Source organism: Danio aesculapii, chromosome 5 (genome assembly GCF_903798145.1).
Source record: "Danio aesculapii chromosome 5, fDanAes4.1, whole genome shotgun sequence".
Lineage (NCBI taxonomy): Eukaryota > Metazoa > Chordata > Actinopteri > Cypriniformes > Danionidae > Danio > Danio aesculapii.
The window spans coordinates 8,425,143-8,569,321 of NC_079439.1; the positions used below are offsets into that span (position 1 = coordinate 8,425,143).

General features: G+C 37.2%; 3 protein-coding genes across 4 annotated transcripts in view; 1 reads left to right on the forward strand and 2 right to left on the reverse strand.

Annotated features, from left to right (window-relative positions):
- The window catches only part of gdnfb (glial cell derived neurotrophic factor b), a 7,004-nt gene extending 4,503 nt beyond the window's left edge, over positions 1 to 2,501 (forward strand). Inside the window, exon 2 of the mRNA XM_056456829.1 lies at positions 2,080 to 2,501. Within this exon, the coding sequence (XP_056312804.1) occupies positions 2,080 to 2,501 (422 nt within the window). The remainder of the gene's footprint in view (positions 1 to 2,079) is intronic.
- Positions 2,502 to 22,755: 20,254 nt separating this feature from the next.
- Positions 22,756 to 116,884, reverse strand: nipbla (NIPBL cohesin loading factor a). 2 transcript variants are annotated; one of them, XM_056457315.1, is made up of 45 exons: positions 116,700 to 116,884; positions 114,650 to 114,799; positions 110,125 to 110,290; positions 106,353 to 106,489; positions 100,319 to 100,430; positions 97,086 to 97,240; positions 96,918 to 96,973; positions 91,986 to 92,355; positions 87,662 to 88,387; positions 79,475 to 79,639; positions 77,775 to 77,942; positions 75,207 to 75,272; positions 75,027 to 75,116; positions 74,838 to 74,938; positions 68,066 to 68,152; positions 67,716 to 67,947; positions 65,550 to 65,701; positions 65,386 to 65,466; positions 63,435 to 63,535; positions 63,213 to 63,339; positions 63,017 to 63,099; positions 62,786 to 62,918; positions 59,373 to 59,516; positions 59,181 to 59,267; positions 58,399 to 58,616; positions 57,436 to 57,538; positions 56,668 to 56,766; positions 56,425 to 56,571; positions 54,430 to 54,564; positions 54,230 to 54,328; positions 50,662 to 50,715; positions 50,458 to 50,566; positions 48,004 to 48,134; positions 47,429 to 47,569; positions 44,457 to 44,705; positions 42,612 to 42,702; positions 41,122 to 41,295; positions 38,866 to 39,056; positions 36,326 to 36,433; positions 33,267 to 33,467; positions 33,030 to 33,176; positions 30,180 to 30,592; positions 29,168 to 29,342; positions 27,553 to 27,738; positions 22,756 to 23,860 (listed from the first exon to the last, which is right to left on the reverse strand). In XM_056457315.1, exons 2-45 carry the CDS (start codon positions 114,711 to 114,713, stop codon positions 23,492 to 23,494), a joined length of 7,143 nt encoding a protein of 2,380 aa, XP_056313290.1. In that variant the 5' UTR covers positions 114,714 to 114,799; positions 116,700 to 116,884; the 3' UTR covers positions 22,756 to 23,491. The 2 variants fall into 2 exon arrangements, with proteins under 2 accessions (XP_056313290.1, XP_056313291.1); XM_056457316.1 differs by lacking the exon at positions 116,700 to 116,884 and adding an exon at positions 116,025 to 116,498.
- A 16,176-nt stretch (positions 116,885 to 133,060) lies between these two features.
- slc1a3a (solute carrier family 1 member 3a) overlaps positions 133,061 to 144,179 on the reverse strand; it is a 51,562-nt gene continuing 40,443 nt past the window's right edge. Inside the window, exons 8-9 of the mRNA XM_056457318.1 lie at positions 144,036 to 144,170; positions 133,061 to 133,610 (exon numbers count right to left, since the gene is read on the reverse strand). Of these exons, the coding sequence (XP_056313293.1) occupies positions 133,400 to 133,610; positions 144,036 to 144,170 (346 nt within the window). The 3' untranslated portion in view covers positions 133,061 to 133,399. The remainder of the gene's footprint in view (positions 133,611 to 144,035; positions 144,171 to 144,179) is intronic.

Sequence of the window (144,179 nt, forward strand, 5' to 3'; positions counted from 1 at the left end):
TTCAGCGGTGCATCCGACTGAGCCGAGCCCACTTTGATCAACTGTTATCTGTGTTGACAGGAGGATTTTCCCCGGGACACCGACAACAGGCGCTACGTCATAAGCACGCCCTCACAAGAGAAAGCTCCTGATTGGTTACGATGGTGCGAATGTCTGCTGAAGTTCAGATTTTCCAACTCGAGCAATTCGCGCGCAACTCACACTGCTTCATTTGCGCGAATCGCATAATTCACGCCGCCTCATTCACTCATATCGTGCTGCAGGATGTCTATTCGTGTGGTAGTGTGAATGCAGCATAAAATGTCACTTTAGGCTAGTTTCTAACAGCAGGTGGCACTCTAGGCTAGTGTTTAACAGCAGAGGGCGCTCTAGGCTAGTGTTTAACAGCAGACGGCGCTCTAGGCTAGTGTTTAACAGCAGACGGCGCTCTAGGCTAGTGTTTAACAGCAGTCGATGCTCTAGGCTAGTGTTTAACAGCAGTCGATGCTCTAGGCTAGTGTTTAACAGCAGACGGCGCTCTAGGCTAGTTTTTAACAGCAGTCGATGCTCTAGGCTAGTGTTTAACAGCAGACGGCGCTCTAGGCTAGTTTTTAACAGCCGATGCTGCTCTAGGCAAGTGTTTAACAGCAGAGGGCGCTCTAGGCTAGTGTTTAACAGCAGAGGGCGCTCTAGGCTAGTGTTTAACAGCAGTCGATGCTCTAGGCTAGTGTTTAACAGCAGACGGCGCTCTAGGCTAGTTTTTAACAGCCGATGCTGCTCTAGGCAAGTGTTTAACAGCAGAGGGCGCTCTAGGCTAGTGTTTAACAGCCAACAGCACTCTAGGCTAGTGTTTAACAGCAGACGGCGCTCTAGGCTAGTGTTTTACAGCTGACAGTGATCTAGGCTAGTGTTTAACAGCCGAAGATGCTCTAGGCTAGTTTTTAACAGCCGATGCTGCTCGAGTCTAGGCAAGTGTTTAACAGCAGACGGCGCTCTAGGCTAGTGTTTAACAGCCAACGGCGCTCTAGGCTAGTGTTTAACAGCAGACGGCGCTCTAGGCTAGTGTTTTACAGTAGACAGTGATCTAGGCTAGTGTTTAACAGCCGACGATGCTCTAGGCTAGTTTTTAACAGCCGATGCTGCTCTAGGCAAGTGTTTAACAGCAGACGGCGCTATAGTTTTCAACAGCAGACAGCGCTCAAGGCTGGTTTGTAACAGCAGGCGTGGCTCTAGGCTAGTTTTTAATAGCAGATGCCAATCTAGGGTACTTTTCAACAATAGACGACACTATAGGCTAGTGTTTAACAGCAGATGGTTCATTAATAATTATATTAGCATTAGGTATTATTTGTAAGGAACTGGATTCAAACAGTTTAGCTGTTTGTAAAGCATACAGCATCATCTACTAGTAAAAAAATGGTAAAACAAAGGTAAAAAAAGTTCAAAGTCCATTCAAGAGAGAATAGCGATGCATTCAGAAAATCTCAGAATCAATACTGAATCCATTTCTCACCACAGCTCTACTGAAATCCTTGGCAGATATTCTGATTCTGATTCACCATTTGTCTGTGGCGTGTACAGTATCTCATCCCGCTCGTGTTTATTTTTAACTCTTTGCTATGAAGCACTTAAGGTCACCTTTGGGCCGCTCTTGCCATCTGATCTAGCCATCTCTAGGCCCCATCTGATTGGTCAAATCTGGAAAAACAACCTACTGTATGCAAGCACCACAATTAAACATAGTTACAGCACCTTTGTGCTACAGATATTGTATGTCCTATTGTCACTATAATGATCATTTCTTGATCTATTGTGCAGCCATAATAAAACTCCCTTGTTTATTTTTTCTCCCCTTACATATTAACACTGCTTATTTATTATTTTACTTTCTATTTTATGCAATCTAATGTGTATCTTTTTTATCATTCTTGTGATTTTATCTAACGCATACATGTGCAGTACTTTTCTGAGCACTTGTTGTTCCTAAAAACATGCTTCATAAATAAACATTAACTTGATTTGATCAGGTTTTAGCGATCGATTATTTCTGCCATCTATACTACAAAAATGGGATCCTCTGTTTCCCCCTCTGTCATCCAGACGGCTTTCCCACACCACACCCGGCCTTCATCCACAGATCCAAGAGATCTCCCAAACGCAGAGGTTTCTTCCGCAGCAGGATGAACAGAAAGAAAGTGAGCCGCGATGAGAGAGAGAAGGGGAAGAGCCGAGCGTGTGCATTAAGACAAGTGCAGCTGAAAGTGTCAGATCTGGGTTTGGGCTACCGGAGTCAGGAGGAGCTCATATTCAGCTACTGCAGCGGCGTCTGCACAAACTCCCTCACAAACTACGACAAAATCCTCAAAAGCCTCACAGGCAGCAATAAAAACTTCCTACACAGCTCTCCTCCGACAGCCTGCTGCAGACCAGTCGAATATGATGACGACCTGTCCTTTCTGGATGATAATCTGATATACCACACTATGGGGAGACACTCGGCACGCAAGTGTGGCTGCGTTTGAGACAATCAAACAATGGCAGACCTGAGGATCAATACAAGCAATTTCATTTGAGCACGACTCGCTTGAAGGAATCATAATTTCTCTACAGATACAGGACAAGGAATTATACAGGATGGTCAAGACTACCGTACAGCATTAAAGAAAATGATTGTTACTAGGGTTGGGTATCGTTTGGGGCTATTTCGATCCCTGTTCTAAATCGATACTTTTTAAATGGTACTGGTTCCAAAACGGTGCTGAACCGATACTTTTGAGCCACAAAATTATTTGACTAAAAAAAAACAAAAAAACATTTTAATAATTATAATTGAACAATATAATTACATATTTATAATAAGTTTTAAGTATACATCAAATGAATTTTTATATATTTGAATTGTATTAATATACAGTTGAAGTCAGAATTATCAGGCCCCAGTTTATTTATTCCCTCAATTTCTATTTAATGGAGAGATTTTTTCAACACATTTCTCATCATAATAGTTTTAATAACTCATCTCTAATAACTGATTTATTTTATTTTTGCCATGTTGACAGTAAATAATATTTGACTAGATATTTTTCAAGCCACTTCTATACAGCTTAAAGTGACATTTAAAGGTATAACTAGGTTAATTAGGTTAACTAGGCAAGTTATTGTATAATGATTTGTTCTGTGGACTATCGAAAAAATATATAGCTTAAAGGGGATAATAATTTTGACCTCAAAATGGTTGATAAAAATTAAAAACTGCTTTTATTCTAGCCAAAATAAAACAAATAAGAATTTCTCCAGAAGAAAAAATATTATCAGACACACTGTGGAAATTTCCTTGTTCTGTTAAACATCATTTGAAAAATATTTTTAAAAAAAAATAAAAATTAAAATGGGGGCTAATAATTCTGACTTCAACTGTATTTCTTCTGATCATTTGTTCGTTAACATGAATGCAAGATTTGCATATGCAATTAACATTACATTAGCTTAATACTAACCTGTGGAAAGGCTGTCATCAGAATCAGGCAACACCTTTTTTCTAGGGTTGGGTCTTGTGAATATGTTTACATGGACATCAGTAATCTAATGATTTGCCTTGGTCTGAGTAAATCAATAATATGATTAAGGTGTTTACATGAGCTGCTTTTTTAATGTTCCTTTTATGATCCCATTTTACATGTTATAGCACATGGATCGATTAAGGTCATTGCGTCACCACGCTATCCACATTTCCTCCAGAGTTTCATGTAATTTCGGGTGTTTCATCTTTAACTGCAGTTCGGCAGTTTCACTTTCATTCAGGAACATTTCATTCATGCCCCGCGTGACAAACTGAGGTATTGCATGAGAATATGAAGTGAGGACTAGTGGAAGAGTGTTGTTTTAATAGAAGTTGATACCACACGCCGAATGGAAAGAAAAAACCTCCGCGCGGTTGTCTGTGGTCCTTTAAGATAATTAAAAATCAATAGGGTAGACTCCTAATTAAAGTATTGTCTTAATCATATTAAAATTAGAGTATTGGTGGGGGTCTATGTAAACGTAGTCACTGAAAGTGCCAGATGATCTCGCAAGCTGTCAAAGACCGTGTATTCCTCTGCCTTTGATTCCATGAGCCCTCAGATTTCAGAAATTTGATGTGTTTCCCCTCTACAAATTACACGCAGTTACACACAACTTGTAAAGCATCTGCCTCACGCTGCTGTGTCTGAATCCTTGCTTAAAGGGAGTTACTCTTCGGATGCGCCATACTGCGCACTTTGCCTTCTTTATCTAAGCAACAAAAACAAACGCATAACATCAACCACGGTGTCCATATCCCTCAAAGTTGTTTAGAATTAAATGTTGAAAGATGGCTATTGTGACACAACATGTACCTATGTGTGCCTTTGATGCACCCCTTAATGCTTTTTATGTCCTTATCGCAGCACCAGTGGCACCGAAATTAGGCTGGTTTTGGTACCCAACCGTAATTGTTACGGTGCTGGTGTGTCCTCGATAGACTGTTTAAACAGGATGTTTTGTGTGCTGTGTGTTTTGAAAAGTTGTTATGATGTCTTTTTGAGCTTTATAATACACTAGATAAAGGAATTATTCACCCAAAAAATAAAATCAGTTAGTTTGAACTCCTTCAGGTCATTGTAGATGTAGGTGATTTTTGTCTTCAGTAGAACATTGAAGCATACCTGCCAACATTCCCGTTTTCCCTGGGAGTCTCCCATATTTCAGACCCATCTCCCACCACCTTCCCGTTTTGTTATTTCTCCCAGAAAACCCCCATAATGTCAACCATCCCCATCCCCCACCACCCGGTCCTTAGCATTTTGGTATGGTCTGTGAAACCCCCAGGTCACCAACATTGGTATAGGATCCAATCACAGCGGCTGCCCGAAACACGCTTCATAGTAGTTACTAACACCACAGTTCTCACTCAACAGTGTTCTTCAGACACCTCACCCCTGAACCTAACCCCCCTCCCCCTGGTCTCCCGGATTTTCAGGGACAGATGTTGGCAGGTATGCATTAAAGTCAGCGTGAAACGGAAGTTGCTAAGACTTGTATTTCAGTACGTTGATGTACTAGCAAATGGAACTGAATATTGAGTAGGGGGCGGGGCTTTCTTTTTTCCCTTCATGGCAAACTAACTGTAAGAGGGGCATGGTTAAGAACAGTGTGAACACATTAGCATAATCCCAACCTACTGTATCTGTGATGAACAATCTAAAATGTGGGAATTTTTGTCTCTCCCAAGTAAAAATCTATCAAAACAGAGTTGGCCAGCTGACCAATCAGAGCAGTTGGCTTACCGAAGGGAGGGGTTACTTATTTCATTATGTTGATGGACTTCCAACTGGAACAGAATATTGAGTAGGGGGCGGGGCTTTATTTTTGTGCATCATAGCAAACTAACGGTAAGAGGGGAATGGTTAAAAATAGTGTGAACACATTTGCATAATCCTCATCTATCCGTGACATCTGCAATTTGAGAAATTTTGTCCTTACACGGAAAAACCTATCAAAACAGAGGTGGCCAGCTGACCAACCAGAGTTGACTTAAGGAAGGGAGGGGTTTATAGACCCTAAAGTCCACATAAACTGGTAGTTGCTGAGACTTATTTCAGTGTGGACTTCCAACTGAAACTGAATATTGAGTAGGGGGCGGGGCTTTATTTTTGTGCAACATTCATTATATCTCTGCAGATACAGGATAAGGAATTGTGCAGGATGTTCATAAGTACCACACAGCATTAAAGAAACTGATTGTTATAGTGCTGCTGTGTCCTTGACAGACTTTTTCAACATGATACTTTGTGTGCTGTGTGCTTTTAAAAGTTCTTATGGTGTCTTTTTGATCTTTATAACACACTAGCATTAATATACACCTAAAAATGAATATCTACAGTTAACTTAAACACCTTCAGATCATATTTTTCTTCAGAAGAAAATTCAAGTTTGCCTAAAATGGAAGTTGCTGAGACTTATTTCAGTATGTTGATATACTTGCAAGTTGCAACTGGAACTGAATATTGAGTAGGGGGCGGGGCTTTATTTTTGTGCAACATTCCCTCATCGTTTCCCTGCAGATACAGGACAATGATTTGTGCAGGATGTTCAAAACTACCATAGAGCATTAGAGAAACTGATTGTTATGGTGCTGCTGTGTCCTCCACAGACTTTTTCAACATGATACTTTGTGTGCTGTGTGCTTTTAAAAGTTCTCATGGTGTCTTTTTGAACTTTATAACACAATAGTATTAATATACACCTAAAAACAAATATCTACAATTTAAACACCTTCAGGTCATTGAAGATATAGGTGATTATTTTGTCTTCAGTGGAGCATTAAAGTCTGCGTCAATTTGAAGCTGGTGAGACTTTAATTTCAGTATGTTGATGTACTAGCAACTGGAGCTGAATATTGAGTAGGGGGCGGGGCTTTCTTTTAGCGTATTATTCACTCATAGCAAACTAGCAGTAAGAAGGGGTATTGACAGATATTGAACAGTAACCAATTGATCATTCAGGAGTTTAGCCGAAATGCCAACCTAACAAGATGGATAATATTTATAATTCATTTTTTAATTGAAGTGATTTGTTTGACTGCTGTTTTTATTGTGGTACTTACCATATTACTGACAGAGCTGGAGACACGGTTATTATTATCTCTCAGTCTTATGTTTTGAGGAGACTGTAAATCAACCACATACATATTCATCAAATGCAATTTCTCTCTGTAATCCATGATAAAGTCAACATAACATCAAAATGACTAAATCACCATCTACTGGGTCTACTGTCAGTTCAATAAACAAGTAATAACTCCTAAACACAGAAATGCCTACTGACCCAGGGCCAGCAGGGGCTCGCACCAGCGACCTTCTTGCTGTGAGGCGATTATGCTGCGCCACTGTGCTGGCCTAGTAACTCATTTCATCTCTGAAATTACTTTCCTTTTCAATGTGATTTATAAATAGGAAAATAATGTAATTAAACAACCAAAGAGCCATTTCATTCTGACAAAAGGGCTTAAAGTCAGTTAATGTTGGTTAACGGCACAATACATGCAGTTAAAGACTAAATTATTCATTTGGTTTCTTTTTCTGATAATTCCCCAAGTGATGCTTAACAGAGCAAGGAAATGTTACATGGTATTTACAAAAATAAAAAATTAAATAAATAGATAGATAGATAGATAGATAGATAGATAGATAGATAGATAGATAGATAGATAGATAGATAGATAGATAGATAGATAGATAGATAGATAGATAGATAGATAGATAGATAGATAGATAGATAGATAAATAGATAAAAAAATATATATATATATATATATATATATATATATATATATATATTAGCAATATCACACTAGTAGCAGTGCGATGTGGCTGTATATCAGCACTGGTAGGAGGCCGTAGGCTACGTTCACACTGCGAGGCTTAGTGCTCAAATCAGATTTTTTTTCTCAGATCTGATTTTTTTGCATGGCTGTTCCTAAACTAACTCACATGCGCAAAAGTACAGATATGGACAGCACAAAATGTCTAATTATGCACAATGTGTAGAGTATGAAGTAAGCATGTTATCAGATCATGCTTATGATTATTACTCTTTTCAAAGACAACCGTGGAGTATTTCATGAACTGTAAAGGGTTTTTCTGCTACTAATAATGTGTATTTCGCCATTTGAAACCTAAAATAAGTCTCTTGTGATAGAAAACACAGATTATTTGTGATTTATGACAAGCGTGGCGCATGGCGCTCTGACCACCGGTGTAGTGAACTCATAAAGAGTTAATGAGCAGCCGCAGACTGAACTATGAAGGCGGAGTTGGTTTATCTCTGTTTGCGGAGTTATTTCATTTGACTTCGTTATAAACAGCAAACACGTACAGAAGGGGAGTTTGGGTGCTCGAGCACCTGCCCTTTTTTTCTCTCGGAGAGAAAGTTCCCCCTCCTTTGCAAATGGATCCCCTATCCGCAACACCCACGACGCTCTTCAGCTTCGCGATCAACCCGTGCCCCAATCGCTAACCAGATTAGTTAACAAGCACCAGTTTTGCCTTCAAAATCTTTTTCAACATGAATAACCAACTTTCTGTGTTAAAGTAATAATCCTGTGTGCTATTCTACTGTGCTGCTGAGGAGTAGATGATGTTTGCAGCACAGAATGATGACGCATGTCGCTTGAAGATTGTGTAAAAGTCACATGAAATCCGACATAACCGTTCACACTGTGGTGGCATTGCAAAACATCAGATCTGTGTCTGATTGAAGACTACATATGAAAATGGCACAGATCTGACTCACACTGTTCACACTGTCATCACCTGAGTCACATGAGGGGGAAAAATCAGATTTGGACCACATTTGCCTGCAGTGTGAACATAGCCTCAGCGTCCCACCAGTGCTGATATACAGCCATATCTCACTGCTATCTATGAGTGTGATATTGCGTTTATACAACAGTTCGACGGCACAGTCGTGTATATAAATAAGAAAATCAAACACAGAGAGTCTAAAAACCCTTTTTTTATTGGGAACTACTTTCTTCAGCCATTCATTCACATCTGCAGCTGACGTCATAACAGCAGAAACCGTTATTAATTCATAATGTCACTTTAGAGCTAGTGTTTGAATGACTCTCTATAGTGTAATGTCTAACGTGATGACAAAACAGCTGATTTTGCTCACACTTTAAGATCATAAGGCTGAACGTGACATGAAATGCCATCCATCTACAGAGATATCTTGTTTACAGTGTAACAGTCTACACGATTTCTCTGTTGCAATCAGGATATCACATTAATTAACCCCGAAAAAAGCAGCGCAATCACTACGAGACTGCTATTGTGTTTGAGAGAAGGAAAAACGCTAAACACACGCGGACTTTGCTTCATTCTTTCTGCCAACACAACACACATTCCTGATATGCGAGGAAATCGGTATAAATACAGCACTACAACAGACAAAAGAGAGAGATCGAAAGACCGGGACAACAGGGTTCCACACAATTCCTTCATGTTGTCCCAACACAAATCAATTAGGTTAACTAAATAGATTTCTTTCAGCTCATATTAAATAAGTAGTTTGAACAAACACGGACAATAATGTTTTGAGTGTATATGTTTTCTTCTTGAGAAAGATAAAAAGTCATTTCGTTTATGTCGAGTTCAGATGATTTTCAAAGTAGTGGCGTCACCGATGTTTTGACACTGCATGACTATCTGTGCTAGCATTCGGTCAGTGCTGTGTGTTTACACTGTAAGACGGATCAGCGACAGGGGGATTCATACTGTAGGACTTTACAATAGGAAGAATCGCAGACAACTTTGTCCAAACTACATCTCACAACCAAAAACACGCGAGAAGTGACACTTCGAGGTCACGTGGTTATCTTTCGTTATTAACTACATAATGAGAAACTTCTCTTTTAACTTCTCCCCCATCCTCCTGTGGGCCTGCAGATACCCATAATAGCGGATGCTGTTCTCTCATTGGCTTCAATCAGAACTCACATCATATTCACATGGCATGATTTGAATCGCCGACAGCTCCAGATATTTAGCATGCCAAATATCTCACGGGATGTCTGAGACTCATGGGCGATTCTCTCAGATAGAGTCTTTGATAGTTCACACTGTGTGATTGTCACCCACATGAACGAGCACCGATGTGCCTGTGATTTCAGGCATTTGTCTGTGATTTCTCAAACCCTGACGGCGAGTCAAAATCTGGGCCAAAATCATGCAGTCTGAACTCAGCATCGATTTGGCTGGAGAAATATTCATGAATTGAAAAATTATAAATACAATTAAAATGCTATAGTCAATAATATTAGACCCCTCATGAAATATCTTAAATAACCTGGTAATTAATACCTAATTAAGCCTTTAAATTGTACTTTAAGCGGAGTACTAGTATCTTGCAAAATAACTAGTCAAATATTACGTACTGTCATCATGGCAAAGACAGAAGATAATCGATGGAACAGAGAATGAAACCAGAGCTATGCAGTGTGGTCGTGATCTGATCTCTAATTCACAGTTCGCATTTCGGTCACATCACACGTGTGTCATCACACACACCACGTCAACACACACAAGCACACGAACAAGAAAACAGCTTGTTAATGCAATTAGCTTAACATGACGAACATAACCCCGGGTCAGCGTTTACTTCACTAATGAGTCTTTAACTGCGGTAAATCTGTAATATGAGCACAGGTCAGGGGACTGAAGGAGAAACAGATGGAATATGCAGACACATCCACTCACAAACCAAGTTCAGAAAACTGAAACAGACTTAATATGTGCTCTGGAAGGAAATATGGTCTTTTAAAACATGAAGCATTTGGGCTGTAGAAGATTTTGTTTTTGATTAAGTCAAAGGTCAGATTTATTACACATTCTTCCATGTGTACAGACATAGGTATATATTACAATGTGACCCTTGGTGCTCACAAATAACTTTACAAAAAAGTTAATAAAAATATTGTAAAATAAAACGACACTTGTCATTTCAGATCAAACTATTGTTATTTTCTGAAAATAAATGCTCTAAATCTGGGGTGTCCAAACTCGGTCCTGGAGGGCCGGCGTCCTGCTGAGTTTAGCTCCAACTTGCTTCAACACACCTCCAGGAAGTTTCTAGTTGGTTTCTGGTGCCAGAGCTCTGCACAGTTTAGTTCCAACCCTAATTAAATTTAGTCATTTAGCAGACGCTTTTATCCAAAGCGACTTACAAATGAGGACAAGGAAGCAATTTACACAACTATAAGAGCAACAGTGAACAAGTGCTATAGACAAGTTTCAGGTGAGTAAAGTCTAAGAAGTAAAGCATTAGTAATGTAAGTGTTTTTTTTTTTTTTGAGAGAGAGAGAGAGAGAGAGAGAGAGAGGGCACAGTTAGTGGTATAGCCAGAGAGGCAGTTGCAGATTAGTGGAGACTAAATAGTTGAGTTTTTAGTCGTTTCTTGAAGACAGCAAGTGACTCTGCTGTTCTGATGTAGTTAGGGAGTTCATTCCACCAACTGGGCAGATTGAATGCGAGAGTTCGGGAAAGTGATTTCTTCCCTCTTAGGGATGGAACCACGAGGCGACGTTCATTCACAGAACGCAAGTTTCTGGAGGGCACATATATCTGCAGAAGTGAGAGCAGATACGAAGGAGCACAGCTAGAGGTCGCTTTGTAAGCAAACCTCAGAGCTTTGAATTTGATGCGAGCAGCAACTGGCAGCCAGTGCAAACGGGTGAGTAGCGGAGTGACATGTGCTCTTTTGGGTTCATCAAAGACCACTCGTGCTGCTGCGTTCTGAAGCAGCTGAAGAGGTTTGATAGAGTTAGCTGGAAGCCCGGCTAGTAGAGAGTTGCAATAGTCCAGTTTGGAGAGGACAAGAGCTTGAACAATGAGTTGAGCTGCATGTTCAGATAGGAAGGGTCGGACCTTTCTGATGTTATAGAGTGCACACCTGATCAAACTAATCGCGTCCTTCAGGCTTGTTTGAAACCTACAGGCAAGTGTGTTGAAGCAGAGTTGAAACTAAACTGTGCAGGGCTCCGGCCCTTCAGGAACTGGCTTTGACACCTGTGAAGAATCTAGTAAATCTAGTAAAGCCGCGGTCACACTAAAGTTTAAGCTTACGAAATTCTGTCCTGTGAAAAGGGGTGGGATTAAACATGATGATTAGACATTTAAAAAAGCGAGCGATTGCTCCATGTTTTAAATTTCTGTCCAGAGAGGTCACGTTTTGATCCTGGTCTCACGCAGTCCAGAGATGCGATTTCTCAGGTCAGAGTTTACCAAGCTTGAACTGTGCAACGCAGCGTACTGCAAAACTTGACGCACGAACTTGCGTTTCAGATCTGACGCATTTGAGTGCGTATAAATGGAGGTCTATGGGGAGAAAAGTGCAGTGTGACCGCAGCTTAAGAGCTTGATTAGCTGGTTCTGGCATGTTTGATTAGGGTTGAAGCTAAACTCTCCAGGACACCAGCTCTCCAGGACCGAGTTTATACACCCCTGCTCTAAAAGCTAATATTCCTCTTGAGGATGTTGGAGATGCTGTTAGTACGTTTTAAAGTAGATACAAAACATTTGACAAAAAAATAAAATAATAATAAAAATAGACATTACTGTTTTCCTCTTTTTGGATATTCTATTTATATTGTCAAACAAAAGACTAATAAAAGTATTAAACAAACAAATAAAAAAGGTCCATATTAACCGAAAATACAGAGAAATTATAGAACTTTGAAGTGGTCTGTTAGAGTTTTCCATAGCTGTGTATACAGTCGAAGACAAAATTATAAGCCCTCCTGTCAAATTTGAAACCCGGAAGATGAAAAAAAGCAGACAACAGCTCAATTTCTGCACATTTAAAGCTAACAGGTGCACATAATGTCTTAATTGATGCTCAATACACATAAACCTGTTCAAATCTATGAAAAAAAATAGTCAAGAGTTTCATGAACCTTTAAAGTGCAATTTTAAAAGTCATTGAATAACAGTGCTGTAGCCAATCAAGAAAAAAAAATCTGAAAGGCACTAATAATAATAATACTGACCTTAACATTTTTTTTTATTGCAATCAAACTAAAATAAATAAGCCAGAAAAGATACAACAGGAAATACAGTGAAAACTTTCCTTGCTCTGTTAAACAGCACTTAGAAAATATTTGGAGAGAAAAAAAAGACACTTTCATAGGACCAGTGGCGGTTCCACGGGTGCCCCCGTGTCAACAATGTCAATGTCAATTTTATTTATATACCACCATTTAATACAACCAGAGGTTGACCAATGTGCTGCACAGTACAAATCAAAACAGATAAAAAACAAATGTATATATAAAATTATAAAATTTTTGCTAAAACAGACACTTTTCACTGATAAAATGCCAAATCAAAGAGGTCAGTTTATTACCTAGATTTAAAAACAGACAGGGATGAAACAGATCTGATACAGAAGGGCAGAGCATTCCACAGCTTAGGACCAGCTACTGCGAAAGCACGGTCACCCCTGCATTTCAGCCTCGACTTAGGTATGCATAACAGTCTCTGGTTAGATGACCGAAGAGACCGACCAGGCTTGGCTTCCCCTCTGGCCCCCCTAAATTTGGACGCATATTTTTGTGTCAAAACGCCACGAAGAAGTGCGATCAGCCATCGGTGGCAGACTGCGGTGCAGAGATATGACTGAAGACTCTCTCGCACGCTCTCTCTGCTTTCGCGTGCACTCGCTCTCTTTGTCAGTGACAGTGCTGCGTGCATCAGTTCCCCACATACGTCGTTAGTTAAACCCCAAATTGACACGGGTAATAAAAAGATTCAATTTCAGTCATGTTCATGTTGTGAAAAACTATCAAAATGTCCACTGTTGATTACAGCTATTTAACTTTTGTTTTCAATAGCGATTTTAAAACGTTTAATATAGGAAGTCCTCGACTATGCATGGGTGTTATTAGAAACTGAGTGTACATAGTTTTACTTTAGGAAATGCAGTCTTGAATTTACAGTCAGCAGGTACCGGAGAACAGATGTAACACATCGATTAAATGTAGTTTTCAGTCACGCTAATGTTAAAGTAATATTCAACTCGTTTAGTTTTGCCTTCAGTCATTTTTGTTTTCAGTAGTGACATAAAGCAGGAGTCTTCAACACATGATTTATTCACAACACGCTGTTAAACATAATAGTTTAGCTCATTTCTAATATCTACTTTTTTATCTTTCCCATGGTGAGAGTCGGTGCATTATATTTGACTAGTTATTTTGCAAGATACACTGAAAAAAGTGTTGCATGCAAAACTGTTGCAAACAATTTATTTGTGTTGAATTTAAACAAACAAATTAAACTTACTTTGTTTGTTTAAATTCAGCCCAAATAAATTGTTTACAACCACTTAACGTAAAAAATTGAGTAAATCCAAGGAATCATCTTTGAATAATTGTTTTCAGTCAGTTGTATTCAGATTAAAGTCCCTTTAAGTGTTCTACAGTCTTTGATTCAGATTAAAGTGTCATTTAAAGACTTAACTATGTTAACTAGGAAAGTTGGAATAATTAGTCATTGTATAACTGGTTTCAATCAACAAATATACAGTAAATATTTCTTGAGGAGGCTAATAATACTGACTTTAAAATTGTTTTTTTTTTTAATTAAAATCTGCTTTTATTCAAGAAATTAACTATAATAAATAAGACTTATTATGATTCCAGAAGAATTCTTTTTGTTTTATAGGAAACACTGTGAAGATTTTCTTGTTTTGTTAAAGATCACTTGGGAAACATTATTTTAAGTTAATGGGAGGGCAAAAAAAATAACTTCAACTGCATCTGTTAAAGTTTACAGGTGCAAAAATGCAAATCCTTAATGTGTAATCCTACTACAATTTAAAGCTACTTGTCAAATAAATGAACATGGAGGATTATTTTGAGTTTAAGTTATTTAATTAGCTTGTTTATGAAGACTGCAGAGTGATGCATGAAAAAAATGACTGAATAATTGTTTAATTAGTTTGTGATGCATGTTAAAGTGTGCCCCCTAAAAAGTACAGGTGGCCCCTGCCCGGCCCCCGCAATTACTCTGGTCTAGAACCACCACAGCATATGACTAATAATTTAGCTTTCCACTGTTTAATGTTACTGGATTTATGGTAATTCACAATACATTAAACCAGCGTTGTCAAACTCAGTTCCTGGAGGGCCGATACCCTGCACAGTTTAGTTTCAACCCTGCTTATGCCTGATAAGCCTATGCCACAGTCATAACACTCTGCAGCCCAAGACCGGTTACTCACTGAAGCTAAGCAGGGTTGAGATTGGTCAATACCTAGGTCGAAGACCACAAAACTAGGTTTCTGTTGGAAATGGTGTTAGTGAGGCCAGCAGGAGGCGCTTATTTTGCAGTCCTAATGCCCCAGTATAGTGAAGGGGATGCTATACAGTCAGTAAGCGCCGTCTTTCAGATGTGACGGCAGGTCCTGACTCACTGTGTTCATTAAAAATCCCATGGCACTTCTCGTAAAGAGTAAGGGTGTAACCCCAGTGTCCTGGCCAAATTCCCTCCATCTGCTCCTAATCATCTCCATCCACTAAATTGGCTCTATCACGGTCTCTCCACTCCATCTACAGCTGGTGTGTGTTAAGCACACTGGTGCCGTTGTCCTGTGGCTGCTGTCCAGCATCCAGCACACTGGTGGTGTGGAAGACCCCTCCCCCTCATGATTGTGAAGCACTTTGGATGTACGGCCATACCATAAATGCGCCATATAAACACATTACATTACTTCAACACACTTACCTGTAGGTTTCAAACAAGCCTGAAGGACTCAATTAGTTTGATCAAGTGTGTTTAATATGGGTTGGAACTAAACTGTGCAGAGCTGCGGCCGTGCAGGAGTTTGACACCTGTGATTAAACTATTGTGAACATTGATACCCTTATTTACTCAGTTGTTCTCCACAACAGGCCACTTATCTGATCTGTCATCAGCTTAAATCTGTCAGAGATGAAGGTTGTAGGCCAGTCATAACACACTTTCTTCTCCCAGAATGCCGTGCAGGGATGTCTCACCTGCTGTCCTGTTTCCAGCACCTGCTGACAGGTAAAACAGCTCACAATAATGGCACAGAGGAACTACACAGTGTACTGTTTTGCACAGTCACATTTTTAGCTGCAGGCTCAATTTATAACATAGCGATACTTCTAGCATTATCCTATTAAGATAAAATAATTAGCATACTTGGCTTACATTTATCAGTCCATGCATTCCCAGAAGGATATTAAATAATATACGGCTAATGAATCCTAAACACAAGACATTTTTGGAAAATTGGACATGGAAAAGTTTTCTGCCTAAAAATATTCTTTAAAACAAGAATATTACAGCAAGTATATTTGATGTAATTCAGAGTGATTTCTCAACACATTTTGTGTATACTTTGACAAAATAAAGCAATCAAATGCAGTTTTATAAGCATAAAATAGTGTGCACAGTACATACTAGGCCTATTTATATATCGCAGTAAACATTGAACACTATACATGTCTAAAAGATGTGATTGGTCAATGTGATCTCAAAATCACCCCCCAAAAAAAGTGCACATTTGTCTACATATACACTACCTGACAAAATTCTTGTTGTCAATGCCAGTTGTAAGAGCAACAAATAATAACTTGACTTCTAGTTGATCATTTGGAAAAGTGGCAGAAGGTTGATTTTTCAGATGAATCATCTGTTGAACTGCATCCCAATCATCACAAATACTGCAGAAGACCTACTGCATCCCGCATGGACCCAAGATTCTTAGAGAAAGCAGTCAAGTTTGGTTAAGGAAAAATCATGGTTTGGAGTTACATTCAGTATGGGGGCATGCGAGAGATCTGCAGAGTGGATGGCAACATCAACAGCCTGAGGCATCAAGACATTTGTGCTGCCCATTACATTACAAACCACAGGAGAGGGCAAATTCTTCAGCAGGATAGCGCTCCTTCTCTTACCTCAGCCTCCACATCAAAGATCCTGAAAGCAAAGAAGGTCAAGGTGCTCCAGGATTGGCCAGCCCAGTGACCAGACATGAACATTATTGAGCATGCCTGGGGTCAGATGAAGGAGGAGGCATTGATGATGAATCCAAAGAGTCTTGATGAACTCTGGGAGTCCTTCATGAACGCTTTCTTTGCCATTCCAGATGACTTTATTAATGAGTGATTTGAGTCATTGCAGAGATGTATGGATGCAGTCCTCATGATGGAGTCAGACACAATATTCATTCTTTCTCCACTGCAGCATGACTTTATATTCTATACTGGACATTATTTCTGTTAAGTGACAAGACTTTTGTCTAAGTAAAGTCAGACCTTACTGCGCTAATAAAGTAATTAATAATCAAGGCATGATCATATTTTAATTTGCTCAACTAAGCGTAATCTAGAGGCCTTTGCCTTTATATAAGCCACTTCTGATACCAAATGATCAGCTAGAAGTCAAGCTATTATTTGCTGTTCCTAAAACTTAGATAGGTGACAAGGAATTTGTCAGGTAGTGCAAGTAGTACTCATCCTCAGCTGGGATTTGCTAGAGCTCCAAAATACAATCAAATGGTGTAAATTAAGAGACAAAATGAGTAACACTGATGTTTTAATGCTTTCCTGTGCAGCCATTTGCAGGCACCAAGTCAAACACTAAACTGTAAAATAAATGTTAAAACAAATCTAGGTTAATAAAACAGATTGTGTTTTCTACCTCAAACTGTTATTTGGTATTTCCTGTTTCTAAGCCATAGATATATATTCACTAGATATTGCATACGAGCCCTGAGCATGCATCAATAGAGCCGCCATATTTGTACAGTGCTCCCGGGACAAAAGTCATTCAACCGCACTAGTCAAGACTAAAGCCAACGTGAAGATGCTGGACTTTAGCGCTGTGTACGGGTGTAGTAACAAGCAAACAAAGAAAACAAAGCACAAAGGCAGAACATATCATAGGTAACATTTAGTTTTTTACGTTTTTGTATGTTTTGAACTTTTGTGCTCAAGTAACGTTATTGATGACTCTAAATTCTAGGCTTATGCTAGTTTTGTTGAATAAAATCCGCAAACAATGTAAATGAAATATGAAAACAAGACGCTGCGGTGCCAGAAACTTGTATTATTGTCGGCTAAGTGAAGTAATGGCTAGTTTTGGAGTAACTTATAGAGGTGCCTGATAGCATAACAATGCCTGCGCCTCAATGTGCATACTGTCCACCATCAATTACTGAATATTACAAATGCTATATCATTTAGATCAGAAAGGTGGACGTGCACATTGAGACGCAGCAATGCTTTACATCGTTCATAATGGAGATTCATTCACAAACGAATCGCTTTCCCCTGTCAGAATAGAAGTGAAAGCAGGAGGGGGGGGGGGGGTGTTTCTGGACACAAATTTAACAGGAAGGGAGGATAATACATTTCCATGCACACAAACACATGCTCTTTGTTGGCAAATGCACCCATGCGGTCACTTATCCACCGATGTAGAAAAGTGATGTAAAATTAGACTCTTTGTAAGTTAAAGTCAGAATTATTAGCCCCGTGTTTATATTTTCCCTCAATTTGTTTAACTGAGAGCAGATTTCTTCAACACATTTCCAAATCAATAGTTTTATTAACTAATTTCTAATAACTGATTTATTTTATCTTTACCATGATGACAGTAAATAATATTTGACTAGATATTTTTCATGACACTTCTATATAGCTTAAAGTGACATTTAAAGGCTAAACTATGTAAATTAGATTAACTAGGCAGGTTAGGGTAATTAGGCAAGTTATTGTATAATGATGGTTTGTTCTGTAGACTATCAAAAAAACATAGCCTAAAGGGGCTAATAATATTGACCTTAAAATTGGGTTTTAATAAATTAAAAACTGCTTTTATTCTAGCCGAAATAAAGCAAATAAGACTTTCTATAGATGAAAAAATATTATCAGACATACTGTGAAAATTTCCTTGCTCTGTTAAACATCATTTGGGAAATATATATATATATATATATATAAAAAAAATAATGATAATAATTTAAAAAATTATGTGAAGGGGGGGGGGGGGTTGTATGGGGGCGCTAATAATTCTGACTTCAACTGTATGTGTGTGTGTATCTATCTATGGCTCTGGATGGCCAGTCTTCCACTGCACCTTGGTCCCACATTTATTTCAAAGGAGCGCTACCCTGTACCAAAATGGCGGCTCTATTGATGCATTCCTTCTAATAGACAATAACAGCGTACAACAGCATCTAATGTAAACATCTATGGTTCTGAGCTAAATCCTACACCAAAAAAAATTATCTACTTGAACCCAAGTATGATTCAACTGAAACAAGGACAAGATAAAATAATGTGTCATTTCTAACAGAATAAAATGCTTACGACACCTTTACAAGAGCAGTGACACACTGGACTGTGTCTTCCTCATGCAACTTCCTGTCTTCTCCTCACTACACCTGTAAATAAACAAATCATGCAGGGCAAGAACAATGCAATAAACCAAAGTGCCCCAATTATGCCATTTCAAAGTTTGTAATGCGTCTCCTGTAACAGGTTTCCATCAATCCAAGGTCAAAGCATCTTATTGTATACATAACAGCAACAGTTTTATTAATGCAGGCTTTTTCCTGTATAGAGAACTACAAGGTGGCCACCGTCATATGTGCTGCGTCCCAATTCGCATACTATCCATCCTAAACAGTATTTGAAAATAGAATAAGTATGTCTCAAATCAAAGTATGTTGAAAAGAGTATGCCAAAGGTGCCCAGATGCTCTATTTCCGGTAAAAATTGTAAACGTAGAAGCGTCCATACTCGAACCGCTGATATTGCCCACAGTACACTGCGCGTTGAACAGGAATTCGATTAGAACTACAAACGCAGGTGAAAAGTGTAAATAAACTACAAATATAGTGGCGAGACCACGCACGAGACCAACTGTCAAGTAGAGAGACTTCAGTAAAGCTATTAGTATGACTATTAATTAATATCTAGCCTACTGGAACATAAATAACATAATAACATAAATAACATTAACGTTAAATCGCGTTTTAGGGTGTTATATTTAATCTGCTACAATAATACTGAACTTATATAAAGATGTGTTTGAACTTTAACATCTGAATGCAGAATTACCCAAAGACCTGAGAAGGATTTGGCAGATGGCAGATTATCCTGCTGCTGCTTCTCCAATAAGGTAGGAAATTAAATATGACAGAAATATGGATGATGTGTGGATGATTGACAGGGCTTGTAACTTAGCAACATAACGATCTGTTAATGAGGAAGTAGTATGTCCCAAAGATTGCATACTCTACACACTCAGAAGTATACTTTTCCTTCAAAAAAAAGTACATACTTTTAAGGCGTAGTATAAGTATGCGAATTGGGAAGCAGCACTAGTTGTGTACCACCTTCACCTTTTGACAAAAATCAGGCAGGCAGTCACGACTATCAACTTGAGTGATGCTCAAGCACTGGTCACGTATTTAATAGCATTAAATAAGAGAATGTTTTACTTGATACAATAAACTAGGAAAAAATGCTAAATGTGTTTGTTTCAAGTAGCAAAAATGTGACGATACTATGTCCACCTTATTTTGAGCCAGGAAAAACCCTGTCCAGTGTCTAAAACAGATGTTTCAAGGATTCAGTCTCTAAGCCCCACCTTTCCAAGAGCTTGCTTTGCTCTGATTGGTCAAATGGCCCAGCCCTGTCCACATGAACATGGGTATTTTCAAAACGGCATTTTATTTTTATGTGGTTTCAGGTGAATGAAACTGAAACTTTCTGAAAACTCTGGCAAAGGTGAAGATTTTCAGAAACTCCTGGTACAGTGTGGCATGTGGACAGTACGACCAGAGTTTTTGCCTCATTATTTAGTGTGCACACTGTTTTCTCCTTTCTGATTAGCCAACACGACTGGATTCACTCCGAACAGAGAAGACAGATTTTCTAACATACTTTTCTGGCAAACACATCACGTATTCCCCACCTCATCCGCACCACGTGTCCCATAACACCACCTCTGTTCTCTCATTTACATTGACTTGTATACAGTTGTGAAATTACTTAATTCCCCATTTGGTGTGAACCCAGCATAAGTGTCATTATCGCCCCCTGTTGATGGGGTGTGCCCTTAACATCACAGTCTGTTTCAGCATTTTATATCCATGTACTTGTGGACATGGCCCCAGTCTGTTTGTGATGTTGTCCACTTAAATCACCACTTACCATATCTGAATTTCAGCTCATCCTCATGTTAACACAGTGATATAAACAAACAGCAACAATAATTATGGTTTTACCATAAAAATGAGTACAACACCAACATGTGGACAACATAAACGTCGCTAGAAAAATTGCTTTAAGATCTGTTCATCAAGCGCAAGTAAGGGATAATTCTGACTGAGTTTATTCTGTTGAACACAAAGGAAGGCATCCTGAAGAATGTTGGAAAGCAGCAGCCATTGACTTTCTATAGTATTTTTTGTTCCTTGTATGGATGTCAATAACCGTTTCCATCCAAAGATGCTAATCAGATTCACAAAAAAACATTTGTGAATAAAGCACAGATTCAATCCAATGAGTCAAAGAGAACTAAATTTCCTGATATAATGACACCAAATGTCAAAAAGACAAATGGATTTTGAAGATGAAGACGAAATGCAATGAACGCTTTTGGAGGCATGAGATGCTGTTCGAGAGCGCAGGAGTTTAAGATCGTTCAGGAGGTAATCATAATAATAATAATAATAATAATACGGAACAACTGATTTTTGATGACTGATTTTGGAAAAGGGATTTTAGAATGACCAAAATAACATTTCAGATGTTTTACAATGTGATGTCCGTTGGTCCATTGGTTTGCCCATTCATGGTGTGCCATTACGCCCATTTATTAAATAACATGATCTGTTAAAACAATCACAAGCCAGAATTCAAATGCGTTTCTATTGTATATAAATCCAGAAAAACAAACAAAAAGCGCTCAGAGGTAACTCAAATATTTGGTCAGTGCTCTTTGGGTAAGGGATTCATCAAAGGCATCAAAGGCCCTGATGAAGGCAGATCCTTGCCGAAACGCGTAGGTTTCTTGTAGGATTAAGCCATGTGAATAAAGGCTTTCAATTTTCCACATTTTCAGAGTGCCTTGGACTAATTTCTGTTGGCGTTTCTATTGTAGTTTATGCACATTTTCTTCTCATAGGATAAAGTGTGTTAAATGTTTCGAGAAAAAAAAAACACCAGAAAAAGGTGGTTTGCCTTCTCCAGGTTGGAGGAAAGTCCTTACCTCAGGTGGAGGAGTTCAAGTGTCTTGGGGTTTTGTTCACGAGTGAGGGAGGGATGGAACATGAGATTGACAGACAGATTGGTGCAGCGACAGCAGTAATGCAATCAATGTACCGGTCCATTGTGGTAAAGAAGGAGCTGAGCCGTAAAGCAAAGCTATCGATATAGCGGTCAATCTACTCTCACTTATGGTCATGAGCTTTGGGTCGTAACCGAAAGGACAAGATCTCGCATACAAGCAGCCCAAATGAGTTTCCTTCACAGGGTGGCAAGGCGCACACTTATAGATAGGGTGAGGAGCTCTGTCACCTGGGAGGAGCTCAGAGTAGAGCCGCAGCTCCTCCACATCGAGAGAAATCAGCTGAGGTGGCTCGGGCATCTGTTTCGGATGCCTACCTAAGGAGGTGTTCCAGGCATGTCCCACTGGGAGGAGGCCTCGGGGAAGACCCAGGACACGCTGGAGTGACTATGTCTCTCGGCTGGCCTGGGAACGCCTCGGGATCCCCTCGAAGAAGCTGGAGGAAGTGTCTGGGGAGAGGGAAGTCTGAGGTTCTCTCCTGAGACTGCTGCCCCGGAAAAGTGGATGAAAATGAATGAATGAATGAATGAATTTCAAAATGTATGCGCAACTCGGCTTTTTTCCAAATGATACATAAAAAAGGTGGATGGAAACATAACTAGCAGCTGCATTGTCCCTAAAATTGTCCCCAAATTCTTCAGAATATCCTGTTTTGTGTTTAACAGAAGAGAAATAAATCTGTGTTTTAGTAAATGGTGAGTACATTTTCTTTTTTAGGTGAACGATCCCTTTAAATGATGTGCAATTTGATCTCTGCAAAGCTCACACATTACATGAAACACAATACCCTAAAAAAAACAAGCACAATGGGGCACTTCCAAAAGACAAGAGAAGGAGAGGTGCGAACAGACATGATGAGTCTCACAGATAAGAGAAGTAGAAAATTTATTGCAGTATTTGTTCCATCAGAGGCATGTGGGTCCCTTTACGCTGAGCAGGGCGACCTGTTATCGCAAAAATCTCCTTCGACACAGCCCTCCTCACAGACACTGCATGCTATACACAATAAATTACAGCCACACGGTGCTATCGTACAAAAATGGACAAACAGAGAGAGTCGTCATCAGCCGGTAAAGAAGGAGCTAAGCTATATAGAAAGCTGCTTGACGCTAGGAAATCCGAAAAAACGAGAGAGAAAAATAAAGGAAAATTGGAAAATAAAAAGTAAAAACATCAACAAACTAATTCTTTCAACATTCAGTATATATTTAAATTTCTTTTATAGATATAAACAATATTTTTATGTTAAACTATGATACACTGGGAGTAGAAATCAAACAACCAGAAATCTGCTGCACAACAGCGAAGGAGCACCCATACAATGTTTCTCCAAACATTTTTATTCCTGCGATACGACGATGCACCCTGGTGCAGAGGGCAAAAAATGTCACCACCAGACCCAGAGTGCATCAGAGAGAAAGAGAGAGAGAGAGAGAGAAAGAGTCTGTAGTGTAGAATAGCCGCTCGTGTTTTTGAGTGTGTGTGTTTGGCTGACCTGGTAGATGTTTGGCCGTTCATGGAGAGACGTTGAGTGTGTTGCATTAGGCTGAGAGGATCTGAGATGGGAGGTATGTGCGTGCCTGCGTGTGTTTATTTACGTATTATTAGCTGGAGTTCCTGTCCTTGGCAGCGTAGAGTGAACGTAGAGTCTGCGCCACTTTGTGGTTGAGCTTGTTGCCACTGGTGAGCGTGATTTTTTTGTAGATGATGTCGGTCTCTTTGATGCTGTCCACCCAAGGCACCAGCTTGCGTCCGTCACGCTTTTTGGCCTCGGCCCACGTGCTGGAATATGAGCCGGCCATCCAGTGGATGCTGTAGCCGTCGCTGTTCTTCTGGATGACGCGGGCAATCTGCGGCCGGTCGCGGTACTTGGGGCAGTGGATGGCGATGATATCGAGCGCGCTGACGGATTCGTTCATGTTTGCTGACAGCAGTTCTGCTGAGTCTCCAGTGCGTCTCCCACGTCGAGATACCTGTGAAGAAATAGAGACAAACCATGAGAAATGATTGGATACTTGAACACAAACGCTTTGAAATATCCCCATAAGAGCCCCTAATATGGACTTTTGAGAATGACCTTCCATGTAGTGTGTACCACAGTTCTGAGTGAAGTGAAATATCCAGCTGGTGTATAAATCTGAAGGTGCACTGTGTTTAAAACTATTGATTCTTCTATAAAAGAGTCGACTCATAGTGGTTCAAATGAATCGCCGCTGTAACGAGTCTTTAGCTGTGTCAGCATGACGTCGAAACAGAATTCAAGCTCCGCCCATTTGTTGCACACACAGACTCGGGGAAATTTAAACCCCTGGCCCCGCCCACAAACATTGTAGCAAAAAAAAAAAGAGGAAGACAAACACTGTAGCAGATCCCAGTTAAATCATGTCGCATAGACGCTGTGGTCTGAAGTGTGAGGGGAAAGTTGCTGTTATTGTCCCTACCCAAAGATGAGGCTGTGAAGTCAGTGGTTGAGGTTTATTTTTGCAAAAATACCTCAGCATTATCACCCAGCCTTGTGCTGTTCACGTCATTTTTATGACGAGTGCTTCAGCAATCTCCAGCTTACAATGGGGGATTCTTCGGCCGTTTGTTAAAGGAAGGATCAGAAAAGACTATTGATGTATGGGACTTTGACAGAGCTCGACAGGAACTTTACAGTACACAGTTCATGGATCAGTTTCTTCCTCCAATTCACAAGTGTAAGTAACTTAAGTGTGATTAAAATTGTTGCCTCTGTTTTCTCTAGCTTGCAAATGATGTATTTGTGTTTTGTTATTTGTAACCACTTATAGTGTATCTGGTTAACTCTTTATATTCACATAAACCACGTTCAAAACATGGCACATGTCGCTTTGTTTAGGGATTTAAATGCGCTTGTGAGCTTACGATTCTTTGCCGTTTGTCATTGCTATGGCCACTGTTCCTAAACACGTGCGGCAGTCAAGTTTTAAAATAGTTCAGCTTTTGCCACTGTGTGCATTAATACTGAGTGTGTGTCAATGTTTTTACTTATGGTTAAGAATAGAGCAATATGCTGGTGTTAAACTGCATTGCTTTAATGCACTCCTGCATTGAGCTCACATACATACTCTCTGCACTCTGACTACTTCAAAATTGTTGATAAGCTGTGGTGGGCATTTCTCTCTGTCTCGTGCTGAACGCTGTCGACCAATCACAACAGACTGGGTCATCGGCCCAATCAGCGCAGATTAGCTTCGCGCTAAGGAGGGGTTTTGGAACAAATGAATCACTGAACGATTCAAATGGGAGTCGCTGGGATAATTAGGTAAAAATAAATGCATATTATAATACAATGAAAGTATTTTGTGACCTTGCATGCATATCAGCCTGTTGTTGGAGACCCCCAAAACCAAAATTTGACCCTTTTAATGCATAATAGGGGCTCTTTAAGATACATTAGATGGAATCTGAGAGCTCTCATGTTTTATCAAAATGTTTTTTAAAAAAGTGGACAGGCATCTATGTTTATGTTAGTCTATTTCTCCTTATCCTAAGGTCTCCATAATCCTGGACCAGGCCGTATCCTGGGCAGAAACTGTGGCAGTCATGGAGGAGCGGTTAGCTTGAGACTACTAAAAGACGAGTCTCCGAATTGATCCCGTGGGCCAGCCTAAACACCTGCCGCTGACCTACTCAGACCTGCAGATTCTCCACGATGAATGTCCAGCGTTCTGCAGTGCCTAGACTGCAGCTCTATTTTTACCCTTCACTTTCGTCAATTGGTGAAGTTTGTTCCTGGCCACTTTCGCCACTGGCTTGCTTGGTTTTGGGACTTGTGGAGCTGCGCATTGATGGATTTGCTCTTCAGTGTTTGGACTTTCAACAGTGAAATTTAAACTACACTGAACTGAAGTAAACCAATCTTTGAAAACTGGACTGACACAGTTTAAATTTACTAGAACTTCTGTGTTAAGCTGCTTTGACACAATCTACATTGTAAAAGCACTATATAAATAAAAATTAATTGAATTTGTGACTAAAATATTGCTGCAAACACACATCCTGACCCGAGTCCTGTACCGTGAAGCTGGATTAGCTGGTTAGCCAGTTAAGTTTTAGTTTAATTTTCACAAACCTTGAGTTTAAGGTAACATGAAGACAGCTCGACTTTAATCACTCTTTGTTTTTAGCTCTTTGAGCTAACTTCATGACACATAAACCATGCAAACTAAAGTCAAACTTAACTGGCTAGCTAGCTAATACGTCTTCATTGTGCAGGCCCCTGAAGCAGGAGAGAAGACAGTTTTTTTTTTTAAAGTTTGTGTACAAAATTGTTCATAGAGCTTCGTATGATTAAAGTTGAAATCACATGGATTGTTTTGATAATGTTAGGTTCCTTTTGTGGACTTAGGGTCTACTCGCACTATGTACAACTGCCCCCTTTTTTAAGATTCTTTCCATACACTAGGACCTTATAACCACTTTTCAACCGGAAACACTGGCGAGATTTTAACGTACAGTATGTTTACCAAATATTAATGTAGGAAATGATCCAAAACTAAAACATTATTCATATACTCAGGGTTCATACACATTTTTACTACTAAAATTCTTTTCCAAGACTTAAGTAAACTTTCATGACCTAATGTTTCATGCAATGTCTACGCGTGGTAAAAGAAAAACAATGCATGTTTAAATTTATTACAGCATATGGTAAAACATGCAACAATCTATTTAGTTTCAATTTATAATTATGTCCATGTAAAACTAATATAGATAATGCTTACACTGCACTAATAATGTGAGAGTATGTGATTGACCAAGGACAGAAAAGAAGTAAATAACCAATATTCAAGTATACAGATATCTGTTTTCCATGACTTTTTCAAAACTTTGTGGGTTTTTCTGTTTTTCCAAAACTTTTCCAGGCCTGGAAAATGCCATGTCGAAATTCCATGACTTTTCCAGGTTTTTCATGACCGTATGAAGCCTGTATACTGAATAAAAATCTATTAAATCTAGCTATTTCCGCAGGTTGGCACTTATAAAACTGCGGAAATAATGGTTTTGCCTTGGTTACTGCAGTAAACAAAGCAGCACAATGTCAAATCTAGCAGGATTTCATAAACTACACAGCATCCTGATATTCGCAGATTTAATTCTTTTTAATACTTTTTAAGAGCAACTATTTCTCTACACTGATTTATCAACTTTTAAAACTTTTTTAGACCCCGCGGACACCCTGTAAAGTATCTTCATCAGAATCAGAAAGAGCTTTATTGCAGGTATGTTTACACATACGAGTGATTAGTTTTTGTGACAGAAGTGTCCACAGTGCGACAGAATGACAGTGACAGAACTAAGACACAGATAATAAAGAAATAAAAGAATAAAAAATAAGAATATCTAATTTTGACAAATGTACATACAGTATACTATATACACTATTGTAGGCATTGCTACATTGTGCAAATTAAAATGTTAACTATGCGTGTTGTAAATAAATAGGTGTGTGTATAAATAGTGTTTGTTCTTCAATTATGATCAACTTGTATACAGAAGATGAATCTCATGGAATTGGAACAACATGAGGGTGAGTAATTAATAACTCAATTTAGAGTTCTGACTGAAAGCAGTTCTTGTGCAGAATGAGCTGCTAAGAGGACTTGACTAAGACTATGGTGGTGTTTTTGTGTTTCCTCACCCCGGGGGTCCTCTCCTCTCCTTCACTCCTCTCATCGTCCTCCTCAGAGTCGGCTGTGTGGTGGTTTCGGGGACTCGCGGCTGATCCACCCAGCAGTGCAGTGATGGCTTTATTCCTCACGTTTGCACTCGTATCTCCATCCTCGTCCTCCTCATCAGGGTCCAGGTGCTCCATCAACAGCTTAAACTGATCAAAATTAATAACATTATTGATTGAATGATTATTTAAAACTACTTTACTGTGCCAAAACGGTCTTCAGCTAAACAAAGAAAAAACTGAAGTCATTGCATTTGGGAACAGAAATGAGGTTCTAAAGGTGAACGCGTACCTTGGCTCTAAGGGTCAAATAACAAAAATAAGGTCAAGAATCTTGGTCTGAGTTTCAATAGTCATGTCAAAACATTAAGCAAATCAGCATACTATCATCTCAAAAACATCGCAAGAATTAGATGCTTTGTTTCCAGTGAAGACTTAGAGAAACTTGTTCATGCTTTTATCAGCAGCAGGGTGGATTACTGTAACGGCCTCCTCACTGGCCTTCCCAAAAAGACAGTCAGACAGTTGCAGCTCATACAGAACGCTGCCGCCAGGATTCTGACTAGAATCAGCAAATCAGAGCACATCACACCTGTCCTCAGGTCTTTACACTGGCTCCCAGTTATCAGAATAGATTTTAAAGTATTATTACTGGTCTATAAATCACTAAATGGCCTAGGACCTCAATGCATTACAGATATGCTCACGGAATACAAACCTAACAGATCACTCAGATCTTTAGGATCAAGTAAAATAGAATTTCCAAGAGTCCAGTCAAAGCAGGAACTCTTACTTTAACAAGTTCAATTCAACCAGCAGTACAATGTTCCTAATGTACATAGTTTTTATGCAAATCATAATAAGCATTTGAGGAAATCTATTAAATGAGACCCTTTGAATTGAATATTATCAAAATTATCTTATTTGTTACACCACCAGCATAGTGTAAGCCATGTAGAAATGTTTTTTTCAACTAAATACAAGTTAAATAAAACTGATAATAATCAAAAGACTTGAATATTGAACACTTGAAGACCTTGAATATTTACAAAAATAAAGCTTTAGTAAACGTACAGCACCTACGGACATATATTTTAACGTTTAATTCAGCCCCAGAAACAATCTGCATGTGCTTTACTATCGAACGTACGCCGAGAGAAAATGAAAGTAAAACTAATCTGATTTTGACATCAGTTGCGGGCCAGAAAGAGGAGGAGGGCGGGCTGTAAATGGCCCGCGGGCCAGCAGATTGAGAACCCTGCTCTATGGTTTTACCAATGAGTGTTTCAATTAGTACCCTATACAGGGTTATACAGATTTAAAAAAGATCTTTAATTTAAATAGTTAGTTACTTAGGATTAATAATGATGAAAGCAAATAATAACAATAACAATAATTAATATTGTTAAGTCATCCTGTGGATTTGATGTAATTCTGTCTAAAGAGACCATTACTGGCTAATATTTTATCGTAATTACTAAAAAACAACAGCACCAACATACTTTAAATATTATCACGAGCAACAAAAACAGATTTAATTAGCAGATTAGTTTTTTCTAAAGACGACAGGTAAGCTTACGTCGAGGAACTGTTTGACGATCTTCCTCTTCAGCTCGTAGGTCAACTCGCCATGAACCTGATGATGACGGAGGAAGTCGATGGTCTGCTGTGGGTTGAAGTTGGCCAACGTCTTCCTGTTTACTGCTTTATCGTACACCTTGGCCGACTCCGAGGGAGAGTACTTCTGAATTTTGCTGCATTGGGAGAGAGTATGAAAGAAAATATAAAGACATACTAAGCCAAGTGAGTATTGTCAGGTTTGGTTACCTATGTTTGACAATACTTTTTTGACAAGTAAATATGAAAAATAAAAAGAATAGCTTTATCTACTTGTTAAGATGTGACAAATGTAAGACCAAAATGTAAATGTTTTTTGACCAATAGTTGTAGTTATAAAAGTATACTAAAAACTCTCATCATTTTCTCACCCTTCACTTACCACAGTAATTATTTTCCTACTATAGAAGTCAATGGGTGCCAGCAACCAACATTCTTCAAAACATCTTCTTTTGTGTTAAAACCACATGAGAAAAAGTAAATGAGGCAATTTTAATTGGTGGGTGAACTATTCCTTTAATATCAGCCTTATTATGAAAAAAAACGACATTTATTAGGTTTTCAAACAATGAAATTATCTTATTTCAGTTTCAGAAAAATGGTTTTGATTCAATATTAGTGTTAGCATGAAAATAACCTTAAAAATGTCATTTATTTAGGCTAATTATTATTAAATTATGCTATTTCAGTTTATGAAAAAGTTTTATGATTTAACATTAGTCTTCGAGCAAAACAAAAACTTGCAGCTAGTGTTGCTTTAGTCAACAACCCTACTATGACACAATATCTGTCAATGAATCTTTATCACATGATGAAAATAAGACAAGACTAAAATTTCGGTCATGTGATGATGAATTTAGCAGTATTTAATGGTTGGTTTTTGATTTAATATCAGTCTTTTCACGAAAATAACCTTGCAATCCTAACAAACATGATTAGATTATTGATGTGCATGATATGAGTCTGTTTGTTACCCGTCAGAAAAGCCGTAGAGGTTCTTGAGGTGTTGTTTGAGCACCAGCAGTAACAGTATGCCCTGCGACGCTCTGGCGAAGTCCACGAGCGATGTTGAGTCATCAGGAAGACGCTCCATTACGGCATCAGCATCATCGAGGTCTGATTCTGAATCCGACTCAGACTGTCTGATGTCCTCCGTGGGCTTGGGCTTCCTTACCCGATGGCCGTCCTCATCCTCCTCATAATCATCATCATCATACTCCTCCTCTCCACTATGTCTTTCCCTCTCCTCTTCCTGCGCTCCTCTCTCCTCCTCTGAACCGTTCTGCTGCTGCTGCTGCTGCGGTTGTGGTTGTGGTTGCTGGCGTTGCGGTCGCCTCCGCCGTCGTCTCCTTTTCCTGCTTTTCCTGCCTGGTATCTTAACCAGAGACTGGGAACAAGAAACAGGTTTATTGTTTTTATATAACCTGCTTGTGATTCATTTTATGTTAATGTAGTTGAAGTCAGAATAATTAGCCCTTCTGAATTATTAGCCCCCTGTATATTTTACACCCAATTTCTGTTAAACGGAGAGAAGATTTTTTCAACATTTCTAAACATAATAGTTTTAATAACTCTTTTCTTTTATCTTTGCTATGATGACAGTACAGAATACTTGTTTAGATATTTTTCAAGATACTAGTATTCAGCTTAAAGTGACATTTAAAGGTTTAACTAGGTTAACTAGACAAGTTAGGGTAATTAGAAAAGTCGATGTATAACGTTGGCATAATATATCTTATAAATATAACTTAAGAGGGCTAATAATATTGACCTTAAATAGGCCTGTCACAATATCTGTCAATATTTTTTGTTGTACGATATATTGCACTAAAATATGTTGCGATAATTGATATTATTGTTATTTTAAGACCATTTTATGCCACTTATTATACACTCATTCACCCATTCCAAACCTGTTAAACTTTCTTCTGTTGAACCCAAAAGAAGATATTATGAAGAAAGTTGAAAACCTGTAACCATTGACCTCCATAGTATTTGTTTTCTATGGACGTTACTGGTTACAGGTTTTCAACATTCTTCAAAATAAGAAGTTGATAAAGATTTAAAACCATTTGAGGGTGATAAAATGTTTACACTTTGGGGTGAACTATCCCTTTAAGCTTTTCTATGTGATATTGCATAATGAGCATTGAAATATGTGGATGGGAAACAGCTATTATTGAAGTAGGCCTTAAATGGATATAATTCACCCAAAACTAAAAATTCTTTCATAATTTACTCACCCTTTAGTCGTTCCAAACCTGTTTGACGTTCTTTCTTCTGTTAAACTCTACTGAAGATATTATGAAGAAAGGTGGAAACCTGTAACCATTAACTTCCATAGGATTTGTTTTTCTACTATGCAAGTCAATGGTTACAGGTTTTCAGCATTCTTCAAAATATCTTCTTTATTGTTCAACAAAATAATAAGCTAATAAAGGTTTAAAACCATTTAAGGGCGAGAAAATTGGCGATTTTGGGGTGAACTATCCCTTTAAGAATTTTTATGTGATATTACATATCACCATGTAACCATTGACTTCCATTTGTTTTTCCTTCTACAAAAGTCAATGGTTACAGGTTTTCAGCATTCATCCAAAAAAAATTGTGTTTAACAAAATAAAGAAACTCAAAAAGCTTGTAAATATACTTGAAGAGGCTTGAATAGTGAGTACATTTTTTATTTTGGGGTGAACTATATCTTTAAGCTTTCTATGTGATATTGCATAATGAGCATAAAAATATGTGGATTGGAAACAGCTATTATTGAAGCAGGCCTTAAATAGATATAATTCACCCAAAACTAAAAGTTCTGTCATAATTTGCTCGTCGTACCAAACCTGTTTCAATTTCTTTTTCCTAATAAACACCACTGAAGATATTTTGAAGAAAGTTGGAAACCTGTAACCATTAACTTCCATTTGTTTTTCATACTATGGAAGTCTTTTACCTTTCTTCATAATATCTTATATTGTGTTTAACAGAATAAAGAGACTCATAAAAGCTTGTAAACACTTGAACGGGATTAAATAGTGACTAAATGTTACTTTTTGGGCGAAAAAGCCCCAATTAAATTGATCAATAGTGCTTTGCCTCACAGACACTTAAAAGTTTGCCCCATACGTCAAAGAAAACTTCTTTATCCTACTATGGAAGTCAGTGGTTACAGGTTTCAGCTTTATTCACAATATCTGTTTCAGTGTTCAACAAAATAAAGAAGTTAATAAAGGTGTATAACTACTTAAGGTCAAACGAACTGCAAGTAAATTTTCATTTTTGGGTGAACTGTCCCTTTAAGCTTTCCTATGTGATATTGCATAATGAGCATTAAAAATATGTGAATGGAAAACAGCTATTATTGAACTAGGCCTTAAATGGATTTAATTCACCCAATTATAATTAATGTCATCATTTACTCATCCTTTACATGTTCCAAACCTGTTTGACTTTCTTTTTTATATTAAACCCTATTGAAGACATTTTGAAGAAAGCTGGAAACCTGTAACCATTGACTTCCATTTGTTTTTCCTACTATGAAAGTCTTTCAGCTTTCTTCAAAATATCTTTCGTATGTGTTAAACAGAATAAAGAAACTCATAAAAGCTTACGTTTTAACACTTGAAGAATATTAAAGAGTGAGTAAATGTTCATTTTTGGGTGAACTACTCCTTTAAATGAGCAATAGAGCTTTCCCTCACGGACACTGAAGTTTGCCCCATACTTCCAATAAAACTTCTTTATGAATCCGTATTACAGCGAGACACGCTCACAAAACAATCCATGCAGACCGTAACGACCAGTCAGTCGCTCTTGAGCACGTTTACCTCTTTAAAGGTCTGCAGCAGGTTGCTCCCCGATACAGACAGTGTGATGTCTATATGATGCATGATGAACAGCGGCTCCTCCTGACTCTGATAGGGGAAGTAGGCCAGATTATCAGCGATGAACAACAGCATGTTCACCTCCATCTTCTGCTCAGACAGACAGATGCAAAAGGTCAGCTTAAAAATCACAACAAAGAGCCACAAACATATGGGAGAGACACAGAAATGCATGCTAACCGAGCTGTCGTCGAAGAGATTGAGCAGTGAGATGAGAAACGCTCGCCGGTGTTGTCTGTTTGCGCGGACCATGCTGTAGAGGTGTGAACACTGAGCTGAATTGGACTCATCCTGACGGAAACCTCGGATCACAGACCCGGCTAATCCAAAGACTGCCTGCTGCACCTGGTACGACATCTTCATCCCTGCTACAGCTTTCATCTGTAGGGGAATGTGTGCGATTATGTAATAAAAACAGGCAATTCATGTAACAATATACTACAGCGCAATTATAATGAGCCAGTCACAGGGTGACTAAAAGATTATTATCTGTACTTTGCCTTTCCTTTTGAATTTTTTGGGACAATTTAAAAGATAATAGTTAACACTTTACTTTAAGAGATGTTTATAGGACACATGAGATGTTTTGCATGCTTATAAAAGCTGTCATTAAGTGGCATTCGCTCAGTTGTGCCATTTTAAATGCAAAGATGATATTGTATGTTTTGACAACTTGACATAAATGCATGAAAACTTGTGTTTGTCTTTGTCCTGTCAACCTGACATTACCAAAACAAAAAAAACATGTCATAAATCTGTCAAAAAGATGATTGTCATGATGAGCGTCATTAGTACTTTTTTAACCTCAGCGGTACAAGCTAAAGTGGTACAAGCTGAAGCGGTACAAGCTGAATTAGTTTTTAAAAATGAATGACGCAGCTAAAAAGTTTTGACAGTCAACTCTGTCATACCGCTCAATAGCGTTGGTTTTAAAAATGAAATGCAGCCATACGTTCCTCTGGCTACATAATTTGTGATCTCCAGAAATGTATATAGGGGGACATTTCCAGAATGTACCTATGTTGCATAAATCTGTCATAAAGATGATGGTCATGAACCCATTATAACAGTCTCATGAATTGTATAACAGCGTCATTAGTATTCTTTTAACCTCAACTACAGCGGTACAAGCTGAATTTGTCATAAAAAATGAAAGACTCTGTTAAAATTATTTGACAGTAATGTCAACGTAATGACACTTTTAATGAGACATTTTAATGTCAAACACAGTTTGTTACACTGAAAACAGGATCAGAAAAATATTCAGGATACAATTATAATGCCTCCAGGCTTTTATGGACACCAATTTCAAGAACTTTTAAAATCACTAATATTTTAAATCGAGAACCTTTGTAATATACATCCTAAGCATATAGAGCACCATGAAAGTCATTCCTGTACTTAACATTTTACTTATACTTGTACTTATATGTTGACCTTTTTAAACAACCGTTCGAAAAGTCACATTCAAAGAACTTTAATACAATTATTTGACTTTATGGATGCTCATTTCGGTTAATTTTGCCAACCAACAACTGCATATTAACTGTTAACTGGTCAGAATAATATTAAATCATTATTTAATATAAAAAATTGATGTGACTATTTTGTGTCTGACACATAAAATATTGCATTTTAAAATACGGATTTTTTAACATGCAAACATTAACAACGGAACATAACAAAAGAGCATCTTAACACATTTGCAGTGTTTCCAACAGCATAGAAAAAAGAATAAACTTAAAAAATAAGCCTGCCCTAGATATTTTTCACTTAAATGGCAATTTTAGATTGCAAAACGAAAACACTGACTGAATCTTTTTTAAGAACCAGCATAGCCTGTTTTTTCCCTATCATGTTTTTGTCAAATAAAAATATCATGCTACCTCAAATCAATCGCTCCACGGAAAATATGCATTTAATTAATGCTCCGCTGTTATTATTATATCATAAACCTCTGTCAACATTTTTATTAGAAGTCATTGTTTTAAAGTAATGACTTTGCAAAACTTCTTTCTCCAATTCTGTAAATAAACTTTAATATTTATGACACAAATCAAAGACTGAGGCATCAACTCGTCCATGTCAAACTATGACCAGAAATATTCTTTCATTTAGCTTCTTTGGCAATATATATCTGTAGGCATGTGTGGTTGCACGTGTTACCACCCCGAAAGTTAACAAATATGTGTTGCACATTTATGCAGCCAACAAAAAAACTAAAATTATATTTTTAATCGTTTAACTGACACCATTAATCGGTTAAAAACTTTCGGTTAATGGTGAATCGGTTATTATGAGCATCCCTAGTTGATTTCAATCCTAGCAATATTCAAATGTGGTTTCAGAAGTATTAATAAAATGCATTATTTGTCATAGTTCATGTGTAAGATTGAAATGTAAGATGTTTAAATTAAGAATTTCTTAGTTTTTTTGTTTAATTTTTGAAAGTAGCACAGTACAATTTTTAAAACTTTAATTCAGCAAACTTTAAATTCAAGCACTGTCAAGTACCTGTGTTTTTTAAGCACTTTCCAGGCCTTGAATTCATTTGTCTGAAAATATGAAGCACTTTCAAGAAGCGAGGGAAACCTGTACCTTATGACAATCATGTTTATGACAGATTTATGACAAGTCTTGGTAAAGTTAGGTTGTCGTGACAAAGATGAAGACTGGTGGTGATGTATTTATGTCAAGTTGTTATAACAAACAATGTCATCTTTGAATTTAAAATGACACAACTAAGAGAATGACACGCTAAATAACAGTTATTTTAAGCATGCATAAAATCTCATTCACATTCATGGTGTCACCTCTTTCATTAAAGTTTCATGACAGTCTAATGAACACTCCTTCTACTAAATTATTACTAAATTTAAACAAAAAAAAAAAACTTATTAAATGAAACTAATATGAAAATATTTCAACAAATACCAATAAATATAGAATATTAAATATATATGATTTTGAAAATTATTTTTCCCCTAAAATATTGCAATTGCTTCTATATACATATGAATTGTTAAACTTTTGTTTACAAGCACATGTATCCATAAACCAGATCATTCTAGCTTACTATTTAGGCATTTACCTTTGTTTCCCAGTGTAAGATTGTACCATGGGAGACCAAATTTCAAATGCATTTGATCAAGAGGAATAGTAAACCTGAATGATCCACATTATAAATTCATGCATGTAAATGATGAAACGTATGCCAAGGTGTGTGGATTGATGCTCACATGGATGAATCCAGTGTACTTCTTATCAATCTCCACCAGCTGCTGGTCTGCTTTGTTCCTCATGGTGGGCTCTGCGTCTGTGCCCATCGCGATCAGATATGGAACACACTGTGAAGGAAAAGTGACGAGTCTGTGTTAGTGTGCAAGTTCTGCTGCCAATGCCAATGCTGTGACAGTGATGAGCTGGACTAAACCCAGACATGCACCTTTTTTGTTGATTGTGATGGAAAATGTGGAATGGATTTAAATAAATTAAACTGTGATACAAAGAGCAATCTTGATCCTGCCTCAAAGTATGACCAAATTAGTCAGATGTTATTATGAAAATAATATTAATACTACTATTTTTAAAATGTTTCAGTTTTTCTTTTTCAGAAATGAAGCACAAGTTCATCAAAAGTAGAATGGCCTGATTATAGTTTTACCATCAAAAATATCTGTTTCCAGTCAATAAAGAATGCTAAAAAAAATTAGGGTGTAACGGATCATGGTTGATCCGTGATTCGTACGGATCACAACCCACGGTACAGAACACACGTGACCCATGGATTAATACTTTTTTAACTTGTGATTTGAATGAGAGAGGCGACCTCTCGATTAATCTACATGTATGAAAGCATTTAGGCTTTCCTGTAAAATGTAATGATGACGGAAAAAGTCATAGTGGGTTATTCAGGATGTGGTGGGTTTCTTAGGTAATTAAAGGTGTTTTCTGTCACCACCTGTTTAGCCTGTATTAAAGCATTCAGTGTAAGCTGCAAGAATAATAAATAAAACACCCACGCAACAAATTATAAATGATGGTGATCTACATATGTTTATTAAGCCTTTGAATTGCTGCATTCAAATCTGTTTGGAAAACACAAAAATCAAGAAAGAGATTTAGTCTTTAGTCTTTTGAGTTAGACATGAAGTGATAAACAGTTTAATAACACAGAAGTACTGGGAGAACAGTTTATAGTTTAGATATGGTTTACATGTAGGCAGCAATTACATTATTTAACCAAAAGGTGGCGACAACCAGCCATCAAAAACATGCCACTGAATAATTCTTCAAAAATTATTCATTTAGCAATGAAACATGACGTTTTATGAGTGAATAATGGAGTTATTTATTGAAAATGAGACTAAAAATAAATATGGGTTGTACTAATTATAATGTTAGATTTCTACATTTAGCGTCATCAACAACAGTAATAGTAACAGTGAAGTTTCACAGTACTGAATATTTTACTATTTGTTTTTATTCAGCCGATTATTCCTTCATTTTATTTGTAATAAAATTACAGGTTCTGAGTTCTGTTTGTTAAAACCAAGTGTCTAGCAGTGCTGTTTTTGTAATAAATGGAAAACAAATGACATTTGTCTCCTCCCCTATTTGGCTGATCCGAAAAATGGTTTCCACTGGGAACTTTTATTTATTTATTTTTTTTCAAACAACTTAAGCAGCACAACAGTTTTCAACATTAATAAATAAAATTTTTCTTCATCATCAAATTAGAATGATTTCTGGATGATCATGTGACTCTGAAGCCTGATAATTCAGCTTTGCATCACAGGAATAAGCTACTTTTAAAGAGAGAATTTACTGCTTTAAAACTTTAATCATCAGCTTAAATGATACATCATGACAAAAAAGATACACTTTCTAAAACACTTTTCCAAAATAATGTATTTATGTTAATAAGACAAACAACAATAAATACATAAAAGACAAACCTCTAAAACAGTTTTTAAGACTTGCCTTTTATAAAACAATTATTGAAACATTCACATTTAAAAAGAAACTCCTTTAAAGTCTCTCCAGATAAAAAAGCTGTCTTATTAAAAATAGGGAAATGCAAAAGATGCTGAATATTATTGCAATATTAACATTTTGGAGCAACTTCTTTAAGCAGATGTCCTTTTAGTGTTGTCACGATACTCGAATTTGGTACCAACTGATACTGAAGTTTTAAAAACGTCCATTTCCTGCTAACATTTTAGCGCATTCTTAAACAGCGCTGATTGTGTCCACGTGCTCAACAGAAATGACTGTGATTGGCCATGAAGGTCACCAGTCCACTTAGCTTACCATTGTTTACTGTGTGTAAATACAGATATAAGGACACTGGAGAGTCTTAAAGCCTGGAAAATGGACGTTTATAAATGTCAGTACCGATTGGTACTGAATTTCAGAATCGTGACAACACTATGTCGTTTAGTAAATCCAATAGACTTATTTTAGTTACTTTTCAAAATAGATTAATATAGGAAACAATAATTTCAAAATAGTAATAATATTTCTCTTTAAATTGTATTTTTTTAAAATAAACCTATTTCCAGACTGCAAACTTTTGAATAGCGGATATTTTATTATTACATTTTGCTTTATATTTTACCCATGCTTTATATTCATATGTACATATCCTAAAAATCAGAGGATTGCAACTATATCAAGGCTAAGCAAAACACCCCAAAACATGTATTTGTATGCAAAAGCTTATGATTTAGTGTTTGTTCTGTAATTAAAAAGTGCTGTTGTAGGATTTTTTGTTTACCTGTACAGGGTGTATGAGTCCCTGACTGAGTGTCAGAGCGATGACATTGAGGGCAAAGTGTCGTACACTGGACTGTGTGTGGAAAAACGACTCCAGCACCTGCTTCAAATAAAGCTGCATGATGGAGCTGCTCATACCAGACGAGATGTCACCCATCTCTTTCAGGTCCTCCTGCTTCGACAGTTTATTCCCTGAAAATGTACAAACACATGCCTCATTTTAGGGTGGAATTCATAGTCACAGTAAGTCAAATCAATTCAATTCATCTGCATTTCTATAGAGCTTTTACATTGTAGATTGTGTCAAAGCAGCTTCACATAGAAGTTCTAGTAGATTGAAACTGACAATTCAGTTTTCAGAGTTTCAGTTTAGTTCAGTTCTGTGTGGTTTAATTTTCACTGTTGAAAGCCCAAACACTCAAGAGAAAATTCATCAATGCGCAGCTCCACCAAGCAAGCCACTGGTGACAGCGGCGTGGAACAAACGTCACCAATTGACGAAAGTGAAGAAGAAAAAAAAACCTTGAGAGAAACCAGGCTCAGTTGGGCACGACCATTTCTCCTCTGACCAAACTTTTTGTGCAGAGCTGCAGTCTAGGCGCCGGAAAACGCTGGATCTCCATTGTGGAGAAGCTGCAGGTGTGAGTAGGTCACCGACAGGTGTTCAGGCTTGCGCACAGGATCAGTGCAAAGACTCGTCTGTCACTCGGGTCTCATGCTGTCTGCTCCTCCATGACCGCCACAGCGTCTGCTCAGGATACGGCCTGGTCCAGAATTATGGATACCTTGGCATCATCTCTTCACAGGTCTTGGATCACATTAATGGCACTGCACAATCTCTAGAGTCCTCGGGAATCAGTTTTTTTTTCCCAAGAACCATCGGACTTAAAGAACCATTTGACTTAAGAAAACTCAAGAACCATTGGACTCGAGCGGCACCTGACATGCAAAATCAAATTTTGTGAGCTATTTGGGGAGAATTAATTTTGAGAGATAGAGAGATAATTTTGAGTTTATTGCCACTTCAGCTTCTTGTCATTGCAAAAAAAAAGATCAAGTTTACCACATTTTATAAATAGCACTTTTCTATAGTTATGAAAATATTCTAACATTAAAAAGTCTCCAACAGCAATAAATAATACACAAGGTAAAATACATAAATAATAATGATAATATACGAGATAAAAATCTAAAACCGTTTAAGGTTTACTTTTGATAAAAGTTTTACAATTTTAGAAGGATTCACATTTAAAAATATTTCATTTAAAGTCTGCCCAGATAAAAATTGTTCACAGTCTTATTGGAGGAATATAAACAAGATGCATGGCAGTGTGGGTTTCCCTGTCCACTGATAATAACTGCCTGGCGCTTATTACCATGTCTCAGTATTAAAGTGTATAATCATGTCCACAAGAAACTAGGGTTAAAAGATCTGTTCCAACTCTCTGTGATTATACTGCAACTCAAGAAAACTTTCACTATTAAACGTGCTTTAATTAGTCCCGGTTAATTTATGGTAAAGGCTTCAACACCGTGTTTCTGTACGGAACAAAACTGCTGCAACTAAAAGTTACACCAACTGTGCGCTATTTTAAAGTTTCGAGCTTGTACACCGAGACTAATACCCACGGCACACTGGAATAACTATGACTGGGTCTACTAACTAAGCACCATTCACATATTGCATCTTTTGCATTTAATTTTCTAGCATTTGCTTGATTTAGTAATCATTTCTGAGATCGGAAAAACTCTAATACAGGCTATGTTAAAATGATAAGCTACTGCTCAAAATAGAAGGAAACATTTCCTCCAACCTTTAAGCAATGGCTTATGGAGCTTCTACACCACCTGACCTTAAGAGGTATGTTTTTTCCCACCTGGCAACCTGTTTTAGATCATATAAAGAAGATGGACCCCTCAGTCATTTTAGAAGAGTAGAACCTTTCCATGTTATTTTATTTATTTATTTAATTTTTCCTTTTTTTCTTTACTTTTATATACAGGAGTAAAATATGTTTTACTTAATATTATTATTTATTTGTATTTTATCTTAATATTATTTATATATTTTATAGAACCTAAATGTATGTGTGAGACACGTTTTGTTTTGTTTGTTGTGTAAAAAAAAAAAAGAAAAAGTGAAAAGCTATTTGTACTGTACGTTTCATATCTATCATGTTCAATAAAAATACTTTTGAGAAAAAAGAATAAGTTACTGCGCTGCCCAATGAACGATCACAATGGAGTGGACACTCACATTCTCTGTCTGCCTCCTGCATGCGTGTATCCTCTTCCTGAAGGTACATCTGAAGGTTCTTCAACACCTGGATCTTCAGTGTGATGGAGCTCCGGTTATCAGACAGAAGCCCGTTATACAGAGTCTTCACCTCGGGAACGAACATCTGACTCGGGTGCATAATGAACAGGAAGCCTGCAGAACATGGGATTGAAATGATTAAGTATTAGGGTTAAAACTGATTTTATTTTTATTGTACATTACAGCGGTCCCTCATTGTTCGATGAAGTTACATTCTAAAAATAATACGCAATCAACAAAGTTTATTTTTTTTACAATTATTATAGTAGTTTAAGGCTGTAAAACCCCTCACTACACACTTTATACACTTTTCTCTGACAGGCATTAACATTTTCATATTTTCTCTCTTGTTTAAAACTCTCAAAGTTCAAACATTTGTAGATAAATAAGTCCAGTATTATAGAATGAAACCAAAGATCAAAACCTGTTGTCAGGCGCAAACATTCATCGCTGTTAGCAAAGGGTTCATAAAGCTTTTTAACTTTTGTGCGGATAATGTTGGCATCCGGCGTAATGTTCTTTTTCCTGCAGTCACTGATCCACAAAGCTAAAGCGGACTCCATCCTTAAGGTGGGTCACGCACTAGATGCGCCGTGCATATGACAGTTGGAAGTAACATACACCGGACGCACACATTTGCATGTTATTTAAAATGTAATAATTCAGATGGCGCTCTGTGGTGCGGCCGAAATATGAACAGTGTCCCGAGTCATAGCTGGGCACCGCAGACAGCCGCCAGCTTGCGGAGCCGCGTAGAAGTCTACGTTTACAATTCTGAAATGCATGGTGAGGCACATCCGGTGTGCGACACCCTTTACGATGGTCTTGCTGCAGACAGTTACAACCCTTTTTGCATCCTTTATGAAACACACAGCTAGTAATCGAAGATTTATGTTAATTTGGCAAGCTAATTGAAGCGCTGTAAAAGAAAAAAGCATGTCAAATTGCACACAAAAAGATTCGCGAAACTGCAAATTCGAGAAACTGACCACTGTATTAAAAAAACTCAAAATAAACTGAAAATAAACAGAACATTTCTTTAATTATTATTTGTATTAAATTACAGACCAAGTAAAATTTTGCGATGATGCAGTATATGAAACAAATCTGACAGAGAACATGTTCTGCAATAAAAAGCTGAGAAAATATGCAAGTCTAATCCTAAAAAAAGCAAACAACACCCAGTTCTACAGAAGTGTTATTACTGTTAACATAAAAAAAACAAATAACTGATGAAAAAAAATACTTCAGCTTTAAATAACTAAAATTTATTTCAAGTTAAAAATACTAATATTTAAAACACTATATAGAAATATTAATTAAAATGACAAAGGTGCATTAATAATTAATAAAAAAATACAAATTTAAACAAGAAATATAAAATATATTACAATCCTAAAATGAAAATAACAATGAACATGTCATCTTACCCAACCCAATGATGGCTTTGCATTTAACTTCCTCGTCCTCATGATTGGTGAAATACAGTAATAATTCCAAAACCTTCTCCTTTATAACAACCTGCCAAAAACAAAACAATGTTTAAAAAACATTACAGACAAACATAAATGAAAGAAAAGCGTCCAAAACCATTGCAGTTCATGTAATAACAAATAAACAAATACTAAAAAATAAATAAATAAATACTTGCCTATCAAAAACTAATTCTAATTAGTCATTTCTTAAACACATAATTTAAACAACGTAACAAATCAAGCAGACCTTTGTTGTATACATACAATTTTTTTTCAACAAAACTTTAAAAAACTCTTAGTATTATCTATTATAATACTAGTTATAAATAGAGTTTTACTAAACATTTTATTGTGTGTTGTATAAGGTTGGGCCGATAAACAATATTGTACTGAACTGTGATAAAATTTGTCAATAACAATGATAAGTTCTGGACTTTTTTACTTTATATTGATCTAAAAGCCAATAACACAGCAGAAATGTGCAACAATGGGAAAGTGTGTTGATATTAGAGATGTACCAAATATTCACCCTGCAAACACCCTGGTTTACGCTTTATTTTAATGCACAATTCAAGCAATTATCAAACCATTAACTCAGAATTAATCAAGCATTTTAGCTCAATAAGCAACTAATTAGCTGCTTATTAATAGTTAGTAAGGTAGAGTTAAAGTCTAGTAAAAAATCATTAGCCCTCCTAAATTATAACCCCTCTTGAATATTTTTCCCCCAATTAATTTCTGTTTACAGAGAGATTTTTTCTGATCATAATAGTTTTAATAACTAATTTCTAAAAACTGATGTATTTTATCTTTGCCATGATGACAGTACATATTAGACGAGATATTTTTCAAGATACTATTCAGCTTAAAGTGACATTTAAAGGCTTAACAATGTTAATTAGGCAACATAGGATAATTAGGCATAGGCCTGCACAGTATATCGTTTGAGCATCGGTATTGCAAGGTATGCATCCGCAACAGTCACATCACAAGATATGCAATGTTGAGTTGGGATTATAGATGGCCAGAAACCACAGATCAAAACACAAGATTTGTGAAGACACTACAGAACTGAAACATAATACAGTGAAAGTTTATCATCTGCATGTGTTTCTGCATAGGCCTGTGACTATGTTAGCAATTTAAGAGAGTTTAAAGCACTTTAGTAGTGCATGAAGGTTTAATAACATTCATTTTATTTATTTATATGACAATTTCTGCACCTGAATACGGTTACTCTCTCCAAGAAACCATAAGGCGTGATTTATTTCACTTTAATATTTGCTCCATTGTGTTTATTTATGACTGTAGTTTGTTTATTATTTGTATATAATAAATTACATAGAAAAATGTTTACATTTCACTCCAATACAAAATCTTTCTAATCAATCTAAAGTAATGTCTTTGCAAACAGTGAAACTGGTGAAATTGTATTTATATTGCAATATATATCGCAGCGGAAAACAATTCACAATGTAAAATTTGTCCAATACCATGCAGCTCTAATTAGGCAGGTCATTTTATAACAATGGTTTGTTCTCTAGACAATCTGAAAAAAATATTGCTTAAAGGGGCTAATAATTTTGACCTTAAAATGATTTTTAAACAATTATAAACTGCTTTTATTCTAGCCGAAATAAAACAAATAAGACTTTCTCCAGAAGAAAAAACATTACAGCAAATACTGTGAAAAATTCCTTGCTCTGTTAAACATCATTGGCAAATTATTTGAAAAAAAAATTCACAGGGAGGACTAATCATTTTGACTTCAATTGTATGCATGTAGGAAGGTTGTGCTACCTTAGTAGTGCCCTTGAACTGCTCCAGATCAAAGTCGAAGTGTCTGCAGAGCGCGCCAGCGGTGAACAGAGATCTGAGCAGGGCTGCTTTGGTGGCAGCCAATGCCATGCTGTTCGTTCCCTCCTGATGCTGGATCTTTAACTTAGTCAGAGCCCCATAATAACGATTAAAACAGGCCCACACAAACTTATAGTTATGGGTGACTTTATTCACGATCGCACCCAAACAGCTCACACAGTACTGGACAACCTGGACCAAACAGAGAAAGAGAGAAGAACACTTGTCATATAAAAGTTTTCAAAAACATTTATGTCAACAATGTTAATATAAGATCACAGATTTTCACAAGTGCTGTTTTACAGAGATTTTTTTTTTAAATGCACGTTTTTAACAGAAATTTTAATACATTACATTTAATACATTACATTTAATACATTTTTAATAACTAATTTCTTTCATCTGTGCCATGATGACAGTACATAATATTTGACTAGTTGTCTTGCAAGATACTAGTATTCAGCTAGGTTAATTAGTAGGGATGCACCGAATATTTGGCAACCGAAATCTTTTTGCTGAAAATGGCCCAAAAGTCCATTTTCAGTTTTCAGCTGAAAGATTTTAATCACCGAAACAACACAGCCGAAACAGTGTGTTGTGATGATGCAAACAGAAACCGTGGCCTGCAGGTGCTTGTCTGAAGTACCATGTCTGCAGGTAGGATCGGGAAAGGTCCACTAGTCGGGATTTGAACTCGGGACGCCCAGAGCGTTGCCGCACCATATGCCGGCGCACAAACCACTGGCCTATTTTAGTCAAAAATGGTCCAAAAGTCCATTTTCAGTTTTCCGCTGAAAGATTTTTATCATCGAAACAACACAGCCTAAACAGTATGATGCTGATGCAAACAGAAACTGAAGCAGCATGTCTGCAGGGTGTCTATTTGATCTGTTCAGATCCTATGCACTTCACCGCAACTGTCATCGGTCCATATTATAAAGATCATTACTTGAATGCGTAAATAAAGCACCGTGCATGCTAAATGATCCAGACCATGATGGAAGCTGAGATTCCAATGAAAGAGGGAGCAACGCAGGAGAAAGAGATCAGTGTCAGGTTGCTTGAAAGTGCTTAAGTAATTTAAGTTAAGGATGCGAAAAATCTCTGAGATAAAAGATTTCATTAAGAGAGAGCAACTCTCACCCTTACCTAAGTGCCTTTTCTAAGCGTTTCATTGTAGTTTCTGGCAACATACGGCAATGGGCGCCGCAGTAGCTGAAGTTAAGTAAACAGATTGTAATGAACATATTAACTTTAACTTACATAATTAACATTTAACTTTAATATTAATTTATGCCTTGATTATAATAAGGCTACACAGTGACAATCATAAATAAAATGGTGCTAATAATTATATTTCATTCGATGTTTCGGCCTTGCTTTCCTCATTTTCGGTTTCAGCCAACAATTTTCATTTCGGTGCATCCCTATTAATTAGGTTAACTAGGCAACTCACTGGACAAGTGGTTTGTTCTTTAGCCAATAAATTAAACTTAAAATAATTACAATAACTTAAAATAATAATGTCATAAATGATTAATATAGATTTTCATTAATTTTATTTCAATCTTTTTTATTGGTCTTTTGTATGAAAACACAAATTAAATATTGCGAGGTAAACAGTAATGTATTGTCCATTATTAATCCCATCCCCTAACCTCTCATTCATTAACTCAACAAAACAACAATAAATACATGAATACCAAATTAAGAAAATAAATACATAAGAACATGCCATCAAAATAACTGGATACAGTAAATAATAATAATTAAAATAATAATAATGAATAAATTATAAAATGTTTTAACTCCAGACAAAACAGGACTTTCTCCAGAAGAAAAAATATCACAGGAAATAATGAGAAAATTTCCTTGCTCCGTTAAACATCACTTAGGAAATATTTTGTAAAATAAAATAAAAATAGTCTTAAATCTCATAAATTTTTAATGATTAGATTTTAGTGTTTTTTTTTCCGTTTGTGCTTTTAATATTAAAGTGATAAATTTTTGTTCATTTAATTTTTTGCTTGTCTATATGATTTGTTTTCACTTCAGTTATACTCTTAAGTGCATAAAATTAAGTCAAACTAAATTAAAATACAGAAGTAGCAAACAAATAAGTACAAATTTTGATTACATTTTTTACATTTTAGTAAACATATATTAAATAAGCATTAAAAATAGACTAGGCAACACCAACAAATGCACAACAAACAAGTAGTTAATTTAATTTATGAATAATTATACAAATGAACACTTTCACCATTATTTTAAAAATAGGTTCAAGAGACAGTATGGATTGTTGCTTGTCCAATAAGTAAATCGAATGCTAATTCTGTTACCTGAATTAAATATACAAATGTGTAATGAAACTTGAAATAACACGATACTTTTTATTGTTTATGGTTTAGATTTTTTTAGTAATTATGTTGTATTTTGTATATGGTTTGATTTGTTGAATGAATTAAGTTGTTGGAGACTTTAATTATGATATTAAGATTGCGGAGCCTATCGGATATATGATGTGTGTAGTAATGGATGTAAGGCAAAGCATGCCAAGCATGAAACGCTAGGTCAAACACGGTAAAAACAAAAAAGGTACAGGTATACGGCTGCTTCACGGATTCCCTGTTTATGAGTTTTAGCTCCTGGTTTAAAGGAAAATAAGCTAATTTGGTTTGGTATTTGTTTAAAATTAATGTTTGATTGTTGATGTTGGCTTAGTGTTATAATTTCAGGAATTCATTTGTGTTTGTTTGCTTATTTTCTCTCTAGTTCTTATGGTGAATTATGATGCAATGATGCGGAATAGCTCTATAAAATGTGACCAATAAATGAAGCATGAACCATCAGTGAAAGACTTAATCATCTTTTAACCAGGACGCTACAGATGTGTTATTTAGCAAACCACTTACGGTCATGCCATATTTTAGGATGAGCTTCATTAGGTCTTCTTCAATGGTGGTCAGGAAGCTCTCGCTGGGATGATCCATCAGAGGAACCACCAGCTCTAGGATTTTTGCAACATTACAAATCACCATAAAGTCACTCTGAGACTGCGGAGAAAAAAAAAACACATCGTGAATAAACACTGGAAAATACATAAATGAACACCTCCTGACTAGACTTCTGCAGGTATCAAATGATTAATTGCTGAATCTTTTAAATCACGATATACAAAATTATCACAACATTGACCTAAGGTGCAAAAAAAGGTAAATTAACAGGTATAATAACCAAAAAATACTTATTAGTATTACTACGTTAATCAACTAAGATTAATAAGTGCTTCTGCAGTTGTCATTACAGTGACTTTAGTTCAATTAACTGATGTAGACAAATCGAGTCTTACTGAACAGAGTTAATGAACAAAAGTCTCTGTGCATATAGTCCATTCACTAGGAGTATACAGCCACTAGATGGCAGAACAGCATCATATAATCGCACAGGTAGTTGAGCATGTGCAGATGTAGAGGAAGCATGCACTTACACTGCACTTGGTGGTGAGGTAGGGCTGCATAGTCATAGCATGCTTGACCATCAGCTGCGCTCTGATTTTACTGAACAGATACAGCGTGGTGATGCACGCCACCAACCGCGTCGAGTTCACACTTTTATGCTCTGCGCACACACACACACACACACAACAGAAAACCACAATCAGTAGGAAACCAGCAAGAATAAATAGGCAAGGTTGTTCTAAAGATTCAATTGTGCATTCATTCCCTATTCAATCATTTCATCAACAAATAGCTGAAGCTGAAAATCAACAAGACACATACTCACTCGTATAAACACACACTCACATACGCACACAGACATACATCAAAGAATAACTAATGCCCTCTCTTATACACACACTTTAATGAATAGTATGAAAGAAAACTATGAAAAAAGCAACAAGTGAAGACTGCTAGGAACATTTTTAGTGTCGTTTAAGAAGTTTGCTGCTTACTGTATTATTCTGTTTGCAAATTCATAAAGCCTCTAAATCAGGCGTCAGGAACCTTTTTTTAGCAAAGAGCCATTTCTGGGGTTTTTTTAGCAAATGTATTTTTTTAAAGAGCCATTTTGATGTATATACAGTTGAAGTCAGAATTATTAGCCCCCCTGATTTATTAGCCCCGTTTATTTTTTCTCCAATTACTGTTTAACAGAGAAAAAAAAATGTCAACATTGGTCGAAACGTCCTTTTATTGTTAATGGAGTTCTTATTCTTTGTGCTGTATAAATTACAATTTAAAAGGGGATTGTAATTGTATTTTCGATTGGAAACTGATTTTTAGTGATGGTTATAGTTTTTTTAAGCTGTAAAATAATATTGAAGGAAGACAGCTGGAGAGCCACATATTTTGGTCAAAGAGCCACATGTGGCTCGAGAGCCATTGGTTCCCTACCACTGCTCTAAATCATAGGTCTCAAACTCAATTTCTGGAGGGGTGAAGCTCTACACAGTTTTGCTCCAACACTTTTCAAACACACCTGATCAAACTAATCAAGGTGTTCAAGACTACTATGGACTATTATGCAGGTGTGAGTTAGAGGTGGTTAGGCCTAAACTATCCAGAGCTGTGGCTGAGTTGAGACCACTGCTCTAAATGAATGAGACCAAAACTTTGTTCTACTAACAGTCTACTACTTGGTTTTCTGTTCCCTGACTGCAAAATGAAATTACTAGAATTATAAAAATGTTTTTTTTTCTTTCTTTTTTTTTTTTTTAAGTAAAACATTTACTATTTTTCATTATACTGAATAATTGTTTCATTTGTGTGCAATATTTACATTCACATTACATTTTTATTTCATTTTTATTTTATTTCAAGAAATTCTACTTTAAAAAAAAACTTAATAAAATCTTTAAGAATTATTAATATTGGTCAAATAGATTTTTTTCTATTTTTTTTATTACTGCCATTATATATTTTTGTTCTACTTGTCTATTTATGTCTGCACTAAGTTTATATTTCTGTACTCTCTGACTGTAATGGAAGCTCCTATTTTGCCTCATTTCCACTGAGTGGCACAGTACAGTATGGTTCGGCTCGGTACGGGTCACTTATCAAGCAAGTGTGTAACTTCAAATATTTACATATCTTTTTTATATGCTTTTATATTTCAGTTTTGTTATTTGCACATTTATAAAGCCTCTAAATAAACAAGATAAAAGTTTTAATTATTCATTTAAAAACTTGCTACTTGATTTCCTGTTGCCTGACTGCAAAATGAAAAAGGAATTCTACTACAATTATAAAAATGTTCACTTTTGGTTTTTTGTTCCTTTTTTTTTTGCTTTGAAATATTTACTTTTGTTATTATACTGAATAATTGTTTAATACATTTTTTGTAATATTTTAAGATATAACATTTTTATTTAAAGAAATTCTATTTGGAAAAAAAACTTAATAAAAATGTAATAATTACTCTAATTGATTAGATTTATTTTTCTCTTTTTTATTACTTCCATTATATATTTTTGTTTCTGTTGTCCAGTTATGCCTGCACTAAGTTTGTATTTTTGCACTTTCTGACTGTACTTGAAGCTCCTGTTATGCCTCGTATGGGTCACCTTTATCAAGCAAGTGTGTATCTTAAAATATTTACACATCTTTATTTATTTGCTTTTATATTTTTCCATTATTTTATTTGCACATTTATAAATATTATAGTAAATGTTACCAACAAAAGTGCAAGGTAAAAAGTAACAGAAGTTGCGATATCTGCTACCAGATCTATTTCAGTTGTCAGACATCAGTTATCAGCTGAAACGTTGTTAGAATTGGGTTTTATGTATGGGTGATATATATTGCAACACTAAAAATGATTGAGGTCATGTCCATGTGCTGTGCGATAAGTCCATATATTGATTATTGTGACAGGCCTAATTATAACATTTAAAAAAATAAAAGCTTAATACTCAAGTGCGGTTTTTAATAATTGTGCATACCTGCAAGTGCCTCCTCATATTTGAGGATGTGCTCCACAAGATTGTCAACCAACTGCACACAGGCTTTCCTGGTTGGCTTATAGGACGAATCCTCCTCTGACTTTAAAAGCTGAAAAAGTAAAAAGAACAAATAAGTGAATTGAAGCACTACAGCCCTCCAAACTAGTGGACAGACTGGAATGGATCTGAGTCAAAAGCACTTACGTTCTGCAGGAGCTGCTCAAACCAGTCATAGCCAGTGTCCTTGCAGGCAGAGACCTGAAGCACAGAGAAGAAGTATATCATCCTCTATTTTAACCAAAAGACATTTTTATGCTAGAGATTTAAGTCTGGACTAGTTCAGAATTCGGGGCTGAAATTAAATCCTAAAATTTAGCGAGCACTCAATCAAAATGCTTTGTTGTAATTATGTATTAGTTCATTAAATAAAAGTAATTTTGTAAGACTTTTTACTCAATAACTTAAATGATACTGATAAAAAAAAACACTAAACAGTAAAATAAACACTTAAGGTGAATTCGGCTTCATGTAGCGCTGCGCAGGTCAATCGAAATCTGTCTTAAAGTGGTGCATGCCAATTAGAAATGTTGTCCGGCTTGACGTCATGCCAACGCCACGACATCGCTCCGAGATCAGACGATCGATTTAGCCGGTGCCGCATCTGAAGAGCGACTGCAGGAGCTGCGATGACAACACCGATATTACACAATAGACCCTTTTCACATGACGTCACGCGGTTTCCGGTTTCACTCCACGCAGTGTATCGTTACTTCCGCCTACACAGAAATCCCCATAGAGAACTCACCCAGTCAGCTGTATATTTACTACAGAAACGGTTAGACTGTGACTACGGCTGTTTTCTGTTGTTTGCATTCAAGTCTAGACATCTGACATCTCAAAAAAATAAAAATTACGGATCATCCAGATTTCTGAGATGGGACTTTAAACAGAGTCTATTGCTTTGTGTTGCTGTCTTTACTGCAGATAAAGTTGGTATGGACTTATCAGTATTTGTCAAATAAAGATTTCAGATGTTTACACGAGTGCTACACATTTATGTCAGAATTTTTATTTATTTATTTTTTTATGTTTTTTGTGTCCTGGAGAATAAAAAATAAATAAAACTGTGGTCTTTTTACTGTGGTTGTACACAGTGGACAGCTGATTCATAAACACATTCATGTTATTCACATTCTACTGCTCATCTACTGCTATAGGTATTTTATTCATGAACATAAAACATGTCTATTTAACATTTAAATTAAACGAAATAGAATAACAATGTTGTATGTGACTCTTAATAATCAAACAAAATCATTATAAAAAATGACAATTGCAAAAATAACACCATGAAGACTGGATTTTAATTCAGTATTATTAGATTATGAATTTATTTGTAGCATTATTAATAAAAGGTAGTACTAATTTCCTATTAAATCTACCCAAAAGGTAGCAGTAGGACATAATTAATCATTCAAATGGAGAAACTGAACAAAACATTAATAGATCAGTAAATAATAAATGATGAAACTGGTTGCATTTATAGAAATACCAGGTAATAAGTGAAAAACCTGATCGCAACAGGCACTAAGCGGCTGTCTGTGAACATGTCAAACCAACAATCAAAGATCACGAATTTTAGCCTAAGATATCAAGAATCTTTTAGGATTTCCCGAATTTGTCTCAGATGACAAAATTGTGGCTGAAATCTCACAGTGTGAGCAGGGCTTAAAGTGTTAACCAAAAAAAATATAAAAATTGTAATATTGGTTTAAAATAGTTCAGTCCTCTTTGATGGGGCGTTCACACCAGACGTAGCTTGCACAAATAAATCACGTAAATAGACGTGTGAACATTTTGAGTTTACTCGCTTCATTCGTGCATCAAATTCGCTTCACAATAGACACGGATTCCCGTCATGGGCTGTACTTCTGTGTGCCTGGTGACTCTAGTTTCGTTGATAAATGGCTAACATGGATTTTATTGAGAAAGTAGCTGTGCTTTATGTGCTTTAGGAAGGCTGATAAACAGTGTAGATTCATTCGGCGCCATGTCTCAACCACCGGGCTGTGGACGGTACTGGTCTGTGGATCAATTGGTATCCCACAAGAAATCATTAATTATTTTCATTTTACTTATTATCTGAGTCTAAACGATCTTTTATTTAGACAAATCTTTTATTTTGATAAATGGCCGTATTCTCTCGCTTACATCTCAGTCACTTGAGCACCCAAATTTAACCCACAAGCAGAAAAATGAGCAAGAAACTTTTTTTTCAAAGTTTCTTTGCTAAGAGGGAAAGGCTCAGCGAAGTAGTGAACTGCCAAGAAATATATCTACAACCCATTTGTCAACAAATCAGGTGAAACCAACATATCTGTGCAAGAAAATCAGCTGATGGCCTTTTAGGGGCTGTTCACATATCACGTCTGTTCTAGAGTTTGCACAAGTTCATTATTTCCAATGAAGGTGCGCAGTTTGCATGCGTTTGCATGAGTGGCGTGACGCACTCGCACCTTCCAGAGCAGACGCACCCAGTTGAATGAATGCTGGGAGCACACCACAAGTCAGGAAACAAGAATTGACCGATCAGCTTCAGCTTGTATGGAATACACACATTTCAGTCAACTAATTATTTCAGACAAACATAGAACACCAAAACACTGCAGTGCTTTGTAATTTTCTCCATATATAAAACTTGTATCAGAGTGACAGCAATGTTGTCAGCTTGTCATCCTCTGACAAAATGGTCGATGGTCAAAGCCCCCACCCAGCCCACTGGTCCGCGATACAATTGTCAAGCGTTGACCAGTCAATGGTGGTATAAAGGTTGGGGACCACTGCACTAGATCCTTTCAGAGGTGCACCCAGCTCTGTGAGTTCATCAACTCCTCCAGAAGCTGCTCCTGGATGATGGAAGCTTTCAGTGGTGCTACCAACTGAGCCGAGCCCAGCTTAATGAACTGTTGTCTGGTGTTGGCAGGAGGATTTCCTCACGGGACACAAACAACAGGTGCTATGTCATGATCACACCCCAAACAAGAGGAAGCTCCTGATTGGTTAACACAGCGCATACGTCCGCCAAAGTTCAGATTTCCCAACTTAATCGATTTGTTCGTCAAACGCACAAAACGCTCAATTCGCGACGCTTCATTCGCACAAATCGTGTCATTTGCTCTGCCTCATTTGTGCAAACAGTGCCGCAGGACGTCTAGTCAGTCTATGCATTGATAAAGTTGGTATGGACTTATCAGTATTTGTCAAATAAAGATTTCAGATGTTTACACGAGTGCTACACATTTATGTCAGAATTTTTATTTATTTATTTTTTTATGTTTTTTGTGTCCTGGAGAATAAAAAATAAATAAAAGTTCAGATTTCCCAACTTAATCGATTTGTTCGTCAAACGCACAAAACGCTCAATTCGCGACGCTTCATTCGCACAAATCGTGTCATTTGCTCTGCCTCATTTGTGCAAACAGTGCCGCAGGACGTCTAGTCAGTCTATGCATTGATAAAGTTGGTATGGACTTATCAGTATTTGTCAAATAAAGATTTCAGATGTTTACACGAGTGCTACACATTTATGTCAGAATTTTTATTTATTTATTTATTTATATTTATTTATTTATTTTTTTATTTTTTCGTATGTAAATCACTCTCTCTTGACGCTTCATCTGCGTCTGGTGTGAATGCACCATATGACGGTTCCTCTGTACTAATCATGTTTTTCACAACTGGCTGGTGAAGATAAGACTGTTATTGGACTGACCACATCAGTGATGTTGAGAATCTTCCTATTCATTGTCTCTTTGTCGTGGTTGGGTGTGGGTGTAAACCACAGCTTCTGGAATGTTTCATTCACCAGTTTCTGCAAGGAAAATAGACATCCCGCTCAAACATGCAACACTAACAGGACTTAAATCTACCACAACAACTAAAAGAGCTGAAAAAAAAGCATGTTTGCAGCACCTTGATGCCCTCCTCGTCATTGACCCTGCGGATCATCTTCACACACATCTCTGTGATCTTGCTGAAGTTGGGCTGCTCTAAACAGATGTCCCTCAGAATCTTGATCACCCTCTTCCTCACACTGATACCGGTGTCCTGAAGAGATCACACACAGGATAGACATTAGCGGTTCCTATACATTGATTTATTTGCAGCGAAATACCATAACATCCAAACCACCACAAACATACTGTCCAAAAAGCTCTGACTTTGTTGAATTAGCATCAACACTGCATGTTACAAAATCAAAATGAGTCACCGGTGTTTTAATGTTTCTTTAAAAAATAATAAAAATAAATAAATAAAAAAAAAAAAATACCATCTTTTGAAAACTTTCAATTAAATTGTTTAGATTGTTCAAACGGAATACCCTTTCGTTATGTTTGTGGCTGTTTTTGATCATGCATTTTTGATTGTTGGTGGTTTTCCCTGTTGGGAAGAGGTCAAATACGTATACGCCATTTAAAGGCCAGAAACTAAGATTTTTTTTTTTTTGCACTGTAACAGATGATCAACAGGGGCAGCACAGTGGCTCAGTAGTTTGAGTTGTCGCCTCACAGCAAAAAGGTCGCCAGTTCGAGTCCCAGCTGGACAAGTTGGCATTTCCGTGTGGAGTTTGCATGTTCTCCGTGGGTTGGCGTGAGTTTTTTCAGAGTGCACCGGTTTCCCCCACAGTCCAAAGACACGCCATAATATATGAGTGCATGTGTGTGTGAATGTGAGGGTATGGGTGTTTCCCAATACTGGGTTGCGGCTGGAAGGGCATCCGCTATGTAAAACATATGCTGGAATAGTTGCTGGTTCATTCAGCTGTGGCGACCACTGATAAATAAGGGACTAAGCTGAAAGAAAATGAATGAATGACTGATCAACAGTAAAATGACAGATTTGACCTCTTCCAGATAGAAAAATGAACACAATGGTTCATCCTTTTAACATCAAGACTTCTAAATAAAATTAAAAGGTTTTTTATAAATGTGTGTCTCATATGTGTTCAACTACCTTTAAATAGATGTGGCTGCATTTATGTTATCAAAAATACAGTAAAAAAACATTCATTTTGTCAAATATCTTTACACTTTTAAACAACTGTTTTCTATTAGAGTAATTTTTTAATGTTTTGACATTTTTTGCATCATTAGTCCAGTATTATTATTGCCTTATATATATTAATTATTTTATTTCATTTTTATTGTATGGTGAGTCATTTTATTGTATGGAACAAATTCATTGTCACAACATCTTTCAGAAATCAATCTAATTGGCTGTTTTGTTGCTTAAAAATGTGTTCAATTTAGTTGTAGGGCTTAAATATATTTTATTGGAAATAATAATTTTTCTGTAGTACTGGTTAGACATGGGTCGATATAAGATTCTGATGGTATGATAACTTTAGATAAAAAAACTTAGTTTCACGGTATCATGGTATTGTGATTGCTGCTCTAAAATATATTCTGTTTAAATGTCTGGGTAAAAAACAAAACCTTTTTTCCCCTTTGAATACAATATATTTTATTCTTTGAAAGATTTATAATATTTTGGAGCAATAAACATGTCAGGCTGAATAATTCAAAAGACTACTGCTGTCTTTGTTTCAAAAACACAGATTTTTTTTTACAATTTAAAACAACATCTTTGGATATTTTTTCCACTGGAGTTACTGTTCTAAAAAACTACAAACAATGTAAATAAAAAAATCTTACTTATACCTTAGGAACGGTATATATTACAGAAAATTTTGACAGTTTTAAAACCTTGACCGAGATCGCGGTATAACTTAAAAAACGGTTATCATCCCATGCCTAGTACTGATTAATAGAAAGTTCAAATTAACAGATTTGACATTGAAATTACCATCACTTGTAATCAATTCAATGCATTTTTGACAGAAATCATCACACACTTTGCTTCGTTTACATTCTGCTGCTTAAATTGTCAGAGAAACAGTGGTCATACCAGTATCCTCTCGATGAGCATGTCGTAGTACTGCTCTGTCAGCTGAGGTCGACTCAACACAAAGCGTCCCAGCAGCTCGACCGCTGCTTCCCGCACACTGGTGGAGTTATCCATCAACCTCCCGTGAACACCACGCTGCATATCAGACTGCACGAAGATAAACATAACACAACACTCATGAAAACACACTCAAGTCACATTATGGTTTTGTTAATAAAGTGTTCGTTCCGCTGCAGTTCTTACCCTGGCCAGTATACTGGGGTCAACAGCCACAACCTCAGACAGACACTTCATGGCTTTGGTCCTGACAGCTATGGCGCTCTCACCTAACACTCTTAGAATCTTCAAAAGAATAACAAGTCATTTAAAATGCTTTTTTTATATTTCTATATGCTTTAAAAAAAGAGGAATACATTTTATAAATAATATTAAAATTGTTTTATTAAAATTAAGAAATATGATGCAAGTATTCATGTCAATTTTAGCTGTTTTAAGACTTTTTTAAATGCTTTTTTTCTATTTCTATATGCTTAAAAAAATAGGAATACATTTTATAAATAATATTTAAAAAAATTATTAAAATTAAGAAATATGATGCAAGTATTCATGTAAATTTTAGCTGTTTTAAGACATTTTAAATGCTTTTTTTCTATTTCTATATGCTTTAAAAAAGAGGAATACATTTTGTAAATAATATAATTTTTTTTATTAAAATTAAGAAATATGATGTAAATATTCATGTCAGTTTTAGCTGTTTTAAGACATTTTTAAATGCTTTTTTTCTATTTCTATATGCTTTAAAAAAAAAAAGAGAAATGCATTTTATAAATATTAAAATTGTTTTATTAAAATTAAGAAATATGATGCAAGTATTCATGTCAATTTTAGCTGTTTTAAGACATTTTTAATGCTTTTTTGTTATTAAAAATTTGTATTATTATATAAATTATTATCATATAAATTATTTTTATATAAACGGCGTTAAATGATACATAATGCCCATCTACTCACCTGTGTCAGGTAGATGTCAAAGCTCTGAGAGAAGGGTCTGGTGGAGGCCAGGTAGCGAACAATAAGGCAGGCGTCGTCATAGTCCACAGTGTCTGAATTCATCCTGTCACAAGTTTTAGAATAATAATTCATTTGATTTGTAATGTGCTTTTAAACCCACAGCGCTACAATAGTAGATATTAAACACTCAAAAGTACACTAAAACACTAAAATAAACAATAGTGTTTGTCATTAATACCACATCTGGACCGAGACAGTGGATGTGAGATGCATTCATAATACATTCATGTAACCAGTGTGCGAATTATACATAAATGATTGCGGGGGGGGGGGCAATATTTTCAGTAATGTTAGTTTGTGTAATACATGATTAAGTGAATCAAAATTATGCATTTATTTAAAGTACATCTAATGTATTAATAAAATGTATTTAAGTTATCAGTGTTTTGTGGGATAGGCTATTTAGTGTATTCTGCCATGATTAGCTATTTTGGCTTACTTTAGGTCAAACTATACAAACTACGCATCTAATTTGACTTTACTTTTGGGCTTAATGTAGAAACAAACAGCTATTTTATGAGAAATCAGTCTTGTGAACCTATCGGTGCTCTAAATCTGCCGGTTTCATACTGCAGAATGACTTTTTTCCCCAAGCATAGACTGATAGGGGCGATTATACAGTCACAGTGGTATGAACCGTTATAGGGGTGGTCAAATGAATAACTATTATTTTAATTATTAACAAAATTATTTAAAATACAGATCTGAGTGAACTTTTTCTCAGATTCAAAGGGCTGACACGCCCATTCATCCTGTTTTGACGTCCTTCGGGGGGGGGGGGGGGGGGGGGGGGGGGGGGGGGAAATCAAGCCTTAATTAGGGGTGCGGGGTGGTGAATCAGTGACTCAATCCCGCCCCCATACCCCCTGTAATTCGCCCCTTGTGTGTAAAGTGTATTAATACCTGAGAGTAGTAAATTGATTGGGAGTTGATTTAACAACGGAGTGGAGGAATTTCTTGCGGGTTTCAGCGCGCTGCATGATGTCTCCTGTGGCCTGAAGCTCTTTGGCATGCTGCGCCCCATCTGAATCATCCTCCTTCTGATTCTGACTCCTCATGGCCTTCTCGGTCTCTGTAGTGCAGTCTCGGAACCACTGAGCGATGTAAAATTTACGTGCAAACTGCAACACAAAATCAGATTGAGGAATGTTAATGTCAAGGAATATGGGTTGAGAGAAAGGTAGACAAAATGCATGTACCAGAGTGTAGATCAGCTCCCGAAATTCAAGCATACTATTCACTGGTGACAAACTACAATATCTGCAATCAATAAAATGCCAACTTTGTGTCTCAAACGTCTCATTCATTCCTATGTTTTATTAGTAACAGCAAAAAGATTATAAGATCATAGGCACAGCAAGAAGGTTGGCAGTTCGAGCCCCAGCTGGGCCAGTTGGCTTTTCTATGTGGAGTTTGCAAGTTCTCCCCATGTTGGCGTGGGTTTGCTCTGGATGCTCCGGTTTCCCCCACAGTCCAAACACATGCACTATAGGGGAATTGAATTAACTAAATTAACCGTAGTGTATGAGTGTGAATGTGTGTATGTTTTCCAGTACTGTGTTGTGGCTGGAAAGGCACATGATGTGTAAAACGTACTGGAATAGTTGGCGGTACATTCCACTGTGGCGACCCCTAATAAATAAGGGACGAAGTTGAAGGAAAATGAATGAATGTAAGGCACTTACAGCAAGGGCAGGGTCTGTTTCTGCATTCTCATCCATATAATCCAGCAGAGCTTTCTGTAGCCGCTGGGTCTCATCTCCCTCTGTGTTCTGATAATGTAAACAAGGAATATTAAACAACAAAAGCATCTGAAGCATCTATAAAATGCACTCTGTATGCATCAGTATGTCCATTTAAAATACAGGTGTTTGTACCTCTCTGATGATGCGGTCAATGGCTTTCTGGTCCATCCTGCTGGTGACGGAATCTTTTCTCAATCTGGCTGCTACGGTACCGAGATAATCCAGCGATGCCACTCGCAGTGCCATCTCTGTCTGCTTATTACTGAACTGATGCACCTAGAGATGGGCCGAGAAGTAGAGAGCAAGGGTCATTGGAGAGAAACTAAACTTTGGCTGTTTCTCAATTCCAAGAATGCCGAGAACGGACTTGCGTTCTCGTGGAGAGCGGTCTTGCCAGGTTACCTCGGAAAAACAAACTCAGGAGAGCACGAGAACACAGAATGTGTCCTGTAGCTGTGCACGTATGACGGTTATTTCTGCGGGCGCTGCGGATAATATATATATATCCGCGGGTCGGTCAGGTAATAAAAAAAACTTTATGAATAATTGCAGGTGGATGTGGCAGGACATAGCAGTTGACCAGCAATAAAGCAGAGAGTGGGCTTTGCAGAATGGGAAGATGAGATGCCCAAAATAATGGAGGAAGTGTAAGAGTACTGTGCAAACTTTTAGGTAGAGGAGTCATCAGAGGAAAATCTGCTATCGTTGAGTGAACGCTCATTTAGTGCAGCTGGCCATGTTTTGGAGGCGAGGCAGAATCGCCTGAATCCAGGCTCAGTAGGTGTTATTCTGTTTTTGCACAGTGCAAAGAAAAATGCCAAGTAAACATAACAAAGCTGCCGTTTAGGCTGAAGTGGCACACTTTTTGTTATCTTTTACCTTTCTATGCAAAAGCTGAATCTGCTGTTAATAACGAATGATCCACGGTGACCTATCATCATACTTTTATTATACTTTTATTAAAGTGACGACCGGTTGCGGGTCGGGTGCGGATATATTTATAATCAGATAAAATAATATGTGCGGGCGGGTGGATGATTAGCATGAAGGAGCGGATTCGGGTGACATTTCAGCTGATCCGCACATCTCTAGCGTCCTGTGAGAAATGAGATCTTCCTGATAGTCAAATGACAATCACACGTTTTTAACGAAAAATTATTTAAACATTACAGCATTCATACAACGATTTATTGTTGTCCCCCTGATCAATATTTATAAGATCCACAAAAACCTGCCAAATAGACTTTCCACAACAGAAATAAAACAGATTTTAATTCGAATTTCAGGAAATAAACACCCTTAATATGTTTATGCATTGATTAAGATTTTCATATTAATGTTTACTTTCACAGTCTCATTTAGGGAAACTCCTGAGACAAATAAGTTACATCTCTGAACTAATATTAAACGGGTATTAAAATGCTGTGCTTCCCACCTCCTTTTTTCAGAATCAGACACAATAACTTCTGGCATTTCTCGAGCGAGTTTTTGGCTCAAGTCTGCATCGTCAATATCCTCAATATCAAGAACACATCCAGGAACTTTCATGCGTCCTCCATTCTTGCGGTCTTGAGTTTTGCAACTGAACTTTGGCGGTTGATGTTGACATTACAGGTGAACAAGATCGAGCATATTGAGAAACAGCCCTTGTTTCAATGGAATCACTGTTGTGATATTGTCTTTCACAACTCAAAATGTGATTTAAAAAACCATTGTAGCATGCATTCCTAACTATATTGTGTTTGCTTGAACTGTCTTAACTGAATGAACATAAACTGTTATGATTACAGTTAAGATTAGTGTTAGCTGTTTGTGATTATATTGTACATATTCAACTATGAGTTTGAGGAAAAAGAGGCCTCTAAAATTCTCATTTTCTCTGGATTAAAAAATATTCTGAAGATTTGATATAAAAAAATATTGTCATTTAAGGTTTCTTCTTTTTTTAATCTAGAAAACGACAATTTATTTGAAGAAAAAAAAAAACCAAGCTTTTATTTGTTGTAATTGAAAGCGATATATTCTTAACTAAATATTCTTAACTAAAAATGAATTGAAAAATCGTTGTTAATCATAGCTTTTTGTTGTTTTAGGAAAAAAGTCCAAACTGACAACATTTTTATACCATCCGTAGTTTAGAGAACATATAAATACATAAATAAATACATAAGCGTTCAGTAGTCAACATTTAAAATGGACCATCATCTTTAAAATAGTCCAAAAACTATTGAACAACACCCATTCGTCTTAGGACAATTTAGAAAATCTTTAAAGCTTATTTTGAGAATGAACAGCTCACAAAGCTGAACTACAGAAGGCTCATAAACATCAGGGTTCATACACTTTTACTACTAAAATTCAATGATTTTTCTATGACTTTTCCAGGACTTTCAAGTCAATTTTCATGACCTAATCTTTCATGCAATGTCTCTCTCTCTCTCTCTGTATATATATATATATATATATATATATATATATATATATATATATATATATATATATATATATATATATATATATATACATATATATACACACACACACATATATACACACACATATATACACACACATACACATACAGTACATCGTAAATAAAAAGAAAATGCATTTTTAATTTAATTTATTACAAATTTATTATCTAAATTTACTTATTTTGCTAACGCTTACACAAGGCGGTTCATTCCCGCTGTAGCACCTCTGAAATTACTGACAAAGCGAAGCAAAATCAATGAATGAATGAAGGAATGAATGCTTACACAGCATTCATAATGTGAGACTATGTTTTTGGCCAAACACAGAAAAGAAGTAAAGACAACTAACCTATATTCAAGTTTACAGATATGTGTTAAACTAATTTCTATGAATTTTCCAAAACTTTGTGGGTTTTTTGTTTTTCCAAAACTTTTCCAGGCCTGAAAAATGCCATGTCAAAATTCCATGACTTTCCCAGGTTTGCCATGACCATATGAACCCTGAAACATGATTTTATTCATTTATTTTATGCTCAGTAGTGTCGTCACGATACTGGAATTCAATACCAATCAGTACTGAAATTTTATAATTGCCATTTCCCACTAACATTTGAGCGTGTTCTTAAACAGCGCTGATTTGCCATTGTGTTCACATGCTCAACAGAAATGTCTGTGATTGGCCATGAAGGTCATCCGTTCAATGAATTCACCGCTAGTTACCGAGTGTAACCACAGATAAAGGGACACTGGAGTGTTTTATAGCCGTGAAGATCAGTTGATTAATCAGCGGATCACTTTTATGAAAGTTTATAATTGCAGCTTTAAAATGGTCCTATGTCCCTGTATCTGTTGTTACACACAGTAAACAGCGGTGAATTAAATGAACTGATGATCTTCACAGTCAATCACAATCATTTCTCTTGAGCGCGTAAACAATGGCAAATCAGCAGCGTTTAAGAACACACAACAGAGCTCAAATGTTAGCGGGAAATATACGTTTTTAAAATTTCAGTACTGATTAGTATCGAATTCCACTATCATGACACAGTTAAATCGGTGGTATGTTCTTACCAGTAATCTACCCAGAAGGCTCAGCAGTAATTCTGAAGCGGGCCAGTCGGGTTTGTTGACAGTAGACAGCAGATCCTGCACAAAGTTCTCAAACAGCGGCCTGTAGTCTTCCTCACCCTGTTTACTGCCACACCTGAGACATGGTTAAAACACAGAAACACACTAAGTCCTGCATCACCAACATGCACACATACAATCAATAAAAATAGATAAAGAAAGCTATATTCTGACTTCTTGAGGAAGACAGAAAGGAAGTTCTGAGCAGTCCGCCTGGCAGTTTCATACGAGTTGGTGATGAACACATCATCGTCAACCTGAAAAATGTATTAATTTAAGCCGTTAAAGACGACTGTTTTTTACATCAGACTTTGTGACAATAATAAAAATGCAAGACAAGCTGAAGTGATGTAGGATGAGCTACTAGTACCTTCTTGTGATCATCCTCAGAGTCTCTGTCAGCCGGTAAATGGACCACACACTGGATTAACTGCAGCACTAGAGCACTAACCATCTGAATGTATATGGGTTCACCCTCATCATCACTGCTGTTCAACCTAAACACAAACATTTGGCATGCAGAAATTGTTGTGCTAATTATGAATAAATTAAGGCAGAGCTGTAATCTGAATACATGCGGTGATATCTGTACCTGAAGTTCCTGAGGCTGCGTTTGCTGGTGGGCAATCTAGCCAAAGAGGTAAAGATCTCCTCTAGGATTAACTGTCTGTGCTTCTCATAACGAGAGAAGACCTGAGGCACAGAATGAAACAAAATGTCTCTGTTAGATTCACGTTTAAAGATACTGATATTAAATAAAAATAAATAAATAAATAAATAAAAACAGGAATATGAAGAATGGGTTCAGAATTTTACAATGCAAACAACTACTGTGGTTTGCAACTATAAAATTAATAATAAAAAAAAAAAAGAAAGCAAAAATCGCAACACAGAAACTCATTGTAATTGTTTTGGTGGCAGAAAAAATGACTATTTGGGTGTGAAACTCCACAATGGTTATTTTGGGAAAAATTGACAATAATTTGTAGAAATAATTAACTTTACACTTAATAAAATTAACTTTAAAAGTGAACTTTTTAGTTACTGTTATTACTATACATATGTAGTATTAGGGCTGTTTGTCTATGGGAAAAATCATAATCACAATTAGTTTGGTTAATATTGTAATCAGGATTATTTAAAATGATAACGAGGGTCCATATGACATTGAATTAAATATATAAATAATAAAAAAACATAATAAAAATACAATAGAATAAAATACACAAATAAAACAAACCATCCTTTAAGCAGTTTTCACTGTAAGAAACAACTTAAAAATACAAATTAAAGCTACAAAAGTCCTTCAGTCAAGAGCAGCGAGTGATTTCCATGTGAAATTGGGCTTTGCAGAGGAACGAATGCAGACTACTGGAAAACAAGTGGTATATGACGCAATAATAATTTTCAAAGTCCTACAATGTATATACATGAAAAGCAGGACTGTAACATTTCGAAATACTTATTTAAAAAAAAAAAAAGTTACTCAGAGCCCTTAGTTTTAATGATTTTTTTGTAACTTTATGATCTTATTTACCATATTAGGTAGACTACTATGTTAGATGTGCAAACTTAATGACACAAAGCTTCTTTATTTTGGTCTCTTGTCAAAACAAGATCTAAAACGATAGGGATTAAGCCAAAGGAAGGTTGTATAACTCTTATTTTTATCCACAATCTTACTTTCTCTCTCAGATTCATCAGATCATCTGACATCATGTGGCTCACTCAGGACATGTGCTATGGCTTCCCCTACCGTTATACACCTAAAACAAGGATTGTCGTAAAACTTGTAAATAGCAGGGTATCGTTTTCTCTCGTCGACGGCAGGGAAAGAGTTAAACAAAATCATTTATCGATTTGACGCACATCATAATACCAGCCATACATGTAAAGCACAAATAATGTCCTTTAATTCGGTCACGTCCAGTAGCAGTCACCCTTGAACCAATCTCCATCATTGTAAGCTACTTGCTTTTTTGTCTGTTTCATTGCTCCGTTTGTTAGATGTTTGCTCCCACTTTCTTTTGCAGTCTGAAGCACTTTAAACGCACAAAACGCCCAATTCACGCTATGTCATTCACTAGTTTTGAGCCACAAGATGTCTAATCGCATCTTTGCATTGACTTCACATGTAAATCACTCGCGTTTCATCCATGTCTGCTTACTGCAGATGTAATGTAGTGATTGTGAGGGCACAGGTCAGACGTCACTTTTCGAAAGACTCCTACATCACATGGGCTACATATGCAAAGTCTACAAGTCATGTAAAGCAATTAATTGCAGACTAAAATAAATATAATTTGATTATATGGTTTAGAATTGGATGTTTTATGAGATTATTTACATTTTTTGCGATTATTTCGCATTTAAATTAAGAATTTTGCAGTATCAAAAAAATAAATAAATAAAAGACTGTTGATTTTGCGTTGAATCCAGCGATCACAAAATCGCAAAAAATTAGGGTTCTGGTAATGTTGACAAATGTTTGCAATGCATGATAAACAAAATGCACAATTTGCTGCTAATCCAAGAAAACGTACCGCCGTCACCAGCTTTATGGCACACAGCTGCAGCTCACTGACATTCTCCACAAAGAACGGAGTGATGCCCATAGAAGAGACCTGGAGAACAACAAAACATCAGAATCAAAAACACAGAGCGATAACGTATAACAGAAGCACGCACTCCACTCATCAGTTCCTACCTGCAATATTGTTGTATCAGTCATCAGTTGAATTTCCAGCAGCTCTGAGATGTTGCTGACCACGTCACACACTTTGTTATAGAGCATGATGATGACCTTCTGCTTGGCAGTGGAACACTTCGCTCGCTTAGCTCTGGAGCTGAGCATGGACCCTGAAACCACACATGGTTCATACCACAAGAACAAGGCATTCATTTACAAACAATGTACATGTGAGAGAATATAGTGCGATATATGGGTGACTAACATCAATTGTATTTACTGCTAGATACATGGTAATGTAAATAATTATTAATAATAAGATAAAAAAAATATTTTTTAACTATTTAGGACAGGGGTGTCAAACTCAATTGCTGGAGAGTTTAGTTCCAGCCCAGCTTCAACACACCTATCTGTAGGTATCAAACAAGACTGAAGCACTCAGTTAGGTTTGATCAGGTATGCTCTAGGCTAGTTTTTAACAGCAGAGGGCGCTCTAGGCTAGTTAACAGCAGAGGGCGCTCTAGGCTAGTTAACAGCAGAGGGCGCTCTAGGCTAGTTAACAGCAGAGGGCGCTCTAGGCTAGTTAACAGCAGAGGGCGCTCTAGGCTAGTTAACAGCAGAGGGCGCTCTAGGCTAGTTAACAGCAGAGGGCGCTCTAGGCTAGTTAACAGCAGAGGGCGCTCTAGGCTAGTTAACAGCAGAGGGCGCTCTAGGCTAGTTAACAGCAGAGGGCGCTCTAGGCTAGTTAACAGCAGAGGGCGCTCTAGGCTAGTTAACAGCAGAGGGCGCTCTAGGCTAGTTAACAGCAGAGGGCGCTCTAGGCTAGATAACAGCAGAGGGCGCTCTAGGCTAGTTAACAGCAGAGGGCGCTCTAGGCTAGTTAACAGCAGAGGGCGCTCTAGGCTAGTTAACAGCAGAGGGCGCTCTAGGCTAGTTAACAGCAGAGGGCGCTCTAGGCTAGTTAACAGCAGAGGGCGCTCTAGGCTAGTTAACAGCAGAGGGCGCTCTAGGCTAGTTAACAGCAGAGGGCGCTCTAGGCTAGTTAACAGCAGAGGGCGCTCTAGCCTAGTTAACAGCAGAGGGCGCTCTAGCCTAGTTAACAGCAGGGGGCGCTCTAGCCTAGTTAACAGCAGAGGGCGCTCTAGCCTAGTTAACAGCAGAGGGCGCTCTAGCCTAGTTAACAGCAGAGGGCGCTCTAGCCTAGTTAACAGCAGAGGGCGCTCTAGCCTAGTTAACAGCAGAGGGCGCTCTAGCCTAGTTAACAGCAGAGGGCGCTCTAGCCTAGTTAACAGCAGAGGGCGCTCTAGCCTAGTTAACAGCAGAGGGCGCTCTAGCCTAGTAAACAGCAGGGGGCGCTCTAGCCTAGTAAACAGCAGGGGGCGCTCTAGCCTAGTTAACAGCAGGAGGCGCTCTAGCCTAGTTAACAGCAGAGCGCGCTCTAGGCTAGTTAATAGCAGAGCGCTCTCTATGCTAGTTAACAGCAGAGGGCGCTCTAGGCTAGTTAACAGCAGAGGGCACTCTAGCCTAGTTAACAGCAGGGGGCGCTCTAGGCTAGTTAACAGCAGAGGGCATTCTAGGCTAGTTAACAGCAGAGGGCGCTTTAGGCTAGTTAACAGCAGAGCGCGCTCCAGGCTAGTTAACAGCAGAGCGCACTCCAGGCTAGTTAACAGCAGAGGGCGCTCTAGGCTCGTTAACAGCAGAGGGCGCTCTAGGCTCGTTAACAGCAGAGGGCGCTCTAGGCTCGTTAACAGCAGAGGGCGCTCTAGGCTCGTTTTTAACAGCAGACGATGCTCTAGGCCAGTGTTTCCCAACCCTGTTCCTGGAGGCACACCAACAGTACATATTTTGGATGTCTCCATTATCTGACCCATTCATTTCAGGTTTTGGAGTCTCTTCTGATGTTATGATGAGATGATTAAGGTGTGTTTGATTAGGAAGGTTGAAAATGTGGACTGTTGGTGTGATTTCAGGAACAGGGTTGAGAAACACTGCTCTAGGCCAATTTTTAGAATTCACATATTTCTAAAGCGTATAGCACCATCAGCTGCTAAAAACTAAGCTCAAAATCCATTCAAGAGAAAATATTGATGCATTTTGAAAATCTCACAATCAATACAGAATCAATTTCTCAAAAAAATCTTTCGATAAAGATGTAGGGGATCTTCAGGAAAAGTAGTGTCTCACCTCCTTTAGGGTTGACTCTGTAGACTGGATCATACTGCGGATAAAGCGTGTTCTGCAAGTGGAACTTAGTGTACTGTAAAACCCTCTCGATCACGTCCTCAATGTACACGGCTTTGGGCATGTGTGTTGATGTCATGATGTTTAGTGCTGTCAGACATGCGTCTGCTGATTTGGTCACTCGCTCCATGATGAGATCCCGCCAGAGACGCTCCTCATCCTCACCCTCATTATCCTAATGACAAGCAGAGAGAACAAGTGTGAGGCTTGTTGACTAAATATAAAGGCGTAATTTGAAGTATGAAAACGTCCCTCTATAAACAAATATAAATAAGGAATGAAGAGTTGATTACAAGGTTCATGAGTGTGGAAAGACTGGCTCCATCCAGAATGTTCTTCTCCAGGATGTTCAACAGTTTCACGAGTTTATCAGAAGGAATCTGAGCATCAGAGAGGAAAAAAAGTTATACACAAAAAGGACTTTTCTTGCTTTTTAACATTTGTCAAAAGAGAGGCTAGTATAGACTTAGACGGATGGCCTTTAGAATATGCTAATATCACAGTTTGCTCTGCGATCAAACAAGAATCATTTAAAGTTGGTGGATAATTCTGTAAAAAAAAAGGATTAAAACTGACTTTTTAAACTAAAATGTCCACTACAGCCAGCAGATTGTAGCAGAGGATCACGTTATTGGCTTATTTTCCATTTCTTTACCATATTTTGCTTTTGAATTTATAAGTTATTAAATCCCTATTCACGAGTTCACACTTGCAACAGTTTCAGAATAAAGCGTATTTGGCGTGCTGTCCGGGGAGAGGGCTCTGAGCTCGGGGAAGACACCTAAACTCGAGTCATTCCTCTTATCAGGAAACAAAGAGGAATAGGGATTCGAGCGAAGTATCTAGCCCGGCCCCAGAACGCTCCCCCCGGGATAGTAATGCTTAAGAGGTGAGGTGACGGGGTGGTGGAGGGATGCTAAAGTCGTAAGATGCTGCAGGTAAGACAGCTTTGGTATATATAGGGGTTTGGTCAAGAACTGATTGGATAATAGAATAATTGTCAATGACGTATTTGATACTGAAACTTCTGCGCGTGCTCCTCCCGAAATTTGTTTATCAAACATCACTTCACGAGTTCACACTTGCAACAGTTTCAGAATAAAGCGTATTTGGCGTGCTGTCCGGGGAGAGGGCTCTGAGCTCGGGGAAGACACCTAAACTCGAGTCATTCCTCTTATCAGGAAACAAAGAGGAATAGGGATTCGAGCGAAGTATCTAGCCCGGCCCCAGAACGCTCCCCAAAAATTGCTTATTTTGTTACAGGACAGCAGCCAGACAAGTGGGTGAGCCCCCCAAAATTTGCTGATCTTTAAAATTTGGAGGGGTGCTGTTAAGCTGATGGTTGTGCTTTGCAAGGTGTGTGTCTCGGGAGGAGGCAGTAACTGTATTGATGGTGATGCGTTAAGTGTTTCCAGCAGGAGTCGTCGCTCCCACGGGAGACGGGCGTCTCCCATAGGAGCGGTCACTGCGCTTGCAGTGGTGCATAATTATAAGGTGTACGTCTCCCGAGGGAGCTGTCACTGCGCTTGCAGTGGTGCATGATAAGGTGTACGTCTCCCATGGGAGCTGTCACTGCGCTTGCAGTGGTGCATAATTAAGATGTACGTCTCCCGAGGGAGCTGTCACTGCGCTTGCAGTGGTGCATGATAAGGTGTACGTCTCCCATGGGAGCTGTCACTGCGCTTGCAGTGGTGCATAATTATAAGGTGTACGTCTCCCGTAGGAGCGGTCACTGCGCTTGCAGTGGTGCATAATGAGGTGTACGTCTCCCATGGGAGCGGTCACTGCACTTGCAGTGGTGCAAAATTTTGTAAAGGTGTACGTCTCCCGTAGGAGCGGTCACTGCACTAGCAGTGGTGCATGATAATGAGGTGTACGTCTCCCGTGGGAGCTGTCACTGCACTTGCAGTGGTGCGTAATTATAAAGTGTACGTCTCCCGTAGGAGCGGTCACTGCGCTTGCAGTGGTGCATAATGAGGTGTACGTCTCCCATGGGAGCGGTCACTGCACTTGCAGTGGTGCATAATTTATAAAGGTGTACGTCTCCCGTAGGAGCGGTCACTGCGCTTGCAGTGGTGCATAATGAGGTGTACGTCTCCCATGGGAGCGGTCACTGCACATACAGTGGTGCATAATATATAAAGGTGTACGTCTCCCGTAGGAGCGGTCACTGTACTAGCAGTGGTGCATAATAATGAGGTGTGTGTCTCCCGAGGGAGCGGTCACTGCACTTGCAGTGGTGCATAAGATGTACGTCTCCCGTGGGAGCTGTCACCGCACTTGCGGTGGTGCATAATTATAAAGGTGTACGTCTCCCGTAGGAGCGGTCACCACGCTAGCGGTGGTGCATAAAAAGGTGTACGTCTACCGTGGGAGCAGTCTCTGCGCTTGCAATGGTGCATAATAATGAGGTGTGCATCTCCTGTTGGAACGGTTATGCAGATGCTGTATTAGCGTTATTAAAATATATTATGCAAAGTGTATTTCGAAGGAAGTGTCGTGTCAATGAAGGAATGTGTTTTGAATAAGGGTTTGATGGGCTTTTCTAATGTGAGAGCGGTCGGCTCGAATGTAGCACTTAAAGGCCTGTGAGGACCAGCGTCCGAGTGTTTGGATCTGCTGCTCTGATAGACCATTTTGTGCTGCAGTGGTGGCTGCGCCTATTCTGAAGGAATGGCTGGAGAAATTGTCAGCTGGAAAGCCCGACTTAATTAGGACGCATTTAAGATGCTTCTGGAACCAGAAACGAGTGACTGGGCGATTGCTATCGTCTGTAAAAAGGGGGTCTGAAAGGGAAGTGGCTTGTGATCTCCTGATATGTGAAAATGCTAGCAGTGTTTGGTATGGATGGATAGGTGATTGAAGGTTGAAAATGTAAATGTAATGGCCTCTTTTTGCTTGATCAGTTTTGCTTTGTTTAATGAGGAAAGAAATGGTTTCGTTATCCAGCGTTACTAGATCGGATATGGTGGGATGAATGTTTGGGTTGAACCCTGATGTAATGGTGAGTTCTGAACACCTTAAAAATCCGAAGAAGGCTAAAATAAACATGGCGTCGAGAGTACGTGCTGTGTGGATTGATTCGTATCCTTTGCGAAGAGTGGATATGCATTTAGTGAGTGTTTTCAGTGTTATGGGTTGTCGGGTGTCATGACGTGTGGGGTGGGTTCTCTGTATGCCTTTCAAGAGAAGAGTTGTTTGCGAATTAGCTATGTGAGGTGCAGGGGAGCCGTAAATTAGTTTGTGGAAAAATTGAATTCCACTCAAATAGCCTTTAATGGAATTGATCTGGAGTTTTTTGATAATTGTGAGGTAGGATATGTAAGATGAAATGGAAAGTAGAGAAAAATCAGGAAACAGTATGTTATAACATGCATGGAATGTTTTAAAGCTTTTCCATGCTGTTAAATATGACTGCAGGGTTCTAGGAGCCACTGCCTGAAGGATAAAGTCGAGAGAGGCTCCAAGCAGGTTTTTTAAAGGATGATCTATGGGAATATCAGCTCTGAATAAGGAGGGACTTGGATTGGAAACTGATCCGCCTCTGGTGCCAAATGTCTGAATTTCTGACAGGATTTGGCTCCTGATGGTGTTGGAGACGGGTGGAGGATCCAGGGCGAGGGCGTTGGGTGGAACAGGTAGAGGCGTGGCTGTGGACAGAGAAAAAGATTTAGTGTGAAGAAGTGGCTGTGGGATGTTGGAGGCTAGAGCCGCTTGCGGAGGCATGCTCGCGCTACTGCTGGCCCTAGGATCACCGGTGGGAGGGAAAGAGAAAAGGGGAGGGGCTTCCGACGTTAGTGACGTCAGCGGAGGCGGCCTCACGCTGGAACTTGCGTCGGGGCCTGGAGGAAAGTTGTAAGCTAGGGCCGCTTGCGGAGGCATGCTCGCGCTGCTGACCCTAGGATCACCGGTGGGAGGAAAAGAGAAGAGAGGAGGGGCTGCCGACGTTAGTGACATCAGCGGAGGCGGCCTCACGCTGGAACTTGCGTCGGGGCCTGAAGGAAAGTTGTAAGCTAGGGCCGCTTGCGGAGGCATGCTCGCGCTGCTGCTGGCCCTAGGATCACCAGTGGGAGGAAAAGAGAAGAGAGGAGGGGCTGCCGACGCTAGTGACATCAGCGGAGGTGGCCTCGCGCTGGAACTTGCGTCGGGGCCTGAGAAAACCTGGGGAAGAAGAGGAGGAATTAGAGGAGCTGGGTTTTGAGCTGGGAGCTGAGGCGGCCTCGCGCTCGCACTGCTCGCGGGAGCTTGGGAGGAATGGGGAGGCAGGATGTGAATTTGGGCCTGTGCTTCCTGTAGCGACCCTGCGCTTGAGTTTGAAGGGGGGGCTGCGGGCCAAGGATATATTTGAGGATGAGCTTCTGGTGCCGCTAGCGGAGGCAAGCTCACGCTATACTGGCGGCTCGAAGGAACGAGTCCAGAGCCGGCGTGGAGTCCCACTTCCGGGGATTGAGATCCCACGTCCTCTGGACCTTGGGCTCTCCCCAGACTCGCTGACGGCCTGCTGCTGCGTCCGGGTCTGGAAGACTGGTTTCGATCCGGACGCTGGTATGGAGACTTTTGGACCTGGCCGGATTTTTTTCGTGGCTTTGGAAGGTGGAGTGATGGAAGGAAGTGGTGCTCCGGATTGCAAGGCGTTATACATAGCCAGGAGGTCCGCCTTGGTGGTTCGGCGCGGAACGGTAACGCCTGCGCTGGCCAATGCTTGGCGGAGGTCGGAGACGGTGTTTATCCCTGTGGCTGGGACGGAGGACATGGCTGAGGCAAATGATGAGGCTGGAGAGGATTGCCTTCTGGGAGATGGAGATGGTGAGCCCCGTCTTGATCGGACAGCCGTGATTCTGGCTGAACGGCGGCCTCGAGGTGGAGCCGCGGGCTGAGCTGATGCGCTCTGCGGGGCTACGGAGCTTTGGGTACCGGCGGGAGATCTCAGAGGAGCCTCGGCAAGGAAGGCGTCGTCCTCTGCGAAGAGATTAATCTCAGACATTCTGCGTCGAAGTTTGGATGCTAAAGTCGTAAGATGCTGCAGGTAAGACAGCTTTGGTATATATAGGGGTTTGGTCAAGAACTGATTGGATAATAGAATAATTGTCAATGACGTATTTGATACTGAAACTTCTGCGCGTGCTCCTCCCGAAATTTGTTTATCAAACATCACTTATAACATTTTAGATTATTAACCCTTGTGTATTGTTCAAATTGACTACCCTTTCGTTATGTTTGTGGCTGTTTTTACCCCATTGACTTCCATTATAACGACATCTTTGTATTGCGAAGCCTTGATGCCATATAATCATGCATTTCTTGATTGTTGGTGGTTTTTCCCAGTTGGGAAGAGGTCAAATATGTCATTTTTACTGTTGATCATCAGTTGGCAGCATTAACCCTTTAGATAGGCCTGGGCAAAAAAAGTTTCTGGCTTTTATATGGAGTTCTATGGAGTAAAACTGCAGATTATAGTGCATGTGCATAAATGTACTTTATTATGTTTACGATGTTCTGAGAGCTGAGCTGCATATTTTTAATTTTTTCAAACATTTCAAGGTAGGTGTGCAAAGGTCTGTCTTAAACTATCTCACACATACACACAAAATACTCCATAAAAAAGCCAGAAACTACGCTTTTTTGCACAGTAACCAATGATCAACAGTAAAAATGAATCATGATTGTATGCCGTCATGGCTTTGCAATCAAAACATTTTGCAATAATTGAAGTCAAACGGGCAAAAACAGCCACTAACATAGTTAGTGAAAGAATAGTAAATTTGCATTGTATTGCTGAGTTTTTGAACATTTCCAAAGCATTTTCCCAAAACATGTGTTAAAATAAGATTTGTCCCCAAACATCATTCCATTTGCTGAAACAGAAAGTTGTGGCAAAATTAAGGGTGCACTTACACTATGCTATCCGAACGTGCCCAGGTGTGGTTCAGTTGGCCGGCCCTGGCCCGGTAGGAAGAGGTTTGCCAAAGCGTGGTTCGGTTGGGTTTTGGCACAGTACACTTATAGTGTGTGCAAAGCATGCCTGAGCCCGAAATGGATTTAATAATCATTCTTACTATTCAATAAACGCAACATAGTTTATTAAAGATGCAAACCCCTCATTGAACGACAGCTGAACATTCAGCAAACCTCCTAATACCTGCAGCACGAGGACTTTTATGATAATTTATGAGCATCAAAAGTTGTGGATCTGTTCGCCAAAATATTTGACCATGTGTCACTGCATATCAAACGACATAAAATAATACAAAACTATATAACTAAAACAATTACGCTGAGCGAGAGCGCTTCTCTTCCCATCAGGGCAGAGGGGAGGGGGTGACAATCACGCTTCGGCATGGTTCAAAGCAACTGTACCTAGTGTGAGCACGCCCTTAGACTCAAAAATCACCCCAGAGTGGATAAAAACATCCTAACAGCACACAAGGGTTAAGAAATTGCATTGTATGGAACTTTTTTGGTACTGAAATATGAAGTTGATAAAGTCTAAGTCCTGTGAAAAAGACTGAGACTGATTTTATATAGTATTTTGCATCAACTGATAACAGTATAAATACATTTACTGGGTTTTTTGCATTTGTTACTATTGTTAATGTCTCTCTACTCTGTCAATTTCTGTCAAACGTGTATTACTAAGAAATAAAATCAAATGATAAACAAACAAAATGGCGCAATGCCACTATTGATCTCAAAAGACAATTTATTAAGACAACGCTTCAAGCTATATGGTCTTCATCGAGTCACTAAGACTATTTAGACACTAAGACCAAGAAATAAACATTTAAAATTATTAGTAACTCCACTTAACCCAAAATAACAATGGTTCTCATTTTAAATGACCTTAATGATTAAAATCTGCACTCAAATTGTCTATTTCCTCAAGAAAAAGACTGTAAACTTTAAATCCACTAAATGTTCTTCAGATTTTATGAGTGCCTTTATAGATGCACCACCATATACAAGTCAAAGTGTTGAGGGTTTGAAGCTAGCAAATGTTTGAGTATGATCTCATGAGGTTTTTAACAACAACATAAAAGTGGTAGTATACAGGGAGTTACTGCTAACCCTGCTTGTGATGCCCATGGCTTTTATCTTAGCAGATTCACTGCCCAATTCATTCAGCTGCTGCTTGCCCAACAACAGCTCCTGAGGGATCTCATCATCATCTGAAAAACAATGCAGAATAAGTCAAAAACTGGACGAGTTTGGTGTGCCATTCAAAAATAATAATAAAAACACATATATTAACTATACCCTGAGCAGTAAAGTCCACATCCTCGAGATTCTCCAAGATGTTGTCAATACTCAACGTGAACCTCTTAAAGGTGGAAGAGTCCATCATTTCTGAGAATAAAGTGGAAAAAATTGAGATTCAATGAGTATTAGTCCGGGGACAAATTGGTGCAATGATGAAAGAAAAGTCAAGGGGTTTACCTTCAGGAGTTAGCTTGGGCTCATACACTTTCCTCTTCTTCTGCTTCATCTTTAAACGTCTTGCAACTAAAATAATCAAAATATATAGTTCAACTACTAACTGAATACATTCAAAAATGAGATCTCGTATAAAATCACTAGCGCTTCATTAAGCAGAGGCCTGTTGCACAAAGCCGGTTTTGGTTGTTAAGCAGGTACTCTGAAAAAATGGTTAATTGCAAGCTGTTGCAAACAAGCTGAATTTAATCAAACAAATTAAGTTAAAGATTACTAAATTTTATTTGTTTCTTTAAATTCAGCCTAAATAAATTTGCAACCACTTACCTTTTCAGTACAAAAAAATTTGTAAATCCAATAAATAAATAGAAATTCAGTGTATGTTCATGCTTAGTTTAAGCAAACACTGAATTTTCGGGCTCAAGAAAGCGAGTTGGTTTTGATCAGGTTTCGTCATCATGGTAACTTACACTACACAGCTAACCTGCTCCAGGCCAGGTTTTACTCAGGTTTAGAGGTTGCACACTCAAACTGGACCAATCAGCTGAGTAAAGTGACATATACAGTGAGTATGAAAAGTATTCCGACCCCCTTTATTTTTCAGTCTTTGTTATATCAGCTAAAACCATTTAAGTAATTTTTTTCCTCATTGATGTACACACAGCACCCCATATTGACAGCAAAACACAGAATTGTTGACATTTTTGCAGATTTATTAAAGTAGAAAAGCTCACTGCAGCCCTGCACCAGTCGAGGCTTTATGGCCGAGTGGCCCGATGAAAGCCTATCCTCAGTGCAAGACACATGAAAGCCTGCATGGAGTTTGCTAAAATGGTGAGAAATAAAATTCACTGGTCTGATGAGACCAAAATATAATTTTTTAGCCTTAATTCTAAGCGGTAAAACTAGGCACTGCTCATCACCTGTTCAATACAGTCCCAACATGGGAGCATGGTGGTGGCAACATCATGCTGTGGGGGTGTTTTTCAGCTGCAGGGACAGGAAGACTGGTTGCAATCGAGGGAAAGATGAATGCGGCCAAGTACAGGGATATCCTGGATGAAAACCTTCTCCAGAGTGCTCAGGACCTCAGACTAAGCTGAAGCTTTACGTTCCAACAAGACAAAGACTAAGCACACAGATAAAATAACAAAGTGGCGGCTTCACAACAACTCCGTGACTGTTCTTGAATGGCCCAGCCAGAGCCCTGACTTAAACCTAATTGAGCATCTCTGAAGAGACCTAAACATAGCTGTCCAACAATGTTTAACATCCAATCTGACAGAACTGGAGAGGATCTGCAAGGAGGAATGGCAGAGGATCCTCAAATCCAGGTGTGAAAAACTTGTTGCGTCTTTCCTATCAAGACTTCAAGCTGTATTTAATTAAAAGGATGCTTCTACTAAACACTGAGCAAAGACCATGTGATATTTCAGTTTTTCTTTTTTAATAAATCTTCACAAATGTCAACATCTCTGTGTTTTTCTGTCAATAAGGGGTGCTGTGTGTGCATTTGAAGAAAAAAATTTAAATCATTTTAAATTTACAGAGTAAACAATTTAAGGGGGTCTGAATACTTTCCGTACCCACTGTATATCTGACGCAAAGCCACTCTCAGTTCCCAAGTGACTCAAAATTAAAGTCTTTTACATTAAAAACATTTTAGATTTTTGATTTTTCTGTTGTATGTATTTATATATGTGTATCATAAATATATATAATACACACACATACATACTAGAACAAAACAAAATTTTGGATGTGATTAATATTTGCCCAGCACTAGTTTAAAACCATTAGATTTCTGATAATAACATCTCTTAATCTTCAACAGAAAAGTGAATCGCGGTGACTTTCTTAATAAATCGTTAATACTCACTCTCAAGTGTCATGTGATTGGCTATTTGTTGCACACATCATGCTTTCATGTGCACATGCTCCAGGATTAAGCATTTACTCCGAATTAAACCAGAGAATGTTTACATCAAGCGTTTTGTATCAACCGGATTTTAACCATTTTTTCTTTGTATTTGTCAACCCCAAACTTATTCTGCAACCCTTTGTTCAACTCACTTTGTGCAACAGGCCTCTGTAGAGTTTGTTTGTTTATTTATTTAGTTATTTATTTATTGCCACATCAGCAACTAATGTCTATTTAATGGCGAGATAAATAAAGCTAAATCATATTACATTGTAATAATAACCACATAATAAAAAATAAAAAAAGAAAATTTATTAAATTGGAAAAATTTTACATTAAAACATTAAATATGAGTTTTCATTTCAATAGACGATAAATATGACTTTAGATAAACTAATAAATAAATATATAGATAAAATTTGCCAGTGATGGATTGCGTCTGGAAGGGCATCCACTGCGTAAAACATATGCTGGATAAGTTGGCAGTTCATTACGCTGTGGTGACCTTAGATTAATAAAGGGACTAAGCCAAAAATGAAAATGAATAAATAAATAAATAGATTAAAAATAATTAGATAAATTCTTCTATTAATCTGTAGAGCAGAGCTTTTACTGCAGAAATAAATTGTAATGAGAACTGAAGTGTTTACCTTCGTTAAGGCTGGGTGGAGGTGAATCTTGGTCCGAGTCGTCGTATCGGCTGCCGGAGCCTCTGCGTGCATCAAAGTTTCCTCTTCGATGCTCTCCTGAACTCCTCCGGTCTCGCTCTTCAGCCTCCCACGTTCGATCCCGGTCCTTCCTCTGACGTTTGCGAGAAGCTGCGGCACAAAACATTGACTTTGATTGAACAACTGACTAATTTTGGATTGTGAGTATCCATCAAGACCAAACAATTTTTATTAACGCTCTAAGTGTAGTTTACAAGAAAACACAATTTTGTGTCTGACCACCTGTGAAATCTACTAGAAATATAGGAGTAAAATTAGTTTCAGAGTTGTTCAGTGCAATAACGTGGAGTCAACAGTTTATTTTCACTTTAATTTCAAATTCTTCTGCTGAATTTCATTTAGTAAATGGCATTAGAGGGGCGGCATGGTGGTGTAGTGGGATGCGCTGTAAGAAGGTCACTGGTTAGAGTCCCGGATGGGTCAGTAGGCATTTCTGTGTGGAGTTTGCATGTTCTTCCCATGTTCGTGTGGGTTTCCTCGGGGTGCTCCAGTTTATCCCACAAGTCTAAAGACATATAGGTGAATTGGTTAAGCTAAATAGTCCGTATTGTATGTGTGTGTATGTCCTGGTCCTCCAGGTTGGCGGTTGAGCGTAAAAATTAAATGTTACGAAACACCAACAACACGAGCGACTAAATATCAACTTCGATATAAACGCACTGGAAGTAATTAAACAGCATTAGAAATATGTTTGTTTACTTTTATTTTAATAGACTATTAAAATGAATCTGCTTAAATTAAATTACATTTCAAGTGTGGTTGAAATTCAACTGGTTAAACACACATAATAAATGGCATTAGAAATATGATTGTTTATTTTTAATATAATGGACTATTGGAACGAATCTGCATTATATTAAATTAAATTAAATGAAAATTTTGTTTAACAAATGTAATTTAAAAAGAAAAATTACATAAAAAAATTAAATTAATTTAATTAAAAAAATTTTTTAAATAAAATAAAAGTAAATAAAATTAAATAAAATTAAACTAAATAAAAAATTAAATTAAAATAAAAAATTAGGTGGTTGAAAATCATTTGGTTTAAATTATTTTAATAAATGGTCTTAGAAAAATCTTTCTTTATTTTTAATATAACAGATGATTCATCCCAAACTATAAAAAGCACTGAATTTGTGAATAAAATAAAGTTTTGGGAGAAAGTCTGCCAAATTAAATTATCAACTGCATTTATATTTCCTCAATTTAAAATTATTATTAAATAAAAATAGCTAGAAATGTAAGTGTTTGTAACTTTGTTATGATATGTTAGTCATAAAAATCTCAAGAAAACAGCTTTTCAAATTATTCAATACTTTAGATAATCAATGGTACTTTTAAAAGAGTAGAATATTTTATTAATTGATTACATTTCAAATGTTATTTTTTTTAATATCTCAAAGCCACAAAAAACACACTAAATATTATTATTATTATTAAATGGACATTAGATCCTGTGATTAAATTTTAGGAGGGATGTTAATTTGTCTAAAAAGCACCACAGGTTGTGACTCTTGAACTTATGTAGCATTAAGCATTGCATCTGATTGGCAGATTTGTCATTTCTCTTTGGTGAAAACTGACAGTGGTCATTTCAGTGGTGGGAAAACAGCTCTACTCACAGAACTCTTCATCCTCCGAGCTGTCCTCTGCATATTTCGGCCTCTCATTAACAGTGCTGCGTTTGCGTTTGTTCATCTTCACCCGCTCACACAGCGGCATGGTGGACTCGATCTCTGCCAGCAGTTCAGGAGGAAGATCCTTCAGCACAGACGGGTCTATTCCACCTGCGCACAAAGACTTATGCTTAACTTACAGCGCACACAGCTTTGACAACCTCTTTTTTTATATTAATCTACTGCTGCACTGCATTGAGGCTCACTAAACGATGTCACAATGGTTTAACCAGGCATATAATACCAAACTAACCACCAGAGAAGTCAAAAACACCAATATTTGGGCTAGCTGATGATATATAAATTATCCAAAATTACATTTAGCACTAGAGCAGGGTTCTTAGACCTGTTCTAAAGTCAAACTTAAGCACTTTTCAAGCACTTTCCAGGTGTATTTTCAAACTTTAAGCACTTCACAATAGCCAACGTACATATTTACATACATGCATACATAAGGCTTGGGCGGTATCCAAACTTTGATATCGTCAAACCTCCTCCCTATTTTACCTCGCTATCCGGTATTACTGTGAATAATAAAAAAAAAAGTATGATGTAAGGCTCAGACAGCGTCACCAAACTGTTGGCTTGTGCCTTAACCATTCAGAAACTGAATACCGTATATGCGACCTTAGGTTCGCGGTCACCTGTTTGTCTTGTTCGTATCATTCACACACACACACACACAGCACCAAGCGACACACAGCATTACGCTCTCTCTCATTCTCACACACACACACACACACGCACGCACGCACGCACGCTCAGGAGCGATGTTGTTAGACCGCCCGCTCCCGTTCATATTACACCAGTTACACCGCTCTTTATTCGGAAATTTATTCCCGCACCGCAAGAAATCTGGTCGGGTCCCGCGGTACAGCAGCGGGAATGCAGACCTCTAGTTCGTATTTACCACGTCTCCCTTCTCGTACTGTCGAAACCAGAAATACTGCCAAACTGTAGAGGTTGTGTTCTTTTCGAGACCAAGTCACTTGGTGCGCGACTCGCCATCTTACCTCTCTCTCTCTCTCCTCCACAATGTCCCATGATGACAATCACGCATACGCATTTTTAGACATTAAATAAATAACATTTAATACGTGTTTCCTATATAAGTGCATTATTTTTTATGACAGTATAACGGCATTGAAACTGACACCGTTGCTATTTTTAGATCCAGCGGTATACCATATTACCGTAAAACTGCCCAAGCCTAACATACATACACATTCATAGACACACACACACACACACGCACGAATGCACGCACGCACGCACGCACGCATACATGCATACACACACAGTGCTCAGCAAAAATGAGTACACCCCTTTAGAAAATGAATATTTTTATCCATTTCTCAGTGAATATAGGCAATACATTTCGTTTTATTAAATAGTTATATCCGTTAAAATAAGAGTTCGATCACCAAACATTTTAAGCAACAGAATGATAACACATTTAAATTCAAATAAGTTACTGTAAAAGAAAATTACAAACTATAAATTTAACAAAAAATTTTGATTTTCATGTTCAGTTTCATCTTGATTTTTTCTGTTTAATAAAATGTTATTTAATATTTTCCACCATTAATCCTATTCATTTGGGTGTACTCATTTTTAGGCTGTGTTCTTAAGTTTTTTGTTAGATTAGCTCAAATTTTGGCTTTGGTACTGATTCATCTTATGTAGATCAAACACTAAACAATACACAAGATGTGTCACTCGTATAGTTTTGAATAGGGAAAAGTGAAATGGTCAATAAGGGGAATGAAGCCCCGCCTACTAGTATAGGAGCCAATCATTGATCGCTATAGACTGATGTTTCTCCGGGGAGGAGAAGCTCAGAAAAGACATGTGCTTTTACAACAGTTTCTGTGGTCAACAAACACAGTTGAATCTCAGCGAATACTTGCTTCACAGACATAAGAAATATATCCACTTAAAGCTTGAAAACTGTACTTTTAAATGAACCAACACACACCTGAAAATATAAGGTTTTTGGTTTTGTAATCTGTATGAAATGAACGTGAGGTACAGTCCGTCCTGTCTAAAACACATCGCATGGCAGCAACTACTCAGACTCCCACAATCTTGTAAAAAGAGTCACTGTCATTACTGGAGGAGATTCTCCATCAAGACCAAGTTATGAATTACTTCAGAAGACCAGCGTGATCAGACGATCATTATTCAAAGGATTATACTGTGTAACATGGTCATAAATGAGGTTGGTGTCGTGATCTTGTTCGTTCTGAGTGCGTATGTGCTAGAGCTGCACGATTAATCGAAAAAAAGATTTCGATCTTGATTCGACCCCCTTGACAATGTTACTCCAGCATTTCAGCCAATTATATTTTCAAGTTTAGGAGAGAAGCTAAGGCGGCCACACATTGTTTTACATGGGCACCTCTAAATGGTGTTGCAAGAGTCACATACTGTATTTATAAAGTATAATTCACCCAAAACTGTCATTTCTGTCTTCATGTAATGATGGATTTGCAGCCGCGAAATCACATGTGACGTGAGTTGCTGACCGTGAGCTGTTACCATAGAGAGGGAGGGCGCGCATCCTACTTAATGATGGACTACTTTAGTCAATAGAATCCGCATGAGCTGTGAATAACAGGTAATAAAGTTGTAAATAACATTCAGTTTGCGGTACAGAGTGATCATTTGGGAGCCACGCGGGAAGTTTGAAAAGCACTTTTTGGAACGAGTTTGGACACCCCTGGTTTATATGCACAAATGTATTATTGTAAAGCATTCTACACCCCTTTTTACAAGGTGTAAAGTAAATCTTTGCTTATCCTAATTGTATCATTTTGGTGACTGTTGTTTTAAATTCAAATGAGATTGAGCTCTTTTGCCAAATAAGATGGAGCTACTAATAGGGCTGCACGATTCTGGCAAAAATGTGAATCACGATTTTTATTTTTGCTTAAAATCACGATTTTCTCACGATTCTGTAAATGTAAAATAAAGGTTAATATGAGTAGCGTATTATTATTGTTAATTCTAAAACGTATGATTAAAACAACAGTAATAATATAAGGCCTGTGTGTAGGTATACTGTTGCTTAAAATGCTACATTTTGTATAGTCATTGTGGGGACTTGCAGTCACATCGCAGATATTAAAGATGAAAAGATATTAAAAAATAATTATTTTTAATAATTTATACAATGATGATCATGTTATTTTATGTTTGACTGCTCCATTTCTGTACATTAATACCATTAAGACTCCTCAGAAAACAATAAAGCATTATTTATTTAACATTTATCTTTGTTCTGTTGTATTTATATGTGCTTGTAATTTATTAGAATTTATGTAAACGCGCAGCAAAAAAAAAAAAAATAATAAAAACTCGATCTTCCCAATCTTTCTAAATCAGAGGTGCCCAAAGTAGGGTCATGGTAACCTTTGATTTGGCGAATGCCTTTGACAGAAATCGGCAATTTGAATTTTGCATTTAAAGTATTTTTTTGTTTCTTAGTTTTATTGCTGAGCTACAAAAAAGTAACTGAAATTAAATGATTCAACTAAATGTTGTAAATGAATCAGACTTTTAAAATGAAAATACTGAATACGTCACTTGACTTGACGTACAGTACATCTGACATCTACGAACAAATCAAAGTGAAGCCAGGTGCAGCTTGACTAGTGTAGAACTCCATTACTGTAATAAGTTAATCTTGAAATGTTTACAATAATACTGCATTCGATATTAAATATGATTTAAAGCAACATTTTTTATTTATTTATTTTTTTAAATATTATGGAATAAATGAGGAAATTCCCCTTGGCAAATTTTATGTAATACGGTTTGGTGTATATTCGGCCCACAACCCTCAATCAAGTTTGGGCACCCCTGATCTAAATGAATGAAATCTTTCCAAATAGAGCTGTGGTAAAATTATAATCATATCACAATATCAGGGTTTCTGCAGATATCAATGTCAAATTTAAGACTTTTTAAGACAATTAAGTATTAAATTTAGGACCTATATCACAATATCAAAAACACGCATACACAGAGAGAAAATGCAAAAATCACTAAATTAGTAGTAAAACAAATTATTCACCATTAATAATAGCGGTGTCAAAATTAATTCTTTCTTCTGTGCACTGCTATGCGGACAATTCGGTATCGGTTCAGTAATAATCATAACCGGTTATTATGTAGTAATGTCATTTATCTCATATGCGCTATGTCGTGGTAGCTTACTACAGCGAGGGAGGCGAGCGAGATTTTAACAAACTTATCCCTCAGGTTTTTCCAAACTTTTACAAAAACGTTCCTCCTTTCCCACGGCTGATGCAATTAATAGCCAAGAATTATTGATCATCTGGTACTTCCTATGATCAAGCATGGACGGATCATGAAGATGTATGTACAGTCATACCTGTTTCAGACAAAATTTCTTCAAAGTGTTTCATATTCAACTCAAATTAAACGCGGCGCCGTGTGAACTGTTGACCCAAGTTTCGTGAAAATTTTGTGCGCTCCACCAGCCAAAATCATGTCGCGCGCACCCAAAGCGAACCTCCGCAAACACAGTGATGACATCACATTCAATAACAGAAAGCTGATTGGCTATTGCATGCTGGTCTCATTTGTAGTTGTAATACCGCAAATTACATTTGGACTAGTGAAATAAAGAACTACAAAACCACGAAAACCAAGCAACAGCAACAAAAAGAATTTAAATGAGCATTTGATGTAGCGTTACATGGACATCAGAAAAATAAGACCCGTGCAAAAATATTTAAAACCTAGAACAGCAAATTGAAGACTTTAAGGCCTTAAATTTGGATTTTTAAATTTTAGACTTAAGACTTCTTAAGACCCCGCAGAAACCCTGCAATTTATAATGCAGAAAAACTAAATATTGCAATGTCAGATTTTTCTAATATCATGCAGCTCTAGTTTAAACACCTCATAAAAGTGTAATTAATATGACCTATTTATTAAGATAAATTATTACAAAAGCAACACAATTACATTTTCGCAATCTCAAGCACTTCATCCAAAACCGAAGCACTTTTCAAACCTTGAAACAAGTGTATTTTAATTCAAGCATTTTCAAGGATTTCCAGCACCCGTATGAACCCTATGTGGGGCGCATCTCCCCGGGGGGCCTCCAGACCATGTCATGGGAGGCGTGGAGATCAGTAAAAAATGTAATTAATTAAAACAAAATTACACTTTTCAAATTTAATTATATGACTGTTTTAAAATTGTATTGCTAGCAGCAAAAGACATGCTCCCTGATGGTAGGAGAGGGAACGGTTTCTAAGATTAATTATTAAGTCGGCATATCACAATAAGTCAGCATATATCTTGTTCTCAGATGTGACAAGATATGAAAGAACAAGTGTTTGACAGTGTCAGCCTCAGTAGGCTTCAGACTGTCTTCAACAAAGCTGTGAAAATTGTCAACCTGATTAAAGCACGGGCTCTAAATGCATGCTCTTTTCCATGTTATAAAGTGAATTCGGTGCACATTTGAAGTCTGCTGGCTGTCGAGGGGCAGAGTTCTATCACGACTTTTTGATGTGCACCACTACCACAGTGAATTAGTCTCTTCACAGCAAGGAAACAAATGCATGCCATTCACTAAGGTAAGGATATAATTAAGAAAGCATATAAATAGATAGGGATGTGCCAATCAGGAGTTAAGCAGATGATATAGAGTACAGATTTTTTTTGTATAGTGATCGGTCAATACAGAGTACTGATTTTGATGCTTTTAACTTTATAATGACACTACAGGGCAGCATGGTGGCGCAGTGGGTAGCACAAATCGCCTCACAGCAAGAAGGTCACTGGTTCGAGCCCCGTCTGGATCAGTTGGCATTTCTGTGTGGAGTTTGCATGTTCTCCCCGTGATGGTGTGGGTTTCCTCCGGGTGCTCTGGTTTTCCCCAAAAACATGCGGTACAGGTGAAATGGGTAGGCTTAATTGTTTGTCGTGTATGTGTGTGAATGAGTGTGTATGGATGTTTCCCAGTAATGGGTTGCAGCTGGAAGGGCATCCGCTGCGTAAAACATTCTGGATAAGTAGGTGGTTCATTCCACTGTGGCAACCCCAGATTAATAAATGGACTGAGTCGAAAAGAAAATGAATAAATGAACAACACTATATTTAATATTTATTAATGACACTTAAAAGTTGATCTCCTTTTCTAAAGCCTAACTCACATTAGTGCAATTTTTAACTATTGTAGCATTTCCTACTGCACGAAACGATGATCATGACACACTGAAAGGTCTAATTTATTGTCAGACTGAACGAGAACGAAGATAGGGGAGAGCGGGGCACAAAGTAACACTTTTTGGTTTTGGGCAAATAATAAACAAAGCAATTGGGTTAGACAAACCATATTTTTATACCAACAAAACACAAGCCTCTCCTACAAATGAGCACTGAAAGTACGATCGCCAGATCTATGGTTTCTGTGCAGTATTGCCAAAAGTGCCAGGAGTTAAAATGTTACTATTTACCCCACCTGCGGGGCAAGCTGTAACAGACCGAGGGTTAGTTGTAACACATGCTTAAGGCAGATTTTACACAATTTTAATCCAGTTTACTTTAAATAGTAGCTATATTTTATTTCTTATTCTACATAACACAGTATTTTTACTTATGTATCTTTAGGATAAACACATTTGGATTTATTTGCATTATGATACATTAATGCATTTATTTTCATTATTAGCAATAAAAAAAATTCTATTAAATAAATATTTTCTATTAAAAACATTTAAATATAAAAAGTTCTCAACATTACACTCAAAAATCTAAAATTATTTTGTTGGTTTAATTAGTGTCCAACAGTGTGTGGCACCCTGTTACAACTAACCCTGCTGTGTCGCGTTTTCCTCAAAACTGGCTTGCAGTCACTGTGTGCTTTTTTCCATCTTTCAAAGTGGTTCCGTCTTTTAGAAGACAACAATCACAACAATATAAGAATTCACTAACATACTTTAACAGATGTTTTTAAAATAAAAAAACTTTGACTATAATAAAAAATGAAGAGTTCAGATGCAAAACCGCTAAGTGCCATCGAAATTCCCATCGAAAATGAAAATTTTTCTAAGCCTTCTTTATTTCTGTTGAGATATTTTACTTTCAAGACCAGGAAAAAGACTTATTCTTTGTCATAAAAGTGATATTACTGAACATACACACAGGACACAGATAAAAATACTCATTCATTTAAAAAATTTCAGATGGCGTTTAGAGGTTTTTGCAAACTCTTCAAATACTTTGACGCTGCAAAAATGGTTCCTCCTGTGTTTCTCATCCAAATTTCACCAACGCTGTGGTGAAAACCTGAGAAGCACGTCATGGTTGACCCTGAGTAAATACCTTAAAACTCTGTTACATTTTACCCCACGTTACTTTGTGCCCTGCGCTCCCCCACGCCAAACATGTACATGTTCACACCTGAATGGATATAAGAGTCATGTTTAAGGTATTATATGCAGCATTGTTAATCTATTCTCTCAGCTAAGGCGAGATCTACTCTTTAGGTTCATACTTAATGAGAAAATGTGCTCAATGCATGCAATCGGTACTCAGTATTGGCGGATCACCATGACAAGGAATCGGTCCTCAGTATTGGCTGCAAAAATTCTGATCGGAGCATCCCTACAAGACACATCTAAATAACTTCGGTTAAAAACTATAGTGGAAGACAATACCAAAATAATATTCAATTATGCTAACAAATGCAATAAGAAAAAAATTATTCTATAAAAACAAGACCTTTGAATATGAATTTAGTATTAGTTTTAAAAATATTAAACACAACCATTTGTTTTACAGTCTTTAACTGTTCTACCTTTGCTTTGGTGTGAAATGTAAGAAATGTAGACCACAAAGTCTAAAGCCACTCAACAAAGCCATTTTAAATAATCCAAAAAAGCAGTAATTATTTATCTCTTACCAGCTGAAAAACTCGAGAAACAATTCATATAACTTCCCTTCCACAAGCAGCCAAGTACTACTTTGCCCTGTCAAACTGTCCATCCAATTCATAAGAAAAAAACCCATCATGATGTTCTCAGAATGAAAAACATCAACCATCATCATTCAAACTGCAATAATCAAAGACAACAGGAGTTCCCCTACCTTTCCCAGATCTCCCAGAGGAGAGTCTGTTCTTGCCGGACTTGGAGGCCCGTGAGTCTCTCTCCCTCATCAGCCTTTGCACCTCATCGATGGAGAGTTTCTGCAGAACCACCACAGGCTTGACGCTCTTCTTCACGTCCACATCCGCTTCTAGTCTCTCCAGCCGCACGCAAGGCTGCTTCCAGCCTTCAGGAATATCACCGCCCCCGTGCTCCCCTTTCCTGATTTTGGGAATGGTGAAATTCTTAAGCGCTCCCGTGTTTTCACCCAGCATGTACGGAGGAAGCTCGACCGGTTTACTTCCAGACTGAACCGCCGCTCGCTGTGCACCTCCATCGCCATGCCGGCCCTCGGGCCGGTGTTTTTGCCGTGGGGTATCAGGCTGTTTGTCATCATAATGCGGGTGTTCTGGATCATGGTCGTGCTCGTGTTTGAGGGCCTTTGGGGTGACGCCCTCCTGTGGCTCCTGAGGCCAGCGCTGGGCCTCGCTGGCAGGGATAGGCATACCCATGCAGTCGTCCTCCACTCTGCCTGCTTGCTCCAAGCTCACTTGCAGACCCGGGTGGCTGGCACTGGTGCCTGCAGCACTGGCTTCCTGAGGAGCCAGCCTGTGACCTGCATTAGCCCCTCCTCCTCCACCTGGAGCCCCAGAGCCTGAACCTGCTGTGCCAGCTGCGCCAGGCTCCTGGGGGTGAGAGTCCTGCTTGCGCTTCTTCAAAGGCTTATCTACAGAAAGAGAGACATGCATACACTCAAAAAAATGTTTTGCTGGTTGTTCAAACGATTTATTTAAAAGAAGCTGAAACACAATTCTTGAGGGTTTTTTTGGACAACTTAATTGTTTTATATTCGATTTACTTAAATGTATGAAAACTAATATGCTATATTAATTCCTTCATGTTGTTCCAACACAAATCAACTGTATGGAACCTAGCAATGTTTAGCGTACACATATTTTTGAGAAAGTATCATAAAAATTACTTTTGCTGACATGAGCAGGAACCATCAAAATTTTAAACGAAAAAAAAAGTTTTTTTTTAATATTTACAGCAATCTAGACCAGTGTTTCCCAACCCTGTTCCTGGAGGCACACCAACAGTACATATTTTGGATGTCTCCCTTTTCTGCCCCATTAACTTCAGGTGTTGTAGTCTCTTCTGGTGTTATGATGAGTTGATTCAGGTGTGTTTGATTAGGGAGAGGTTGAAAATGTGTACTGTTGGTGTGCCTTCAGGAACAGGGTTGGGAAACACTGATCTAGACCACACAGAACCTAAAAGGTAGACTTTCAAATTTAAGTTTACAAAAAAAAGCGCCTGTTTTTTGGAGGGGTTCATTATAACACAGACAACATATACAATTAATCACTTTCAACAGTTTTTTTTTTAATTCAAAGGGTTTTCTTTAAAATGATACCAAACTTTTGCATTTAAACCTCTGCATGTGGATTTGGGACTATTTTATGTTAATAGCAATAACAATTGAGATAACTAAATCTATTTTTCTTGGGACAACTTGAAGGGATTGTGTGAAAGCCAACATTTTACAGCAAAATCACAAGTAATTTAAATACTTCAATGTGCTAAAATATTTGTTGAATGAATTTTATAAAAATTAAAGCATACATGTATGCAGAACTGTAAAACAATAAAGTGTATATGACACTATAATGGATTGGAAATAAAGGAAATCAATTATCTATAATTTCATTATTTAATGCATAAAGTCTGTTGATAAAGCGTGTTTTAATAAGATTTTTTTTGTTTGGAACAATATAGACACAGTGGATAAAGTGGATAAATGGATAAGCTTAGTGGATAAGCTTATTTTTTAAGCTTTGAACTTGAATCTCTGTGCAGTAATTAAGGAATTAAAACTTATATTTGGCAATGATGCATTCATTTAATCACAACGTTTCCAAAAATAAATCAATAAATAATATATTATGACATTTTAACCACAAAAAATCATTGTTTTTAAAAAATGTTACCAACACAACAGTTCTCAATGTTGCTAATAAGAGAAAGATGTTCCATCAAACACCACACATGAATTATAAAAGAATTTCTGAAACAACACGTGACACAGATTACAGATTACTTTGCATCACAGGAATAAATGAGATTTTAAAATTTATTCACATAAAATTGTACCATCTTATACAATATTACTTCTTTTACACTGTTACATAAAAAAAACTCTTTTCATGCACAGATAGAGTTTATTCAGCTTGAATAATATCACACAACTTAGAGATGTTGTTTCATTAAATGGATAGTTCACTAAAAAAATACAAATTAACTCGCTCTTTAGTCACGGTCAGTGTATCTTTTGGTCATTGGATTTTCATTTTAGAAACAGATACTGAAAAACGTTGAGTTGTTTTTTGATTTTCGTTTTAAAATTAAAAAGCAAAAATTGAAATTCAATGCGTTTTTTTGATTTTCATTATTGAATTTTAAAACGAAAATCAAAAAACTCGTTTTTCTTTTTCAGGTGAAAAACAAAATTCAGAAATGATTTGATTTTAATTTTTGAATAACAAAAAATAAAATCATCAGAAAACAAAAGCGAATAAAGACTTGTTTTTTTATATTCCGAAACCAGATAAGCAGACTCATTTGTGACACAATGCTGACCTGCTAGCCTACAATAGACTATTATTTTTTTCCACTTAATGTTATAAAAGGTATTTACTTGTTATAACTGTATTTTGTTAGGACATATTTTCCTCATTAAGACAACATATTTCTCATATAAGGGCCGATTATAGGCAACATATTTATTTTTTGTTTATTTTGACATTACATGCAAGCATTAGGTTAATTTACTAAACACTTTTCTAAAAAAGAAAGTTTTAATATTGTTAAAACCATAATACTTCCACTTCCCGAAGTTTTACCACGAATCATTTCAAGTGAGGGAGGCATTAAAACAGTTGTTTGTTATGCACATTTCAATAAATCATAATATTTTAAAATAAAAATTAACAATTAATTTTATCTGAAAGGAAGCATGCTGCACAAACACCCTGATAACCATCCCATGTCTTCACTAAGCTTGGAGATGAGTTGTGTGTGGGTCTATGCATGATTTCATATAGCCATGTGCAAATATAGCAGCAGATTTTTAATACATAATGGACCTACATTAACCAGAACGCTACAAATTAAAATTATTAAAAAAAATAGCCTCCTACTATTATATATATATATATATATATATATATATATATATATATATATATATATATATATATATATATACACATATAATATATATATAGTTGGACTTGGACTATATAGATATATATAGATATACATATATACAGAGAGATATATATATAGTTGGACTTGGACTATATAGATATATATAGATATACATATATACAGAGAGATGAGAAATGATTCCAAACGAATGTCCAATGTTACTGTCACTCCTGAAGTGGAAGTGATTTTAACAATAAACTTAATTTTTTAGAAAACTGTTCAATAATGCAAATAACGCATATGTCGTCAATTATGTTGTTTTATGTATCCGGCTTCAATGAGGAAAATATGTATCAACAAAATCCTGTAATCACAAGAAAATACCTTTTATAACATTATTAAGTGGGGAAAAAAATAATTGTCTATACGTAGGCTAGCCTGTGTGTGGCAGCATTGCGTCATCGTAAATGCGTCTGCCTATCTGGTTTCGGAATATAAAAAAACAAGTCTTTATTCGTTTTTGTTTTCTGGTGATTTTAGTTTTTGTTATTCAAAATAAAAAATAAAAATCCAATAATTTTTGAATTTTGTTTTCCATCATGAAAACGAAAAACGAGCCGTTTTTTGATTTTTCGTTTTAAAATTCAAAAACTGCTTTAAATTTTATTTTTCGTTAAATGAAAAAAAAAAATGACTCGTTTTTCATTTTTCAATATCTGTTTCTAAAATTAAAATTGAATGACCAAACGAAAGACCACTGACCATTCACTCTCAAGTGGTTACAAAACTGTTTGACTTACTTTCTTCTGTTGAATACAGAAGTAGTTATTTTGAAGAAAGCTAGAAACCTGCAAGTATTGACTTCCATAGCAGGAAAAAACAAATACTATGGAAGTCAATAGTTGGTTTTCAGCCATTTTCAAATGACCTTTTTGTTTAACAGAAGAAAGGAACAAGTAAGGTGATTAAATTATGACAGAATTGAATTTTTAGGTCAACGATCCCTTAAAGAAAATTGCATAAAATTAAAACCATAAGCTATTAACCAAAATGTTTATATTAATGCATATACTAATATTGAAGACGATGTGTTTAAGTGTGATCCTGCATCCTACCTTTGTCCTGCACCTCTTTAGCACTGCGTTCCGTCTCCATTGCTGCTTCACTCTCCATCCTTTCTATAGCAGCAAGAGCCTCCACGAGCTCTCCTTCAGGGTCTGAGCCCGGGTACATTCCCCCAAGCTCCACCTCGGCTGGCCTCGCCCGTGACGGCCTCAGGATCAGCTTAGTGTGGTCTTTCGTTGGCGAGCCCACAATATCGTACACTGTGGCCTTATCGGGGGAGTCCTGCTCTCCCTCGCTGGACTTCTGACCTCGTTGTTTGTCCTGGGAGCCCAGGTGCAGGTCTTTAGTCCCGTCGCAGGGAGGGGTGTACGGTGGAGATGACTGCAGTAAGTGAGACGTGAAACCCATCCTCATTTGATCCTAGTTTTCCAAAGAAAGAGACAATCAGATCAGCTTCATAAAAAGGTATTGAAGAGTTCACATTTAGCTGATGATTGATTACAAAGCGTGTTTGGCATGCTGTCCCGGGAGAGAGCCCTGAGCTCAGAATAACCTTGAGCATGGGGCTCCCTCCCGTTTGGAGGGTGAGAGGGGAGTTTGAGCTCAGGTAGGTCTTGAGAACTCCCCTGCTTATTTATGGCCAATGACAAATTGGGGATTGCTTTGGAGAGATAACTGCTGATTAAGAGCTCATCTATGGTGCTAATTTGCTTTAGTCAATTCATCTATGTCACAAGTTTTTGGACTGTGGGAGGAAACCAGAGAACCCGGTGGAAACCCACGCGAGCATGGGGAGAAAGGGTAAACTCCACACAGAAACGTCGACTGGCCTGTTAGAGACTTGGACAGTGCTAACCACTGGGCCACCATGCCACCCTATCAAGGTAAAGGGAGGAGGAGTCGGGGTGGAATGGGGGAATCTTCAAGATGAATATGACTGAGGTAAGAAACACCGGTTATTGATAGTGAGTTAGGAATTATCCGATTATTGGTGAATCATGCGTTAGCTAATGCGGGACCAGCCTAGGTCAATCATAAGCTCAAGATCCTCTCGAAATCAGTTTAGAAATAAACTTCACTTAAATATAATTACCATAATCTTTTTGACATGTAATAGGTATTTGTACTTATAAAACTCATTCACACCGGGATGCTTTTTGTTCACGCTTTTGGTCAACGTTTGACGATTAAACAAAGGAAATAGTGCGCGCCAACGCGCAAAACGCCAGGCGTAAAAGCATAACTTATAAGTAATGCCTCACGTTCGATTTTTTGTTTTGATGTACCAGGTCAAAAACTTCTCCACCAATTAGATTGGCACTTTTGGTCACATGCGTGAAAATGCTGAAGTTACAGTAAACACCACTTGGAGGCGCTCAAGCACAAAACAGTGGAGGTGATCCCAGTTTCACTTTAATGAAGATGATGATGCACCAAGGCAGGGGTGTGCAAACTCAGTCCTTGAGGGCCGATAGCTTGCAGATTTTAGCTCCAACTTTCCTCAAATCCCGAGAGGGGTCTAGATGCAGACCTGGTGCAGTGCAATCTGAGCTGCATCCAATGCTTTTTAATGAGCTCGCCTAACTCCACCCCAAACCCTACCCCCCACAGTGACGTCACTCACTTCATTTGAATGCATTGTGTCTGACATTGCGTCGCTGACTGATGCAATCTCAGCTTGCATCATAAAGGCTGCATCCAGATACAATCTCCTGCACGAATCTTTCTAGAAAGCCTAGTAATAGCTAGTAATTGATTAATTAGCCCAGGTGTGTCTGATTGGGGTTGGAACTAAACTTTGCGGGACACCAGCCCTCTAGGACCAAGTTTGGGCACCCCTGCACCAAGGTAATATGAATGTAGAGCTGCTTATTTCATTGGTGTCTGAATACAAAGAGCTGTATGACAAACGCAACTGCAACTACAATGATGTCAGTAGGAGCGGAAAGTAGCAAAAATTATTTTAGGGTGAGTTTCATTTCACTTTTCTTTCCTGACTTGCAAGTTCATTAAACGCCATATAATGGCAGCGCCATTTAATTAAAATTGCCTGGGTTTGAATGCAGAAAAGCTTTCTAAGAAAATGCTGATGTGAGCAAAAAGCATCCCGGCATGTACGAGTCTTTACAACACTCTACACGTTTCATATTTTAAACATCCTCACTGTTCAAGAAAAAAAGCATTTGATTCACCAAGCTCATAAAATTGGTTTGTTTGTATTTAAAGTGATTTATGACATCATACCAGTAAATACAGTGCATCTGGAAAGCATTCATAGCGCTTTACTTTTTCCACATTTATGTTACAGCCTTATTCCAAAACTGATTAAATTCATTTATTTCCTCACAATTCTACACACAATACCCCATAATGACAATATGAAAAAAATATTGAAATTGTTGCAAATTTATTAAAAATAAAAAACTGGTATATATATATATATATATATATATATAAAAAAAAAATTATAATAATAAAAAAAAAAAAAAAAAAAAAAAATCACATGTACATAAAGTATTTACAGCCTTTGCTCAATACTTTGTTGATGCACCTTTGGCAGCAAAAAACGTCTTTTTGAATATGATGCCACAAGCTTGGCACACCTGTCTTTGGGAATTTTCGCCCATTCCTCTTTGTACTACCTCTCAAGCTCTATCAGGTTGGATGGAAAGCGTCTATGTACAGCCATTTTCAGATCTCTCCAGAGATGTTTATTAGGATTTACGTCTGGGCTCTGGCTGGGCCACTCAAGGACATTCAGTGAGTTGTTGTGAAGCCACTCCATTGATATTTTGGTGGTGTGCTTGGGGTCATTGTTCTGCTGCAAGATGAACTATCGCCCCAGTCTGAGAACAAGAGCACTCTGAAACAGGTTTTCATTCAGGATGTCTCTGTACATTGCTGCATTCATCTTTCCCTCTATTCTGACTAGTCTTCCAGTTACTGCTGCTGAAAAACATCCCCACAGCATGATGCTGCCACCACCATGCTTCACTGTAGGGATGGTATTAGGCTGGTGATGTGCGGTTCCTGGTTTTCTCCAAACAAAACGCCTGGCATTCACTCCAATGAGTAAAATTTTAGTCTCATCAGATCAAAGAATTTTGTTTCCTCTGGTCTGAGAGTCCTTCAGATGCCTTTTGGCAAATTCCAGGCGAGGAGTGGGTTCTGTCTGGCCACTCTACCATACAGGTCTGATTGGTGGATTGCTGCACAGATGGTTGACCTTCTGTAAGGTTCTCCTCTCTCCACAGAAGAACGCTGGAACTCAGACATAGAGACCATCGGGTTATTGATCACCTACCTGACTAAGGCCCTTCTCCCTCGATCACTCAGCTTAAATGGCCGGCAATCTCTAGGAAGAGTCCTGGTGGTTCCAAACATCTTCCACTTATGGATGATGGAGGCCACTGTGCTCATCGGAACTTTCAGATCAGCAGAGAGTTTTCTGTAACCTTCCCCAGCCTTGTGCCTCAGGACAATTCTGTCTTAGAGGTCTACAGACAATTCCTTTGTCTTCATGCTTGGTTTGTGCTTTGACATGCACTGTCAACCCTAGGACCTATAGACAGGTGTCTGCCTTTTCAAATCATGTCCAATCAACTGAATTTACCACAGGTGAACTCCAATGAAGCTGCTGAAACATCTCAAGAATGATCAGTGGAAACAATGTACCTGAGTTCAATTTAGAGCTTCACGGCAAAGGCTGTGAATACTGATGTACATGTGATTTTTCAGGTTTTTTATTTTTAATAAATTTGCAACCATTTCAACAAATCTTTTTTTCACATTGTCATTATGGGGTATTGTGTGGAGAATTTTGAGGAAATAAATGAATTTAATCCATTTTGGAACAAGGCTGTAACATTGAAAAAATGTGGAAAAAGTGAAGCGCTATGAATACTTTCCAGATGCACCGTATCCTTGTCTTGCTCTAGAGGCAGACATATCCATTCAATGCATATGAATACTTAATTGCACCATAGCCTCCACCCACTGGCATTAAGTAACTGCTGATACCTGCCTGTACCAGATTAGATCCCATTAAAATGTGCTGTGTATAGTATATAAATACCTGTTCAGTTTCTGACATACTCCGCACACACATCTAAATCTGCTTATAAAATTATGTATGAATGTTCACTTTGACATATTTGATTCATACAACTCAATCCAGCACCAAGAACAAGTGGAGAGTTTACTTCTAATGGCATCCTGGATCCCAAATAATTGCAATCCATAAATAAACAGTTCCTAATGCTTTGTTTGAAAAGAAAACCACACTTAAATTGGATGATGCTTTTAAAACACTTATTCACATGCAGTATCAGTGGTCATTAATACCTGCTCCAATGTACCATGATCCAAAATAAATTCACAATTTTTACCACATTATTATTGTGCAAACATAGTCTAGGCAGATACTCAGTTTCAGATAATTCCGGATAACTGAAATTTTCTGCCAATTCCTTCAATATTTGTTTACTCACCAGCACTGACAAATTTAAGTTGTGATTAAGTCTGTAGTGCAATACCTGCAACACCAGAAGATGCAAGATCTAGCATTCTCTCTGCTTTAAGTCTGGCGTACATCGTGCAATTTTGGGTCTGATTTTGAGCCGAATTGTGACTTCTTTGAACCACAACAAATTTCAGATTTGTCCTTTGTCATGCTGTGTTCATGCGGTGTATGGGGGTAAAAGAAGAGGCGATTAAACCCTCCTGATTGACAATTGGATGGTTTTCTGACACGTCAGAAATCTTGCTCGACCCCCGTGAAGGAATCAAACAGAAACAGCAAAGTTATCAGCTTGTTGCTGAGAAATATGATGCATTTCAGCAGCAAAGATATTTTACCAATAAAAGACCCAAGGCAGCACTGACAAGTTAGTACACCTTAATGCTTCTGTGTGATATCCGATCTCTGCCTGTGTACATTTATGCAATGTATAAAAACAGTCCTAGATCAGACTTCAACATACCTTATTTTCATGAACATTTCTCATGGCTCCTGGAATCATCGGACTTGCTACTGAACCTGAAGGGAAAAAACAAACAATTGAGCCAAAGAACTGAAAAGCAACAAGTGCATGAAAGAGTTGATGCAGGTCTTCCAGTGTGTGTGTGTGTGTGTGTGTGTTTGTGCAGACCTTGCTGTAGGTGCTGGTGTTGACTGTAGGCTGGAGGGTGAGGGTACTGTCTGTAACCGGTAGCAGGGCTCTGGGGGGCATATGGGCTGGGCACTGGACTGCCCTGCTGAGGAAGAAACCGTCCACCAGGACCAGACTGGCCCGGCACAAAATGCCTGAAACAAGGAACAGAAGAGGATATGGTCAACATTCTATTGAATATATAGGGTTCACACTTTAAGGCCCAATCCAAATCCTGTTTTATTGACCTTATTCTTCACATACGAATTGGAATATTTTTGGCTCAAGACTTACGCTCTCGTTCACTTCCGTTGAATTTTAGATGTTAAAAACAGCTTGTTACACCCCTTGATTGGAAACTGATATTTTCTTATTATATTATTCTACTTTTTATATATAGTCATAAACATACTTTTTTTTAGAGCAAGTGGTTTGACCGTTTTGTGGCATTTGTAATTCCTAGTGATTTCTTCCATAGGCAACTGAATCAGAAGTTCCAAAACTATTGCAAAACGCAACATTGCAGAATACGGTCAATACCACTACCCCTTTGCTTTGCCCTAGGTCCTTGAAACAGACCGTGAAGGGGTAGGAATAGAAATATCCCCCTAAGAAATAAGACACCACTTCTACACACTCTTGCGTCATCATGTCGTCACTAGCTCAGTTTGCGAGCTCAGTGGATGCAGCGTTTCAATTTCAATTCATATATATGGAAGTTAAGCATAATGCACTGTGTGATCATTGACGCTAATCTTCTGTATTAATGAACTGAAAACCTTGTGTTTTGGCACCACGTGCTGTAGCACCAAGACCACAGATAAAGTGGTTGCCAAGTAACATAAAAAGCACAGCGCACTGCTCTTTATTAATGTCAATAAAAATGTATCGTGCTTATAAGTCTCAGAGTGTTGCAAGATGCACAAAACTATACTTTGTATTTACAGTGCTCATATTCATGGGTGTGACCACAAGAAAACAACATGCCAGACATGCTGTTCAAAGCATTTCTAAAGACACTTTTCTGACAAGTTATTCTGTCATCGAGTAAGGTTACCACAATCTTAAATATGTTGTGTAATGATTTGCAGCGGTTATTAAGTATATAGAGAGTGGTTTTCAAAATGATTCTTTGAAGATCATGACTGCCGTAAAACAACACTTTTATGAATGTAATTGATAAGATGCCTGTTTTTAATAAAAATCCTTATTAATGCCTTTTTTCTTCACATCTGTGGATATGCTTGCTCTGTTATGCAGCCATGTTGCTGCTATAGCTCGTGTATTCAGAGGAAACTTTCTTAGTTTGTAGAGTGATCCTAAAAAAAATCTCAATTTGAAGGGCTATATGGCCCTTTACTTCTTCCAGGCGAAATAAAATTGGGCCTCCCCTATTCCCTTCACTTTAAGAGAAATAGCTAAGGGGTAGCCTTTCACTGACTAAAAAGCTGAATTTCCATGGCATATCCATTGTTTTTAGGTAAGAGTGATGCAGCCATTGTAACTTAAATGAGTTGAGACTTCTAGTTTCACTCACTTGCATTCATTTTTAGCTGTACAAAAAGCTTATGCTGCTTGATGTAAACTAATTTTCTTATCATACTGTTTTAATATTAATTTATTGTCATAAATTTGCTGGTTTGAAGCACAAGTAGTTAAACCATTTGTCATACCTGGTCATTTACTCATAGGCATAGAAGTCTACCACAATCGCAGAAAAGAGCTTACTTCCATGTTACAAAATAAGGTGAATAATGAACAGAAAAACAGGCAGCTATTGTGTTAAACACTGAGCAGACACAAAACAATATAGTTTTTTAGCTACAGCCTGATGACTGCATTTGTTTTAAGGGATTGCCAGTTAACAAGCAGGAATGGAATGAAATGGCACAGAAAAAATAGACTGACCACAAAAAAATAGGCAAAACATGTGAAGCCATGCTTCAAAAAGCCATGCTCCAAAAAATTACATTTTGATAAATGGAAAGTTACTTTTAAAACAACAAACCGAAATCCCTGATATTGACTTCTATTCTTAAAAGTTTGATTATCTTGTTGTAAATGTTGAAAAGCAGGTTATATGGGTTTTCAAAATATTACTTGCAGTTTGTAACGTAGCCATCCTTCAATGTAAACAGTCTCTAAAGTTGTTCATCAGAAACGTGAATGAATAAACCAAAAATACTGTTTCTCAAAAGGAAAAGTCATCTCTAAATCACCTTAACGAGTTGTTATATTTCTTGAATCTTTTACATGTTGCAACATGATCATAGCAATAAATTTGCATGACCCCTGCCTTTCCACGACATATGAACAATCTGAAATGGGCATTTTGTTTTGAGACCAGACATTTCAAAAACAAAATTAATGCAGAAAGTCCAATCAAAACAGACTTGGCCGGCTGACGAATCAAAGTAAAGCTGGCTTATGAAGGCAGGAGTTTATAGTCCTAAAGCCCTGACTTGATTAAAATTGATTGACTAAAGCCCGTTTTAAAATAACTGGAAAAATAATTAACATTAAGTGCATATTCTGAAAAAACTGACAATGTTTTCTAAACCTAGATGCATTTAAACCTGTTTTATGGGACTCCAACTTTAAAATACCACGTGACCTGCCGTTTAAAGCACACATTTTGAAGTGAAAAAAAAAATAATAATTACATTATATTTAATAGTATTTATAATTAAATTATATTTATATAAATTATATTTTTTTATGTGAATTAAATTACAGCAAACTTTATTATTTTTACTAAAACAATAATAATTCTATGTGAAAGCAATGCTAACTATATATTTATTTTTTCCTTAGAATCGCATTGGTGGATTAATACAAAATCAAATATGCAAACTCACACGTAAAGTTATCATTCAAGTAGTGTTGTCAAAAGTATCGGGTTTGGTACCAACTGGTACTGAAATTTTAAAAACATCATAGTCATTTTTGCTGAGCATGTTAACTCCAATCTAAGAACGAATCTGGAATCTGACCAATCTAACAACGTGTTAAACAGTCCTCAGATGTTTGTGGGAAATGAATGTTTTAAAAAAAAATTCAGTACTGATTGGCACTGAACTCGATACTTTGGACAACACTAGACTCAAATATGCTTGCTATAAAATCACAGCAGTTGTTCGCTAGCTTCTTACCACGAAAAGCAACAGGACATAACACAAATAGAAGCTCAAGTTTATCCTTCACATGAATACTGAATTAGGAAGCAGACTCACCCAGAGGGACTGTGGGACATGGAGGCCTGCTGATAATTGGCAGAGGCTGGGCTTCCCTGCATGGAGCCATGTGTGATTTTATACGGCGGTGCCATTGACTGCTGACTTATACCTGTGAAAAAAAAACAAGAAAGTGAAAAACACAAAGCAGAAACTAACTAACAATACAACACCATGAGGGATGTTATCTAAATATTTAAAGGCTGGACAAGCTCCAATTACATTAGCTTTCCCGCTCAAGGGAATGAAATGATTCCGTCATTAAACACCTGCAATAAACTGACAATTTAAAGAGTTATTAAATACGACCTAAATGTTCCAATATTGCCAGTCATTAAATACTAGCAATAAATTGATACAAAGTAATGTTATTAAATATGACCTAAATGTTACAATATTATGAGTCCATCATTAAATATTTAAAATAAATTGACAATTTAAAGCAAAGTTATTAAATATTCCATAAATGTTCCATTATTGTAAGTCAGTCATTAAATACTTGCAATAAATTGACAATTTGATCTCAAGAGTTATTAAATATGACGTAAATGTTCTAACAATGTAAGTCAGTCTCTAAATACTTGCAATAAATTGTCATTTTAAAGTAAAGTTATTAATTATTACATAAATGTTCCATTATTGTTAGTCAGTCATTAAATACTTGCAATAAATTGACAATTTGATCTAAAGAGTTATTAAATATGACGTAAATGTTCTAACAATGTAAGTCAGTCTCTAAATACTTGCAATAAATTGTCATTTTAAAGTAAAGTTATTAATTATTACATAAATGTTCCATTATTGTTAGTCAGTCATTAAATACTTGCAATAAATTGACAATTTGATCTAAAGAGTTATTAAATATTACATAAATGTTCCATTATTGTTAGTCAGTCATTAAATACTTGCAATAAATTGACAATTTGATCTAAAGAGTTATTAAATATTACATAAATGATCCATTATTGTAAGTCAGTCATTAAATACTTGCAATAAATTGACAATTTGATCTCAAGAGTTATTAAATATGACGTAAATGTTCTAACAATGCAAGTCAGTCTCTAAATACTTGCAATAAATTGACAATTTGATCTAAAGAGTTATTAAATATTACATAAATGTTCTAACAATGTAAGTCAGTCTCTAAATACTTGCAATAAATTGTCATTTTAAAGTAAAGTTATTAAATATTACATAAATGTTCCATTACTGTAAGTCAGTCATTAAATACTTGCAATAAATTGTCATTTTACGGTTATTAAATATTACATAAATGTTCCAATATTGCGAGTCAGTCATTATAGTCACTTGCAATAAATGAACAATTTAGCATACAGTTATTAAATATGATGTAAATGTTAATAAATTGTCAAAAATAAAGTTATTAAATATTTCATAAATGTTCCAATATTGCGAGTCAGTCATTGTGATTCACTTGCAATAAATTAACAATTTAGCGTAAAGAGTTATTAAATATGACGTAAATGTTCTAATAATGTAAGTCAGTCATTAAACTTGCAATAAATTGTCAATTTAAAGATACCAAATCTTACATAAATGTTACCAAATTGTGAGTCAGTCATTAAATACAATTGAAGGTAAAGCGTTATTTAATATTATGTAAATGTTCCAATATTGTAAATCAGTCATTAAATACTATATTGGAACATTGAAATATTTAATAATTCTTTACTTTAAATCAGGGGTCACCAATCTCGGTCCTGAAGGGCCGGTGTCCCTGCAGGGTTTAGCTCCAACTTGCCTCAACACACCTGGCTGGGTGTTTCAAGTATACCTAGTAAGACCTTGATTAGCTCGTTCAAGTGTGTTTGATTAGGGTTGGAGCTAAAATCTGCAGGACACCGGCCCTCCAGGAACAAGTTTGGTGACCCCTGCTTTAAATTGTCGATTTATTACAAGTCTGTAATTAAATATTTGCAATGAACTGACACAATTTAAAGGGCTAAATAAAATGACAATTGTTCCAATATTGTAAGTCAGTCAGTGTAAAGTAAAACGTTATCAAGTATTACATAATCGTTTCTCAATTGTTAGTCACTTAGACAAAGGCGTCTGCTAAATGACTAAATGTTATGTAAAGGCAATATTACTGATCGATTTACTTGATTTATTTATCATTCATGCATTTTTTCTTCAATTTCTTCACCACGTGGAAAAGTAATGCATGTTGTTCTTGTTTGTATTTCACATTATATTAAAGTTCCCTTCTTTTATAAACGGATTGCTTTAGGACACAAATCTGTGCAGCAAAATATATAAAGGAATAATTTGGTTTCGTTTCTCCCCTTTCCTGTCAAATATTTTACTTTGTTGCTCTGACTGTGTCTAACAAGGTCAAAAACATTGGCTCTTTCTGTAGTCCTTATCATAAACATGTTCTAGAAAGGGGGAAAAGATGGTGGACAAAAACCTTTTTTCAGCAGACATAAAGCTGAAGGTAAAATCATTAGCCCTCCTGTGTTTTAGAGCTGCACAATTATTCGAAAAAAGATTGCGTTTGCGATCTCGATTCGACTCCCTAGACCAGGGGTGGGCAAACTCAGTCCTGGAGGGCCGGTGTCCTGCACAGTTTAGCTCCAACTCTAATCAAACACACCTGCTTATGGATTTCTAACGATCTTAAAGACACTGATTAGCTTGTTCAGGTGTGTTTGATTAGTGTTGGAGTTAAACTGTGCAGGACACCGGCCCTCCAGGACCGAGTTTGCCCACCCCTGCCCTAGACGATCTTAATCCAGCATTTCTACGATTCTGCCAATCATATTTTCAAGTTCAGGAGAGAAGCCAAGGCGGCTGCACGAGTCTTTTCATTGCTTCACATACAATGCTCAGCGACATGGACACCTCCAAATGATGTTGAATGAGTCACATACTGTATTTATAAGGTATAACTCACCTAAAAATGTCATTTTTGTCTTCATATAATGCTGTATTCGCGACCGGGAAATCACACGTGACGTGAGCTGCTGACCGTAAGCCGTTACCACAGAGAGGGCGGGCGCGTGACTTACTTAATGATAGACGCGTGGGTGTTTACTTTAGTGAACAGAACCTGCATATGCTGTGAGTAACAGGTAATAAAATTGTAAATAATATTCAGTTTGTGGCACAGAGTGATCGTTTGACAGCTGCGCGCGGAGTATGAACAGCGATTAGCAGTGAAAATGAAACCGAAAGCATGCACTATTTAAATGATCATATTGTGTTTTAGAGTTAAGATTGCAACAAGCATCTGATTTGTTTTTTCTTTCATAGCGAACACACAGTTGTGCATGGAAATAAATGTTTACAATGTCAGTATAACTACTTTAGCCTACATAATGTTGATTTTACCAGTGAATTAAATGGTCTAATAATGTTGTCAATGACAGATTGCAGCCTTTATCTCAAACATAATTCAACATCAGAATTATTATAAGTAGAATAGAATTTATAGAAACCAGTAGACCTACACATAATCTTATTATTGTTGTTTGACCATATGTTTGAGAAAAAACAATAGTAATTGCCGACTCATATTAAGCTTTATTTTACATCTACAGAATCGTGAGAGAATCGTGATCTTTATTTTAAGCAAAAAAAATAAATAAATAATTGCGACTCTTATTTTAGCCAGAATCGTGCAGCCCTACTGTGTATTTTTGCTGTTTAATGGAAGGCACTTTTTTCCAACATACTAAAAAGAAAAATAGTTTAATAAATCATTTCAAAAACAAATTTCTTTTGTCTTTGACATGATGACAGTACACAATATTTGACCAGCTATTTTGCAAGATACTAGTATTCAGCTTAAAGTGCAATTTGAAGACTTAACTATAGGCAAGTTATTGGACAACAGTGGTTTGTTCTGTTGCTCATCAAAGAAAATATATTTCTTAAGGGGGTTAATAATATTGACCCTAGCAGTTTTTACATAAAAAAATATATATATACAGGGCTCAACAATAAGGACCAGCGTGAGAGACGCTCGGGACAGTAGACAGAATCGTTACTGAAATTTAATTAGCCTGTGACTATTTGTCAATTGCGTGCAAACACAGTCTTAGAATCGAGAAATGCTATGAATGCTACCTACTCTGTGAAGTCGTAAACACCATATTGCCTTTTATCTGATTGGATGCGAGCACTAGGGCTCACGATAATAATCACAATTATTTTGATCATAATTGTAATCACGATTATTCAAAACGATCTACAGTTGAAGTCAAAATTATTCACCCTCCTGTGAATTTGTTTTTATAAATATTTCCCAAATGATGTTTAACAGAGGAATATTTTTTCTTCTGGAGAAAGGCTTATTTGCTTTATTTCGGCTAGAATAAAAGCAGTTTTAAATATTTTGAAACGTATTTTAATAGCTCAATATTATTAGCCCCCTTGAGCAATATATAGTTTTGATTGTCTGCAAAAGAAACTGCCGTTATACAATGACTTGCCTAATTACACTAATTAAGCAATTGAATGTCACTTTAAGCTGAACACTAGTGTCTTGAAAAATATCTTGTAAAAGATTATTTACTGTCATCATAGGAAATATAAAATAAATGAGTTATTATAAGAAAGTTAATAAAACTATTGTTTAAAAATGGGTTGAAAATAAATCTTCCTTCCATTAAACAGAAATAGGGGGAGAAGAGTCGCTAATATTTCAGGAGGGCTAATAATTCTGGCTTCGACTGTATACAGTTATTTTCCTCCCTGTAAATAAGAAAAGGGAAATAAATGCAATAGAATACAAATATGAAAAAACAGCTTTAAGCATATTTACTGTAAGAAAAAAACTTTAATTATAGCCACAAAAGTCCTTCAGTCAAGAGCAGTGAGTGATTTTGTCCTTTTGTTGTTTGATTAATGATAAAAAAACAGTAGCAGGAATATTGCGCGCTGTCACTTTAAAGGGCACCTACGGTGAAAAATCTACTTTACAAGCTGTTTGGACAGACATAAGTGTAGATGTAGTGTATAGACCAGGGGTGGGCAAACTCGGTCCTGGAGGGCCGGTGTCCTGCACAGTTTAGCTCCAACTCTGATTAAACACACCTGCTTATAGATAATTAGTGATCTTGGAGACACTGATTGGCATGTTCAGGTGTGTTTGATTAGAGTTGAAGCTAAACTATGCAGGACACCGGCCCTCTAGGACCGAGTTTGCCCACCCCTGGTATAGACAGTCATATTGGGGTGAAATAAACACACCCAGTGCTTTTTTTTTTTCAAATTTAACAACATAAAAACGGTGGACCAATTGGAGCGGTTTTCAAACTGATCGCAACTTTACGTAGGAGTGCGGTCCCCCCGCCCACCAATATTGATTGACAGCTGCGCGCATTAACATGTTCCGGTAGTCACGTGTACAATCATATCAACATGAGAGGACGAGCGCAAAGCAACCGGGAATAAAAGGTCTGTTCTGTTCATCATCAAACGTGATCAAGAGTGAGTTTTACAAGTTTAAAATGTTTTAAAACAGTGCATGAGTGTAATGAAGTACAGCGATTCACTTCAGATTCACTTAATCAGCACAGCTATACGTGATATACATTTCTACCAAACTAAAAGAAATAAGCCTTTCTCCAGAAGAAATATATAATTCTTGCTCTGTTAAACAGCACTTGGCAAATATTTGAAAATAAATTTCTATTTAACGGAAAACAGATTTTTTCAACACATTTCTAAACATACTAGTTTTAATAACTCATCTCTAATAACTGATTTATTTCATCTTTGCCATGATGACAGTAAATAATATTTGACTAGATGTTTTTCAAGATACTAGTATTCGACTTAAAGTGACATTTAAAGACTTAACTAGGTTAATTAGGCAAGTTAGGATAATCATTAGTCATTAAAAATTATACAAAAATTTCCTTGCTGTTAAACATAATTTGGGAAATATTTGAAAAAGAAAAAAAATTCACAAGAGGGCGAATCATTTTGACTTCAATTGTATATTATCACTATGAGCTGTGGAGAGAAAGATAGCCTGTAAGTAGATGTTTGTAATGACTCTTACCTGCTTGGGCTGAATACTGAGGAGTGTTGGGTGCAGTCTTATTCCTGAAAATGTTGGGGTTTCTGGACATCAAAAGCTGCAGCAGCACTGGTACATCTCCCTCCAGCTCATCACTGCCCAGGCTGTCCTTCAGCTCTCTGGGGGAAAAAAATGCTGCACTTTACACACTCAAACACCACTGAAAAAAAGTGCACTGAATGACTGTATTTTCTAATGTGGACAAAATGCTCAAAGATTTACAAAATGCAACCCAAAAAAAAAAAGTAATTTTCAGAGTGTCATGAAATTTGGCAAATTTTAGATGAATGAATGAAAAGAGGTTGTAGGCCTGTCACAATAATCAATATATGGATTTAATCGCACAACACATGGACATGACCTCAATCTTTTTTAATGATGCAATAAATATCGCCCAGACATACAAACCAATTCTAGCAACATTTTAGCTGATTGTGCAACATCTCCATCTCTATTGGAGGTGTCAGTGTAGCTAACAAAAACACAATAGTATTTACTATGAGTTACTATAGTATATTTTCATGTGGGTGTCTGACAACTGAAAATAGATCTTGTAGCAGATATCACAGCCTCTGATACTTTTTACCTTGCACTTTTTTGTTAACATTTATTCATTTAGGATATGCATTTTCATTCAATGCCTCATTATTAAATTGTTAAATAACTATAATTAAATGAAATATTCTTAGGAATACAAGATGATGTGTTCTTTGGAAGAGTGTACTTGCATTGCGATGATATTATATTGTCATTCTGGCATTATATAATGATTGGCATAAAATGACCTTAAAATGACAATAATATTGTTTATCACAATATATTTTGGTGCAATATATCGTACAACAAAAAAATAGATATCATGACAGGCCTAGATGGTTGTGCAATCAATCAAATTACAATACAAAAAATGCAAATGAAGTATAAAATCTGCATGTCTCTGTGTGAATGAGTGGTGTGCTTTTGTTATTAAACACACTCAAGCACACATGATGAAAATGGCATTTTCAGCATCAGCCATCTCGCTTTATGAACACATGTACTTCTCATGAATCTCCAAAGCTGCTGAGTCACTTCATTTCACAAAAAAATTTAATATTGGCAAGTGAACATAAAAACTCGTAGATCTTCCCTAGAGCCGGTCAAGTGTTTTAATAATATATTACTATTGTCCACTGGAATATACTTTTCAAAGTCATAATGATAGTCCATTTAAAAATAACTTGAAGAAAGTCAGAATAAGATAAAATAAAAGGAGCATAAACAGTTAAATTAGTATATATGTCAATATCATAACCTTTATTACAAACTGTGCATTTAAGTGAAGTATTTTCAAGTATTTAAGTTTATTTCATTCCTTTTTGTGATTTTAAATTGGTTTATATTTTATACACTACTGGTGTTTGGGCTCAGTTTTTGTTTTTTTCATGTTTTTGTATAAAATATACAAAAGAGATTAAAGCACAAATGAAAACAAAAGAATAAAAGACAAAATAATTATTATTAATTAGTAACTATTAATTTAAGGTTCAGAAACTCAATAATCAAACATAAAATAACACCATATAGTCTTCACTGTATAAAGAAACAAATAATCTTTGCTAAAGTGACAAACTTTGTAATTTCTTGCACCCAAATGGCTTTAATTCACTTGAAATCTTACAGTTACAGGCCTTAAAGGTTTCATGAAGTGCTTTGAAATGTGCATTTTTTAATTCATAGTTTGATGTAATCTCAAAAAAAATTAAAAATGAAAACAGGGCAGGACATAGAGTAGCTCCTCCCCTTAAAAAAAACAGCCAATAGCGTTTTTTTTAATCATATCTCTGCCAATGAGAGCAGTTGAACTCAAAAGCATCAAATGTGAAGCGTCTTGAAGGGGGCGGGGCATGTCAGATACTAAAAAGCATTTGATCTGTCTGAAGATTTGATGAGAAACTGAAGTTGAGGCGGAAGCGACAAACTACTTAAGAAGTTTATATCAGGTTTATATCTTGTAAATGTGAATGGTCACTGTTTTGTAGCACACTAGCTAATAGATATCCTCAAGAGTAACATACTGATACTAACATCTAAAAAACATTATTTTAATTTGACTGGATCAAAATCAATATCCTTCACACTGATGAAACCCATGAGTAGATCATCTTATATTAATCCCAACATGACATTGCAGATCCTGTAAAGTTAATCTGTGACTATTGCAGATTAAGCACATTACAATATCAATGCTGAATATACAGTAGAATTATTACCAAGGGTACCCTTTTGGTGGCCGTGGTGTAAAACAGAAAGTTTCAGTTGACGTCATTTTCGCTCAAGGAAATGTCTACAGTAAAGCTGTACGGGTCACTTACATTTCATAAGAGAAGCTCTTCTCACAAAACAGATGCTTTACACACATAAATAATTGTTTAGAAATGTTTATTACTAACTTTATGAACATGAGTTGATTATAACTGCAGATAAATACATGCAGTGCGAAATAGCCTACTTAACGTCTGTAATACTATTAAATAAATAAATGCAACATATATGAGAACACATACAGACCCTTCCAGTCTCCAATATGATACTAATTACAGAAGAACTACACACAGCAGACATTTAGTCCTTATTTAGGTTAAAAAAACAACACAAAATATAGCCCACAGTCAGTGCAAACCTCTCATCTGTGTCTGTAATCTTCAGCAACACATGTAGCCTCTGTTAGAGAGTGATTCCGTCATTCCCGGTTCATATTAGTCCAAAAGGTGATGATAATAGTTAAACATGGCAGTTTGTTCACGTTTGCTAAAATAATAACATGCTCCTTTTTTTCCGGCTTCTCCTTCACTTTATCCCGCTTCACTCTCGCGTTTGTCAGTTTCTGACAGGATCAGGTTTTCAAAAGCACGTCAATAATCAAGCGCAGGTTATTATCATGAGCTCAAGAAGTTTATTATTTCAGATATAGATGCGCGGCTCGCGCAAGCAAGAAAGCGAAACTGCTCGCGCTTCAGACTGGCTCGTAAAAAACTAAGGGGCACACGGTAAATCTGCTCTTCTTCTTGCTTTGTGGCTGTTCATCAAGATGACGACAAGGTTTGTTTGAGCCCGGGTCGACCATGGCTCGTTATTATATATATATATAATTACGCTGTGATCTCTCTGTGTATTTTAAACATGGCGGGTCCTTTGTTTTCATTCTGGCTTGTTGCACAAGCGAATGACGTATCTCTGTAAACCAACAGCGTTCAGCTGCGCGTCTAGCTCCGCCCTTTGGTAACCCTTTCACGTGTTTTGTACCCTTTCAAAAGGGTGCCGAAAAAGTGGTGCGGTACATACAGCGGAAGCGGCCATAAAAGCGTACCGAACCGTACCGTACCACTCAGTGGAAACGGACCATTAGGTCAAAGTTATTAGGCAAGTCATTGGTAATTAGGCAAGTCATTGTATAACAGTGGTTTGTTCTGTAGACTATCAATAAAAAACTATTGCATAAGGGGGCTAATAATATTGACCTTAAAATGGTTTTGAAAGAATTAAAAATTGCTTTTATTCTAGCCGAAATAAAACAAATAAGACTCTCAGAAGAACGAATATTATAGGAAAAACTGAAAAATTCCTTGCTCTGTTAAACATCATTTTGGAAAATATTTGAAAAACAAATTCAGAGTCAAATCATTTTGACTTCAACTGTACATATTGTGCAGCCCTAGCACAAGCATGCAGAGGTGTGGTGTATGAAAAAAGGCAAATGTAAGCAGAAACTCACATGTGCTCCGTGGAGACCTGGCTGAGGCTGCTGGCGAGCTGAGAGACCAGAGTTTCGTCCCTGCAGCCCAACAGATGCCCCACGTCCTCAGCTACTCGCCCATTGTACAGCAGGCTCTTAGTGGTGGTGCCCGGTAAAGGGGAGGGCAGGGGCAGCTGGTTCAACACTGTACACACAAACACAGCACAATAAGGCTAAGCTTCTTCATTACAAGAAATCCCAGGGTAGAAATGGAACAGCCGCCTAAAGTGTAGTCAAGAGACGCACACATGCACACACATCCACTTTATAGCCCATGAATGCAACTTAGCAGCTAAGCTTGAGGATAAAACAGACGACGCTGCTGCAAAAGAGTTCCACTTCAAATACATGCATGTTTCATTTACCAAAAAAATCAGAGAAATATTGAACTGCATTATCTGTTGTAAATAACCAAAATGCATATCCCTAATGAATGAACTGATCTGTCATCATTGCCCAAATGTTTGCTTCCAATGTTGCAACGCTTGACATCAAAACAAATACTTAGAAAAATACTATTACAGGGTTTCTGCGGGTTTCTTCAAATTAAATTGAAGACATTTTAAGACCCTTTAAAGACCATTAAGATTGACATTTGAGACTTATAAAGGGTTGAACACTAAAGATTTTTTCTTATGGTCTATTCTATTAATAAAAGATCGTGTAAAGGGATGTGTTGCTGTAGTTTTTTTTACCTGATTAGGGAATATAATATGGAGAATTTGCTGTAAAAATGTCTAACTGCTGTTATGACTTGTCTCTCGCTGCAATAAAAAAATCTAAATAACTTAATATAAATATAAACTTAATATTTAAAAAAAAGTTTTGAGATGGATTGGTAATTGGGTGTTGGGCTGATTGGGTAGCTTTACTTGGACATAGAAATTAAGACCTTTTAAAATGATATGTAAAACTGATAGTTCTGGTGTAAGAAATTCAATAAAGCATTCATGATAAAAACAATACATCAACAGATATAATGAAAATCTTTTTTCTTTCTATATATTTGCACTGTGCACAGAAAATAATGTAACTGCATCATAGAGTGCAAGAATAAGCGATTCAATTGCTTAAAGCAGAAATTAAACTGTGCATCATTTCATGCTTAAAAAATTGTGTTTTTGTTTGATTTTTGAGAAAAAATATATTGATTGACGAGACATTTATAATGAAAAAAAGAAATTTAAATCTATTATTTCCTTTCTTTCCATTTAAAGTAGGGCTGCACGATGTTGGAAAAATCTGATATTGCCAAGTTTTTTTTTCTGCGATAAATATTGCAATATGAATACAGTTTCACAAGATTCACAATAAGTTTTCTGAAGGGTCTAACAGTATTCAGGTACAGAAATTGCATAATTACAATGCAAAACATTCATATTTTTCTTTTTTGTTTTGTTTCATTTCTAGGCCAAATATCAGAAATATTGTTTTGTTTTTAACTTCAGAAGAAATAGATCAAAATTAAGAGTTTTTCCTTTAAATAGCCAGTGGGGTAAGAAGAAATCTTGTTTTCGCTTTGAAATGTAGATATTTGGACTAGAAAAAAGATGAAAATTCTAAGTTAAAAAACATTTTTTAAATAAATCATTTAAATTCTGTGTAAATACAGTAATAATAAATACATTTCTGTATCTCCTAGTCTCCTGTAGTTCAGACTCAACATTGCATATCTTGCGATATTGCGATGACTATTGCGAATGCACACATTGCGATATCGAAGTTGAAACGATATATTCTGCTGCCCTAATTTAAAGCATTAGAATGATTTTCTGAAGGATTGTGTAACAACAAAAACTGAAACAAGATACAGCTTTGCATGACAGTTATAAACATGAAGTGATAGGTCACTCAAAAATGAAGTTACTCACTATTTACTCACCCTCAATTGGTTTCAAACTTGTATAAATTTTTCTTCTGTTAAACCCAAAAGGTTTTTTTAAGAAAGCGAAAACCTGTAACCATTGACTTCCATATCAGGAAAAACAAATATTATGTACATCAATAATTACAGGTTTCCAACATTTTTCAAAATATCGCCTTTTGTGGTTAACAGAAGAAAGAAACTCAAATGTTAGAAACAAGTATAGGGTGAGTGAATGATACCAGAATTTCATTTTTGGGTGAACTATCCCTTTAAAATTATTTTTAAATAGAAAATCCATTTCAGAAATAAATTTCATAAAGCATGAGAAACTCAAAAACAAAAATCTTTTTAAAGATCTAAAGTAATCTAAAACTTTATAACAATATACAAACTTTGAGAATACTTTTTTACTTCATATTGCTAAAACAGTTCATTCATGATAATTGCCATATGATAAACAAAATATAATTGAATAAAAGTTCAAGAAAATGAGCACATTTCACAGTATCTACAGATGAACTGATTTATCACAGCTAATGAGAAAAAAAAACATTTTAACTGCACACTTTTTTTCCACAGAAAACCATCTGCATGACTTCTAATTCTGTTGCGCCCACAGTCTTATACAGGGTTTCTGCATGTTTCTCTAAATTTAAATTTGTCAAATTTAAGACTTTTAAAGACCTTTTAAGACTATTATGTGTGATATTTCAGACTTATAGGGCAAAACGCTAAAGGTTTTTTCTAATGGCCAGTGGAAAATATTTTTACTTACCCCATTAAAATTCAAACACATATTTTTTCAAACATATACTTATAAACAAACGTTATTAAAGAGAACTAAACTGCTAAATATAATAATATAAATGTGATTTTTGTTAAACATTTTTAGATGGATTGCTAGTTGTACCAATTGAGTAGGTTTACATAGACAATGAAAAATTAAGACCTGTTTAAAATTATTTAAGACCTACAACACTATATTTTAGTGAATTTAAGACTTTTACGGCCTAAAATGTTGTTTTTGAAATTTAAGACATTTTAGGACTTTTAACACACACAGCAAACACCCTGTTAAATGGAAAAAGTTCTTAATAGACTTGCAATATTCCATGCAATAAGCCAACAATGTTTGTCCATGCAACATTCAATATCTCAACAGAAATGGATTTGTAATTAAGGATGAACCGATAATGATATTTTTCTTGATATGGATAACCAATCAGTAATTGTATTTGAAAGTTGATAACTAATATATAGGCTGAATATAGCAAATCTTGGTTAAAAAAAGAAAGAAATTCTGAGTCTGATCACAAAAATAAGATGCAAAAAATCAGAGCGGGCAGCTTATTTTATTTTTAAACATTAGCTGTAGCAAACGTAAAAAAAATTATAATAATACACTTCCAGAAAACATCTAAATCTTCATTTTTTTCTATATGATTTACAATTCTCAAGTCATTTAAAAACATTTCTGATATAGTTTTCTCTCTAGCATAAACTAACTGTTGAAGCCACCAGTCAGAACTCTCATGGCCAACAAGCATCTGAAGTGGACCAACAAGTGGAAATAATCCATAATTAATCATCCAATATTACTTTTTTTTTTTATGGCCGATACCGATGTGACCACCTATATATCATACAACACTATTTTTAATTATACAATACACCCAAACTGAAGCATCATTAGCTCTCAGGTGTACACAATATATTCATGACTTCATCAGGAGTCACACAGAAGCAATAAAGCAAAGTAGTCATTTTTTGTACAGAAGTAAAAGTATTCAACATATGCATGTTTTGAATGTTGAAAAGCAAAATGATTAGTCACTGAAAAGTCAAGTTTTTAATTGAATAGTTTTACATTTATATTTCTTGATGAAATAACTAGGGCCCAATGATGCAGAAAGCATGGCTGGAATTGTGGTATACAGTCATAAAAACTGAATTAACATTATAATATGGTATGTTGACATGGTATTTAGAATATTATGGATGAATAAATCAAAATTCCCACTAATCAGATCATTAAACTGTAAAAAGACCTAGAGAAAAAAGTCTGATGATGAGCATGTCTGTGTGATTAAATACATAATTTCAGAACACAAATATTATTATTGTGGTTATAGTTATTATTATTATAGCTATTTTATTAATTTTAGAAATAATACTGTTTTACTAGGAATAAAATAGAACAAAAAAAGTAAAGATTCCTTCAAAGGATCCATGAAAACTAAATGAAAAAAACTCAATTGAACTTACTTGAAAAAACTCAATTAACTCACATTTAAACTTGTTGAAATTAGTTACTTTAACCATTGCAATGTAGTCCAAAAAAATGGAGGGAAAAAGACAGAAGAGTAAATAAACAAACAAGAAAACACACAAATAAATAAATAAATAAAATTAATTAATTAATTAAAATACTAAAAATCTAAATTTGCATTGTTTATAAATTGTTCAATAAAAAATTAAAGAATGTAAACAGTAGTTTTTACGCTTCAAAACAAACAACTAAAGTTTTGCACGGTTTCTGCCATGAAAAAAAAAAAACGAATGGGATTTTGTTTTAAAAAGTGGGCGGATACTGCAGTCTGACTAATGAAGCACGAGTAATCTGATGCATGTACTTACAGTCAGTGAGACCAGCGATCCCAGCAAGGGTTGTAATGGGCACATGTGGCATGTCCCCATTCATACTGACGGCTGGGCACAGAAGTCTAACGCGCACAGAGATCCACAGAGATATTTATTCGCTGACCATCCCTCACATCTCACTCAATCCTAGAGAAAGAAACAAAAGTGTTTGCATGAGATTGTGACATGGGATTTCATCTTACAAGCTTCATTTGTTTGTACTGAGTTCTTCTTGAATAGATTAACATAAATTATACAGTCATTTATAAGCCAACACTACGCTTCCTGGAAGAATCCACTCAGACTCACTGTCTGTAACAGGTGTATTGATTTCTGTGTACACTAGCTGACACATAGAGGAGCATTATGAGAGACAGATAGCATCTACAATAGTGCAGACAGCCTGATGGACACACCCACTGGACAGACAGAGGATGAACTGTGGACACACCCCTCTCTGTTAGATATGCAAGCACAACCCTGTCTCCCTCAGGGGACCAATGACAGCTGGGAGATGGACAGCGCGTTGTAAGCACAAAAGATGAGATGCAAAAAACACTACTCCGATGATGAAATATGCTACACATACCCAAACCATTATTCCACATAAGCACTCAGAAATCAAGACATGTGCATTTGTGAATAATGACAAATGCTAATTTAAAAGTGTAAACAGACTTTTTGTTATCAAGTGGGGATGCTATGCTATCCAACACACGCATTTCCGCATCCGGGCAACTTAGGAATCATTAATATTCATGAACAATTTGCATGTGAAACCGAATTCGGAAGGTAAACAGTCCAATGCTGATGTTAGACGGGCAGATTGCGATGCAAAAGGTGGATTTATTGTGTACTGGCCCTTTAAATGCCAATACTTCACTTGTTTATATTCATGAATCCAATCCGATCACTTACACGCAGGTTTTATGACAACAACCGGCGGTGAAACTAAAAAAATGCATTAATTTATGTTAAAAATAAGTCATCTGAAACTAAAACTGCACATTTAAGAATGATTTCTACATCTAACGCAATAATATCTGTATATGTCTGTCAACAAACAACCCAAACGACTTTCAGTTCGGATAAAGTTCTAATAGCATCTATATGCCCAATAAATAGTATTATACCCTAAATCGCTAGTAAATATGATATTAAATGATGTAGCAAGTCCTACAACAGAATGAAGCATCACATCTCTACAAACAGAGTGACACAAAATGCCCAAAAACACAGTGTTGACAAGTCGATCACCAGAGAGAGGAACCATTCATCCTCAAAGCGTTTCGCTGACGTTTATTCAACCGTAATGACTCAAAACATGACGGAGATAGCTAAGTTACGAACCCTAGAGATTATAAATATTTACCATAACAAACGTTCAAGCCGTTCGTAGAGTTAACCTGGGATGCTTAGAGATGATTTCGACTGTTAGCAAAGCGTTAGCTCGATACTTAATAGATTCCTTGCAGAGGCTCGCTAGTTAGCCTTGCTCTGATATGATAGGCGAAATCGTACAGAAACCTGAGCCGCTTGTGTTCTTGGTTATTCAAATAACAAATTGAGTTTTGATAGAAATAACAGTCTGAGAGCACTTTAGTCGTTTAGTCAAAACAAACGATAGCCGCTGCTAAGCTAAGCTAGTTCGGCTACGCACATCTTTCTATCTCCCCTCGCGAACAATAAAAACACTTTTCGCTTTCCTCCATTCCTCCCCCACTTTGTACATCACGCAACGAAACGTATTCGTGTTGTTACAAAACACGCTAGATATTACAAAACAATCCGTCAGAGTTTCCACACAAAAACAGTCGCCCGTGTTTGTGTCGCGAGGCCTCCTGAAGCCTCGGACTCGACGCACGAGCGCGACGCCGGGTCACGCGCTTCCCGCCACGGGGGCGCGCCGGAGGAGAACCACTAGCCGAGCCGTTGCGACGTTCGTCTCCGTTCCGTCGAGAAAAAACAAAACGTAAATGCGTCGAAAACGTCGTAAGAGACCGCGAAGACTGCCTTAGGAGAATTTATGACAGGCTTTCATATTTACCTTAGCTTGGGGTAACTTCAAAGAAGAAAAAATAAGGGGACTGTTGTTGGGATGAGAGGCTGGTAGTCGGTCTGCTGTAAGTCTCTGGCTCCCCCTCTCTGCTATAAAAAGATCAGCGCGGGCTAGCGGGGTTTGTTTAGCCGAGCCAGCTAACAACAAGCCAACTCTATCTTTATCTGGGGTGGGGGAGGTCAGGCTTTCTCTCATCGCACTTTTAAAAACATGTATCGGGATGGAGCACACTTTTAATTCGGCCGCGCCTTAGCTCGTCGCCTGGATGCTCGGGAAACACTTTTGCGTTGCGCCTTTGTTTGCCAACAAAAAGCCCCACAACTGATGCTTTGTGGCTAGTCAGAGGGAATTGTAGGTTGACCGGAAATACAAATATTAATAACGTGATTGAACAGATGTGCTGCTGACGATTTCCAGTCTGTTCCTCCGTCGGCTGCGAAAGTTCATTCAAGACTAGTTTTCTATTGTATTCCTTTTCATTGTGTGTTTTTGTAATCCACATTAGTACACATGTAATAATCACTATATATTTGATAAACACACACTGTAAAATGCTGATTTCCACACAATTACTTCATGTTGTCCCAACACTAACCGATTAAGTTAACTTAATTGTTTTTAAAATTTAAGTAGATTCAACATAAAACAATTAAGTTGTCCCAAAAAACTCTAGAATTATGTTGTTTCAGCTAATTTTAAATGAGTTGTTATATTTTTTGAGCGTGTCTTTCTATTTCGCTATATAATCTTTATATATATATATATATATATATATATATATATATATATATATATATATATATATATATACTTAATGTATATAATATGCATAATCTATTACTGATTACAAAGTACATGATGAGAGTTGACAATAATGAAATCAATCAAAATGACTTCTTGATTGGATTGCTTTTAAATTACTTTATAAATAAATATTGTAAAAGCTAGCTAATTTTCTAAATTTACTGAATAAATCAATAAAAATCTTATTAAAAGGGCCAGATCAATTAAATACACTTTATGAATAGGCTACTTTCATTCATTCATTCATTTTTTTTTTTTCTGGCTCAGTCCCTTTATTGATCTGGGGTTGCCATAGCAGAATGAACCGCCAACTTATCCAGCATATGTTTTACGCAGCGCATCCAGCTGCAACCCATCACTGGGAAACACCCATACAATCCTATTCACAAACATACACACTACAGACAATTTAGCTTGCTCAATTCACCTATAGCACATGTCTAGGCCCACACGATATCTGCGCATGCAGAATTCTGCAGATTTTTAGCCCATCATTAATTCTGTTTATTTGCTTGAGTAAATGTGTGTAAATCTTTTTATTCAGTTTTTAAATTAATTACAGTAATATTATTGACTAATATGAAAATGTTCATCTGAATTATGTACAATACAGTTTGAACAGTAATATTTTCTGTCTTTTAGCAGAGATTAAATTAGACACTTGCTTTGTTTACCAAATAAAGTGAATCTAATTGGATTTGCATTTTAAACATTAAATCCAAGTTAAAAAGATTGCACATATTAAGGTTTTAGTAATGATACTCCCAAAATAATTCCACAGAAATCAGCAGATTTTTACCAAAATTCTCTGCAGAAATAGCAAAAAACCTCAGCAGATTCTGTCTGGCCCTATGCATGTCTTTGGACTTGTGGGGGAAACCTGAGCACCCGGAGGAAACCCACGCCAACACAGGGAGAACATGCAAACTCCACACACAAACTCCACACTGACCCAGCTGAGGCTGGAACGAGCGACCTTCTTCCTGTGAGGCGACAGTGCTACCCACTGCGCCACCGTATCACCCCTTTTAATTTTATTGTTTAGATAATTTTAAATATTTATCTATAAATAAATATTGTAAAAGCTAGCACAATTTTCCAAATGTACTAAATTACTAAATAAAAATGTTATTAAAAGGACCAGATCAATTAAACACGCTTTATGAATAGGCTACTTTCATAAAGCAAAACAACACAAACAAAACAAATATTGTTTTATTCTTAATTATTACATTAATAATTAATTTAATCATGGAAAGCAAACGGAATAAATACTTTCTTCAAAATAAAAAAACGGCAAAATGTCAAAACTTTTATACATGCACAACACCACATGAATAATACTTATTTAAATAATATAATAACATTTTCATGACTTTTCTATATTGTAACTATTCAAAACTATATAATACAACATTTAGATTTTTATCAAGTAAAAAGTATAAGATGCAGTGGGTATCGCTGTCACCTCACAGCAAGAAGGTTGCTGGTTCGAGCCCCGGTTGGGCCAGTTGGCATTTCTGTGTGGAGTTTGCATTTTCTCCCCATGTTCGCGTGGGTTTCCTTCGGTTTTCCCTCACAGTCCAAAGAAGTGCTGTAGTTCAATTGGGTATGCTGTTGTCTGTACTGTATGTGTGTATGTCCTGGTCCTCCAGATTGGGGCTTGATCGTACACTGTAAAAGCCAAAATGTTAAGGCAGCTCAAACCATTTGAGGAAACTGATTGCAACAAATCATTTAAGTTTAAAAACTAATCCTAATGAGTACTGTGAACTTAATCCATTTGAGTAAATGAAACAATTTGAGCACAGTAAAACCCAATAAATGAAGAGAACTCAAACCAGCTGAGTACTGTAAAACCCAATAAGTTAAGGCAACTCAAACCGCTTGAGGAAACCAATTGCTACAAACCATTTGAGTTAAACTAATCTATATGAGTACTGTGAACTTAATCCATTTAAGTTAAAGTAATGAGGTGTTTAATTAACTGATTACCTTCAACACTGAGTTCAAATGAACTTTCTGTACATTTTGAGTTAACTACACTTATTTCATTTGATAAAGTTGACTGTTGGGTTTTAGTGTACTATTGACAACTCACCTCATAAGTAAGTAAAATATAAAAGAAAAAAAATGAGTAAAAAATGCAAATATCTTACTGCCGTCTGATTCTGCACATTTTACAACATAGTATAATCTAATTTCAATATGCATTTTTGTAATCCAGATTCATGTAATCATTAGCCAGTACTGTGCACACAGTTGAAGTCAGAATTATTAGCCCCCCTTTGAAATTTGTTTTCTTTTTTTTTTTATATTTCCCAAATGATGTTTAACAGATTCAGGAAATTTTCACAGTATGTCTGATAATATTTTTTCTTCTGGAGAAAGTCTGATTTGTTTAATTTCGGCTAGAATAACAGCAGTTTTTAGAATCCGTTTTAGGGGTCAAAATTATTAGCCCCTTTAAGCAATTTTTTTTCTCGATAGTCTACAGAACAAACCATCATTATACAATAACTTGCCTAATTACCCTAACCTGCCTAGTTAACCTAATTAACCTAGTTAAGCCTTTAAATGTCACTTTAAGCTGTATAGAAGTGTCTTGAAAAATATCTAGTTAAATATTATTTACTGTCATCATGGCAAAGATAAAATAAATCAAATATTAGAGATGAGTTATTAAAACTATTATGTTTAGAAATGTGTTGAAACAAATCTTCTCTCCGTTAAACAGAAATTTGGGGCAAAAATAAACAGGGGGGGGGGGGGATAATTCTGACTCCAACTGTATATATTCTAATCAGTATTGTATCCGATCTAACCTGATTATGTTGTTTTGTTATGCTGTATATATATATATATATATATCTGTTGTTTATTAACCTACCATGTAAAGAGACATTGAGAGCGAAATATGTGCTGTATTCGAAAAATATTATTATAATTAATTCACTTTTAATATGATTTTAGGGTATTCCTTTACCTGTATTAAGGGTTTATACGGCTTCGTCTTATAAAATATAAGAACAATCCAAAGAATAAGGATTAATAGTATAATATTATGGTCTTATTCACTTGTTTTTGTTTTTGTTTTAGCAGTTGATTTTAATCAGAATAAAATTAAGGGTTACTATAACTCACAGCAAGAAGGTCGCTGGTTCAAGTCCCGGCTGGGTCAGTTGGCATTTCTGTGTGTAGTTTGCATGTTCTCTCCGTGTTGGCGTGGGTTTCATCCGGGTGCTCCGGTTTCCCCCACAGTCCAAACACATGGGCTGTAGGTGAATTGAATAAACTAAACTAAACTAAACACACAAGTGTATGTGTGTGAATGAATGTGTATGGGTGTTTTTCAGAACTGGGTTGCAGCTGTCCGATGTGTAAAACATATGCTGGATAAGTTGGCGGATCATTCCGCTGTGGCGACCCCTCAAGTATACAGGGACTAAGCCGTAGGAAAATGGATTATTATAACTTGACCTAGAGCTCTGTCCTTTGAGCCTTTCTGTAGTTCCACTTTACTCCACTGGATGGCGACTGAGTATAACGATAGAGGCCAGTGAGCAAACCTGTAGCGGTGTCATTTGCCTTTATTGGTCTTTTAACGCCAAGAATATGAGAATAGACGTATGTATAACATCCATTGACGTATAAATGTCAGTACAAACATTAAAAGTTGAAACCTGAAACCTGTTTAATTGTGCATTTTCTTTAAGGGGGCGCCTCACAGCAATAAGGTCGCTGGTTCGAGTCCCGGCTGGGTCAGTTGGCATTTCTGTAATGAGTTTGCATGTTTTCTATGTGTTCGCGTGGGTTTCCTCTGGGTGCTCCGGTTTCCTCCACAGTCCAAAGACATGTGCTATAGATGAATTGGATGAACTAAATTGGCCGTAGTGGATGATTGTGTGTGTGAATGAGTGTGTATGGGTGTTAGGTTGCGGCCGGAAGGGCATCCGCTGCGTAAAACATAGGCTGGATAAGTTGGCGGTTCATTCTGCTGTGGCAAATAAGGGACTAAGCCGAAGTAAAATGAATACATTTTCTTTAAGGGGGTGTTGGATTGTTTTGTATTTCATTCAATTTATATTCATTCATTCATTTTCATTTCGGCTTAGTCACTTTATTAATCAGGAGTCGCCACAGAGGAATGAACCGCTTACTTGTTCAACAAATGTTTTATACAGCGGATGCCCTTCCAGCCACAACCCAAATCTGGGAAACGCTCATATACTCCTGCATGCACACACACACGCACACACAACCGGAGAAACCGGAGGAAACCCACGCCAACACAGGGAGAACATGCAAACTCCACACAGAAATGCCAACTGACCCAGCCAAGGCTCGAACCAGCGACCTTCTTGCTGTGAGGCAATCATGCTAAGCACTGCGCCACGGTGACGCCCTCAATTTATATTCTCTCATGGTTTTTCATTTCATTTATTGGAAAGCTGTTTCTCTCTGTTTTTCGGCATGTTAAGCAGTTGAGCTTGTTGCTAACAGCACAAAAGTCATGCATCAGTTTGACTGGCATTAATGAAATATAAAAATAATACAAGAACCTCTCAGTGCCGTCTGAGATTTTCTAAACATCCCGTGTTTATGTTCAGTTATTTCAGTTTAAAGAGAATGAAAATAATTTATTCTTTGTCATAAAAGTGAAAATACTGAATCTTCACACATGGGGACCTAAAAAAAGGATGGCATTTAGAGGCTTTATATCTGAACTCTTCATATACAGTATACAAAAAATTGTTGCTTTAATTTTTTAAAGTTGAATCAAATTAGTGCAGCGCGGTGGTGCAGTGGGTAGCGATGTTGCCTGACAGCAGAAAGGTCGCTGATTCGAGTCCCGGCTGGGTCAGTTAGCATTTCTGTGTGGAGTTTGCATGTTCTCCCCATGTTGGTGTGGGTTTCCACTGGGTGTTTCCCAGTGATGGGGTGCAGCTGAAAGGGCATCTGTTGTGTAAAACATATGCTGGATAAGTTGATGGTTCATTCCACTGTGACGACCCCAGATTAATAAAGGGACTAAGCTGAAAAGAAAATGAATGAATTAAATTCACTTTAAAGTCATTTCATTCATTCATTTGTTCCCTTTTCAGCTTAGTCCCTTTATTAATCAGGGGTTAAGATACATCATCGCCACAGCTGAATGAACCATCAACTTATCCAGCACGTTTTACGCAGCGGATGCCCTTCCAGCTGCAACCCATCACTGGGGTTAAAGTCATTTAAATTAAATTAAATTAAATTAAATTAAATTAAATTAAATTAAATTAAATTAAATTAAATTAAATTAAATTAAATTAAATTAAATTAAAGTCATTTCAACTTACATCAACTAAAGGGACCTAAAACAAACATTAAAACAACAACAAACATTTAAAACAAGTTAAATTTGCAAATAAAATTGAACCTAAAATTGAAGTTGAAACTTATTTAACATATTATTACAATAAGTTAAAGTATCATTTAAAAAATATGTTGATTGTCATGATTTTTATCATATATTCTTTAACAGCATCCTCAAAGTGCATCCATGTATTAGTCTAAATATTTAGTTTTTCCCATTTCTTTAGTATCTTTAGTATCTGCCTCATCTTAATGTGTTATTAAATATGGTGTAATATTAATTTTGCCTAAAAATTCATTTGGGGTCAATGTTTGTTGACTAGAGAAACTGTATTAGGCTATCTAAAGTTGAAATACTACATGTAAAACACTGCTCATTTCATTAATTCTCTATTAACACAAAGACAATAAAGTTGAATTTAGCCTCATGTAATGTGTCACTATTATATACTGAAAACTCAAACATGTTCAGAAGGATGATAAAATAGTTTCAGCAAGATCCTGACATGTGGAGATAACATCATGCATTCTTTTAAAGGCAGAAACACAGAGTTCTTGATAAGTGTATAAGCGAAGGGTTGAATAATGTCAAGGATGAGCCACTGTCAGCTGAGAATCAGTGTAATTCTGCTGAACTGGGTGGTGCTATGTTGTAAATCACATCTGTAAGTATTTTATTTTTTATTTTTTTATCAATTTCTCAGTGAATATAGACAAAAAAAAAACATTTCACAGTTTCAAAAGCCGGAAGTTGCTGCAGTTTTTCCATTACAGTACGATGATTCATTTCCAACTTATTTCAGTATGTCGATGTACTTCCGACTGAAACTGAATAATCAGCAGGGGGCTGGGCTTTCTTGCGCATCAAGAGCATGGTTAAGAATATTGTGCGCTAGCAAAAATAAACATTTTGGTTTCACATGGACTTCAAAGATTAACAAAACAAACAGTTTAACAACAACAACAAAAAATGTATTTGAGTGTATTAGCTTGAGTGTATTGCTTGAATTAATTGTTCACCTTAAGACCTATTTGATTTCATTCAGATTTTAAAGTGCGCTTTGATTTAGGCTATATTGGTGTGTTTCCACTAAGTGGTATGGTACGCTCAAGCGGCAACCTCCCGCTCTCTCTCGGGAAGCCAATACGGAAGTAACAGAAACTGCAATTCATCAAAATTCCGCTAGTCCTGGCTCCATAATAGAGCAAGTTGCAATTGAGCCCACTGTTAGAATGGCCAACTTTACAACATAAAAAAGGGTGTGTACAGCCTGGTACAAAGAACCATTTTGGTTCATATAGCTATTATTACCCTCCATGACAACTGTGAGGGGGGTGAATTTTTTTATAACTCATCCATTTCCTTTATTTTAGGTTATATTAAGTTTGCATAATCAAGGGCGTGGCCACTTGAGTGACAGCTAGGTCTCGCTGGTCGCCGTCACTTCACCTCAGCTGAATCCGGCAGATTAGCCACTGATCTCGGCATATTCATCGTAATTTTGTTCTGTTTTATGTGGCTTTACACAGTCAGCTGCCTTTTGGACTTATTTCTTACAATTATCAGATGATATTGGATGCTGTGTGCACTTAATTGTGCTCACAAACCATTCACGTGGTCTCCGTTTCCCATGTGAGTAAAGTTATATACTTGTATACCATCTCTATAAATGTATTTGTTTTATTTAAGATCATTTATCATTAATATTTTTCTTTAGACCCGTAAAGCACTCCAGAATCTGACAGATTGATTAGCTGTAGACTCTAGAACAGTCATCTGAAGCGTTGTCATACAGTGTTGTGCTGGAGTTCATCAATAGTCTTGCATTTACTAACACACACAATATCTGAAGTGTTTGGAAGTATTTAGCGTTTTCCTCCTGTAGAAAAACGTCATAAGAACAATGTTTAGTGGCTCACTGTATTACTACAGTGTTTTTAAAAGTCTAAACACTTTATTGATATAGTGTACAGCCAAGCACATGTGGTCAGAACACAAACGAGTCGCAGGTAATAAAGTATCAAGCGTTTCTCCCAAAGTAAAGTCTGTCTGCTAGGTCTAAGCAAAGTGCCAGCAGGCGTCTGTAGCTCCGCCCACTCTCCGCCTCTTTGCCCTTGTTTGGTATCCCGCCGTGGGTGCAATGACGCGCGAACAAAATGGCGACGGTTGGCCGCGCCTACTTGTAGCTTCTTTTGCAGTGTTCAGAAACCTATGGGTGACGTCACGGATGCTCCGTCCATATATTTTACAGTCTATGGGTACGCTTCAGTACGCTCAAAGAGCATAGAATCACCAAGAGGCGACACTCTAGTGCGATTTGTGAAACAGCCTCTAGAGGGCGCGGCAGCCATTTTGGAATGAAAGTTCCAATAGAACAACAGCATATTATAAGTCTGTAAAATAAACTATTAAAAGTGCTGATGATTGTGATAGTAAGTGTTGTATTGTCGTCTTTCAGGTTGTATCTCAGCTTTAATGTGCTTTCTAAATAAATAGATAAAAAACAAAGCAGCTGCTTGCCAACGCAACAGCAATAAGATCCAATGGACAGCCGATTGCTTTCACTCCAAAATGGCGGAATCCGGGGCTGTTGCTGGGCGCTGCTGTTGCAATGGAAAGTTCTATTGAGTGTCGCCTCTTGGTCATTCTAAGCTCTTCAGTACGCTTTTAACTTTTTGCTCGCGGACAAGCAGGAGAATGAAAACAAATGAACCATCATTTTTAAAAACACAGCCGAGACATTAAACTGTAATGATAAACACATAATAATGAGCCATGGTCGACCTGAGCTCAAACAAACCTTGTCGTCGTCTTGTTAAACAGTCACAAAGCCAAGAAGAAGAGCAGAATTAAAAAATTATTCAAAGATGATTGGATTTACTTAATTTTTTTAAGTTAAGTAGTTGTAAACAATTTATTTGGGCTGAATTTAAACAAACAAATTAAGTTGAACATTATATAAATTTAATTTGTTTGTTTAAATTCAACACAAATAAATTGTTTGCAACAGTTTTGCATGCAACACTTTTTTCAGTGTGTCTTGTGCCTCATACGTCTAAAGCGCGAGCGGTTTCGTGTTCTTGCATGCGCTCGCCGCGTGCCTATATTTAAAAATAACAAACTTTTTAATGAACTGATTATTAAAGTGCTTCTGACATCCGATCCTCTCAGAAATGAACAAACGTGAGAATGAACCCGAAAAAACGAAGTAGCAAATGATTCTTTCAGCAACCTAAAACATGAACAAGCTGCCACGATTAACTATTCCCTACTGAAAAAGCAGCTTAAACCAGCCTAGGCGGTTGGGTTTAGGGGTGGGGTTAGGTGCCACGCCTCCTTTTCATACAATTTCGTACAAATTAACTTGTACGAATTAGTCACTAAACTGACTAAATGTAAAATACTTATGTTTTCTCGTGAGATCAGGCTGTTTATTCCATCAAATATTGATTTCTTTGCTCTTTTGAGGTTAAAACATTGGGATTGTATGGTCTAAATGTGAATATACAGTTGAAATCAGAATTATTAGCCCCCATTTGTTTTTTCCCCAATTTCTGGTTAACAGAGAGAAGAGTTCTTCAACACATTTCCAATCATAATAGTTTTAATAACTCATTTCTAATAACTGATTTATTTTATCTTTGTCATGATGACAGTAAATAATATTTGACTAGATATTTTTAAGACACTTCTATACAGCTTAAAGTGACATTTAAAGGCTTAACTAGGTTAATTAGGCAGGTTAGGGTAATTAGGCAAGTTATTGTATAACGATGGTTTGTTCTGTAGACAATCGAAAAAAAATAGCTTAAAGGGGCTAATAATTCTGACCTTAAATTGGCTTAAAAAAAATTAAAATCTGCTTTTATTCTAGCTAAAAAGAAACAAATAAGACTTTCTCCAGACGAAAAAATATTATCAGACACACTGTGAAAATTTCTTTGCTCTGTTAAGTGAGGTTTATTCATAAACTAATTTCGAGAGGATCACGTGCTTATGATTTGTCACAGCCGGTCTCAGATTAAGCTAATCAGTATCATCCAATCATATTAGCCATAAGCTACAATAAATAACCACAGCCTTTAGTCCACTTTATCTTCGTTTGGAAGAAACCACCCTTCCTCCCCATTCTCCTCCTTCACTATAGATCGGGCGGCACGGAGGCCCAGTGGTTAGCACTGTTAGCCCCACAGCAAGAACACTGCCAGCCCTGGTCCTTCCAGGTCGGTAGGCGTTTCTGTGAGGAGTTTGTATATTCTCCCCATGTCCGCGTGGGTTTTCCCCGGGTTCTCCGGTTTCCTCCCACCATCCAAATATATACATCATGCATAACAATCAAGCATTTGTCTAGCCCCCTTTTTTCCTCACATGTTTCCTTAGCTACTGCAGCAGGGGAGTTCTGAGATCCACCGAGCTCAGGCTCCCCTCTCGCTCTGCAAACGGGAGGAAGCCCTGGGCTCGAGGATCCCTTGAGCTCGGGGCTCTCTCCCGGGACAGCATGCCAAACAAGCTTTTGATGGATCATCAGCTAAGTGTGAACTCTTGAAACATCATTTGGCAAATAATAATAAAAAAAAAGAATAAAAAAATTCAAAGTGGGGGCTAATAATTCTGACTTCACCTGCATGTCTGAAAACTTATTGGGTGGAATTTACAATATTTCAATACTGTATATATTTTATTTTAAATTTGAAGTTCAAAGTTTCCAGAATAAAACACATTTTATTTTACTCAAATACATAAATATAAATTGTAAATCCAGAGAAAAGTGGTCTCATAAGGGCTTGTCTTATAAGAAAAACAGCATTTGTGGCCAAAACTCCCTTTTTATTTATAGATTACTTTTTTTAAGGCTGGCAGTCATCTATAAAAGCCTTGAAGTAATGTGATTACATCAGTCTTTCAAAAACAATTCATGCGTTTGACTCCAGTTTACAGATAAAGTCTGCTGAATTGGTGTAGCGTGAAAACATTGAACAGCACTGTTGTTTCTGGCCTCGCTTTGCATCTTAAAGGGGCCCTATTATGCTATTTCACTTTCTGTATGTAAGTCAGTGTCTAGTGTGCAGTGGTGGAAAGAGTACTGAAAAATCATACTCAAGTACCATTACTTGCCTAAAAATTTAGTGCAAGTAGAGTAAAAGTATCTGTTGTAAATATTACTCAAAGTATGAGTAAAAAGTAGACCTTTCAAAAGTACTCAAGAGTAGCGAGTATTACGCTGTAAAAAGTTGATGAATTTAAATGTAATTAGTGGACGTGTGTAAACGTAACATTCTGTAGTGCCTTAATTATTGCCCAACCGACACACAACATCATAAGACGTTTTAATATTAGGTTAGATTTAGTTTAATGTCAGGTGACCAAAATTCAATGCCTAGCCAGCGTCTAAGGTCAATATTATTTTGATGTCCAATAACAACGTCAAATTACGTTGATATTTGGTTGATTTTAGGTTGATTTTAGGTTGTGTTGGAAAGTGACCAAAATCCAACGTCGAGCCAACATCTTAAACCAACGTCATATTGATGTCAAATACTGACCTTTATTCATCAGGTATGGCAACCAAAATCCTACGTCTGATAGACGTCATAGTGGTAACGTCCACACAACATCATTAGATGTTGATCTTTGGTTGATTTTAGGTTTGACGTTGGACATTGACGTCAACACAATTTTCATTTCCAAACAAAATGCAACGTCCCCGCAACGTTAGGGTGCAACTTCAATCAGACATTATAGGGAGGTATTGTGCCTACTGGGTGTTTAAGGCCTTTTCGGTTATCATTCAATAAACATACGTCATCTTCTCATCAGTGACATGCATCTAAACATCGGGTCTCTGGGTCAATGTGTGTAAAGATTTTGGACATCTTCTTGGACACTTTTAATGCTTCCAAAGAGTTTGCTGCGATTATAAATCGTCCATGTCTTGAGGAAGTTCATTATGATGTGATTTACCTTCTATGTGTGATTTGATTGGACAGGAATCACAGGACTGATTTTTCTAATCTCCATAGACAAGAGAAAATAAAGTAGTGACTGCAGTACCAATACAGCACTACAAATGTACTCAAGGGAAAGTAAAAGTACACATTTTCAAAACTACTCAGTAAATTACAATTCCTGACAAAAACTACTCAATTACAGTAATTTGAGAATTTGTAATTAATTACTTTACACCACTGCTAGTGTTTATGTTTGCGCTTAAAAAAAAAAAACAAATCTACAAAGTTACAAATCTCATAGTCCACTCCAAAGGGAGATCTTTTGTTAAAAAAAACCCAAATAAATAAATAAAATCTCTTTTCAAGAACTTCTCGGATGGGAGGGGCAAATCAGCAAGGTTGTTAACCTCCGTGAAGTTGGCAATCCCATAAAAATAAATAATCTCCAAAACTATGCCATTCATTTGTGCCATGTTAGTGCTGATTTGTGCCGCAAAAACAAACATTTGTGTTGCTTTGAGGTCTGAGATTTCAAGCATTTTTTTTTTACTGTGGGACATCACTTTCCACCCCATGTTACTCAAAACACTCAAATTAGCAAAGTTAGCTTGTTCTACCTGATTAGCGAGCCGAAATGCTGATTTAAGTTGTGTTCTAAATAAAAGCGACGACACACGATAGAAGGAATATTTTCCCAACCAACACCTGAAATTGTATTTTTGAAACAGCCTCCATTTCTCACAGCTGAACAACAGAAAAACACACGGATCACGTCAGATAGACCTCATGTGTGTCACGTTCACACAATAAAGTCATCAATTTATTCAAAACAATGTGGATAGTTCAACAGGAGAAGCGGGTAAGTGATATTCTTGGAATGAGAGCAGTCTTGTAACCAGTTCACAATGTACACAAGGATCTTCATTCAATTATCAGAGTATAAAGTCTCTTCCCTTAATCACAGCATGTGCATCCACAGGTTAGGAGAAATGTCCATGGAAGAGGCGAGCAAGAGAGAAGGTGAGGTGAACCATCTGACTTCGATTCCAGCTGATGAGTGACTGGAAACGGAGAGGCTATATAGGGGACTGTGATTGCTGGTGCAGGTGAGTCTAATCAGTATTCAGGTGAATGTTCTTGGGTGTGATGAGAGGTGGCTGGTGAAGGAGAGCGATGATTGGAGCTGAGGGAACGGGATGGTGAGGGAGGATGGTGATTGGAGCAGCAGGAACAAGCCGAGGGTGTGACAATGTGCTTAAAGCTACGGTCACACCGGGCTTTGTGTGTGCGAAATTCTGTCGTGTGGCGCTGCGAAAAGGGGCGGGATTAAACAAGATGATTAGACATTAAAAAAGCGAGTGATTGCTTCATGTTTTAAATTTCTGCCCAGAGGGGAGTTTTGATCCTTGATTGGTCTCACGCAGTCAAATGATGCAATTTAGCAGGTTAGAGTTCACCAAGCTTGAACTTTGCACCGCAGCAACCTGCGAATCTCGATGCATGACCCCGCGTTTCCGGTCTGACGCATTCGCTTGCATACGAATGGAAGTCTATGGGAAGAAAAGTCAAGTGTGACCGCAGCTTAAAGCTGGAGCATAAACATGGAGCAAATCGCTCGCTAATTGAAATGTCTAACCTTCTTGTTTAATCCCGCCCCTTTTCGCAGCGGCATTCGACAGAATTTCGCATACACAAATTCTAGTGTGACCGCAGCTTCAATGTAAATGTCACACCCTCGGCTCGTTCCTGCAGCTCCAATCACCGCTCTCCCTCAGCAACCACCTCTCACCACACCCGTGAACAATCACCAGCATACTAATTACCTGCACCTGCACCCGATATCCCTAGACACCTTAAATACCCTCCTTCGTTCACTCATCGGCCGGTATGGAAGTTGTATGGTTCACCTCATCTTCTCTCCTTCTTCCTCTCTTCTCCCATGGATGTCTCCATTTCACCTTCGGATGCATAACAACTGAATAAGGGAAGTGACTTAAGCTATTCTGGTGTTTACCTGAAGATCTGGGGCCTCATGTAAAAGACTTGCGTCGAATTCATACTAAAACATTGCGTATGGACAAAGCTGTAAATGTGCGTACGCAGTAAAAAATTCAGATGTATGAAACACTGCGTACGGGGAATCCTACGCATATTCTCTTTGTACATCCAAATTAACGTGAAACTGAGCACACGTGCACGAGCGCTAAACCCCTCCCTGCCTCCTCCCCTGTATAAATATGGTAATGACTCTACTTTGGCAAAACCAAGCAAAAAAGCAATGGTAAAAGCAAGCAAGAAGAGAAACTTCACAGAATGTGAATTGGAGGTGCTCCTATCGAAGGTAGACCGGAGAAAAACGTGTTATTTGCAGATTTGTCCTCCGGAATTAATAACAAAAGAAAAAAAAGTGGCGCACCGTCAAAGTGTGGACTGAAGAGACGGGGGAACAGTGGATGCTGAACTAACACACTTTGAGAAGAGAGTTGCCTCAATTGTGGGTGACACTTTACTGTCTGGAGTAGTATCCGTGTCTGTGGGAGACACAGATGTATTAGGGGAACATTTTGTTAGGGCGGTATAGCAGCACCCCTCCGCTCTTATCAAGGCAGCGCCACCAGCATTTCAGCTGCCCAATCACATTTGAGCATCACATATTATTTGCACATTTATTGAATGGAAATGTTTCTGATTCACGTATGCGTGGAGTCGATCGCTCCGATTACTATTTCTCAGATGAAAGAAAGCAGTTTTTTTGTGACATGGGATATATGATTTTTAACTTTTGAACATCATATATCCCATATCACAAAAACTGCTTTCTTTCATCTGAGAAATATCGCTAAGTTACGAAGTATGCTATCCATCTCAGATGCAGAAAAGCTAGTCCATGCTTTTATGACTTCTAGGCTGGGTTACTGTAATGCTCTGTTTGCTGGCTGCCCAGCATCCTCTATTAACAAACTTCAATTAGTACAAAATGCAGCTGCCAGAGTTCTTACCAGGTCTAGAAAATTTGATCACATCACCCCAATTTTATCCTCTTTACACTGGCTGCCTGTTAAGTTTCAGATTGAATTTAAAATATTGCTTCTTGCCTACAAAGCTTTAAATAATCTAGCTCCTGTTTATCTAACCAACCTTCTGTCTCACTACAATCCAACTCGCTCTTTAAGATCTCAAAACTCAGGGCTTCTGGTAGTACCTAGAATAGCAAAGTCGAGTAAAGGAGGTCGAGCCTTCTCATTTATAGCTCCTAAACTCTGGAATAGCCTTCCTGATAACGTCCGAGGCTCAGACACACTCTCCCAATTCAAAACTAGATTAAAGACTGTTCAGTAAAGCATACACTGAGTGCACCACTTAGGGGGCTTCCACACAGGTTCTGCATCTTGTTGATATACACTGTGAACATCAGCTACACTAATTATTTTCTTTATTCTTCATTTCCACCTGGGCATACTCTTCCCGAGGCCCTTAGACTATGCAGAGTCACTGATTCGATCCAAGACCAACGACGAGATGATCCCAAGGTTTCCATATCCTGGACCAGGCCGTATCCTAAGCAGCTACTGTGATGGTCATGGAAGAGTGGAGAACATGAGACTGATTCCTGTGACGCTCCAGAGACAGACGAGTCTTCGCTGAGGCCAGCTTCCAGCCTCCGCCACTGAGACTGCAGCTCTGCACAAGACGTTTGGCCAGCGGAGAAATTAAAATGGTCGTGCCCAACTGAGCCTGGTTTCTCTCAAGGTTTTTTTTCTTAACTTCCGCCATTAGTGAAGGTTTTTTTCCCTCTCCGCTGTCGCCACTGGCTTGCATGGTTCAGGATCTATAGAGCTGCGCATCGTTGGATTTGCTCTTCAGTATTTGGACTCTCAGTAGTGATTATTAAACCACACTGAACTGAGCTAAACAGAACTGAACTTAAACACTACAAACTGAACTACACTGTTCCTATTTACTGTGACCTTTTATGTGAAGCTGCTTTGACACAATCTACATTGTATAAGCGCTATACAAATAAAGGTGAACTGAATTGAATTGAATTGAATTGAATTGTCTTTCTGGATTAAATGAAAATTTAATTAGAAAAATTCATTGGAAAATGCCGTTGTAAAAATAATGTTTTTCGACCCACCAAAACATGAGCATGTTCTAGCCTAATAGGACCCCCTTAACACCGCAAAACATACCTTTATATTGTTTAGAACAAAAAACAGCACAATTGCAAAATAAATTGATTCAATTTACCACTTTAAAGTCAATTTATTTTGTAGAGCCATCATTTTTATCAAACAATTTCCACAACGACAAGTTTTGAATTAATAACACCAAACCTGGACATCTAAAGTTAATAAAAACACATCTAATGCAATCAGATCTTTACCAAACTAATCCATTTACTCTACAAGAAAACAGTGGACCGCACGTGTCCGTCTCTGCTTGGACTTCACACATTTGGATGTCTTTGAGAGGAATAATAAAAGAACTTGAGATGAATATCAGACTAGTAGTGTCTGACTAAGTCACTAGTGTTTGTACAAAACCTCCAGCAAATGAAACTCCTCAGGAAACAGGAGTTACATTTTGCTCTCGCTGTCAGGGATCTTGGCATTGTCACTCTCGCTCTCCTGAGAGATGAGCTGGTAGGATTTCTTGGTCTCGTTCTCCTCCAACACAGAGTTCCCGATCTCCGCGTCGATGGACCGCAGCTCGTGACGTGACAGATGCTCCACTATGCCAGCGCCAATGGAGTCTCCTAAAACGTTGGTGGTGGTGCGGAGTCGATCTCTGAAATGCCAGACCAACACAAACAGATTCACTGTCATGCAGGAACAGTCAAAGTCATCTCCTTCTAGGACAACACATGCACTTAATACACAGATATTACAACATCATTGAACATGTACAAGAGTGATTATGTTGATTAAAGAAGGCAATGAAGAAAACGTTGAAATCCTCACAGGTTGTTTGTAGTAACCAGTGCTGGGGAAAGTTACTTAGTAATCTATTACAAACCTGCACTGTAGAAATTTATGGCTCACTTAAATTTTAAGTTGACCCAATTTAACTTTTAAAGTCATTTTAACATTTAAACATCAAGATACAACTCGTTTAACTGAAAAAAAAATTAAGTTTGAACCTGATTAACCTTTATTAACTAAATTGAGTTAAAGTAACACGAAAACCTACAATGTCATGACTTTTTAATCATGTTTTTTTTATATAGGGGAGATATATCCAGCTGCAGAATCGCAGAACCACACACGTTTCAGGCACACACAATCCAGCACACACGATTTAGGCAAACCATATATGGTAACTTAACTCCTTAGCATTATCGTCACCTATTGAATTTCACAAATATGGTTTCCCATTTCAGTCATTATTATTATATCGTAACGATTATATTAACATCTCTGCAGTTTCTGAACTTATGTAAATAAAAATAATTGGTTAAAGACACTTATGACTTTATTCATGTGTCCACATACACAAAGAAAACTGTCAGACCGTCTAATTGTAGGATTAAGTGTATTAAACTAATTCTGGATCTTAATATTATCATACTTGGTTAAAATAAGTTTGTTGTAAAATATAAAAAGCAAACAATAATGTGTGACATTAAAATGAATTATTATAGTTAATCATTTAAACAATATATAATATAGCTATAAACTGATTATCCTTACTGATTATCTGATTATAAACTAATTTATTTTACTAAACTGTCACAGCTGTTAGTTATATATATATATATATATATATATATATATATATATATATATATATATATATATATATATATATATATATATATATATATTTACATATTATTATTATTTTTTGATTAATTATTAATAGTTAATTTGTTTCTATTGCTACATTTTGGTTTAAAAACAATATATTGCTTACTATAAATTAAGCCTACTACAGTATTTAATGTGGGAAATCATTAATTAAAAAGTTATTAGAAAATTAAGCAAATACACACTATTAAATCGCTTGTGTAAAATATTAATATAGTGTTATACATTTATTACATGTAAAGATGTATTATTGCCTATATTAACTTGCTATTTCCTTCAGTATGAATGAATCCATTATATAAAATAAAAATGTCTAATTTAGATCTTTCAGCAAGGCCAGCAAACGAGTATCTGTGGTATTTACTCTGTCAGATAATAATGACTGATCATCCGTGATGATTGATAGAAATCTGTTCAGTCTATTATATTGAATGGCGATCGGAAACAACGCTCCTCATTCGCCCGTCTCGATCGCAATATTTGTGAAATAAAGTAAAGTAAACACTATTGTTTATTGTGTACAATATTTATTAACCACATATATCAAAATATATCGATGACGATGTGCAAGAAGACGTTAATAACATTAACATCCGTTGTAACCATATATGACTTGCCTAGATTGTGTGTGCCAGATTGTGTGTGCCTAGAACGTGTGTCGTTCTGCGGGCCTGCAGCTGGATGTTATTGGTATAGGGCGTTAATTTTTTCAAAAAGTAACTAAATGTGTTACTTTTTAACACTGAAACTACCAGAAATCTAGAACTAATAATATGGCCATAGCAGCCATTTTTAACCGTTCTGTTCCAAATTACATTTTTGTCACGTCATATTTACATATTCACACAGCAAAGATGATATTTCACATAGGCTATGAGGTCTGTATTGGATGTATAGGGACTAAAATATATCCTCTATCCTTATAAGTGGGTTTATTTAATAAGATTTAATATGTACAGCAGGCAGTCTTAGTGGTTAGCACTGTCGCCTCACAGCTAGAAGGTCGCTGGTTTAAATCCCAGCTGAGCCAGTTGTGATTTCTGTGTGGAGTTTGCATGTTCTTCCCGTGTTGGCGTGAGTTTCCTCTGGGTGCTCCTTTAAGTCCAAAGACAGGTAAATTAAATAAACTAAATTGGCCGTAGTGTATGTGTGTGAATGTGAGTGTGTATGGGTGTTTCCCAGTACTGGGTTGTGACTGGAAGGGCATCCGCTGCGTAAAACACATGCTGGAATAATTGGTGGTTCATTCCACTGTGGCGACTCCTTCTTCTGTCTCGCTACAATCCAACCCGCTCTTTAAGATCTCAAAACTCAGAACTTCTGGTAGTATCTCGAACAGCAAATTCGAGTAAAGGAGGTCGAGCCTTCTCATTTATGGCTCCTAAACTCCTAAATAGCCTTCCTGATAATGTCCGAGGCTCAGACACACTCTCGCAGTTCAAAACCAGATTAAAGACCTATCTGTTTAGTAAAGCATACACTCAGTGCACCACTTAGAGGTATGATACATGAATGTGCCCCACGCAGGTTTCTGCATCTCATTTATATACACTATGAATAGCAGCTATGCTAATTATTCTCTTTATTCCCTATTTCCACCTGGGGACACTCATCCTGAGACCCTCAGAATGTGCAGCGCCACTGATTCGATCCAAGACCAGCAACGAGATGATCCCAGGTTTCCATAATCCTGGACCAGGCCGTATCCTGAGCAGCTGCTGTGGTGGTCATGGAGGAGCGGAGAACATGAGACTGATTCCTGTGACGCTCCAGAGACAGATGAGTCTCGCTATGCCCAGGTTCTCCAGTGCCCAGACTGCAGCTCTGCACAAGATGTTTGGCCAGAGGAGAAATGGTCGTGCCCAACTGAGTCTGGTTTCTCTCGAGGTTTTCTAATTCTTCACTTTTGCCAATTGGTGAAGTTTTTTCCTCGCCGCTGTCGGCACTAGCTTGCATGGTTAGAGATCTGTAGAGCTGCGCATCGTTGGATTTGCTCTTCAGTGTTTGGACTCTCAGTAGTGATTATTAAACCACACTGAACTGAGCTCAACTAAACTGAACTTCAACTCTGAAAACTGAACTACACTGTTTCAATTTACTATGATCTTTAATGTGAAGCTGCTTTGACACAATCTACATTGTAAAAACGCTACACAAATAAAGGTGAATTGAATTGAATAAATAAAGAACTAACTCTAAGGAAAGTGAATGAATGAATAAATATGTAAGGCATAGTGTTTGTTTGATTCCCAATTTAATTTCTTTCTCAGATTGATTTATTAGAGTGATGAGAAATAATAATCATATTATTATTATGTCTGACCCCTTGAATAAATCATCCCAACAATGATTAATTAACATTTTTTGTCTCGTTTGATGTTATGTTTGAACATTAATAACAAAGTAATGTTCTTGTCAATGTTGATTTATTCTCTGGTTCACACATCTGGATTGCTTAACGTCACTTGAGCCTTTTGTTGTGCTCTGGAGGCCTCAAAAAAAAAGTTTCCAGAAAAACAGTTCCTCCATCTTTGCTGCTGTTTGTGCTGAGCCATCTTTCCCAGAATGAACGTTTCCCACAATGCCTCTTCTGTTCTGTACGCCGCTTTACCCAGCACATAATCTGACAACAAGGTCTCAGAGTGAACCTGAATCCGGAGACTGCTGTGAATGCGGTGGGAATAAAGGTCGCAAGAACATGCTATTGGATACGGGTGTATTGTTCAGCCGGTCCTAAAGCTCATTGGAAGCAGATGTTGCATGGTCCTGTACAATTGGATTATGGAATGTGAAAGATGGAATATCTTGCTTCCTGATTGGCCCGGAAAGATCTGCCTGATGGGTTTGTGTGTAGGAATAATACAGTACATCAAAAGACCCTCACATACACTGAACAAAATGTTTCATTGGATTTACCAAAGTCGTTGCAAACTATTTATATGGGCAGAATTTAGACAAACAGATTAAGTTGAACAATACTCAATGTGGTGTGTTTGTTTAAATGCAGCTCGTTTAAGTTGTTTGCAACCACTTACTTTAAAACTTTGGTAAATCCAATGAATTATTTTGTTCAGTGTATCAAGTCAGATATACTTGTAGAAAACACTGCTTCAAAGCAGGTTTAGAGAAAATTTTAATTGTTAATGTTTATGATATATTGAAGCAGTGACACGGTGGCTCAGTGGTTAGCACTGTCGCCTCACAGTAAGAAGGTCACTGGTTCAAGTCCTGGCTGGGTCAGTTGGCATTTCTATGGGGATTTTGCATGTTCTCCCTGTGTTGGTGTGGGTTTCCTCCGGTTTCCCCCACAGTCCAAACACATGTGCTATAGGTGAACTGAATAAACTTTTTGTATGAGTATGAGTGTGTGTGTAAATTTGAGAGTGTATGGGTATTTTCCAGTACAGGGTTGCAGCTGAAAGGGCATCCGCTGCATAAAAGATATGCTGGAATAGCTGGGGGTTCATTTTGCTGTGGCGACCCTTGATAAATAAGGGACTAAGCTGAAAGAAAATGAATGAATGAATGTATTAAAATCTTCATCAGTGTGAAATTCTCCTGTTCGTGGCTCCTGCAGCTTTTAATCAGGGAATATTTTATAGTTAAAAATTACAGTTGTTTTCTATAGAGGAATTACCAACCTACGTCACACATGACGTCACACGGGTTCCCAGTAGCAAAAGGAGACTGGTTGCAATAGCAAACATGCCGTGTTGTGCGATAGGGTGCCAAATTCGTCCAAAAATAAAAAAACTTAACTTTTACCGTACACCACATTGCTTTTATTGCCAACCGCAGAAGTCTTTGGCTAAAAGGGAGCTGAATGGAGTGAGGACCTAATTAAAAATGCTGGACTCTGCAGTTCTCAGTTTATATCAGGTAAGTTCACGCTGTGCTGAATCATACACATTACTCGATTTTGATTGCAGCAATGATTTCAGCAAAAACAGTTAAATATGGTGAATTAAACTGCTGACACTGAATGCTAAGAATGAAACGTGAAAGTGTAAGTTCACATACCCTGCCGTACAGGTGCAGTTCGCTGTCAGAATGCTGTTGTTCTGCTTGTTGATGATTAATTACCCAGACCTTATAGTAACATCTTTTTTTTCCTTGTCTTTGGCTAGGCAGAACCTCAGTTTTTAGCACTACAGAGTTTTGAATCTGTTCATCACGGAGCATTATTTCCTGCACATGACCACACAGAACAAAATTGTAGGCATCCAGAGACTTGTAGGCCTTTAACTTCTTGTAAAATCACTTGGAGTTTCATGAAAGATGTTTATTTGGGGCTGGATGCTTGGTCATTTCGTCTTATCCAATATCCATTGGGAGGGTGCTATCGCAAATGTACCTGTCAGATGAACGCCGCTTACTTTAACGTTAATTTTGCCAAATACCTGTGCTTATCACTGGGTGACAAGCTGTTTTAATACGCTGAAAGCATTGCACTAATTTATAGCATTTGAAATTTACTATCAATTAAATATCTTAATGTTGGTTATGTACTTCTTTACATTTGTGTATATTTGTTGCAAAACTAAACTATAAAATTGTCCTCCTTTACATAACTTGGATACAAAAGAATGTCTTTATCCGCATATATACTACTCTTTATACAATATATCTAGCAAATATCAACCTCATGATTGCTTGTATTGTTAATACATGCAATCCATGAAAATGAAGTGATTTTTGCTACTTGTTCAAACTCCTTATGTAAAACATGAAACAACAGTTTTTTTGGGGGGCAAGACGGTGACTCAGTGGTTAGTTAGCACTGTTGCCTCACAACGAGAAGGTCACTGGTTTGAGTCCCAGCTTTCTGTGTAGAGTTTGCATGTTCTCCCCATGTTGGCGTGGGTTTGCTCTGGGTGCTCTGGTTTCCCCCACAGTCCAAAGACATGTGCTATAGGACATGTGCTAAAGAGTTTTCTGATTTTATCTCTGACTTACTAGTTAAAACTGATAAAATACTAATTGTAGGAGACTTTAACATCCACATAGATGACGCTAACGACACATTAGAGCTCGCGTTTACGGACTTGCTGGTCTCACTAGGAATAAAGCAAAATGTTATTGGTCCAACTCATCGCCTAAAGCATACACTAGATCTAATTCTGTCTTATGGAATTGAGGTCATTGATGTAGACATTATACCACAAAGTGATGATATTACAGACCACTACCTCTTACTATATAAGCTGTGTTTACCTGAAATTAGCAGATCCGCTCCGATATATCGTCCTAGTAGAACTATTGTTCCATCCACTAAAGATGAATTTATAAATAACTTACCTGATCTTTCTCTACTTCGAAATGCACCAGCAAACGCAAATGACCTTGATGTAGTAACCAGCAGTATGGATGCCATCTTTACTAGCACTTTAAATACTGTGGCACCCATCAAACTAAAAAAGGCTAGAGAGAATAAAACTACACCGTGGTATAATAGTCATACCCGCGCTCTCAAAACAGCAACCCGTGCCCTGGAACGTAAATGGAAAAAAACTAATTTAGAAGTCTTTAGAATTGCATACAAAGACAGTATGTCCAGCTATAGGAGGGCTTTAAAATCTGCCAGGGCTGAGCACCTCCGCCAACTGATAGAAAATAATCAAAACAATCCTAGATTCTTATTTAACACCATTGCTAAATTAACAAATAATCGGTCATCTTTGGAACAAAACGTTCCACCGCAAATTAGTAGTGATGACTTCATGAATTTTTTCAGTGATAAAATAGAAGGCTTTAGACAGAAATTAGGAGATATTAAACTTTCTGCACCGCCTTATACTTCAGATCCAGTAAACACGCCTCTGAATCTAAATAACCTACAGTGCTTTAAAATCATAGAACAGGAAGAGCTAGACAAAATTATAAATAGCTCTAAATCAGCTACGTGTATATTGGACCCAATTCCAACAAAGTTACTGAAAGAATTGCTACCTGTTATAGGAGAACCTCTTCTTAACATTATCAACTCTTCTTTATCTTTAGGCCATGTTCCAAATCCTTACAAGTTAGCTGTTATTAAACCTATTATTAAGAAACCACAACTGGAACCCAGCAACTTAGCTAATTATAGGCCTATTTCAAACCTTCCATTTATATCTAAAATACTAGAAAAAGTTGTTTCTGCTCAATTATGCTCCTTTCTGCAGACCAACAATGTTTTTGAAGTGTTTCAGTCAGGTTTCAGGGCTCATCACAGTACAGAAACTGCATTAGTGAAAATAACCAACGATTTACTCTTAGCTGCTGACCAAGGGTGCATCTCGCTATTAGTTCTACTCGATCTTAGTGCGGCATTTGACACCATTGACCATGGTATCCTTATTAATCGCTTAAAGTCTACAGGTGTCCAGGGACAGGCCCTACAATGGTTTAAGTCATACTTATCTGACCGTTACCAGTTTGTAAATATAAATGGACAGCCTTCACAAATCAGCCCAGTAAAATACGGGGTGCCTCAAGGATCAGTTTTAGGCCCTTTACTGTTTACAATATACATGCTACCCCTGGGAGACATTATTAGAAGACATGGGATCAGCTTTCACTGCTATGCAGATGATACTCAATTATATATTTCAACTAAACCTGACGAGACGTCTAATCTGTCCAAGCTAACTGAGTGTATTAAAGATGTTAAAGACTGGATGACCAACAATTATCTTCTCTTAAACTCAGACAAAACAGAATTATTACTTATTGGGCCTAAATCCTGTACACAGCAGATCTCACAACTCGATCTACAATTAGAGGGATACAAAGTTAGCATTAGCTCTACTATAAAAGATCTGGGTGTCATATTAGACAGCAATTTAACTTTTAAAAATCATATATCCCATGTCACAAAAACTGCTTTCTTTCATCTGAGAAATATAGCTAAGTTACGAAGTATGCTATCCATCTCAGATGCAGAAAAGCTAGTCCATGCTTTTATGACTTCTAGGCTGGATTACTGTAATGCTCTGTTTGCTGGCTGCCCAGCATCCTCTATTAACAAACTTCAATTAGTACAAAATGCAGCTGCCAGAGTTCTAACCAGGTCTAGAAAATTTGATCACATCACCCCAATTTTATCCTCCTTACACTGGCTGCCTGTTAAGTTTCGTATTGAATTTAAAATATTGCTTCTTACATATAAAGCTTTAAATAATCTAGCTCCTGCTTATCTAACCAATCTTCTGTCTCGCTACAATCCAACTCGCTCTTTAAGGTCTCAAAACTCAGGGCTTCTGGTAGTACCTAGAATAGCAAAGTCGAGTAAAGGAGGTCGAGCCTTCTCATTTATAGCTCCTAAACTCTGGAATAGCCTTCCTGATAACGTCCGAGGCTCAGACACACTCTCCCAATTCAAAACTAGATTAAAGACCTATCTGTTCAGTAAAGCATACACTTAGTGCACCACTTAGGGGGCTTCCACACAGGTTATGCATCTTGCTGATATACACTGTGAACATCAGCTACGCTAATTATTTTCTTTATTCTCCATTTCCACCTGGGGATACTCTTCCCGAGGCCCTCAGACTATGCAGAGTCACTGATTCGATCCAAGACCAACGACGAGATGATCCCAAGGTTTCCATATCCTGGACCTAGCCGAATCCTGAACAACTACTGCGATGGTCATGGAAGAGTGGAGAACATGAGACTGATTCCTATGACGCTCCAGAGACAGACGAGTCTTCGCTGAGGCCAGCTTCCAGCCTCCGCCACTGAGACTGCAGCTCTGCACAAGACGTTTGGCCAGCGGAGAAATTAAAATGGTCGTGCCCAACTGAGTCTGGTTTCTCTCAAGGTTTTTTTTCTTCACTTCCGCCATTAGTGAAGTTTTTTTTCCCTCTCCGCTGTCGCCACTGGCTTGCATGGTTCAGGATCTGTAGAGCTGCGCATCGTTGGATTTGCTCTTCAATATTTGGACTCTCAGTAGTGATTATTAAACCACGCTGAACTGAACTGAACTTGAACACTACAAACTGAACTACACTGTTCCTATTTACTGTGACCTTTTATGTGAAGCTGCTTTGACACAATCTACATTGTATAAGCGCTATACAAATAAAGGTGAATTGAATTGAATTGAATTGAATTGAAAACTTAATCGTACTTTATGTTAACTTAATCGATTTATGATGGGACAACATGAAGGAATTGCATGGAACCCAGCATTTTTTACAACGTCTAAACTATATTATCGATCAGCTAATATCTGCTAAATATATTTCAATATATGGAATCATGCCAACAATAAAATATTCTAAAATAAACCCAGCAGGCGCACAACATCATAAGACATTTTTAATATTAGGTTAGATTTAGGTTGTGACGTTAGGTGACCAAAATTCAATCTAGCCAGTGTCTAAGGACAACGTCATTGTGACGTCCAATAACGATGTCAAATTACGTTGATATTTGGTTGATTTTAGGTTGTGTTGGAAAGTGACCAAATTCCAACGTCTGACAGAAGTCATAGTGGAAACGTCAACATAATGTTAAGGTGTAACATGATTAGACGTTGAAATTTGGTTTATTTTAGGTTGATTTTAGGTTGGACATTGGATATTGACATCGGCCTGACGTTGGGTTCTGACGTCAACACGATTTTTATTTTCCAAAAAAAAAAATCGACGTTGGGATACGTTGGGGTACAATGTCAATATGCCATCATGTTGATGTCCTGTGCCTGCAGGGAACATATTATTTTAATTAAGTTTTTTTTCTGTTGGACACTAAAGAAGACATTTTGTAGAATGCTGTAAACTTGCAACTGGTTTCCATATAGGAAGAGTAAATACTACGAAAGTCAAGGGTTACAGGTTTCAAGCTTTCAACAAAATATATAACAGAAGTGCTAAATGAGACGATATAACATGTTAATAATAAAATATTCTAAATCAATCATAATATTTCTGTCAAACTACTCTGAAACAAATCACGCTTTCGATTGATGTTGTACCACAGTTGACGTCAGAACCCAATGTCAGGCCAACATCAATGTCCAACCTAAAATCAACTAAATATCAATGTCTAATGATGTTACAGCTTGACGTTGTGTGGACGTTACCACTATGATGTCTATCAGATGCTGGATTTTGGTTGCCATACCTGACGAATAAATGTCAGTATTTGACGTCAACATGACGTTAGTTTAAGATGTTGGCTCGATGTTGGATTTTGATCACTTTCTAACGACCTAAAATCAACCAAATATCAACATCATTTCACATCATTATTGGAGATCAAAATACTGTTGTCCTTAGACGCTGGCTAGACATTGAATTTTGCTCACCTGACGTCACAACCTGAATCTAACCTAATATTAGCGTCTTATTTAAAGTCGTTGATATCGAAAATGATATCACTCAAAAACACTTGATAGTAAACAAGACACAGTACTCACAGGAACCAATCAACAGCGATAATCAGAGTGATGTCATCAGTGGGCAGTCCCACAGAGGTCAGCACAATCACCATGGTAACAAGGCCCGCTTGAGGGATTCCAGCGGCACCAATACTGGCTGCTGTTGCTGTGATGCTTTAAAAA

Bases quoted from the DNA above. Each gene is read 5' to 3' on its own strand.
- nipbla (XM_056457315.1), bottom strand. From the start codon at position 114,713: ATGAATGGGGACATGCCACATGTGCCCATTACAACCCTTGCTGGGATC. The intron at 57,539-58,398 runs GTATTAATACAC...AACTTGTGACAG, and splicing joins AATCAATTTACTACTCTCAG to GATGAATTCAGACACTGTGG. The intron at 42,703-44,456 runs GTAGCACAACCT...TGTTTTTGGCAG, and splicing joins AGTTCAAGGGCACTACTAAG to GTTGTTATAAAGGAGAAGGT.